Raw genomic sequence first — 144,179 nt, 5'->3', positions numbered from 1 at the left:
GAATTTTAACTTAGTAGATATTGGATTTATAAATTTGAAAGTAATGTTTTGATCTAAATTTTTTTAATTTATTCCTTTCTCACTTACTGAGAATGGATAAAATTGGGATAGAAATAGAGTTCCTAATATTATTTCTTCATCTAAGTCTTTAACTAATATGAATGTATTTTTTAAACAATATCCTTGATTGCAGATATGTGCATTTGAAAGTTTGTAACGAATTTTTAATCGTTGACCATTGGCACCATGTAATTTTTTTGAGGTTTTTTTCAAAGTATTTAGTAGGTATTATGTCTTCTCGTATACAGTTTTGATTTGCTCCTGAGTCAATTAAAATCTTAGAAGTTAAATGTTATTCCTTATTTATGACAGGATCAATAATAGAGCCATTTTTGTATTTGAACTTTATTAATAAGATTGATAAACGATTCATGTGAAATTTTATCGGCTTTGTTATCAGTTTCTATGTTTTCAGGCGTTTTAGAAGTGGAAGGTTGATCAATTATTTGTAGAATTTGAAGTGATAAGAGTTCGAATTTTATTTGAGAATTTTCTTTTTTAATGTTAGAAATTTCTTCCTTTATTGTATTTATTTCTCTTTGAAGGTCAGGAATAATTACTGGTTTTATTTTTGGTTCGAAGTGAGAAATTATATTTTTAAGATTGTAATGTTGGAAACTTTGTTGTTTAGGTTCTTCTATAATAAGATCTTCAAGTTTTTCAAAATATTCTTTTTTAATTTCGGGGTCTTCAATTTGACGAATGGCTTCAAAAAGAATCTCTTGGTCTCTTGAAATAACATTTATAGTTTTCTTGCATGTACATGTCTCGATTTGATTATCACTAGAGGATATTGATATTTCAGAATCAAAATTATCAGTATTTTCTTGGATTTCAAAAATTTGGTCATAGGAGGATTCTTCATTGTCATAGGAGGAGAAGGAGTCCGAAGATGTTAACAAATTTAATAATTGAATTTTTAAATCTTCATCTATTTCTAAACTATTAATTTTTCCTTTCATAGGATAATTGGGAGCTATGTATCCCTTTTGTCTACATTTATAACAAGTAATTTCTTTTCTTTTATTAGTAGCTTTAAATTTTTAAATCTTCTTTTTGGTTTTGATTTATAAGTTTGTTTGTTTTGGTTATTTTGAAAATATCCTTGGGTTCTATAAGGTTTTCTGTAAAATTTCCTTCTAAATTGCTTGGGTTGTTTTCGTGCTGAGGGAGCTTGTATGTTCTCATAACCATATTGAGCACAAAAAGATCCAAGTTACTTTTTTTGCTTATGAAATTCATTTTTTATTTTTGCTTTCAATTTAAGGTCTGTGCATAAAGCTAAACCTTCATTGTTTATAATGTTAATTAGTTCACTGTAGGTTAGATTATCAAAAGGAATTGTACCTTGCTAAGTTTGTCTTATTGTTTGACATACCTTTTCAGCAAATAATTTTGGCAATCCTGAGAGGAATCTTTCTTTCCAAAATTGGTTATTGCAATCTGTGTGGGTGTAGACTTTGCTCAAGAAAACATCTTTATACCATCTGAAATCTTGAAGTTTTGGACAGGTAAGGTTGGAAAGAATTTCAGAACTTCGTTCTTGGAATTGAACTGGTTCTCCTATAAAGTTTTTGGTAATAGTGTAAATCAAAGTTGCAACGGCAACTTGTGTTTGACTTATTCCTAAACCACTTGATTCAACTTTAATGGTAGTTAGTATTCTTGTTTTGTCACTTGAAGATACACAATTATCCCAACCATTCTTTTAAATTTCCGATGAAACCGGAAATTAGCATTTGAGCAATTTGGTAGTCTGTATTTTGGTGTATTTTGTAAGCAGTGGCTGCTAAGGTCATTTCATGCATTAAATTTAGAATTTGATATTCAGTCATGTCATCTGTATTCCGTTCATAGATGCCATTTCCTGTATATTCAGTCTGGGTTAATTGATATCTCTCTTCGTATTGCATGTCAGGAGAGATGGTCTGAAATAACAGTTTCTTAATTTTGGATATCTAGAATTTGTTGTCTTTTGAAGAGTAAGGTTATGAAATTGTTTTTCCGGGTTATTATCAAAACTGTCTTCTAATTTATGAAGTCATTAGGATTGTCTTTTATTTCATGTATGTCAGAATGATTTTTACCAAAAGATTCATTTATAGTATTAATTTTTTATGTTGAGGTTGATGTATTAAATTCTTTTGTGGAATTTAAATTCAGGTTTTGTCATTGAAGGTTAATTTTGTCTTACTTGAAAAATTAATTAATTTTGAATCTTTATTTGATATTTCAAAAGGTTTAAACAATGGTTTTGTCTTATCGATTAGTTGAAGTTGTGATTTTATAGGGTAATGTTGAGATTCAAGTTTGGATTCTATTCTTTCTACTTGTTTGGATATTGTATGTAAAATTTTATTAGAATAATTATTCTGTAATTGTATATTTTTAATATCTTTTAATGTTGGTACTTTTGTTTCAATTTTAGGTACATGTATCATCTTGAAAAGTGAAGCTATTACTTCTTGATCATTATTATTTTGAAATTTAATTTCTTCTAAGGGAGGATGTGTAGAAGTTATGCATCTTTTAGGATTTGTAGTTTCCCATGTGGGGAAGAGGTATTAGTATTAATAGTTTGATATGAAGAAGATGTAATGTTTTGATAATATGTTCTATATTTCATCCAATGGAAGAAATATATATTTATTTTAATTTTTTTCATTGTTTCGTAATATTCATCACGAATCTCACTTTGATCAATTTTGGTAAAGGAATCAAAAAATTTATCCCTTTAAGAGTTTATTTTTGTCAACCAAAACTTTTTATCTAATTCTATTTTGTTAATTATAAAGTGTTTGGAAATAACATTTAACTTGTTAATATTTTACATATCAGAATGAGTTGGAGATAAAGTTGATTCCTTATCTTTTGTATAAAAAAGTTGTGGTATTGTATTATCAAACCATACTCCTTGAAGATTTATAGAAGTATTTGGTTGAGGAGATTCATATGTAGTAGAAAATCTAGGAAGTTCCAATCTTGAAGATTAAAACTATATTTCTACATCTTCAATTGAAGGTTTAAAAGCGTCTTCTAAATTCCATCTGGGATTATGAGTAATTTGATTCCAAGATAACATTTTTGGAGTAAAAGTATTTGAGTATTCTGTATTGGCTTCCATTAGGAGGGTTTGATTTTTGGGAGAAGTAGCTCTGGGGGATAAATTTGTATGTATTAATTTATAATATAATCGAAATATTCCTACGATAGATTCAGTTTGTGGTTCCCAATCCATGTTTTGAATTTTAGTATTAAACATTAAAGATCTAAGTATATTTGGATCACTTAATGAAACTGAAAAGTTTAGATAACAATGAAATAGACTAGTCCTCGTTCTAAATTTGATTCGATATAGAAAGTATTGAGTTTGAAAAGTTTCTATGTCTTTTATCACGTAACAGTAATAGAATTGGAGTATCTAATCCAATTATATAAAATGGTTTTATGGCAATTTGAAATAATCCTGTATGAAGAAATTTATATTTTTCTTGGTGTTGAAGAATTTATTGTTTTGAAAATTATAAACGAAGAGTTTATGAGAGTTTACTCATTGCGACTAATTGTTTTGTGGTTTTGATTCTATAATCTTGAAGAAAATCAAATTTTCCTATTTGATAGATTGTTTTAATATCTACTTTTGGTATATTCCAATTATGGAGGTTTTTTTCTATTTTTGCTATTTAAAGCTCTTGACTATTCACTATGGAGGGTTGAGAATCATTTGAATAATCTTCAATTAAATTTGAATTTTTGGTAATAGAAAACATTTTTCCAATTAACTTAGATATTAAAAATTTTAAGGCTTAAAGTCCTATTAGAATTCTAATTATCTATTATGACAAATAATCAGAATGCTGAAATTCTACAATACTGGAACACCGAGCTTACCAATAGTCTTACGATTCTACTGTCGGGAACAGAAGGCTTGCCAAAGAGTTATCCAATAGAATTAACCGACAAACTTGATTATTACCACAAAGGATAATTTTTTAATATAAAGATTTAATGACAATTTAATGCTAATGTAATTGAATTAACACACTCTACCAGTAAATAACCAGGCTCTGATACCATTAACGACACGTTTTGTATGTGTAGCATGAAGAAGATGGAGTAGATGGAGTTGGTGGAAGCATGCATGCTTGACATGTGACAAAGAGAGAAGTGAAATGATGATTCTTATGGAATGGAAAATTATAAAGAATATGTTGAGAGATATGATGATAGAATGGAATGTAAAATTATGGTGAATGATGAGTATGAAGAAGAGCTCAATATTATTCTTTAGTAAATTTCGTCTCCATACACTACCAGCCAAGAAGAAAATACATCTAACATTCAAGAAGAAAATGATGACAACGAATTTGCAAATTTTATGCGTCACATCCACACGCCAACTCAATCCACTGATACAAATAAGTGGACAATAAAATCCAATTGAAGACAAAATACTGTACGCATGTCAAACTTAAGTTTCAATGTATTGTACAAATATTTGGTTTTTAGACTTTAAGTGTCATCTTATGAACAAATGTGTCGTATAATGTGTCCATCCAATGTGTGTGTATATATATATATATATATATAAAAAAAAAGTAGGAAGATTGGAATCTATAACGTGGGTAGTATATATTTTTATTGATGATTAATCTCAAGGTGGTTATTTCTTTGTCTAATGAATTCAACTATTGGTAGAGTTGTATGAAGATGAAATCATGACTTTTAAAATGATATTTATCTACAAAATAGGCTTGAATTGGGTAGGTTGAATTTATTTCATATAATTGGTATGTGGTAAATTATTATTATTATTATTGAATAGTTGGAATGCAGGAAAGAGGGCTTTTCTTTCCTTTTCTTTAATCATGCATTCAATTAATAGTTATGAGCATGGACCACCATTCTTCCAATAATTTCTGCTCTTAACCACTGTCATATTTAATGATCATTCATAAATAATTTATATAACATAGAGTAATTATTTTAAATGATAAATTATTATAATTATTGATAAACAGTATCATTTTGTTAGATTTGTAAATATAACTTCTCTCATTTTTCTATATTTGAAAATAATTGTATAATATAATTACATACAAGTTAAATTTTCATTTATCAACTATTTACCTGCTTAAATTTCTTGAATAACCTTCTAATACACCCTTTTTCTTGCTAAAATATATTTTTTTTCTTTCCAACTTTCTTTTCATTTATCTAATTTTCATTTTACTCGCTTTTTCTTCCACTAATTTTCTCAATATACACATTTCAATTGACTATATTATCCTCTTTATGTTTTTCTTTTCTCTTTCCTATTTACAAAGATTTTTTTTAGTACAATATTTATAAAAAAGACGCCTACACAAAAGTGATATTATCGAAATCTTAATAGACACTTTGTCCATGTTATAATAATTATTCATGTGACTCGATTTACTTTAAGGGCTTAATTGACGCTCTATCCAGGTTAGATATAGAGACTTTAATAGATAAATTAAGTTTAATTGTAGTGGGGTCTCGCATTTACACATTCTCATCTTGATATGTATAATCAACCTAAAGTATTATTGATTTCTTGTTTCTAAAAGTAAATTATTATTAAATTGGTGTGTGTATATATCCTCATTAAATTTCATCCGGAGCTCAAAAGAGGAAGCTTCTTGATGATATATGGTGGAAGATTTTTCATTAGGTTTATGAAATCTATCTCTTGACCAATCAAAATACCTCTAAACTTAATTAGGAAACAAATTAGAAAGAATGGAAAGTAAGTTTTTTCCAACCATATTTGTATATTCAATCTGTGATGAAACCAGAAATTTTGTTGACAGAGGGTTGAATCTGAGTCTAGAGGGACTGGAAGGTAGATTTACCATTGAACTAGCTAGTGATTTTTATACTATGTCAGTTATATATAGAGAGCATAAAGTTGAGGGGGCTCAAACCCTCTCCCCCTCTCGACCCATAATAAATCGCTCCTGTATCCAATGGAAGAATTTCAAACAAAGATCCAATATCACATTTTTATATGTCGACCTATTTTAAACCTCATCATTTTCATCCATTTATTTTAAATGATTTAAACATGTTACTTATAAAGTTTCCATGCATGATTCAAACTAGTTTTTTATTCTTTTCTAAGAATTGAATTCATATTGTTTTTTTAAAGACCAACAGTCTTCCACGTCTTCTTACACATTTATATGTTCAACAAAACATGCATTATCTGATTTAGTTTGTTTCAAACATGATATATCAATAATGATCAAGACATATTACTATAGACATTTGGATTTGTAAGTTAATATGATTATGGGTAATTTTGTCAATAATGTTGTGAGGAAGAGTCTAATTAAAGAAACATGTCATTAGTGACGTCTACGTTGATAAGGAAGTTTCTCTTATTTTCTCTATTTGGACACAAAAGAAAAAAGATATAACATGTGTCAGATATGCATTTAGAGCATATATTTGAATGTAGAGTTGTGTTATGTTTTAAATCAGTTTGAAAGATACTTTTCATCAATCAAAATAAATTTTAATGATACGAAAATTAGGTTAAAAAGTCTAAAATCAAACGTTATATTAATTTAGGATAATAAAAAACTATTTGTTAAAAGATAACTTTAATTATTTCAAATTCACATACATTCATCAAAGCACAAAATATAATGTTCTCTCCAATTCATATATGGCCTTTTACTCTGTTCCGCGTTTGGACATGTGATTATATTGAGAATTCTTTAAAACACTGTTTTCCTCTTATCAATAATTTTATTTTAAAAAATAATAACCCAAATAAGATATATATTATTATCCTACAACAACTTGTTAAAAAAATCTTTAGTATATAATAATTTATTATCTCTTTTCTTTATATGGTTCAATTTCTAACGATTCAGGCTTTATCATTTAAGATTTAATAGAATATCTTATATAGTAAATTGATACATTAATTATAGACTAAATGTGCTTATAAGTTTGAAAGTACAAGATTATCTTGTCGCATACTAAATTTTAGGATTGAATGGTACAAAATTCATAGTATAGGGAGTCTATTGTAACTATTTTTACAAAAATTCACATACCAAAAATGTTTTTTTAATCATAATTAAATATAGTTAAATGGAGAAATACTAAAATTAAACCTCTAGGGAGCAATCCAAGCAAACAATAATAATATAGATAAATTTTTTTCTTCTTTCACCAGCGAAGCAATAACACAAAGCAAAAAGAATAGAAAAAATAGAAAAAAAAAAAGGATACAACACTAGAAAGATCGATAGGTTCGACGTTGGATTTCAGTAATATTTTGTCTCCAAAATTCCAACAGTTCGTATTCATCTTCACTCAAACTAAAAGAAACAATGTAATTAATACTATTAGGATGAAATTTGGACCACAAAATAGATCAAAAGCTAGAGATCCGAGATAAGAATTGACTTACGCTCAAATAAGTTCATGATCAACTAATCATTAAGTCAATCAGATCATTGAGTCGATCAGATCTAATCCTAACTTATGTAGGATAAAGAAAAATTCATCTCGCCCTAATTTTTGGAGAAAAGGTAAACTCGATGTCATTATCCCAATAAATATATCCTTATAACTTCATATAAGCTATATGTATCTAGTATTAGAATTGAATTATCTCTATTCTCTATAATTTTTCATCTCTAACACTTAAATCAGAAAGTGTAATTGTGTAACAAGTAGAGAGTTTGAGTATTATAATAGAATTGTTTCCTCTGAGGTCATAATAATGATATATTTATAGTGAAATTCAAACCTACAGAATCCACATTAGGGTTTCTGAATCATATTAAGTCAATTCTCGAGCCAAATGGGTAAGGACATGCAACTTGTTTGTAAAATTTGGAGGGTTTGCTTTGTTAGACATATTTAAATAATAACCTGTTTAATTAATAATTGAGTATGGACTTAATGGGTAGAAGCCCATTCCTAGTTAATTAGAGTTTAATGGGAACCCTAATTAAACTAGTATATAAAGAGAGACCTTAGGGCTATGGTCCCATATATACCAAAACAATAAGCACTCAGTCTTTCTTGAATCCCATCTAGATCTCACTAAGGACATTCAGAGTTTTGGTTGAGGAATACCATATTCATCCATCATCATCTTGAAGCTATCATCAATTTTGCAATGGAATCCAATATGTTATTCTTGACAATTTGATATGAATGATCCTAGGGTTTATCTATTCAATATAGATATAAAGAATTTATGCTAACAAGTGGTATTAGAGCATGAATTTCATGTTAGATTGTTAGTTTATACATTTTCTATTGGCATTGTTGATTAAATTTTGGTTTCGGTAAAGAATTTAAAGAATTTTAAAAAAAATGATCGGCTTACTATAGCAGCGTTGTAAACTCATCGACGGTAGGATGGAAATCTCGACAGTCATTTTTTTCTTTAGCAATATGTGTTCTTGTAACCCATATTCTTGTCTATGGTATTTGGCATACCCATCACCGATTATGAATGATGTGCTAGTGGTGGATTAAAGTGAATTTTTTTTTTTTTGGTTGATTATTTTGATTGAACGTGGTTTCCTAAAGTTTTTTTTAAGGAAAAAAAAAATCTTAGTTCTATTATTGTCAAAATTAAGGATGTTCAGTTCAACATTCTTAACAAAAATCCACCAATGTGATGAAATCCACTGGAAAAAAGTTAAAGACCGATCGAAGAAGTTAGGTCATTAGTTGCTGCAAGTTTTACCTATCAAGACTTTCGGTTAATAACTGATTGGAGTTGCTGTTGGGCGAAGGTATCGGTCAATTACCAATTAAAGTCTTGTCGGTGATTCTTGGTTTTAATTATCAGTTTTTTTTTCTTTAATTCTTAATGGATGACTTTATGAGTTCGGTTTTAAATTTGATTAATAATGGAAAAGTTAATGTTGTCGCTATTTTTTTTCTTTTTTCTTTTTAACTGAAAAGTTATGTTAATACTTAATTGTGAAATTATGAGTTTCAAAAAAAAAAAAAAAACTGAATTGTGATTGATAATTTTGGACACTAAGTGTTTTTTTTTTTTAAGATTAAAAAAAAATTGATTGAATTTAAATGAATTTATTTTTTAATAGTTTGCTAATATGAATTTGTCAATTATTTGGATTAATTGTTGATTGAACTTCTTGTCTGCGTTTCTAAATTTTATTGATTAATAACTTGGTGAAATTCTTGAAAAGGGTTCTTAGTTCTTGATTGATAGTTTGTGAATTAAAATCTAAAAAAATTTGATTGTTTTGTGATTATTCACATGTTTATGTTACTTTAATTGTATTATGTGTATGCAATTATTAAGTGAATTTTGTAAAAGACTATTTGGTGTTCTTCCTCCTTTATTTTTTGTACAATAATATTATTATTATTATTGTATCTTATATTTTAGATTGAATTAGTCAAAAATAATATGTTACCAAAGTAGCCTCTACTATCTAGATCGTTTTAATTATGAAATATAAGATGTGCATATTCATGAATTTATGCGGATAATTATCGGCCCAAGGAAGATAATTATTTGTCAAATTGTGGGTATGCTTGTGGTAATGAGTATGTGGCAATTATAAGGATTGCTCATGTGAAAAGTAGTCGGTCCAAAAAAAGGCTTTTTTTTTTTTTTTTTACAGAGCTAATTGTCAGTACTTTGATTACTACATTGAGAGTACCATTTATAGTTGGCGTTTTTTGTCCAAAGTTGGACATCAATGTTGTGCTAGGTATCTGTTAAAGGGCCTACCACATATGTAAATTATTTTGTTATGTTTTAATTATGAGAATATGTTTTGTTGTTTATTGTTTCAGTTGGTCTTACTCAAATATTTGGAAATCTAAGTTCAATCCCTAAGTTGAATGGATCGAACTTCAAGATGGAAAGAAAGCCTAGAGATACTTCTTGGGTGTATGGATTTGGATCTTGCATTAAGAACCGATAAGTCTACTTCTACTGAGGAACAACCAAATACGGCTAATATAGAGAAGTGGGAACAGTCAAATCGCATGTGTCTAATGATCATTAGGCACTCCATTCTAGAGTCTTTTCGGGGCTCTATCACAGAATGTGAAAATGCCAATAAATTCCTTGCTCAAATTGAGAAATATTTTACTAAAAATGAAAAAGGGAAAGCGAGTAGTCTTTTGACTTCTTTTAACTTCTATGAGGTATAAGGGCAATGGAAACATAAGGGAGTACATTATGGAAATGTGTGTCAGATGGAATTCTTGATTCCCTTAATTTAAGTAACTTCAACGTTTGCGTGGAATGTATTAAGGGAAAACAGATAAATATAAGAAAATTAGGTGCAAACAGATGCTCAGATGTCTTAGAACTAATACATACAGATATTTGTGGTCCATTCCCTTCAGCCTCTTGGAATGGACAACAATATTTTATTACGTTCATAGACGACTACGCAAGATATGGTACCTATATTTAATTCATGAGAAGTCTCAATCCTTAGATGTTTTCAAGTCTTTCAAAGCTGAAGTTGAACTTCAACTTGGAAAGAAAATTTTAGGCTGTCAAATCTGATCGTGGTGGTGAATATTACGGTAGATATGATGGATCAGGTGAACAATGTTCAGGGTCCTTTGCCAAATACCTAGAGGAATGTGGAATCGTCCCGCAATACACTATGTCGGGCAAACCCAGCATGAATGGTGTAGTGGAAAGGCGAAATAGACACTTAATGATATGGTAAGAAGTATGATTAGTCATTCTTCTCTACCAGAATCCCTTTGGGGTGAGGCACTGAAGACTGCAACATATATCCTTAATAGGGTACCTAGTAAAGCAATAGCCAAAATCCCATATGAGTTGTGGATAGGAAAGAAGCCTAATATTAGGCATCTTCACATATGGGGTTGTCCAACTGAGGCTAGGACTTATAGGCCTAATGAAAGAAAAGTGGACTCAAGAACTATTAGCTGCTATTTTGTTGGGTATTCTGAACACTCTCGGGATTTCAAGTTTTATGAACCCACTTCTAAATCATTGTTTGAGTCAGGAAATGCTAGATTCCTTGAGGATGTTGAGTTTGGGGGAAGATAACATAAAGAAAGTTGTCTTTGAAAAGGAATGTGTTTCTTTTTCTCATGTGATTATAAATGATGTTCAGGCTCCAATTCTGACTTCATTATTGAACCAATTATAGAAAAAGACAACATTGAAGTCTCCGTTGTTGAACCTGAAGTTCAAACTCAACAACCTCAAGAAGTGCCACTAAGAAGATCTACTAGAGAGAGAAGAAGTGTAATTTCAGATGATTATATTGTGTTTCTTCAAGAATATCAGGATGATGTGGGCGTAATGGAAGATGATCCAATCAACTTCCAACAAGCTTTACAAAGTTCTAACTCTCAAAAGTGGATAAGTGCTATAGAAGAGGAAATAAAATCCATGAAAAACAATGACGTTTGGGAACTTGTCGAACTTCCATCAGGAGTGAAACCCATAGGTTGTAAATGGATATTTAAAACCAAAAGGGATTCACATGGCAATATCGAAAGATATAAGGCTCGTCTTGTTGCAAAGGGTTTTACTCAAAAGGAAGGCATTGTTTACAAAGAGAGTTTCTCTCCGGTTTCATCGAAAGACTCTTTTAGGGTAATCATGGCACTGGTAGCTCACTTTGATTTAGAGCTACACCAGATGGATGTAAAAATTGCATTTCTCAATGAGAACATTGATGAGACGATTTATATGGTGCAACCAGAAAACTTTGTATCTGATAATTCAAAGTTTATGGTGTGCAAATTAAAGAAATCCATCTACGGTCTCAAGCAAGCCTCTCGTCAATGGTATCACAAATTCTATGAAGTGATAACCTCATTTGGTTTTAAGGTGAACATTGTGGAAGATTGTGTATATCATAAGTTCAGTGGGAGTAAATCAATCTTTCTGGTGTTATATGTTGATGACATACTCATAGCTAGTAATGATGTTGGTTTATTGCATGATACTAAGAGATTTCTCAAAAGAAATTTTGAGATGAAGGATCTTGGCGATGCTTCTTTTGTATTAGGAATTGAAATACTGCGAGATCGTTCTCAAGGTATTTTGAGATTGTCACAAAAGAACTGCATTGAAAAGATCTTGAGTAGATTTGGCATGAAAAACTGTGTGTCGGGAGATACCCCGATCGCTAAAGGTGATAAATTTCATTTAGGTTAATGCCCCAAGACCACACTCGAGACTAAGGAGATGCAGAAGGTTCCCTATGCATCGACCATTGGAAGTCTAATGTATTCTCAAGTATGTACGCGTCCAGATATTGTGTTCATAGTTGGAGTGATAGGTAGATATTTGAGTAACCCAATGATGGATCATTGGAAAGCAGCCAAACGGGTTATGAGGTATTTATAGAGAACAAAAGATTATATGCTCACTTATCGGAGATCAGAAGTTTTGGAGATCATTGGGTATTCTGATTCTGATTATGCTGGATGTCAAGACACTTTGCGAACCACTTCAGGCTATATCTTTATGTTGGCTGGAGGAGCTGTATCTTGGAAAAGTGTTAAACAAACACTTATGGCTTCTTTTACCATGGCTGCGGAGTTATGTTATGAGGCATCCAATCATGGAATATGGTTGCGAAATTTTGTCACTGGGTTACGGATAGTGGTTGGCATAGAAAGACCACTAAAATTATTTTATGACAATAAGTCGGTTGTGATGTATTCCAACAACAACAGAAGCAATACGAAGTCAAAGCATGTAGACGTGAAGTTTCTGGTTGTTAAAGAAAGAGTTCAGAATAGTCAAATTTCGATAGAACACATAGGAACAAACTCTATAGTGGCAGATCCATTGACTAAAGGCTTACCACCTAAAGTTTTTCATGAGCATATTGCTCACATGGGTGTTAGTCACTTTTTTGATTCCATGGTTTAGTGAGAGTTTGTTATTGAGGATGTTCTTTGACCTTATTTTGTTTATTTTCTATATAGAATAAAGTTGATGATTTATGTTCCATGGTTTAGTGGGAGTTTGTTATTGAGGATGTTCTTTGACCTTATTTTGTTTATTTTCTATATAGAATAAAGTTGATGGTTTATGTTTTATTATCTGAACTTGTTTATCATGCATGCAGTTTAGTATAAAGTTTTTTTTTTTTTTAATGATCTCATTAAGGAATTTGGACTAGTTGGAAACAGGCATGATCTAGATCACTTTGTATGTAGTTTCCATGTTATCCATCCATACTTGATCTATGTCATTGAATGTATTGGAATTGGTGATCAAGGAAGGTTTAGTTACAAGGATAGTGACGAAAGCCGCCTTGATTCCATGCTAATACAGGAGATGGACCAGATTGAACTAAAGGGGAATTCTATTATTGAAATAACCTGTTTATGCGCACTCAAGGTTTATGTGATTTAATTATATTAGGTACATAGACATAGCCCAAGTGGGAAATGTTAGACATATTTAAATAATAATATGTTTAATTAAAGTATGAGCTATGTATGTGGATTAATATTTATCACATTGGGTTATTTTATTAGATTGTGCCCTATTATATGATCTAATTAATTAAGATCCTAGAGTATGGACTTAATGGGTAGAAGCCCATTCCTAGTTAATTAGGGTTTAATGGGAACCCTAATTGAACTAGTATATAAAGAGAGACTTTGGGGCTATGGTCTCATATATACCAAAACAATAAGCACTCAGTATTTCTTGAATCCTATCTAGAGAGATCCCACTAAGGGCATTCGAAGTTTTGGTTGAGAAATACCATAGTCATCCATCATCATCTTGAAGCTATCATCAATTTTGCAATGGAATCCGGTATGTTATTCTTGATAATTTGACATGAATGATCCTAGGGTTTATCTATTCAATATAGATATAAAGAATTTATGCTAACATGTTTTGCCTCATCCTTGGCCAAGGAGATTGGTTTTTGGGTTTTTGACCCAAACTATCTGCTTCTTGAGGCCTAAATAGGTCGTAGGTATGCTCCATTCATCAAACAGAGAAGGTCCACCTCTGCCTCATCTTTGGCCGAGGATGAGAAGGTCAATTTGGACCTTGGCCTATACTTCCTTCTGCCCATGTTTAATTAGGCCCTAGGGTGTAGTTTTTTGGCTCGAGTTTTTCTATTTTCTTGATCGGATAGTTTGGGAACCCCACAAAGTCGATTATATCCTTTAGTCCAAAATCACCCATAAAAATATTAATTGATGTCAAAATACCTACCTGAGGCTATGTGGCAAATACAAAACTAGTATGCTTATCTTTTTATCTTGCACGTCACATTCTTTTTCAAACTATAAATTTATCATTGTTATCACGTGAAAATCAAATCTATTTTTCTTTATCCAAAATTTGACATAAACAAATATCATCTTCAAAAGAGAGAGTTTAGAGAATCTCGTGACTTACTGAACAAATAGAAAGATGGATCCTAGTAGACTATTTAGGCAAAAGTGTTAAACCCTACAATTGTGCGTTGAAATTTTCCACAACATGCATGTACTAGATTTATTTGCTTAAAAAGGCTTCAACTTTAAGGGAAAGATCAAATTTGCAAGTGCTTTTGAGTGGTTTGATAAAGTTACTTGTGATCGTGTCAAAATAGTTATATACCAAAAAGTAGAGGAAGGGAATAACGCATTAGTAGACAAAGAAGAAGAAGAGGGTGGAAGAGGGTGGAATATGATGTAGATATAAAAAAAGTGAATCTATGATAAAATATAGGATTTAGTGGAGTTTTTTTTTTTTTTTTTTTTTTGAATAAGTCCAATTGAGTTTTTAAATTGAATGAGACTGAAAATGATATAACATTTAGAAAATGACAATTCATATAAAATAATAATTTTAATAGTATATTATGTATACTTTATTGTTTACATGCAATTATTAAAACATGCATTGGGATTACAGTGGATGATTATTTCTTTTCAAAAATAATTGACTCATAGGAAAAGAAATCGAAATTTTCTTCAAAATTTCAATATATTTTATAATTATTAAAAACATGTGACAATATGTCAAAATGAATATAACTCAATTGGTTAGAGCATTTTATATGGCGTTAATGAAAAGGTTGAATATTCAAATATTCATCTCTAAATTTAAAAATTTTAATAAAATATATGAGAATATGACCTTTTTAAGTTCTTGAATTTTTAGCAATAGATATATTTGGTTCCTAAAGTTTCAAAAGAGGTCTTTTTAAATATTAAAAAAATATATTTTAAAATATTTACATTTTATAGTAAAATAAAATAAAATAAAATACAAGTACTTTTATAATTTTTTATTATAAAGTGTAAATATTTTTTGGATTTTTATATTTATAAGAATTTCCTATTTCAAAATGTACTATTTTAGTCCACTTTTAATCCACGAATTATTAGGAATAGGTTTAAAAGGTGTATGAGTATTTTTTATTATTATTTTAATAATTAACACGACTGTTTAAATTTAAAATAATATTTAAAAAAAGAAAAGGGAAGGAGGATGGAGGGAGAGATGAGAAAGAAAATATATAACTTTTTTAATTATTATTTTAACTTAAAATGTAATATCAACATTTAAAATAATTAAAGAATTATTCATAAATCTTTTAAATCTATTAAAAACTCGAAGACTACTAGAGAGACTAAGCAGAATTGTTTGGGAGACTAGAATATAACTAAGATTACTGGAAATTAGAGGAATATTGGAATGCATGAAGAATCGATGGTGAGATGGAAATGAGATCGTGAATCGTGAAAACAGTAGGAAAGAAGGTTGAGTTGAAAATTGTGGGAACAGAATGAATTTGATATTACAAATCAAGTCTAAAACGCTCAATCCAAACATAGATTTTGGATTACATTCTATTACAAACTCATTCTATTACAGATCTCTAAACAATCCTTGAGTGAGTATTTATCCTATCTCAAGGAGTTAACTTCACTCTTTATTTGGCTCAAGGATTTCATGATCCCTACGACTAAAATCTTCAATTCCATGTCTTATGTATCGTTTATGTCATTGATCCAACAACTAAATAACTTCACTCATTGCTTCAAATGTATCTTTAAGAGGTTGGTATTTCTTAAAAAGTATGTATATATATATATATATATATATATTGGGTAAAGTTAGTTGTATGAATCATATGATGTGGGATGATGTAAGAATAAGGAAGAAATGGGAATAGGTTAAAGAAAATGGAAAAAGAGGAATAAAGAAGAGAGTGGAAAAAGAGGGGAGCACACGTGCAGTGCAGGGTGTGACAGAAGTGAAGAAAGAGAGAGCATTGGAAAGTGTTAAATACAAAAGGAAATTTAGAAGGCAAAGACATAAAACATACGCATGTTCATAATATTATATATAATAAATAATAATGAATGATGTTGATGTACACATTACTGAGGTTTTGCAGATACACACGTGTGCTTCAGACCTCGTGTCTCGTACCTGACCCACTTTTGACTCTCACTGCTTCCTCTTTTTCTCTCTCTGATTATTATAATATCTGGTATTCTAATGTATTTTGTTTGTGCATATAATTTTAACTATCGTTTTTTAAATATGGAAGAATTAATCCAAATATTTATAAAATATAGTAAAATTTTAAAATTATCAATCATAGAAGTTATTATCAGTGATATTGTTAGATACTGATAATAATCTATCAACGTCTATCATTCATTGTTCCAAAATTTACTATATTTTTTAAATTTTTTAGTAGTTTTATCATTTGAAATAATTTTCTTAATTTTAATTTGTAATTAAAAAATTTATATTTGGAGTTCATATTGTTTTAGTTCAAGTTTGGGATTTTGGTTTGGGTTATTGATTTAGAGTGTGTTTGAAATATATTTTCAAGTGTTTAAATTAAAATATGTCATTTTAGAAAAAATTTAAGTGTTTGACAAACATTCAAAATAGTTTTTGAAGTATATTTTAAACAGTTTTGATCAAAAGTGTTTAGATAAAAATGAGTTTTTTGAAAAAAAAAAAACTTTTTTTTCTTTAAGTTGAACCAAACAGACTCTTAAAACTTAGAGTGTGTTTGGAATACATTTTTAAGTGTTTAATTTTTTTAAAAAAAATAAAGTTATTTGAAAGAAAATGGAGTGTTTGGCAAATACTCAAAATAGTTTTTAATTGTATTTTGAATAATTTTTATCAAAAGTATTTAAATAAAATAAAAATGAGTTTTTTTTTTAATAATATTTTTTCTCAAGTCAATCGAAACGGACTCTAATTGAACATGGACAAGTTTTTAAGTATGAGTTTAGGGATTAGGATTGTTTTCTATTTATTTATTATCATAAATGTATTTAGTATCTTTAATATAATATTTTGTAAGTAGAAATAAAGTGATTTTTTCTACGAAATTAAAAAATGTTTTAGAGTTTAAGTTACGTTATTCCCAGTCCATTTGATCGTTTTGGGATATTTCAACACTGTTAAACATGCACAAAATATGTGAGATTAGACTAAAAATTTATATTATTGATTAATAAAATTTCATATTTGAAGAAGTGTAGAAAAAATTAAGGGTCAATTTGGATTGACTTTAAATAAAAACGAGTTTTTGGAAGAACATTTTTTTCTTAATACTTTTGATAAAAAAAAAATGACTAAAATACACTTAAAAAGTTATTTTAAGTGGTTGCCAAGCACTCCAATTTCATCCAAAATGACTTATTCTTTAAATTAAACACTTGAAAATGTAATATAAACACACTCTAATTCTCTAACTCCATATATTACACAAAAACATCGATCTAGGAGTGATAGTTGTCAAGGATAGGCCATCAACATGACAACACACAATAAATAGTGTTAACTTAGATACATAATTCCAAACAAAAAAATTGATGGTAGTTTATCATTCAAAATAGTTCTAGAAGAAGGAGTTGATCAAACATGTTTTCCAAGAAGAGACTCGCAATACTAAAATAAGTTATTATATTATATAAATTGAATTAAAATGTAGAAATCTTTGTAAAAGATTTTTTGAGAGATTTCTTATCTTATTCTCTAGTTCAATTTTATGAATGATACTTCTTTGCTATATAGACACAATTTTCTTGTTTTAAACTTTGACGAGAGCCATGAAACAAGTTATATATATTAATGCATATTTTGATTTACCAAGTTTTTTTTTTTTTTTCAAAAACTCATTTTCATTCAAATACATTTTATAAAATATGTTTGAAATAAAAATACTTACATGTTTGGTTACATTTTTTTAAAAGTATTTTTATGCACAAATTTATTTAGTTTGCTATACTATATTTAAAAGATACTATATAGAAGAATCTTTCCCTCCCCATTTTTCATTTTTTTAGAAAATGTCCATTATACCCTTATTTGTACATTTTCCTTATCTTCAGAATTTTTTTTGACAAGTATCCCTTACGAGGAGGCATGCATGAATGGAGATGAGAAAGAACCATAGAGAGAGGAGAGAGAAGACAGAAAAAGTAAACACAAATTATATTTACACTCATTTATAATTAAAAAGAATTTTATCTGTAACCTTTGTTTTTAAAGTTGTTTTTAAATAAAGAAAAATGAGTAACTTATTTACAAATATAGCAAAATATCATTAATGACACATTTTACTATATTTAAAAATATTTCAGTAGTTTTACCATTTAAACAAGGGGAAAATACCTTTTTAGTTCTTGAGTTTTGAAGAATATGTGCATTTATTCCCTAATGTTTTAAATTAGTCATTTTAGTCCCTTAGTTTTTAAGAATATGTTTAAAAAACGAGAGATTTGGAATTATATCGTAGTTTTTTAAAATATTTAAGAAAATGTGATATTTTTTAAAAAAAATTAGAAAAATATTGTAGTTTTGCAATAATTATATTCTCTCTCTTCTATTCTCTCCCAATTTCTAATAATCTCCACTCATGACTCACATTTTTTTTTCTATTTCTTAAAGCAACAAGTTAAATCAAAAAATTCAAATTGAACCATTTCATTTATATATCTTTTCTTAGATAAAGATAACTTATATATCTTTAAATATACCGTGAACACAATTAAAAATTATAGTAAAATCTAAAATTAATCAAATGTTGTAAATAAAACAAATTTTATGGTTTGACACAATTCGAAATAAAAACTAATATATAATTCAATAATTATTGACTACTAAATTACAAAGCTCGTAATATTATTATTTTACACTTAATATTTAAGTTTTGTTTCAATTGGGTCTCTAAACTAAATGGTTTACATTTTTAATCACAATCGATCTAAAATAACTATGACGTGAAATTTTAAATTGAATTTTAAAAGTGATGAAAAATAGTGAAACTTAATTAATTATTATTCGTTTAATTAATTTAAATTCATTAACATACATTAACACTAAAGACGAAAAATTGTAATATTGTGAAACCTATGGACTTATTTATTTATTTTGATTTCAATAAATTTTCAAACTTTAATTTTAACCAAAATATCATTATTTACTTGCAATGATAAAACAAAGTATTTAATATGGTATTTTTGTAAAAAAATTATTTAATAGTTTAAATGTGAAATTACCTACGATCTCTCTATATCTACTGTCAACTAAAAGGGGTAAGAGGAGAAATCAAATGAATGATAACCCTATAATCAATCACTAAAATAGGATAAAATCCATTAAAATTAGATGTCAAATTTTATTAATTTATATGTAGATATTTTAGTATATAAAAACATTGAGTCTCTAATTTGTTCATCGATTTATTTATAAAAAAAAATTGCATTATATATTAACACTTATTTCTACGATAGAGACTAAATTATTAAAAAATTTAATATACAAGAAACTAAATTGTTACATAGTAAAGTTTGAGACCTAAATCGTTACATTTTTCTCTCTTTCTTCTTTCCCTTTCTCTTTCTATCATTTCTTAATCTTTTTCTTCTTCATTCCACCATTTCTCTTCTTCATTTCTCTTTCATTTTTCATCAAATCAATTTAATTAATTATAAAACCCAAATATTATAGGTAAATCGGCTTTTGATTTATTTTGTTACATTCTTTTTTTTTTATGGAAGTTCTAATTTCAATTTGATTTTATGATGGGGAATGATAGTCCATTTTAAATTTCAATCGTTTTATGAAGAAAAAAAAAGAGAAAAAATATTTTGGTATCAAAATTTAAATGTTCTTAAACCAATAGATTAATTTAGGAAATTCAAATTAAACTATTTCATTTATATGTCTTTTTTTTAGAAAGATCACTTATATACATTTAAACGTAATGTAAAGTGTAAACACAATTAAAAATTATGGCAAAATCTAAAATTAATCAAATACTATAGATAAAACAAGCTTTATGGTTTGGGACGATTAAAAATAAATGCTAATATACAATTCAATAATTACTAAAATATAAATTTTGAAATCTAGAGACCAAATATAATTCTTCCATGTAACTCTCATTATTATGGCATACGGTAATGACCTACTGTGGGTCGTATATGATATTAGAAGGTTACTGTTGCTCGATTGAGGGATTCAATACTTTAGTGTATAAGAAGACTAAGGAATTCAATACAAATGGTCCTTTACGCATATAGTTTATGTTAATATTGAACTAAGATCTAAATCTTGATCCTTCACAGGCACTTCAAACATCTGTTTTTTTTTCCTCTAAACTAATCTATCTCTTAGATCTATGTGAGTTAAATGCGAAAAGTGATAGATTTTGAGAATTTTTTATTTTTCATTGTTAGATAATTTGATTTGTTTTTCTTTTAATAACCAATTTATCTCTTGAAATAAAATTTGATTAAATATCATGAAAATGAATGTTTAATGAATTTTGATAGAGTTTTAATGAAAAAAGTCAAATAAAAGCCTAATTTGAAACCAAATCCACCTAAATGATAAAGTAAATTATTTAATATGAGATTTTTCAAAAAAATTTACTTCATAATTTAAATGTGAAATTACCTTATTAAACACAAAAGAGAAATTATATAAATTTTTAGATACTTTATAAAAATGCTAGAAAAACACTTTTGGTCCCTAAACTTTCATGAAAGTAATAATACAACTATGCCAAACACGCTAAATTTTTTATCTTATATTTTTTAATTCTTAAAGTATAATAAAGATGGGGATTCAAATCACATACCATAGGTCCTTAATGCATAGGTCTCTATTTTATTTCATATATATTTTTATTCTTTAAAATCAAATCTCCATAAACAAAATTGAAAAAAAATACTTTCTCAAAAAAATAAAACAAAACAAAAATAAACAAAAATAAAGTTGCATCCCCATGAGTCAAACCAAGGATCAAGAGGGAGACACTACAACTTTAAATTCAAGGCCAAATCAACCAATCATTGGCCAATTTTAATTTTCAAAGGCAAACATGATATAGAAAAGATACTAGCGTGGAAGGGGTAAAAAAAAAACCCAGTTGAGAGTTGAACTTTTGACCTACTTTGGTCGAGAGTCCAACTCTCGAGCTATGCATCTCGATTTTCTAACTGTCTGTCATGCTACCATATTTTTCTAAATACTTTTAAAACTACTATATTTTTCTAATAATTTTTTCAAAGAACAATATTAAAATAAAAGATCCTTTAAAAGACCCTCGATAAATAAAACCTTCAAATTTAATATTAAAGAAATTGATAGAAGTTGACATGACGAGATGACATAGAAAAAAAATCTTTCCCTTTCTTTCTCCCTTATCTCTCCTCCATTTTAATCTTATCTCTCTCGTTGTCTCCCTCCCTCTCATCCTCTCTCTCATCGTTGAGGAAGAAACTGAGTGAGAATCGAGTGAATTGTAATGGAGGCTCTGAATTTATTGAAAAAATTATGTGTGTGATACTTTACCCGTGGGTCTTGTTAGAATTGTGGAAACAATATTTGAATGAATAATTTATGTATATTAACCTTGAATAATTTCTATATTAATTTGAGATTTACATAGGGAATTTATAGAAAGGACGATAACCTAATTATAGCCTAACTATATGCATAATACATAAATTAATGCCTAAATATCTCAATACCCTCTCTTAAACTCAAGATGATAAAAACAACTTGAGTTTGTGAGCGGATAAACTGAAGCAACTGGATGACAAAAACTGAAGAAGCAATTCTAAATCAAAACATGATAGATTTAAGCAGGAAGCAGAAAACCATGAAGAACAAGAATATAGAGAACTTCTAGGCTAGAAATAGGAACTCACGAACTTCTAGGTTGGAAACAGAGACTTTTATAAAGATCTAAAACAAAACTCATGAACTTCAGAGCCGAAAATAGAGATCTACACAAAGATCATAAAATAAAAGATAAAAGAAAATAGAGACTCTAGAAAATCTGAAAACTGACTGAAACTGAAAAAGAATTACTAAGAACCAAACTTGGTGACTAAACTAAACTAACTTGGCTAACTAAACTAAAATAAACTTGCTAACTAAACTAAACTAACTTGGCTAACTGAACTGAACCAAATTGAGAGAACTGAACTGGTTTAGACTGATCGAACCGGACCAGAATGACTAAACCAGACCGGTTGAACCGAACCGATGAAGTGAAATGAATCTAGAGTATTTGGGAAACCATAGCTTCGATGAAGTAGATGAATATGGTTGAGCGAAAGACGAGATTGGGCAACCCTAGGGAATGAAGTTCTGGAAAGGATCGGGGATCGAGAATCAGGGATTCGAAGGTCGAGTCCTGGACCAGGGATCAAAGGTCGAGTTCTGGATCAGGAATTGAGGATCGAGGGTCGAGTTCTGGATTGGGGATCAGGGATCAAGGGTCGAGTTCTGGACCGGGGATCAAAGATCGAGTTCTAGGTCGGGGATCAAGTTCTGGAACGAATCAAGACTTGGATCGAGTTCTAAACCAGATGAAGACTTAGATCGAGTTCGATCGAGGACGAGTTTTAGATCGGATCGAGTTCGATCAAGGATCAAGTTCTAGACCGAATCGAGTTCTTCAAAGTGGGGATCGGGAGTCGAGTCTATGTTCGAGGGTTGTGTAGGGGTTGGTCTAATGGTGCGAAGATAGAGATCTGAGGAGCAATTGCACTAGGGGATGTCGACGGTCAGAAATGTGAGGGTCGCTCATGACCTAAATTATAGATTGGTGATGATCTATGCTAGATTTGCCTCCGTCGATCAACCATCAATGGAGGTAGAGATCGGAGAAAAGCCTGAAAATTAGAAACCCTAGGAATTGGGCTCTGATACCATGTGGAAACAATATTTGAATGAATAATTTCTGTATATTGACACTGAATAATTTCTATATTAACTTGAGATTTACATAGGGGATTTATAAAAGGACGATAATCTAATTATAGCCTAAATATATGCAAAATACATAAATTAAGGCCTAAATATCTCAACAGGAATGAATGGAGATTTGATGAGCCTATACAAAGAATTTGGGTATGAGAAAATCTATAATGTTCATAATCTGTTTGATTGGATGGAGTTGATTTCGAATCTGAATGGTAATGGGATGGGGATGAAGATTTATGAAGATTTAAGATGAAAATGAATTTGTAGTAGAATAAAACTTGTGGGTTCTTCTTCTTTCTTTTTATTCTTTTCTATAACTTAGTATTAAGGATTAGATCTTATCATGTTTGCTCAATTTCTTCATGGTTGAGAATGAAAGATAAAAAGGTTTCATCTTTTGGATTTATGTTTATGTTGAGTTTGGTGCTTCGATGGTTACCATCTATGGCCCACTTATTAAGCTTAAGATATGGGATCACAAACTATTTTGTGCAACTTGTTATACTGTTGTGTGTATCCTTCTATAAGCATTATGTATGATGTCTCACCTATAAATTTTCTGCAACTTGTTATATTGTTGTGGTAATGGAGATGGAGGAGAGTACAACAAGAGAGAAGATGAAGAGGAAGAAGAGAGGATAAGGGAGAGGAGGGAGAAAGGAAGAAAAATTTAAAAATATTTTTTTCCATGTCATTTGGCCACGTCGGCGTCTATCAATTTTTTATATTAAATTTAAACGTTTATTTAGAGAGGGACCTTTTAAACCAAAAATCGGGACTAAAATGACCAATTTAAAACATTAGGGACTAAATGCACCTATTCTTCAAAAGTCAGGGACTGAAAAGGTATTTTGCTCTTAAAACAATTTCCCTTGTTTTTTTTCTTTTTTCTTTTTCTCACTATTACAGAAATTGGATTACTTGACGTTTTTCCAATGTCAAGTAAAGGGTATATCTGACGCTTATAAAAGCGTCGAGTATTCGTCTGTCAAATATAGTGTGATAACTTAACTCCGAAAAAACGTCAAGACAAATGTTTCTTGATACAATATTTGTGCCAAGAAAGATAATACACTTGACATTAGTGGTAAGTCAAGTTTATTGATTCTTGACATTGATTACGTGTCATATATGATAACCCTCGACATTTTTTATTTGTCAAGTATATGTCTTTTTTTTCTTTCAAATTAAATGCCCCAATTGATATTCTCATTTTTTGCCTTGTATTCCAACAATACAATTACATCAACTAAATAAACATTATACATTTAAGATTAATCAACTCAATATATTCACTAAAAATTCCATTTGTTCAACTATGACCTTTCATATGAATACTCCTCACAAATTACAACAATATTTCTCTTTCACATATACATGCACAAAATAAAATCTCAACTATTGCTTTTGTATACAAAACTCAACTTTCAACAAACATAAAAGTGACAAATTGTTTAATAAGTAGCATCTCAACAAAGTATATTATTTAATCTATACATTGAGCTTTGAAGTCTAAAGATCGAGAACTAAGGATCACGCAAGCCATGTTTAGCAAGTCAACCTACAAAATAGAATAAAGAGTGATAACATCAAATTTCAAAATACAGAAATAAGTGTTAAGATAAACCAATGACAAAAAGTCATGTACAAGGAAAAATCTACATGATTGGCTTACTTTATGCAATGAAAAAATATCATACTCGAAACTTAGAAAATATCTACAACTTAAAGTTAGGAACTTACTGGGATTTCATTCATTCTCTTTTGACCATATCCAACCTCAGGAGGAACAATTACCTTTCACTGTAAAACAAATGAAGATGGGAGAGTTTTGAGAAAATATAATAAATAGGAAGAAGATTATCAAAAAATCAAGCATATGCTAAAATTTAAAATAGAAAAATGCAGATACATTTCCCCCAACTTTCACAACTTATCTATAAGCAATAAAAAATAGAGAAGGTTGGAAGTCCAATTTTATGTACAAATAAAAAAAAAATTCTTCAAAATTTCATTCAATAAAATAACCAATTAACTCCAAATAGATTATCCAAGGTGTAGCTTGATTTGAATGTCACTTCAAAACTACAACAAAGTAATCCAACCTACAAAAAGTTTAATAATAATGGTTACAAAACGCAAATTCCAGCAACTATGTAACAATTCCCAAAGAGTTTCAAGGTCTTAATACCTATAAAAACATCCAAATATCGTTAACTTTGTTGGACAATGGCTCCAATCCCTCTAAATCATTGAATTGAACATCAAAAATTGAAAATAACTCAATTATTAGACCAATACTTCAATGGCTAACAAAGAACTATTAATACTAACCTCCAAACTTACCAAAATCTTGCCAAGATTGGTCTCAGACCTATTGGACAGCAACTCAACTCCTTCTAGTACTTCAAAATCATTCTCATCATCAAACATTCAAACAACCAAATCATTACAGAAGATGCTACATTATAGCCCAAATCACAAAGTCATGTCAATACATCCAAAACACTTACCCAAACTGTTTGTTCAAATCGACACTTCAATAATCAATATAATCCTCCTTGGAAAATACTTATAATATTAAATATTTACCAAAAACGCTGAAAATTGACCATTAATGATGTTGGACAACAGCTCCAAAGACTCCAAACCTTCAATCAAAAATCAAAATCATAATGGATACAACCAAATGAGGCCAAAAGCTTATGGGTAACAAAGATTTTCAAGGAACCAACAAAACTTATTAAAAAAAAAAAAAAAAAAAACAATCTTTACCCAAATCCAAGGTATCGGCAAACAAGCGACGACTGTTGGACGAGCTAAACACCATGGCTCAGTCAATTGGAGGCGCGAAACGGCGGGACTGGCAGAGCTAGAAAAAAAACTGGCGACCAGCCGACTGGGCGACGATTGAGAGCAACCGGTGAGAATGACAGTGGATCAGCAGGGCTAACGAACTCTGCTGGCTGACGCGTAGGGTGAACAACGCAAAACGAGTGATTGAGTCTCGACGGTTTGTCAAATGGCGTCTGGTGGCTTGAACGACTGCAGATGGCGCGGACTAAAGCGGCAGTGAACCTCCTCGTGCATGCAATTGGATCCAACGTGAACAGAGGTTGGCTATACGGCTGCCGGCGGCAGGGAGAGGGAGAGTCGGCTGGGATTGGTGGGGTGTTGCGAAGAGAGGGTTTTAGGGGGAGGGGTTACAAGAGAGAAAATAAGGAATGAGGAAAAGTTTTTTTACTAGGGCACATTTAACCCTTTTACTTGTTTAAAATAATAAATTAATTATTTTTTATATTTTGTTTGATATATATTTTGCTTAACACAGAAAAATATGTCAAGAAAGAATTTCTTATACTTGACATGAAAAACGTTTCAAACAAGACCTTATATTATTGGTTCGCGTGAAAATATCTAAAACATTCCGTCATTCTCCGCTTTTTTAATCCTTTTACTTGACATTTTCTTTTCTAAAAGGTCATTACATGACTTTTTTTCCCAAAGAAACGTGTCAAGTAATGTAAATTTTGTAGTAATGTCTCATTCATTTTTTAATTTTTCTTTTTCAATTCAATACTTCTTCGACAAACAAAATTTGGGATCATCTCTTTTTTCTTTTGATTTTTTTTAATTTTGACCTTTCCGTCAAACATAATAACGAAAACAAAATTTTTTATCCCTCATTTTTGTTTTCAGTATTAGAAATGCACTTTTGAACTTATGCATTCCCTTTCATAGAAATTATACACACCATTTCTTAGAATAAATAAAATACAAAGCATACATTTTTATTTGACCCAAATTTCCTTTTCAAAATGACAAAGAGATGGTCTCTCCGACAAGGAGAGATTAATTTTTTTTATAAAACAAATGAAATTTATGGGTTTTAATTATTTATAAAAAAAATATCGATGATGTCAAAATAGAGTTTTGAAAATCCATAAACTCATTTTTATGGATAAAGAGGTAACTTTATTATCTTCGAATTTAAAATTTTATTTATATTACATCGTATCTATGTTAATTTTATTTATTAATATATTTTTATAGTTTTTTTATTCTTTAATACTTTTAAATTTCATATCAAATATTTAAAATTTAAACTTGGTTATAAGTATATTTATTCAAAAATCTTAGTTTCCTATTAAAAATCATGTCTCAATTTTTTCTATCACATCCAACAAATCTTAGTTACCTTATAAATTAACTTAAAACAAGAATCATATACTCATTACTCAGTTCATAATAAACATTTACTAATTAAATTCAATCAAAATTTAAATTGTCATATTAACTAAGTCATAGATGTTTTAAGCCACATGCTTCACACATGTCTTCTAATTGATTACTATAAAAGAAACTATTAAACATATGAATTAGTTGCCAAAGTGGTCGCTATTGTTGATCGCATAGATCGTCGTCCAAGGTGACCATCAGAATTGGCTGTAGGAGGTAAATCATCGAAAATGTAAACAAAAAAAATCTAACACCCACATTGATGTTAGACTTTCATGTTGAAACTTTACGTAAGCAAGATGAATCCTCATTAAAAATAATTTAAATCGATTGTTTTAATATTACTTCAATGATAACTTTTGATTGTTTGAGATTTGAATTTTATTTCCATTTAGGTTTCAAAATAAACTTATTTGGTTTTTTAGATTATTTAAATATAATTTATAATTGATTCATCGGTATAAAAAGGATGTTATAAAGAAAATTTCAAACTTGTTTTCATTTATTTATGTCAACTATACCTGAAGACCATTTGAAAACTAAATTCAATCTTTCGGACAATGAAACTAAATTCAATTCATCATCATTCCTTTATATCAACTAGTTGTTGTTAGTTTGGTAGTTGATTTTGTATTTTAGGGTTTTGTCCATTTTAGTTGGGTGGTCTATTTAGTTTTAGAAATCGAGTTTTTCGTTTTTCTTAAATTGAATCATCAACTCAACAAAGATTTCAAGCAAAAATCAATCCAAACTCAAAGTCACATCTTTGATATGGTTATATCCTAGTTGGTATTTATATTGTGTACAATTTTCTCATGGTTGGTATTCATGTATATGGTTTGTCTCAAATTAATTATACGAAATTACATAATTTGGGTTTATTTATTCAAGACTCTTAGGTGAGATTTAGTTCGTACAAATTTTATATATATTTGAAAGTGATTTTTAAAGTTTAAAAATCACACTAAAACATACTTTTAACTACTCAAAATCAAATGAATGTTTAATTTGGTTGTTTTCAAATATAAGAAAATTAACCAAAATATTTACAAATATAGTAAAATTTCACTGTCTATCTGTTTAGACCAGAATAGACCGCAATAGACTACTAGCATGATAGACACATATAGTAGTCTATATCGATCTATCTTGATTTATCACAGATAGATTGTGATATTTCATTATTATTTGTAAATATTTTCAACAATTTTGCCATTTAAAATAATTCCCATAATCTGACACATGCATTTTTTCATATAATTAAAATTGATTTTTAGTGATTAAAAGCATTTTATGAGTGATTTTAAAAATAACAAAAATGATTTTAACTATTTTAGAATCATCCCTAAATATTTCATTCTATAATTTTGGGCAGTTTGTTCATTTTGAGATATATAAGAATTTAGTTTATCATCACTTTCATAAATTTAGGCACTTAAATAAATTGTTAATATTCAAAAGAGTGATTATAACAACAAATTTTAGGGTATAGTTTTGCTTAGAAGAATTTTTAAGGTCGTTTGAAATATAATGTTCCATAAAATAAATTAATGATAAAATACATGCCACGTTGACCTTTTGAACGGAATGAATTAATATTTGAACTAAAAAAACAAACTGAACAGATACCAATTAAAATTTAGTAAAATGTTTTAAATTAAACTAGAGATACAAAATCAAATCAAATTTTAATTATTATCATAATGATATAATTTAAAATTTATTATAATATTTTTATTTAAAATTTTGTATGATTGGAATTTAAATTAATTTTGTTTATTCTAGATTATTCGATAAATGTTTAATAATTGTTATAAAATTTTGAATTAATTAGATTTAAAAAATAAATGTGACCAAATATATTAATATAAAATGATATTATTAATATATTAAAATTTAAATTGTTAAGAAGGTAACACATCCTTAGAAAACCAAAATCTAAGAGCGGATATTTATAAGTTTTTATAAGTTAATTAAAATTTAAATGTGATTCTCCCAAAATAAATAGTTTTAGCAAACAAGGCGGTTAAGATTTCCCCTTCATAATTTTTTACAATTGCATTAGTTAGGGTGATTATTGAAACCGCTAAAATCGAATCGAATGTTGAATCGAATTCGAATAGAACCGAAATCGAATCGAAACTGAATTAATGTGGTTCGGTTCGGTTTGATATATTTTTAAACCGAATTATTGCGGTTTGATTCGGTTTCAAATTTGAAAATCGATTTGAAACCGAACTGAATTTTTTTAATAAATATATTTAAAATATGAAAAAGTATAAAAAATTAAAAAAAAAATAAAAAACCGTGAAACCAAACCAAACCGCTTATAATTTAGAAAATATGAAAAACATAAAAATTTAAAATTTAAAAATTTAAAAACCGTGAAACCGAATCGAATATGCGATTCGGTTCGATTTCAGAAAATACACTTTTTAAAATTTGCGGTTCAATTCGATTTAAGCTCCAATCAGAACCAAACTGAATTGTGAACACCCCTAATATTAGTCTCATTTATCTTAGGTCTTAAAAATAGTATCTTGCGCAAAGTAATGAATTTATGGAGTTTGAAATTGTTTTTTTTTTAATCAAGTAAACTTATATTTTTCCTATGCAATAGAAGTAAATTTAATTAAAATGAACATAACTTAGTACTGGTATAATCGACTTCAAATTAGAAGATTGATTTCCTACCATGTATTCCATACCCTATGAAAAAAAAAACTAAAATTATATTTTCATTGAGAAACTAAACTTGAATAAATGTTTTGCAAAATTTACCTCTCCAATTCAATTTTTGACAATTCACGCACTAATTTCAACCAAACAAAAATAATATAAACATCTTCCTAAACACATTAATTTTATAAACATAAAGTTTCGTGCAAATAAATAAGTTTAATTTATTCAACAATTGAATAGCTTGCCGAAATTCATAAATTTCAATCAATTTTCTTTTTTTTTTTTTTAAATCTTCATACTATTTTTCTCTAAAATATTGTCAATTTCATATCCTACATATATTTTATAATTCAATGAACACCGAAGTAGAAGAAAAATTAATTTACGATATTTAATGTATAAATTTATTAGGGATTAGAATTACAACACTTTTTGAAATTAAGATTGCAACAGTGACCCATTGATCTAAATTCACTGTGCAATTTAATGAAATTGAAAGTTTAGAGTGAAAGTTGATATGACTTGTTATAGATGATTTTGGATCGAATGATATAATTGACAAAAAATAACAATAGAAGTAACAAAGTCGAGACAATAACAAAGTTTGGACCAAAAATAGAATCTTAAACTCAAAATGGACCTAGGAGAGAATGTTAGTCCGTGCCAAAGCCCAAATTTATATGTTCGGCCTCGACCTCGGCCAAGGGCAAGACCGAGGCTAACCCTAACAAAATAGCTATTGAAGTATATCCTACATAGACCCAAGATAATATTTTAGGTCCAAAATATGACCTAAGGAAGATACTCGGCCTCAGCCAAAGTCTAGGTCAATCCTAACCAAACAAAAAATCGGGCACGCCCTTGGCTCGGTAGATTATCAAATTATCTACTTCGAAACTTTAGGAAACAACCTAAGTCAACTTTCTCTATAAACACATAATTATAACTTCATATAAGGTAACTTGAGTCATACTTTTAAACTCTCTAGTTTCTACATTATTTCACTCTCTGACTTAAGCATTGGAGTGTGCCACACCAATTGCAGGTTTTCTCTTTTACAGGCTACGTTCTTCTCCTCTTCAAATAAATCCATTATTAGTGTCACGTAAAGATAAAGTGCATTTCTTCTAACCAAAATTTGACATCAAACACAACCTGAAACAAATTTAAAATTTGACATCAAACACAACCTGAAACAAATTTAAGGGTCAAAATTGATTCCATCTTTTGACTTTGTAAACAAGGTCATTAAATCAGTGAAAATTAAATTCTATATATAAACCCAATCAAGACCCTCTGTGATAATAAATTAGATGAGAAAGAATAAATAGAATAAATAATTTTGGTCCCATTTACAGTGGGAATAAATGTTTTTGCCCTAAGATTTTATGCAAGATTTTGTGGTCCTTTTTTTTCTTTTTCTTTTTCTTTATTATTATTATTATTTTTATATATATGAATTCCACCTTTACAGCGCACACTACAAATTGTATCAATCTCAAACTCCATAAATTCCTTTCTTTCCTTTTTGCCACAATTTTTTTCTATAAAAGATAAATATATGAGGAAAAAGAAATTAATCTTCTCCACACACCACATCCCAGGAATTTTTTTCTTTAAAAAAAGAAACATATAATTTGGTCCTCAATTATAAAAATTTCATTCAATTTTTTTTCCTATTTGAGTTCCCCTTGAATGTTAAAAATAGTTATAATTGGATGCTTTAAGTTTAAAAGAAATTCTAGTATTTAATTTACAATTTTCCCAAAATTTACTATCGAGCGGATTTTTCTTCTACCAATATATAGGGTAAGAAATCAAACCTCTAACATTAAAATTAATAGTAGATGTTTGATAACAATTAAGCTCCGCTCATTTTCACACTGAAGAGAGGTGTTATGATACTTCTTACCTATAAAATTAAAGATATTTTTATCATTAAGCTTGGGAGTTTATATCAATTAAGATTATAAACTAATAATCGTATAAATTAAAACTCTAACTTTCGATGAGTCAATTTAGTTAAATCATCAATGAGGATTCTGTTTTAAAACTCTTAATGCATAATTTTCACATGTATATAAGATTTTTTAAAATGCATGGATTAACGTAACTAAAGAGAAAAATAATGTTGGAATCAAATGGATAGTAACAATTGTTCATTAATATGAATCTCTTTTATCTTCTTATTTTTCTCTTTTTTCTCGAATTATTTTGAAATAATTATATCCTAATTTTTTATGTTAGTTTGATATTACTAGATAATTTTAAGCTATTTTGAATGAAGTTTCAACGAAAAAAAATAGTCGTAAATCAACGATAAAAGGTCTAATTTGATTCATTTTTCAAAGTTTAAATTAATACAATTATTAATTTGAGGTCTTAATTCGACCTCTCAAACATACGGATATAAGTTATTTTTTCCCCTTAAAAAAAGCTTCATAGGACAAGAGTCTCTAACTCATATAGTAACTTACTTACGTTGCTATGATTTTTCCAAATAGAGAATATAGCACACAATGTGTAATGAGTTATTGCTAAAATTTTACAAGTACATAATATTTTTTATTCAAGCCAGTAGAAACCAAATTCTTTTTCCTAAAAAAATTTCAAATTATTTCTACATTCTTTAAGTGTATGTTAATAATAAAAACTTGAAAAAAAAAAAAAAAAAAACAGACATAACACATCAAAAAAATAAAATGGAGACTTCTACGTACGGATTAAACTATAAATTTAGGTTAGAAAAAAGAACAATGAAATTGCAATAATTATTAGGCCTATAAAAATGAGGACATTTTTGTGTCGGCAAGATGAAACATATATATATGAATGTGACATTTAATTATCAATGTCCCACATTAACCAAAGGAAAGAACGTCTTGAGCTACCTATCTAACTGCCCTACCTTATTTTATAATTAATTTCAATAATAAGTTCCTATATAAGGAATACAATTTTCATTATTTTAATAATATTCAATCATCTATATCTTATTTTTGGCTTTGATTCGATTGATGATGACGACTTTTAACTTATTTCATTTTATAATAACAATACAAACAAGGTGGAGATTTTTGGGTTTTCTAGTCTCTTTTATAATCATACACAAAATGTTTGAAATTTTCATCAATTCTTTGAGAAATTGACTATTAGCTTATGAAGAGGATATATAATAATTTTGTGTGTGAACTATTATTTCTAAAATGATTGTATTGCAAAAACCGACGATACATTGTTATTCTCAATATCGTATTAAATTTTCATCAAAAGATCGATATTTTCATTCATCTTTTTATATTCTTATGGGTTCGATATTGACATGGAGGGTTACTCGATATTTCCATTACATAGTAGAAAAATCTATGAAACATAATAATTAAGCAACAAAACATCACTAATGTAAATATAATATAGATAATAGTTATATTAACTTGTTTAAAAATCATAAAATGTTTATTTACTAATTGAATTTAATTTTTTTTTTGTTTTTATCATTAAAATTTTAAAAGTATATAAGCAGTGATTTCAAATCCCGAAGTTAAGCGTACTCTGGCAACTTTACGTAAGACAGAGTTTGGTTTTTTGGGGGTGATAGTGGAAAAGTTGACAGATAAGTCCCCCTTACTGCCACTCGACAGAACCGTACGTGAGATTTTCACCTCATATGGCTCCTCATTCAATTCTTTCGAAGTCATTGGATCCTTTTCCTCGTTCAAGAATCTCCTCCCTTCTTCCATTCCGTCTCGAAGAGTGACCGGGACCAATTCAGTCACGTTTTCATTCATTTGGAATATGATTTATTTCGTACCTTTCGTTCAATGAAAAATGGGTCAGATTCTATCGGATCAAACCTATGAGACTTAAGGAATGATCGAAGGAAATAAAAAAAGAAAAAACTCAACCACCTAATTAAGCTAATCTCTTGAAATTGACCCTACATCATTATTTTTTATAATTTTTTTTAGTTGGAAGGATTTGAATGATGAATCTCTAGGAATATGCAAACAAATAGTTAAAAATGAAAATATATAATTTCCTCCTAGTTATAAACAGTCTTCTAAATTAGATTTGCCAATTTTGAACTATATTTTACACTATTTTATACTATGATATTGTTATTATTTTCCCAACGGATAAATCTATATAACTCAATAAAAATTGACGTATACTCATTTGGTTAGAAGTTCAAATGTTTATACCCTATTATTACAAAAAGAATTTAACATTCTCACCGTCAAATTACAAATAGGTGCTCTATATATATATAATTATTTCATTTAAAAAGAGATGAAAAGCTTTTTAAAAATAATTTTCAATAATTTTCAAAACTAAGGAAAACTAGGGGTAATTATATATTATCTTAGTTCGTGGCTCTACTTTATTTACTAATTATAATGTATTAATTATAGGAAAGAAATTAAAATGATTCAAACATTTGTCAACACATTTGTGGGGTGAAAAGTAAAATTTATCTATATGGATTCTTTATTATCAATTTTCAATAAAGTATGGAATGTCTTATTAAATATTAGAAATGATTGCACATGATCTAATTTTGTTGAAGTAACGGATTATAGTTAATTGAAAGCTTCTTGTGATTAATTCAAAGATGATTTCGACTTATTAGTAATGAATATTCAGGATATCACACATTAATCAATTAAAAAAAAATCAACAGCTAAACAAAATCAATTATTTGGAATTCTTCCTTTCTTAAACAAAAATCGAGAGGGTAGAATAATACTTGCCTTCATATAATTCAACTCATTTTACTATTGAGAGAATATTAATTATTAACTTTTGAAGGGAGAATGGTAGTATCTTAAATGGGTGAAAAATAATTAAGATATATAATTAAAGACCTATTATCCCAGAAATAAAACTTTAAAAAAAATAATTAAGATATATAATTAAAGACCTATCTCCTAAATTTCTCTATTTTTTAAAGTTGAAAATACTCGAAATCAGAGAAAAAATCACGGAAAAGAAAAAAATCCATTATATGAAAAATTATTACAGTGCCATCGCATAATTCTCTCTCCCAACACAATTATAAGAACACTTTTTCAAAGCTTTTGTACCACTCAAACCCATTAATTACACTTTCAAATTAGAGAATATAAAAGAGAATTAACTAGGGTTAGCATACGTAAACTTAAGGTGTTTCTGACGGATAATTTGAAACCAAAGGATCTTTTTATAATATTTTGAATCCATCACTTGAACTTTTTCAATGTGAGACAATTGCACTTTTAATATTGAGTTTTCTACACATATAACCTAATTATATAGGTCTAATTACAAAATTGTCTTATATCCCTTTTTTTTTTCTTTCATGAATAGCCTAATGACACGACAAGAATTTGGATATTTTTCGACGATGTAAACCGTTGGCTAAAGTTTAAAACACCATCGGCAACAACTTTTTGGATGATAAACCAATCGTCGGCAGCATCATCGGAAAAGCATCGTCGAGAAAACCTATCCTGACCCAAAAAAGCCTTATCGTAGGAAAAAAAGATATCTCAACGGATCAACAATGGGGCTTTCTACCAACCCTAAATGAAGACGTTGAGTCAAGTCATTTCTCTCGACAATAAGAATAAATTAGTACCGTCGAGTGAAGTTAGCATATGCCGACAATTATCTTGGGCGTCAGGATATGGTTAATTAGCTTGACGCTTCCGCTACGATACTACTGTCGGCACAAGTTATCGTGAGAATAATTTTATCTTGCATCTGAACTTTTCTCGACCCATTTACTGTCGAGAGTTCATTACTTATGTCGATGGTAACCAATTTTAGCATAAAAAAAAAGATTAAAAAAATTCACACGAGATTACACTTTTTTTGACCCCATATAATGTCGGGATTACATATTTAAGCGTCGGAATATCTTTTTTCTTTATTTACTAAATTATATATATATATATATATACAAATATCATACCTATTTGAATCTTGCAAATATCAAATAAACTAAAATAAAAAAAGTCAAAATTAATTAAATGCCTACAATAGTAAATAATATCTAGAAAACACTACATAAAAATTGCCAAACTTAATTCAATAGCTAGTAAATATAAGATAATATCACAAATACTTAACTCCAAAACAACATTACATAATAACAAACTACCTATAAAACACAATTCCAAAAATCTTGAAATACCTACAAAATACAAATTTAAATAAAGTTTAATGTTCAATATACCATATATCAATCTCAAAATCAATATTGAACTTAAAACTCAACTAAGAATATTAATGAATGAAACAAACCAACTCAAATTTACATATTTCAATCTCAAACTAAATATTAAACTTAAAACCCAACTAAAACATAAACATAATTATACACTTACCCCTATACTAACTTTAAACCCAATATAAGAATATTAACAAATAAAGCCCACTTTAGCTTCAAACCAACCCGTATTTACACATTTTAAACTCAAACTCAATATACAAATAACAATCTCAATATCAGCATATAACTTAAAATTCAACTTAAGCATAAACACAACTAGATAATCATACACAATCTTCTAATTAGTTTACTACAAAAGTTGAAGAGCTCATATATAGTTCGATTTATCTTCCATGAGTTGTAAGATCATAACTTTCATATCATCCATCATAGTTTGTATATCCATCTCAAAATTATTCTCAATCTCAATATAGAACTAAGAAGAATTGAAACAAACTTACTCATATCTACATATTTCAATCTCAAACCCAATATAGAACTTGAAACCCAACTTAAACTTAAACATAATTATACACTTACCCCTATAGCAATTTTAAACCCAACATAAGAACATGAACAAGATCAAATTAACTTTATTCAATCTCTCCCTCACACCCCAATTATTTTAACCACAAATTAAACTTCAGAACATTAACTATGCTTTACATAACTATACGTTTTTGTTGTTACCATAACTGCAGGATAACAACATATACAATCTTCTAATTAGTTTACTACGAAATTTGAAGAGCTCATACCTAGTTCGATTTATCTCTCATGAGTTGTAAGATCATAACTATTCATATCATCCATCTCAATTTATCTTCTTTCTTCCAGTTCGTCCAATCTAGCCAATCTAGCCTTTAAGGATTCTGTCTCTTTTTGCTGCTCCTCTATAACTTTTGAGGAAGATGCATTGGATGATGATTTATTTTTTCTTAATTTCTTACACTTCGGTGTCCTACCAAGGCCCATTCCTGTACCCAACACCTGCTCGCATATTTCTTCTTCCGATATCAGTTCAGACCCTTCTTGGGTGAAGGCTTCTTTCAGCTCGACCATTTGACTCTACATCAATAATTAGGACTAATAATTATATGACAATTGTATACAAATAAAGTTACATTGCAAAATGAAAACTTACATATGTATCATTAGCAGCCTGATTAACAAACGTGTTGTCACTCTTAGAGTGCGTATGCTTAAATAAGTCTACTAGGTCCATTGTTTAACCGTCGGGTCCTTTCTGTAAAACAATTCACATATAAGATATTAATAATTATTTCTTAGAAATCAAATATATTGAAGGAACTCTTATACAAGAGAACCATTAAGCAGAAACAAGATCTTTCCAAACTCTTTGTGAAAGAATAAACACAATTATAAACATACAAGAACGGTTATGCATTATATAGTAAATTACAGCATGTTTTCTTCTTAAATACAAAGGGAATCAAATGACATACCTTTGAAGAACTCTTCTTCACGTATTCCCTCGATCTACACTAGTCAGACGTCTCAGCGAACTTGATCACGAGCACGAACGCAACAAACAACCAGTGAAATCACGAATAGTCAGATCCTCAAACGCAATCAAATAATACTCAATCCTTGATCCTCAAATAGCAACACTCGACACTACCACTCGGTTACCTTGGTATTCTCGGTGTGACAATCCTGAAGGTGTAGGCTTTGTGTGAATTTGGTAGAGGGAAGGAGGAAGTATACGATCAAGTAAGTGAGAGAAAGGCTTATGTCTATCGTATAGACACTAGGTACTCGATCGTCTAGTAACAAGAAGCAATCATCTAGTAAACTCGCTCGGTCGTTTACTCTCTTGAAAGGGCTATCGTATAGCTTTCTTTCACTCGATCGATTGTAATGCGCTTAATGAAAATGAAAACAATTTTCACTTTTTATTCTTCAATTATTAAAATTGAAAATAACCTCCCACTTCACGGTTAATTGAGAGAGTAACCAACCAACAATTATCATATAATTGTTTTTATTATAAATAAATATAATAACTAATTTATCATATTATATTTATAACTTATAGTTTTAATACTGTCTCTTATACACATCTAGATGTGTATAAGAGACAGCTACTGAATCCTCTAATGAACAATACATCATAATCCTACTATGAATGAACTCCTCTCAGGTCATGAGAAAGTATGTGGCGCCACATTGTTCAAGCCCCGGAATCAGCCCTTAAGGGAGAAATCTATCTACTTACCCCTGCTTCAGGGAAGGAGTGAATCTTGTCTTGTGTAGCTGACTTCTAAGTTCCCTAATCAGATGAATCCCTAAAGTGGTAGGTTTGAGTCGACGATTTGGCCACTCGCACCCATGCAAATCAAAGGACCGCCCTCATAGGCAGGAGTTCCCAACTCACTCGGAATTAAGGTCATGTTACCTATGGTCATCCTAGTTAAATGAAAGTCTCTGTCATGAACAGCGTTATGTAACGAGACTAAACATTTCGTGGTCCGGTCTTATACAAACTCCTTTGTATATGATACCCCACTCGCATGTCTCCATATGAATGACTAGGATCAGATCATTTGTAGTACTTTACAACACTGTCGGGCAAAGTAACTACTCCTGAAACAACCGTCGGACGAACTCGAATAAAAATTTCTCATTTTTTTACAAGTGAACCGTGCGACAACATTTTTGACAATCTTCGAAAAAACTTTAATAAACTTTTTTTGATATTTTTACAATTGAACCTAGCCCGACGGTGAAAGAAACCGTCGGGCAAAGTAGGAACACCCGACGGTCATTTGGACAACCATCGAGATAATTTTAATAAAAAACCCTCGAATTTTTTTTACAATTTAACCTGGCCTGATAGTCTAGAAGATCGTCAAGATTAGTAGGCACACCCGACAGTGGTCCAAAACACCATCGGGAGAGCTGACTTATTCCGACCCTTGTCAAATGCCTGTCGGGAGATGATTTTATCTCGACACTGTAGTAATTCTGTCGGGAAAAGTAGGAAAGCCCAACGCTTTTTTCTTCGTTGAAAAATGATTTGTCAGGAAAATCCAAAATTTTTGTAGTGTGACATGAAATATTACACAAAAATCTAGGCCAAATGTCTAAATCACCCTCAAGAATTTCAAACATCTTGTAACAAGAACAAATAGAAAAAGAAAAGATAGATATGGAAAAAAAAATACCATATTCACACCCTTTAAATGATTTTTTCCATATTCATATGGAAAAAATAGAATTTCAAACATTTTGACACGGATCACAATCATCAATAACTCGCACATGAAAGTCATGTAAGTTATAGTAATAGTATTTATGAGATTTATTTGTACATTTTATTTTCAATTTCAAATATATGTGGGTATATTTGAAATAAGCGGAGGACACCATCGAAATAAGCGGAGGACACTATCTATCTTAGTATAATATACATACATGTGTATATATGACAAAGTAGGTAAAATATATATCTCAATAGAAACGAGACTAACATTAAAATATGAAGTATATATTATATAAAACCTTAAATTTGTACTTGTTCTAAATATATTTAGAATAAACCCCGTACATATTTGAAATAACATTGTATATAGTTAAAATAAACCTTGTATATATACATAAATACTACCAAGAACCCGCTGCCGAACGCAAAAGGAAGAATTATAATTTTGTACACCAATGAAAGGAAGCCTTAAACGTAACTACCATGTCATATTCCTAGAATGTAGGGATATATACCACATTAGTTAATGAATAGAATAAGAAATCATTAAATGAAAATTATAAATTTTAGGGATATGTAACATATTAGTTAATCAATAAAATATGAAATCAATTTGAAATTTAATGATGTTATATAGAGCAAATAATTATTATTAAAAGAAGGAAAATTATTTCAAATGATAAAACTGTTGAAAATATTTACAAGATATAGCAAAATTTTAGAACAATCATGATAGACGTTGATAGACATTGATAGACTTCTATCAGTGTCTATCAATGTCACTGATAGACATTGATAGAAGTCTATCAATATCTATCGGAATCTATCATTGATAATTCTAAAATTTTGCTATATTTTGTAAATATTTTAATTCATTTTCTGTATTTAAAAACAACCCTTAAAAGAATCTCTAAATAATTAAGCTAATTTCATTTTTATTTTTTTATATTTTAATTATAAAATAATACAAAAGTTTAATAGGAGAGAGAATGTCCTACAAGATTAGGTTTAAAACATTTGTAAATTATTAGTTGTAAAGTAAGCCTTGTTTAATAACTCTCTTAGAATAACTCATACACAATAACTCTCTCATTCAACTTGGTAGAAGTTTTATTATTGTTGTTTCTCTTTTTTTTTCCCCAACTTATGAAGGAAAAAAGGTAGAATATTAATTGTCCAAAAAAAGGTAGAATATTCAAAAGAAGATGTATATTGGCAGCAAATTTGTTAAAATGTAAGATTTAGCAACATAATCAAACTTTCACCTACTTATCTCCTTCATATAATATTGAAGCTGAATATAATATCAAAGATGTTCTAATACATAATGATATAAAAATCCTAACAAATTGAATTTAGAAATTCTCTTTTGATATGAAAATCCATGGCAATCAATTAGTTAAACCCTAAAAAATCAATCAACTAACAAAGGGAGGGCTAGAGAAGGTTAACGTGTGATCGAAGACCAGGCAAGCAGAATTGATTGGTTCCCTATTCAAGGTTTAACACTCCACAAGTCAAGTTGATCAAACTTACCTAACGTTCAAGTATGCACTCTAGTTAAAGAATTGTAAAAGTATGGTGATGACTAAGCTCAGTCATCAATACATAATTTCATTCAAAAACCAAAAAACTAATTACATTGAGCCAAATTTAGGAACGAAACCCTAATTTAATGTCAAGTCATAACTCTAAACAAAAATGACTAAAATACCCTTACTTAAACATATTAAAGTGATAAACAATGAAGAATTGAATTTGCATTGACTTAGGAATGTAGGGGGGAAAAAGACTTCAATGCATTAGCATAATGAAAGTGGGAAAGAGTATCTTATAAAGAAAGAGAGAGAAATTGGTAGGGCTATGTACCATAAGCTAGAAGATAATGGGAGTCCCATAAGAGCACGGACCCGTACCAACTAATATATTGGATTTGAAAGGATTGGTGGGTCAATTTTGGTAGGGTTTTTATTTTAATTTTCCTTTTTTTGATGGTTCAATTTCATGTCAATTTGATGAATTATTGAATATGGTTGTAGTTCACTATCAATAATGTATATTTGTCTTTAAACCAAACTCTTTACTAATTTACCTCTTTTTTTAGCTCTATTTTCATCAAGGGTGAGTTTGGTGTGTTGGGACCAATTTTTTTCAAAGAAAGGGAAAAACGCATCTTACTTTCATTTTTGGCTAAATGATAAGAAGGGATCATTTATTTCACGGACATCTTAGATTCCTACGAAGTGAACATTTGGGTTGCAATATTTGTTTTATGGTATTATAAGATGCTCCAGCATCTGAAGATTCTCGACTATCCTAGGATGTCAGAACGGAGGGCATCTGAAGAATTTCGAATGCCCTCTTGAAACATGGGTTTTCCATATTTCCAAGTTGAGGGCATCCCTATTTTACATTTTTGTCCTTCCTTTTTATTTTATTTTACATATATATAAATATATTAGTCTTCATTTGCATTATGTAATTAAAATAAATACTGTCGATATAATATATCATATATTTTTAGTTATATCGTAATTCTTATTATTTTTAACAATATATTAAAATTTATATTTGTTTTATAAAAAATTTTAAATTATGATACATTATTTTGTTGAGAAAAATAACATAAATTGTATTAGTTTTAAAAAAGAAATTCAAATAGATAAAAATAAATATGTTATATAAGTTCAAATTTTATCAAATTAATTATAAATTAATAAATAATCATTAGGGTATTTTTGAAACTTTATGTAAATTTAAGATATTTTCGAGTAGAAATCCTATGAAAGAAGCATAGTTATCAAAATATTCCTAGATATCTACGAAAAAAATACTCCTATAAAACAAACATGATAATTTAAAGATCGGACATCTATAATTCTTAATATCTCTAATTTCGGGCATCTGAGATTTCGATTATCTACCAGAAAACAAACGGCCCGAAATGTCATATTTTTTGTAAAAAAAACGTGCCTAAAATTTCAAAAGTTTCAAAAACACTTTTACTTTTTTAAACAAAATAAAAAAAAATAAACCCATATACCATTAATTTAGAGAGTAACTATTAGTGTTTTATGTTTCAAAAATATCTTTAAATTTTCAAAAATTTCAAAAATACTCTTAAACTTTAAAAAAAACGTTTAGAAATGTCCTTATTGTTAACATATGAATAGAAGTCGTTAATATATTGTTGCAAATAAATCATTAAACTTTCAAAAGTTGTATTAGTAGTCTTACTTAAAAAAGAAAAAGTTAAAATTTGTTTTTACTGAGCGTTTTAATTTTTCTCAAAGGTTTATAAAACTATTAATTCAACTTTGTGAAAGTTCAAAAAATATTTTTAAACTAAGTATTAATAGTTTTTGTCTATATTATATTAATGATAAGGGTTTTTTTAAAAAAAACTTTTTAAAGTTTAGGTGTTGTGTGTTGAAACTTTTGAAAGTTCAAGAATATTTTTTAAACTAAGTATTAACAATTTTTATCCAAAATTAATAGTGAAGGTATTTTTTAACTATCTTGAAAGTTTAAAGGTATGTTTGAAACTTTTGAAAGTTCGGAGTATTTTCTATACAAAGTACAAAGTTTAAGGACATTCTTTTATGATCTAGCCTAATCTTTTTTTCTTTAATTTAGAATATTATGGGTCTAGAATTTAAAAAATACAGATGTTAAAACGAAAAATTAACAAGTAAATAAATATTTTTTTAAAAAAAATTATATTTGGTTGATTTGTATCACTAAAACTCCAATCTAATAATTGTATTGATTAAGATTCTAAACTTTCATAAGTGATTAAATGTAGTCCATTTATAAGATTGTTTTTTCAAAAATCATTAATACATGATTTTCACAGGAGTATATATGATTTATTTATATGCATATTGTTAGTATTAGCGTCCTAATTCTTCTGGAGTCTCATTGTTTGTAATGATACACATTGTTTGATGAATAAAATAAATGTTATTTCATACTGGCATTTACTCATATCCAATAAACAAACCTCCTTGGTTATCTTATGTGAACTTAAGCATGTATATGTGATATACAAGTAGATCATATCTTAAGTGATAACCTAAATAGGTCTGTAGTATAAGGATTAAGGTGGGATACCTGATCCTAGTGAAACTACGGATACGACCCGCTTTGTAGAGACTTGCAAGTGTTGTAAACTACTACAGATGGTAGATCATGACCATTCATATGGAGACGTGCGAGCGAGGGTGTCCTATACAAAGAGTTTGTATAAGACCGAACCACGAGATGACTAGACTCTGTGTATAACGTCGTTGATACTAGAGACTTACATCTCACCTACACGACCATAGGTAACACGACCTCAATCTTAAATGTTTTAGGAACTCCTGCATTTGAGGACGGTCCTTTGATTAGTATGAGTGAGGGTGGTCAGATTGCCAACTCAACATGCCTACCTTTTTGGGGACTTGTTTGATCTTGGAGCTGGGAACTCAATCCACAAGATGGAATTCACTTCTTTCCCGAAGCAGGGATAAGTACAGAGATTGCTCCCTTAAGGGCTGATTCCAGGGCTTGAACATAGTGGCCACAACTTCTCTTTGGAAGAGAGAACTCAGCCATAGTAGGACTATGATTTATGTTCATTAGAGAGATCAGTGATACTTAAAGAGACAGATGTAACTATAGGGGCATAATGGTTATTGGCCGAGCTGTACTTACGAGCGATCTATGAAGGGTTGTCGCATTGCTGATTGGTTAAGATGGACACATAATATATCCATGGTAAGAAGAGTTCAGCTGTCAGTCTTTAGTGGAGCGTTTGGCAGTTAACGGATGGTGGATCCCGTGATGAAAGAGTTTAGTCAGTTATTCACGTACCGTTGGAGCTTCGAGCTACAGGTCCATAAGGTCCCCTTGGTAGCTCAATGGATTCAGTTGAGGATCAGTTCTTAGGTTGATTTGAAATGTTCAAATTGACAAGAAGTAATTCGATTATATATAATATGATCGGTATGATGTATGAGATACATCTAATGGAGGATTAATGTAAATGAGGTACCATGAAATAGAAAAAGAGCTATGGTTTATATGTTTCATGAGATGAAATATTAAAACTATAGGTTATAAATATAGTATGATAAGTTGGTTATCATTTATATTTATAATAATATTAATTATTGGATAATTAAATCTTTTTCTCTAATAACCAATTGAGTGAGAGGTTATTGGTAGTTTCATGGTAACCGTGAGATAAAAGGAAAATTGTTTTCCTAATTTTAGTAATGTTGAATTTGTGAATTCTCTCTCGGAAAAAGAATCTCACGGAAGTTGTCAAGTAAACACGGATTTACTAAGCGACAGCTTGACTAAGGTAAACGATCGTGTAGTGTTTTGTAAGCGACAAACACGAAACTAAGCGATGAGCTAAACGATCGCTTAGCTTTTGCTAGACGATCGTTCTTTTGCTAAACAATTGGGCATCGACCTATACTATAGGTTCAGCCTTCTCCCACTTTCTCAATCGTTTACATGATTGTGGAATCCTCTGCCTTCTGCCTCAAACTAAGTTTATACAGAGCCAACCCTTTGAATTCTCACACCGAGAATACCAAGGTAGCCTTCTTGGTGGTGTCATACTCAACTCGATGTCGTCGAGGTTCTGTGGAGGTCGTTCGTGTTGTTGGGGTGTGTGTGACCGAGGCGATCGCTGAGTTTGAGTGTGCAGTATTCGTGCAAAGTAATGGTCATGTTGGACGAGCGTTCGAGGTTGTTGTATTCCAGCGTTCGAGGTTGCTGTATTCGAGCGTTCGTGATGAATGAGTGTGAAGATGAGTCTACAAATGTGTGTATACTCATCATACTATAGGTTATAAATATAGTGTGATAAGTTGGTTATCATTTATATTTATAATAATATTAATTATTAGAAAATTAAATCTTTTTCTCTAATAACCAATTGAGTGAGAGGTTATTGGTAGTTTCATGGTAACCGTGAGATAAAAGGAAAATTATTTTTCTAATTTTAGTAATGTTGAATTTGTGAATTCTCTCTCGGAAAAAGAATCTCACGGAAGTTGTCAAGTAAATACGGATTTACTAAACGACAGCTTGACTAAGGTAAACGATCGTGTAGTGTTTTGTAAGCGACAGACACGAAACTAAGCGATGAGCTAAACGATCGCTTAGCTTTTGCTAGACGATCGTTCTTTTGCTAAACAATTGGGCATCGACCTATACAATATGTTCAGCCTTCTCCCACTTGCTCAATCGTTTACATGATTGTGGAATCCTCTGCCTTCTGCCTCAAACTAAGTCTATACAGAGCCAACCCTCTGGATTCTCACACCAAGCATACCAAGGTAGCCTTCTTGGTGGTGTCATACTCAATTCGATGCCGTCGAGGTTCTGTGGAGGTCATTCGTGCTGTTGGGGTGTTTGTGACCGAGGCGATCGCTGAGTTTGAGTGTGCGGTGTTCGTGCAAAGTAATGGTCATGTTGGACGAGCTTTCGAGGTTGCTGTATTCGAGCGTTCATGATCAAGGAGCGTGAAGATGAGTCTACAAATGTGTGTAGATTTCTCCTTGGTTATTTGTTATATCATGCTATAATTTCTGTAATGAATGCATAACCATTTGTTTCTGTTTACGACTGTAATTTGTAATGTTCATACATGATTGTAATTTAGAATGATCTTTCCACTACTCGTGAAAATTCTCGTGATCGATTTCTTTCAATATATCAATGTAATATTAGAGAGAAATCTTGGAATCAAATGAATAGTGAATTTTTATCTCCTCCCTTATTTATTTTTCTCTACTTAATTTAGAAAGAATTACATCTTAATTTTTTTTCTACATTATTAGGATTTTGGAAGAATCACTAGTTCTATTTAAGTGATATTGAGTTTATTTTAAAATGGAATCAAGTAAAAAAAAATTACAAATCACTAATTGAGGGTTCAAATTGATTAACGGCTTAAAATTTAATGTTTATATATATATATATATATATATATATATAACTCCACTTTCTCTGCTTGATTTTACACTTAAAAAAAAGGAGTTTGGAGACTAGCCTACTTTCCGTTACTCGACGAGGGGAATTCCTCTCACGGTCTCAAACAGGAAAACATGGGATGGAAGGTGAGCGAGAATCCTATTCATAGGTCTTGATCAAATTCCATTGGAAACGAAATACTTAGGAGTTTATTCTATAGTCACCCAGTAAAGAGATAGGAATTGAGGCAAACGAAGATCCTTACCTTTATAGTTCTTCATTATCTGCATATGGCCTTCCACGAAATGAAAAGGGGCGGCATCCCCAGCAAGCACCAGTGAAGAACGCAAGCAAAGCTGGAGCTCATGAATTTAACACACCTTCATGTAGGTCAGACTCTTTTGGTTTTACAGAAGAGCCACTTCTTCCTTGCTTGATAGGGGGGCTCTACCACTCTATAAATAACAAATGGGTTTTCTAGTTGGCTTTGTTGACATAGCTTAGATACACCTATATGTGGAAGAAGTGTTATTGTTGTTGAGTAAGGTGGAGGGAATGGGATTAGATACCCCAATAGTTCTAACTATAAACGATGGATACTAGGCATTGTGCATATCGACCCGTGTCGTGCCAAACTGTGTAGTCGACGAGGATATCGATACTAGGAATAGGGTAATCATCCTTGGGACTAGCCTCATATCTTTGTAGTTATTAGAAAGTTAAATTACCAACTTTTACACGACTTGCCTTTTTTTAAAGAAAATAAAATTTGGAACAATCGCGTGATTCCGAATTGTTGTTGCATCTTCTTTTCCATTTACTAATTTGAGCTCCTCCAGTGGGCCACTTAAAGCGTGTATATCACACACCCTTCTCAAGAGTCCCTATAACAAACTTCGTAATTAATTCCAATGGAACACCAAATCTGAACTAAACTAGTAGATTCTCATATATATCTTAGAGAAAGGTTATATTATCAGAAAAAAAAAAAAAAAAAATCAGATATTATTATGAGTATGTAAAATTTCTTTTCTTAAAATGGTATGGAGTAAAAATAAATGGTTGTAATTAACTTAATTAACGTTGTAGGGACTAGGAACATTATCAAAACTAATTTTTTGTTTTAAAATTAAATTATACATGTTTGAAAGTTATGAAATTTAGAATAGAATTTTAAGGTTTAATGGTTATATGTTTAAGATAGATTCAAATATAATTTTACTTTTTTTTCTGAATTTTATGTTCATTCTATTCCAAATTTCATAACTTTCAAACATTTTGATTTTGTGCATAAATTTTATTATTATTTAAATTTGAATCAAGGCTTGAGTTTACTCCAAACTTAAAGATGATAATTATTTTATTACCATTTTTATTACGAGAAAATAGTTCGACAATATTCAGAGTAGGAGATTGAAGTTATTAATTATCACATGAATTGAAATTATTATCACGTAATTTGTTCATGTCGTTCTATTCAAGCATGATATTTACATTTAAGATGACAGAATTCAATGTTTCTTTTAGCAAAATAACGTGATTTTGAAAATTTTATTTAACAAAGTAAAATCTACTAGTTTCAATAATGTTTCATTTCAAACTTTTTAAATGTACGATGAACCTATCAACACATATCTTATAGTCCATGATTAGTTTGAAAATCGTGACCAACAGATCCCTAATCTTTCAATTTTTTTACTCTATTAAGTCTTTTAATAATGTTTAATAGATCTAAAACTCTCAGTCTTATATAATAGATTGAAAAAATGTTAAAAATGCTTAAAAATTAGGGTGAATTTTCAAAAATAGAAAAATAAAGGAAACTATTTGAATCTTCTTGATACTGGTTGATAAAGGTTGATAGAAGTCTATCAGTGTCTATTAGTGATAGAAACTAATAGAAGTCTATCGCTGATAGATGCTAATAAAAGTCTATTACTGTCTATCAATGTTTTTTTTTTACTATTTCTGTAAATTAGTTTGACATTTTTTCTATCTGTAAAAATTTTCTTAAAAATTAACTATTTTATTAAACAAAAAATAATTTTTTTTTTCAAATTGAACATTAAGTTTTCAAATTTGTAGTTAATAAATACATTGATTTAAAGAAGATATCAATAGTATTTATTAGAGGCAAAATTAAATTTAATGTATAATGTAACAAATAATTTTTAGCATTTTTTTTAGTAGGTAAGAGAGCCCCGAAATTTTAGGAATCTATTAGACATAAAAAATTGAAAAAAAAATCATGGATCTATTAGACAATTTTTAAATTCTAGTAATTTTATATTCTACAAACCTAGATGTTTATAGGCTAAACTTCTAATTTATGCTCTTGTGAAGAAGTTATGGATCCACCACGGTATGAAAAGAGAAAATTTGAATCCCTGATCATTTAATTGAGAATATATATATCTTAATTAGTTAAATTAGGTTTAAGTTAACAATTAACTAAGTGTGGAAAAAAGATACCTGCAAAATCAAATCTAATTTTTGTATAAATCCAAATGGATGATTTGACATTGGGATGACTTATTTCTACAATGATGTAAAATTTTGATTGATATTTGATGCTCTACCAAATTATTAAGCGATGTTTTTAGTAATTTCCATATACTAATGGTGACATGTGAATTGACCTTTAATAATATTGAAAGACACAATGTAAAATCAAAAACAAATATATTTATATTTGTATAGGTTCCCTTTTATAACTATTTAATTTTCTATTTTTAATTTTAGAAAATTAAACCTATAAGTAAGGAGGTTCATTTACCACGTGGGGTCTCGGTCCCATAAGGACCCGCCCCGAATGGGGCGAAAAATCTCCGATTAGACAGAAAATGGAGGAGGGAGCGGGGATAATTTTTTCCCCGTTGGCTAAACGAGGACGGGGACGGGATTATATTCTCCGTCCCCCATCCCCACCTTCTTCTTCTTCCTCGCGTAATATGAGTTTATAATAATTATTATTATTATTATAATCATTATAATAGTTATAATTATTATTATTATTATTATTTTAGCTATATACTGTTTATAAAAATTGTGCTATAAAAAGTTGATTATTTTCTAATTTTCATTTCAACCTTTTCCTACTTTAATACATTTCTAAATTGTTTTAACATTTAAGACTTTCTACCTTAAGCCATAAATATTGTAGTATTTAAATGGAAAGTTTGACTATGATATTGAAATATTTAAATTTTAACTTTTAGGAATTATAGGATTAAATTATATTTTTTACACATATAATAATATTATTTTTATAATGAATTTTTATACTATTTTCTTTGAATGAAAAAGTTATTGAAAATAACTCATTTAAATATATATAATTTTATTTGGTTGAGAATAAACAAATGCTAAAAATGAATATATTAAAAAAAAACAAACGAAAAAAATTTTCCCCGAGGGGACCCGATCTCACGAATTTCCTGCAGGGAATCCCCGCCCGATCCCATGGGAAATTTCGCGGGGATGGGGACGGGGAAGCCGCCCCACCCCTATGGGCATCTTTACCTAATAAGTATTCCTACACTTTTAAATTTCTTATTTTGTTATCTAATTTTTACTCGTGTTTTCAAAAATCAAGTCAAACTTTTAAAAACTAAAAAAACAAAAAAAAAAAAAAAAAAAAAAAAAGAGAAAAGAAAAGAAAGAAAATAGTTTTTAAGAACTTATTTTTGTGTTTGAAATTTGGTTAAGAATTCAAGTCTTATACTTAAGACAAATGCAAACCATTAGAAGAAAACATGAGAAAATAGGTTTAATTTTCAGAAACAAAAAATAGAAAATGACCCGTGTGGTAACTATTTCATCTTTTGCATTTTGTTTTTGAAAATTAAGCCTATTTTCTCCCATTTTTATAATGATTTGTATCTTTCTTAAGTACAATAGTTGAATTATTAGCCAAATTCCAAAACACAAAAATAAGTTTTTAAAAGTTACTTTTTTTTAGTTTTCAAAATTTGGTTTGTTTTTTAAACCATTAGTAAAAAGTAAATAACAAAGGAAGAATTTTGAAAGTGGAAGTAGTGTATATAAACCTAATTTTTTAAAACAAAATCCAAAAACTAAATAGGTTATCAAACAAGGCCTTAGGTATCCAAATTAACGATTTAAGAATTTAAATTTGACTTTTCCTCATCTGATCCCTTTCTCCAACTTTTATAGATACTAGTCAAGAAACACCTATAATGCACGTGAACTCTTGTATTTCTAATTATTTTTTAAGGTTTAAATCCTACTTTGGTCTCTAAACTTTGAATATTGTTCTATTTAATCCTTAAACTTTTTAAAATGTCTATTTTAGTCCCTAAACTTTAAAAAAATGCTTACTTTGGTCTCTGCTATTAAAATTTGTTAAATTCAAAACAAAATGGTCAGATGACTTGTACTTTTGATGACTAAGCTACCAAATAGGTTAACCACGCTAAAAAATCTACGATTTCGATCTTGAATAAGATGGTAAAGTGGTTTTGTATGAGATAACTTGAAAGTCATTTTTCATTCAAGATTTTTGGTTGTTCACTATTTTGGTATGTTGGTAGTTGACATTTTACTTTATCTTCATCTTACTCAACACAACATGTCGCCTCACATTTACATTTAAGTTTTGATAAAATTTTAAGTAGATGGACTAAAATAAACACTTTTTAAAAATACATGGACTAAATAAATACTTTTTAAAAGTACATGAACTAAAACAAAGATTTTTAAAAGTTCAGAGACAAAAGAGAACAAGATTCAAAGTTTATGGATCAAAATAAGATTTAAATATTTTTTAAAATAGTGATTTTTAGCATAATAAATAAATATTATATAATTTTGTTTTAGTTACCATCAATTTTTAAAAGTTAGATAATGTAACAATTTTTATTTTAATGTTCTTATAGTATCGTATTTTTTTTAGAAAAATATTATATCTAGTAATAAGAGAGAAAAATTGTTCTAACAATTAAACTATCGAATTAATATCTTAATATTTTGGAGTAATTGTATTAAATGAAAAGACTGCTAAAAATATTTTCAAATATAGAAAAATATCGCTATCAATAATAGACATTAATATATGACTTATTTTTATAATTTAAAAATAACCCCAATATTCTAGTATTTTAATATATATATATATATATATATATATAATATATAATGAATAATTTTTATTCAAATATTATTATATATCTACTATGAAGTCATATGAAAGGTGCATTGTTTCACCATATTAATTACTACTTTCATTCAATTAAATCCTCTTTTTTTTATATATTTTATCTAAACTTTGGATCTCATGGAGTTACTTTTTTAAGAATATAAATTGAAATATTTATTTTATTTATCTTTTACACGTGCATCTCACATATACATTGGAAGAATCAATGCACTAATTCGATGTGTGTAACCATCTTTACCCTAAACGTTGAATCCAATTGACATCTACTTCATCCTATCTCGAAGAGTTGCGTCCCATCAACATCAATTAAACTTATTCAATTTAAGACTTTATTTTCTAAATATATAAATTTATTTTGTAAACTAAGAATTGGAAAAGTCACCTCCATTGTCTTCCAAACGGACACCTATACTCGAAAAGTCACAACCTGTCACACCCCCTCCCAAGCTTATCTCTTTTGCTCAAAAGGCAGCGTGAATATAATAGATATCACCCTTTTGTGATGCCTACTGCCCATTCAACCTTTCAAATTGAACAATTTTATACAAACATAACAATTACTAGAAAATAATTATTTGTTACAACCAAGACTATTTTACAGAATTCTGTTTATGCTCCCCTGGGTTTATTACAATTACAGCTTTAAACTATCTACAAGAACAGACTCAAAGTTAATGTTGTTGATGTGGCAGACCTTGATCATGGGTGGTGTTCCTAGAACAACTCTCCCTGCTACCTGGGAGAGGGAAAAAAACATTTTGAAAGCATGAGTTGAAAAGCCCAATGAGTGGAGTTTTTTATAAAACACACTTTTGGGTTTTTGAAATTCATTTTGAAAACTAGTAGCAACTAATCATTCGAACAGAATATAATATAACTTTCAAGATAACAGGAATTTTACATATGTATCTCAAATCTTCTCAATCCGATATATGTCCAAGAAAACAGTCCCCGTACCCAATATAACTCGTCTAATGTGCACATATTGACAATTTCCACTAGATATACTCGGGTACACTGACAATCCCAGCCAGATCATACTGACTGTTGGGTTTTATGTCCTAAAACTCGTGGTTTGTAAACAATCGAACTTATTCTGAAAATTCAATAAGGTGTTATTGAATAGATGTTTTGCTTATTAGAAATCCAATAAATCTAAAAGTTCCTTGACTATTAGATGAGTACTTGAACTTTATGTGGAGACATAAAAGTGGATCAGGTTCGAGTAAATAGTCAAAATGATCTATAGTATATGAATAAGGTTGGGTGCCTTATTCTGGTAACACTATTTGATGTGACCTGCTCTATAGTTGTTACAAAGAGTTGTAAAGTGCTACAAACGAAGTGATCCTAATCCGTTCATGTTGGGACATGAAGAGTGGGGGTGTCCTTGTGCAAAAGGGTTTGTACAAGATTGGACCACGAAATTAGTCACTCTTACTTTATAACGTTGTTTACTGTTTAAGACTAACTATTTCAAAGCGATGACCTAGGTAACTTGACCTTAATCCTAAGCTAACTATGAACTCCTGTTTATTCGGGATTATCCTTAGATTTGGATAGGAGAGGGTTGACTCAACAGCGTCGGCTTAATAACCTCCCATTTTAGGGGTAAGTCCGGATAGATAGTTTGGGACATAGGGTGCAAGACAGAATTTACTCCTACCTACCGTTAGGGATAATAGAGAGGTTGTTCCCTTAAGTGCTGATTCTGGGTCTTGAACAAGGGGCCCCACCCTCTCACTGGCTTGAGAATGACTCGATTTGTTGATTGGACCACAAAACAATTGTTCATTAGGGGATCAGTGGGACTTAAGGAACAAGAGGTAATTTCGAGGGTAAAATAGAGATTCGACCCAGCCATTATTACGAACAACCTGTGAAGGATTAACTTACTAATCATGGTTATATCGAGTGGACATAATATATCTACAGTGAAGGGAGTTCAACTATGGGCTTTAGTGAAGTGACCCATTAGTTAACGAATGGGGCTAATTCGGTCTAATGAGTTTAGCCGATTAATCTCGAATCGTTGGAGCTCATGATCTATAGGTCTACGAGGTCCACCTACTAGCTCGAAAATGAATTAGCTCTAGAGTAGTGTGATAAGTTAATTTGAAACGTTCAAATTAAAATTAAACGAAATTGGAGAATTAATATTTAAATATGATTTAAATAGATGAAGATGGATATGTGTAAAATTAATTTAATATTGGATATTAAATTAATTAGAATTATTTATTAATATTATTAAAAATTAATTTTGTAAAACTAATAATATTTTTAATTTTAGAAAATAAATTGATTTATGAAACCAATTTTTGAAAAATGGAAAAAGAAGAAAAACAAAAAATGGAAAATTGGAATTTTTCATCTTCATCTTCAAGTAGCTCACACTAAACCTACCATCTTTAGCTTCAATTACTCTAAGTATTAGCTGCATCTCATGCAGTCATTCTCATTGCATGATGGTCTGCAATATATTGAAGAGATTGGAGTGAATTTGAGGTAATGCAATCGATAGAATTTTGTTGAAAATTCGGGTTGAAGAAGGAGTTCTTCGAGTGGGTTGTTGTTGTGAGTACCTCTCCAAGTACCCTTGATTCCAGCTTATTTTGAGTCCCACAACTCAATCTAGATATCAAGAGAATAATGAGGAAGATCTTGTGGTGGTCTATACAAATATTCGGAGAGATTTGAAGCTGAATATCGAGATTTCAAGAGTTCTTCAAAGGTATGACTTGAAACCCATTTATTTCTGCTAGAGCATGCTTTAGTTTCTGCCAAAATTAATGAATTAGAGTGCTTATTGATCCTCGTCGCTTCCGTTGCGTGCTGATACAATCTAACACTGACAATCCCAGTTAGACGTTCTCGAGATCTGCTAATACTTCTAGGGTACAATTCCAGTTTACAGACAAATCAAATAAATCATGCTTCCAAGCAAATTCAAAGTCAAAACGGACATTCAATTAAAACAACAGAAAACCAATGATTAATTTCCAAGAAATCACATTTTCTGTTCATGCCAAATTTTCCAAACTATACATACATACATACATACATACATACATACATACATACATACATATATATGTATATATATATATATATATATATATAAATATTTAACCAAAACATTTGAAAGTAAACAACTCACAGTTTCTCGATAAGGGTTTTCCAAGTTCCTTAATTTCCTATTTCCTCCTAAATCCCGAGTCTGTATTAATCTAGTAATCAACTTAGAATTTCATGTTTAGGTTTTAAAATAATATTAGAATATCTCCTTAACCCTAACCTAGCTTACCAACCTTAAAAGACCTAAACTAAACCTTTGGATTGGCAAAAATAGTTGTGGACGCAGGGCAACTTCTTCTCAACACATAGATAGCCTCAGCTTCATGTATGGTACACCAGCTCAATGCATGGTACACTAACTTAACGCATAGGCCACTTTTCAAACCCTAATTCTTCCTCAAACACTCCTTTTTTAAGTCTTTTTCGAGAGAATTTGAGTTGTGAAGTGAAATGAGATTCCCTCGGGGTATTTATAGGTCTTAGCAAACCATCCTCGTCATCCTCTCCTACCTTCAATGCATGACACCTCCACCTTGCTTAAAATCTAAGTGTCTTCTTCATGTGTAGCCAATCACATTCCTTGCCACCACCTACTTGCAAGCAAGCATTATGTGTCTTCTCTTAACAATGTCCAATGCATACCTCCTTTTGAAGTGGTCGTTCCACGTTTTGCATGCTCAACTTTGCCTCCTAAGCGTCCACCTCCTACTTAAGTTATCAAAAACTTCATTTGGTTGAGTAAGGTGCCTTAATCTCCAAGTAAACCAAGTCAACGCATGGTTCTTCCTTTCTAAGACACTTTTGGGTGCATGGTTTCTTCTCCCATGTGTTCAACTCTCTCTAACTCTTCATTCTTGGTTCTAGCTTCCTTCTCGTAGCATGGTTTCTTCCCTTAATTATATTCTAAGTTTTTACATGGGCTAACTATGCGTTCACCTCTCTTCCTATGCGTCAAACTTCTAATTTCCTAGGGTTTCATCACTTGTTGTCATTTATTGCCCAACACCTAGCTAAATTCTTATCCTAGACTGTCTCATGTGTCCACCTTCCAAGGACTATGCGTCCAACCCTAGTTTCTTTACTTGGTTGTGCATTGTTCAACGCATGATTTTTCAATACTTAACCAATCTTTTCCCTATGTGTTCACTTAACCTTAGACATCCCAAGATAATTCTTCTATGCGTCCAAATTTTCCTAGTATGTGCTTAAGTAAGTCTATTTCCACCTTAGTATGCGTCCAAGGCCTCCTTCACCTCCTACAATGTGTTCAACTTAAGATGACTTATCCAAATTTAGGTCATACTTCTTATGCTCATAGTGGTTCCTTATGTTCATAGCATGGTTCCTTATTCTAATAGCATAGCTTCTCATGCTCATAGCATGGTTCCTTATTCTCATAGTATAGCTCCTCATGCTCATAACATGGTTCCTTATTCTCATAGCATAGATCCTCATTCTCAACTATGTTATGAGTTGAACTTCCTTAACTATGCTACGAGTTCATGCTATGAGTTGAACTTTCTCAACTATGCTATGAATTTCTTACCCAACTATGCTATGACTTCTCCTACTCACCTATGCTATAACTTTAACTATGCTATGACTTATCCTACTTAACTATGCTATGATGTTGACTATGCTATGAGTTAAATCTCTCTACTAACACTTAGCCAATTCTTTACTTACCTAGGCTAACTCATGCCTTGAAATTTCTCAAAGTTCATAGCATGGTTTGAACACTTAGTCAAATTCCTTCATTCTTTACTATGTTGTGAGTTCATAGCATAGTTTACATAATTAGTCAAAATTTTATCCTCAACCTACTATGCTTCCAACTTTTCCTTCACTATTTGTACACAACACTTTGTCGTAATCTCAACCACATGATCTCGACAAAAATTTTCTTTTCTTTTGTTTTTTTTTTTTCCTTCTAAAGTTTCAATGCTTCTTTAATAGAAGAGTTCGAAGACTTACACAACCACTCACCAAAAGGGCAATATGGAAATTTATATAAAAAAAAAATGTAAGGGTAAAAAGGGCATGTAAAGATTCTCCCTACATAGACCTTTTAATATAGTAGAGATTTTCTCCCATTTCTATTTCAATGGTGGCTTTTAAAATTAACATTTAGTAATATGGATATATAATCAACCCATTTCACTCTTCACCAACTTTGACTTGTTATATACAATAAGGAGTCATTTGTTTCGTTAAAATCCAAGATTTCCATGGATTAGGCATCTAAACTACCACGTATGTTTAGTAATAATGTAAGATACCAGACATTTGGAGATTCTCATGTATCATAAGGTGCTCTTACGGAGGACATCTCGATAGTTTTGGATGCCCTCCTAAAACATGGATTTTCTAGATTCTAGTGTCGAGAATATTCCCTTTTACTTTTCTAACATTTTTTCCATATATATATATCACTATTCATTATTTTTATTTGACAATTAAAATAAATACGATCAAGTGTGTATTTCATTCTTCTTTGTTCTATTGTAGTTTTTTCATCTTTTAGAAAGATATTTAAATTTAAATTAATATTTATTTTATAAAATAATTTTAAATTGATATATTTTTTTTAGAAAAATAATAAATAAAATAGTAAAATGCTATTAATCTAAAAATAAAGTTAAATTAATAAAAATAATTATGTTATATAAGTTAAAGTTATATAAATTAATTATAAATTAATGAATAGTTGTAAAGGCATTCTTGGAATATTATATAAATTGTAAACATTTCCAAGTAGAAATCCAACAAAGCAACAACATCATTGAAGTATTTCAGATATCTTCAAAAATATTTTTACAAAACAAACATGATTATTTACAGATGTTAGACATCTATAATTATGGACATTAAAGATTTTGATTATCTACGTTCCAAAAAAACAAAGGGCTCCTAAAAATTATTCATTTATCTTACATTAATACTTAAGGTGCATTTGTATTATATTTTCAAGCGTTTAATTTTTTTTTAAAAAAAAGTTATTTTGGAAGAAAATGAAGTGTTTGGCAACCATTCAAAATAGTATTTCAAGTGTATTTTAATCATTTTTTATCAAAAGTATTTAAATAAAAATGAGTGTTTTGTAAAATACTTTTTTCTTAAGTGTAACGACCCGACCTTTCGAGTATTCTGACGAGGGTCATTACTACTAAATTGCACATTTTCATTCAAAACATTTTGACCATTATAGCAAAAATTTATCGAAACAAGGAAGACTATTTCAAATCAATTTATTAACTCAATAAATAAATAAATAAGTAAAACATTTATTCGGGGTCCCCTAAAAACATTTACAAAGAAAACATTCAAAATATTAAAATTTTCTGTTTGACATTAAATTCTAGTTTCAAAACATTCAAATGACTAAAACAAGAACATAGACTGAGCACGAAAGTGATTTTTCTTATCCCCATATGGCTCTTCACAAATCCCATCTATGTTGTTGTTGTTGTCTGTTTGTATTGCGTTGGGCATCCTGTGGTTGATTTTGACCACCTCCAACAAGAATATCAAGGCATCTGCCTTTCATATGCCCCTCTTTCTTGCACTTAAAACATACTCTTGTGCCGAGTAGATAACATGCCATATGGGACTTCTCGCACGATCTACATACAGGCTTATCCTTCCAAGCTCCTCCCGTCTCAGGATTCCGCTACTGATACTGTCGTAATAGTCCCCAACGTTCCTGAGCCTTTTTGTGGGGGCTCAAGAGCCTTCTGCTTTGCTTTTCACTTATGTCTTGATGAGCGTCCAAACCCTTAAGGTCTTGGGCGTCCCCCTCCTCCAGGGAGTCCATCTCTACCGCCAACAAACTACCTCTACATAAATAGTCAGCTTAAAGGCCCGCACAAAACCACGTATCTCACTTTTTAGGCCCTGGACAAACCTTTCAGCCCTCTTAACTTCCATGATAACCAAATCCAGAGCAAAACGAGACAGTCAAACTTCTGATCATACTCTTCGATCGACATCCGGCCCTACTTCAGATCTAAGAATTTGTACTCTTTAGCATTCCTCAAACTGGCAGAGAAGTACTTTAGATAAAACCATTCTTTGAACTAGTTCCAACTTATTGCTCCAACTTCAGCACCAATCATCCTTTCAGTGGATTGCCACCAGATGGTAGCATAATCTGTAAGCAAGAAAATCGCACACTGTACCTTCTAGTCGTCCAGGCACTTCATGTACCAAATGATCGCCTCTATGAAAGACAACCACAACTCTAGTAGGGTTCTTCAATTACTCATTACACGTGTGGGGATTATACATCCGAAAATCCCTCATATGCTTAGCTTCAATAGACAGATCCTACAAAATCGATCATGGAGTAGGGTCTTGAGGAGCAAAAATCTCCTGAGGCGATTCTCGTCGAGAATTCCTTCTCCACTATCTTCTTAAATATTTCCTCTAGCTGAACCGACATCGCAGCAAGGTTCTTCTGGGTGACAGGTGAAGTAAATCGGACATGAGGATTTCCATGAGCAGTTGAATGGTCGTTCTAAATTTCAATCGTATTTGAACATACACAATTACAATCAAGAAACGGAAACTAACTGGTCATGCAACATATGAAATTACAACATGTTTAACAAAAGATCAAGGGATAAAATACACGTACCTTTGAAGACTCATCTTCAAACTCCCTCCATCACGAGCACTCGAACAACCTCCAAGACTGCAACACATGAACGCTCGTACACCACGATCGCAACACAGCACGATCACAGTGACAATGAACACAATGATCTTCAAGATCACGAACACAGCAAACAGCCTCCAAAAACCTCGACTTCGGTCGAGTTGAGTACAACACCACCACAATGGCTACATTGGTAGTCTCGGTGTGAGAATCCAAAAGTGTGGGCTCTGTGTGGACTTGGTTAAAGGAAGAGATCGGAGGAATAACAATCGTGTAAACGATTGAGCAAGTGGGAGATGAAAAAGGTCTATCGTATAGATGATGCCCAATTGTTTAACAAATGCTATGTGATTGTTTTGAAAAGGCTCTGCGATCATTTAGCTAATAGCCAGCTGAATGAACTATCGTGTAGTGTCACTCTACAATCCTTTAATCCTATTCACTTGACAACGATTCCGTGAGTTTTCTTTTCGATAATGGAAAATCTCAATTCAACAACTACTAAATTTAGGAAGAAATTTTTCTTTTTATCTCACGGTTACCATGAAACCGCCAATAACCTCCCACCCAATTCGTTATTAGAGAAAAAGAGATAATCATCCAATAATCAATATTACTATAAATATATATGATAACCAACTTACCATACTATATTTATAACCTATAGTTTTAATATTTCATCTCATGAAACATGTAAACCATAGTTCTTTTTCTATTTCATGGTACTTAATGTAAATCTCATTTACATTAATCCTCCACTTGATGTATCTCATACATCGCACCAATCATATCATATATAATCGAATTTCCTCTTGTCAATTTGAACATTTCAAATCAATACCAAGAACTGATTCTCAACTTGAATCTATTGAGCTGCAAATGGGATTTTATGAACCTGTAACTTGAAGCTCCAACGATACGTAGATAAATGACTAAACTCTTTAGTCACGGGATCCACCATCTGTTAACTGCCAGACACTCCACTAAAGACTGACAGCTGAACTCTCCTTACTACAGATATATTTTGTGTCCATAGCAACCAATCAACAGTGTGAGAACCCTTCACAGATCACTCGTAAGTATAGCTAGGCCAATAACCATTACGCCCCTGTAGTTACATCTAACTCCTTAAGTACCACTAATCCCTCTAATGAACATAAGTCATAGGCCTACTATGACTGACTTCTCTCTTCCAAAGAGAAGTTGTGGCCACTATGTTCAAGACTCGAAATCAGCCCTTAAGGGAGCAATCTATCTACTTACCTCTACTTCAGGGAAGGAGTAAATTCCATCTATTGTAACTGAGTTCCCATCTCCCAAATCAAACATATCCCCAAAAAGGTTGGCATGTTGAGTTGGCGATTTGGCCACTCTCACCCATACTAATCAAAGGACCGCCCTCAAAGGCAAGAGTTCCCAAAACACTCAGGATTGAGGTCATGTCACCTATGGTCGTTTAGGTGAGATGTAAGTCTTCAGTATCAATGGCGTTATATATAGAGACTAGATCTTGTGGTCTGGTCTTATACAAACTCTTTGTATAGGACACCCCCGCTAGCATGTCTCCACATGAATTGTCAGAATCTACCATCTATAGTAGTTCACAACACTTGTAACCTCTACAAAGCGGGCCGTATCCGTAGTATCACCAGGATCAAGTATCCCTCATTAATCCTTATACTACATACCTATTTAGGTTATCACTTAAGGCATGATCCACTTGTATATCTCATATACATGCTTAAGTTTACATACTATAACCATGGAGCTTTATTTATTGGATATGACTAAATACCAAATAAAATAACTCTCATTTCATTCATAGCAATGTGTATATAATATAAACTACGAGACTCTGGGAGAATTAAGACATTAATCCCAACAATCTCTCACTTTTTCTAATGCCTCCAGAGACTAATGTACAATACATGATAAAGACAAGTACAATATACAATAAACTAGTGCATACACTATACCTCAATATCATCTCGCACTTGCCCTAGACAAGATGCCGCATGTCCCAGAGATCTAGACTCCCTTGGTGACCCTCGAACACTTTAGTCGTGAGAGCCTTTGTAAATAGATCAGCAACATTGTGCTCCATCGCGATCTTCGTGACTATCACATCACCGCGATGCTCAATCTTCCTGATCAAGTGATATTTTCATTCTATATGCTTGCCTCGACAATGGCTCTGAGGTTCCTTTGCATTTTCCACAGCCCCACTATTATCACAATAAAGAGTGATCGGCAAATCCATATTTGGAATAACTTCCAAATCTGTAAGGAATTTCCTCAGCCAAACAACCTCCTTAGCTGCTTTACAAGCAGCTATGTATTCGGCTTCCATAGTGGAGTCTGCGATGTATCCTTGCTTGATGCTTCACCACACTACAGCTTCTCCATTTAGAGTGAACACTGACTCCGATGTCGATTTACAAGAATCTCTATCGGTCTGAAAGTCAGAGTCTGTGTATCCTGTAAGGATCAAATCCTTATCTTCATACACAAGCATGTAGTCCCTCATTCTTCGAAGATACTTGAGGATCGTCTTGACCGTCGTCCAGTGATCAAATCCTAGATTGGACTGATAACGACTGACAACCCCTACTGCATAGCAAATGTCGGGTCTAGTACACAACATTGCATACATTAAACTTTCAACAGCTAAAGCATAGGGAATTCGTCTCATCTTCTCAACCTCTTGAGGTATCTTTGGACATTGATCCTTAGACAAAACAATTCCATGCCTGAAGGGTAACAAACCCCTCTTGGAATCCTGCATCCTGTACTTGATCAACATTTGATCTATGTACAATGTCTGAGACAAGACTAATCTCTTGTTCTTATGATCCCGAATAATCTGGATCCCTAGAACATACTACGCCTCACCCAAATCTTTCATTTGAAACTGAGCAGCTAGTCACTTCTTAATATCAGTCAGAAACCCTACATCATTCCCAATTAGTAGGATATCATCCACATACAGTACCAGGAAAGCTACTAAGTTGTTGATGATCTTCTTGTAAACACAAGGCTCATTAGCGTTCTAATCAAAGCCAAACAATGTAACCATACTATCAAATCTAATGTTCCATGATCGAGACACTTGTTTCATCCCATAAATGGACCTATTAAGCTTGCAAACTCTTTACTCTTGATCTGGAACTACGAATCCTTTTGATTGAGCCATGTAGATGGTCTCCTCAAGATTACCATTAAGAAAAGTAGTCTTGACGTCCATTTCCATATCTCATAATCATAAAAATGTGACTATGGACAGGAGTATCTTGATAGACTTGAGCATGACAACAAGTGAGAAAGTTTCCTCATAGTCCACTCCTCAGTCTGGGTATAACCCTTTGCCACGAGTCTAGCCTTAAAGGTTTGCACCTTTCCATCTACACCTCGTTTTTGCTTATAGATCCACTTACACCCTATAGGTTTTACCCCATCAAGTAGATCCATAAGCTCCCAGATTTTATTGAAGTACATAGACTCCATCTTCTGGTTCATGGCCTTAATCCACTCATCCTTGTCAACATCCTCTATTGCTTTCTTAAAAGACAATGGATCTTTGACCCCATCATTAGAAATGAAGTTCTGGGCTTCAGTCAAACCCATGTAACGATTTGGTGGGTTCATAACCCTCTCATACGTTGAGGCAGTCTCAAATCTGGAGCTGGTTGACTAGATGTACTAACCTCAACAACTCATGTTGATATGTCACCCTGTTCAACAACTCTTGTTGAACCCTCAGTAGTCTCAGTCCCACTAGAAATCTCACATAAAACAAGCTTACTTCGTGGTTTATGATCCCTTATATGGTCTTCTTCCGAGAAGATAACATTTGTAGAAATAAACACTTTGTTCTCTATCAGATCATAGAAGTATCCACCCCTCGTTTCCCTAGGGTAGCCTACAAAGAGGCAAACTTTCGAACGTGGTTCCAACTTCTTCGGGTTAGTTACAAGAACGTGGGTTGGACACCCCCTAAATCCTGAAGTGACGTAAACTACTTTTACGACCTCTCCACAACTCAAAAGATGTTTCAGAAACACATTTCGAGGGAACGTTGTTCAGGATGTATCATGTGATGACTAAAATTAGGGTGGACGCAATATACAATGCATGTATTAGGTTATGTGTGGTTCGGTCGTCATGCGTTGGACTATGCTGCGATTACGAATGTATGCGATGACCATACATTCCTGTCACAAGTTTTCTTACACTCGCGCCAAGTATAACGCGAATACAAGTTTCTCGGGTGATCTGAGGTTGAACTCAGGGACTTGTAGCTAAGTGTATGCGGTGATGTATTTGCGGCAGATAAATAAAAGAATGATGGGGGTTGTAAGCTATAAACTACTCCTACTCCCAAATAACAGATTAAGCGATGAGAATATGAATGAGAGGTAGAGATATAAAATCTGTTGGCACATAATAAATGTATGGAAAAATAGAAAAAATGTGAGGATGTATTCATCACAACCCTAAGCGTGACCACAAGGGCAACCACAGTCAACGCAAACTAAATAGATCATTAATCTAGCTCTCCTAAGCCTCGATTCTAACCTAGCTCTCCCAAGTCTTAGGTTCTTTCTTTAGACACTCTCTCGAGTAGCTCTAAAGGTGTGATGGACGCATGCATAAGACAAGGTAACCGCAAAAGCCTGGTTGTCGTAAAATTATTCCTATCCTATCTCTAGTGAACACTTGCTTTTATTGCTTAATGCGACCAACCACTTACCCTACCAAGTAGTTAGTTGTTGCTAACTTTACTCATAGACAAGCATTGCGCCCGCCTATAGACAGGCATTACTACAGCTTCACACTAAGCAAATAAGGTTTTCTCACAACACTCACGCAACGTACACCTCCCGGTGGTTTTCTACATGTTTCATATTTCTATGTCATATGATTAAGTATGTGATACTCTAACAGTCTCACTAAGTGATGCAATGAAAGTTAAGGATGCTAAGTAAAGGAAGGTGGAGATGGAATCGAAGGAAATATAAAAATGCATTGATCACAAAATGTATTAATTCCTTAAGTCAAAATGTAATACAATACAATATAAGGAAAGAAGAAAAAATGAAAAGACCAGCAGGATGCAATGTCTTGCTTCCAGCAGATGTGTGTCAAGGCTGTCGGTGGTGCCATGGAAGGGTAGTAGAGCTGACTCTCTAGAGATCCAACTCCGGCGAAGGCTCCGATCGTCAATCAGAATGGATAAAGGAGATGAAGAACTCTCAAGCTTTCTTCTAACGCTTTGGTCTGGATTACAACAATCCGCCCTCAGGCAAAAAACCTTGGATAAAATGAAATTCTGCGCAACGGCTTCTATTTATAGAGTTGGATCGCCGACAGAATTAATGGAACTGCCCTATTTTGACAATCGCGGCGCGATGGTCCTTTTCTGAATCTCTGTTGCTAACGGCGTGGTAGGTGAAATGTCAACATCATCTTTTGATTCTCTTGAGGTATACGTTCATGTTGCATTCCACCAACCTTGCGTTCATCCCTCTATTATGATTATCATCATGTAGCCACAATATTGCTATGACCGCATCACTTGATGACCGCAACTTCTATGTGATGACCGCATTCGCTTGACGATCACAACTTCTATGCCATGGACGCATGCGGTCGATGGCCGCATCATCCATGCGTCAAACATATGCGTTCACCTTTGCGATGGAGAAGTTCTCTGCATGCGGTCGTCTTTGCGATAGCTCAGCTTCCGCATATGCATTCGCTTCCTAAATTAGCTACAAAGATAAACAATTGAACGCATAATAACGCATAATAGTGGGTTAGCCGAGATTCTTAATGTCGAATGACGCAAACTCATTTTCTCATGAATTCCTAGCATATTCGCCGCATATTTCACTTAACAATCCTCATAATTCTAAATAAAAGGCCTAAGATGACATACATTTTTACCCATCATCAGCATGCAGTCTCCACTGCAAAACCCCAAAACGAGTCTGGAAGATGAGCATAACTCATCACAAATCGAACCATGTCCAACAAGGTTCTGTTTCTCCTTTCTGATACACCATTCTGCTGAGGTATACCTGGAGTCGAAAGTTGAGACGTTATTCCATGTTCTATCATATAGTTCTGGAATTAGAGGTCCATATACTCTCCACCATGATCAGATCGTAGTGTTTTTATCTTCTTACCTAACAAGTTTTCAACTTCAACCTTATACTCCTTGAACTTGTCAAGAGCTTCAAACTTATGTTGCATTAGGTAGAGATACTCGTACCTTGAATAATCATCTATGAAAGAGATGAAATATTCATACCCACCTCGAGCCCTAACACTCATCGGACCACAGAGGTCAGAATGTACAAGCTTCAAGACTTCCTTGGCTGTTTAACCTTTTCTAGTAAAAGGTCGTTTGGTCATCTTGCCTTCGAGGCATGATTCACACACCGGCAAGGAGTTTTCTTCTAAATTTTTTAGAAGTCCACTTTTCACCAACTGCTCAATCCTATTGAGGTTGATATAACCTAACCTTAAATGCCAAAGATGGGCGTTTTCCTTAGGATAAACCTTTGGTCTTTTAGTTGTTGTCGTCGTACTGAACATTTCAATATTAAACAAGGCTTTTATGACTAACAGCCTTAGTACATATAAGTTACTTTCCATTAAACAAAACCAATCTCCATTCTATTCTTGAAAATAAACACTTTTACTTTCAGAAAAGGAGACGGTATAACCTTGTTCAATGAGACAAGAAACCGAGATTAAGTTCCTCTTGATATGAAGAACTACAAAAACATTATCCAGTAACAGATAACGTTTCTTGTCCAAAAATAACTTCAGCTAGCCTACAGTAACAGCTGAAACAATCTCACTAGTACCGACTCGAAGAGTCAACTCTTCTTGTGGTAACGTTTGCCAGGAGCTGAATCCTTAGTAAGAGGAAGTGACATGATTAATAGAACATGAATCAAGGATTCAGGCAGAATCATCATTCTCTACCAAACACGTCTCTAAGACCAATAAATCATATGTACTGTATTTAGACATCCTTCTCTTTTGAAGAGTAATGGGATCAGTATCAGAACCTAAATAAGCTCCAAGTTCCATGTCAGAGAACACTTCTCTTCTATGAACTTCAACAGAGTCAGCAACAATTGCTTTCTCTTCCTAGAGTTTAACTTGGGATCTGACACTACTGGTTTTTTCATCCATCCCTTTCTGCTCAAAAAGTAAAAACTGACGTTCAAACAAATCTTTCAACAAGTCCATGATCTTGCGTGCAATGGCCATGTTTTCAACCTTTTTGGCCAAAACATTAGGTATGTTAGTCAATATGTGAAGTCGGGCCAATGAATTAGCCTTCATCCCCACCTCATATGCATTACGAACACTTCGCGGTGCATTAAAGGTCGGGACTTGAGGATATTCCTCAACCATGACAAACTCGAGGTCGTTTACCATGAAATATGTTTTAAAAGACTCTTTCCACTGTATGTAACCGGTCAAATTAGAGACAATAAATGAAAAATCAAACATGTTACTGAAAACAAAAAAAAAAAAAAAACATTGACCTACATTAGGTTTTAAGTAAATACCCGTTGAAAAAACATACAACATCCAATACGGTTTAGCAAAACAAACATGAAGCCCGTGTGACATTTAGTTTCGCAATGACGCTTCAAAGGTTTAGGAAAAAGCTGTCGAAGGGTGGTCAGTTTATCCCTCCTCTGATTTGAGACATTCTAAATCAGTCATTAATACCAGAACAACTCTTACTCCTATAACGACTAGCCATCATTGATTTGGTCAAGAAATCATTAACTTACTTAAAAATTTCCCGTAAGTGTGACCCGCCATTTTAGGCCCTAGAGTTCCGCCCCAGGCAGCCAATCCAAAGGGAAAAAATCTGATTGGGGCAAAAATTAAAGTGACTCTATCCATTTCTGAAGTTCACCTTGATATTGACCAACTGCACAAAACCCATCCGAAGGGGGACGCTCTCAGGGCGCCACGAGGGAGTACAGAATGATCTCATAGTGCGAACCAATGACAGAGACCGTAGGACGTGTTGAACACACCCTTCACCCACTTATTATAAACACTCTCTCTGTCCACCTTGATATTGACTCATGCAAACACCATCAGAAAGGGGATGCTCCTAGGGCACTACGAGGCCAAGCATGATCTCACGGTGTGAACATTCAGGGAGAAACATGAGTGGAATCATTGATATATTAGATATATCTCTTCCTCTCACTGAGTATTTTATAACCTAGGGTTTAGTTTACTTAGAAAAAACACGGCTAAGGATTTTATCTAAGTGACTTTTTAGGTTTGCCCAAGAGTAACTTTTACCATGGATAGTTAAATAACTTATGATCATCATCCATTAAACTCTTTAATAGAGTCTGTGACCAATTATCGCATGCTTGCAGAAAATCTATCTAATTCACCTTTCTAGGTAGGGGTGTTCCGTTTTCTCAGCTTAAGTACCCTAGCCTAGACAGAACCCGCCTTAGACAAAAGGTCCCTTATAGATAAATTTAATATAATTTTAATCTTTTATGTCAATCAATTTAATCCTATTAAACCGATTTAAAAAGATTAATCTAGGTTGTTAATCCCATTAGGACCTTGAACTTAGGTCTATCTCAATCCAGTTTTAAAACCCTTTTAAAACATGACTTCACCTAAGTCCACATGTAACTCTATCTTATCGATTTTAGTTCTAATTTCTATTATAACGCTTATAACAGAAACAACCAAAACCATTCACAACGCAAAGCAAACACATACAAGGTATTCATAATGCTTACAAACGGCCTAAGTGTCATACTCCATGCATTGTTCACTCATTGCTACCTTTTATATAACTCTTACACAAACAAGCAACGAACCAAGCAAAACATGCTTCGATTCACCCTTATACTATAACGCTTATAATATAAAAATGATGCATGAATATGCTCCATTCACCCTTATACTATAACACTTATAATATAAAGATGATGCATGAATATGCTTCATTCACCCTTATACTATAACGCTTATAATATAAAGATGATGCATGAATATGCTTACTGCATGCATAAATATAACTCTTATATTTCATGATGCATGTGCATGCTTTCTTGTAATTTCATCATGCCATAATATAACACTTATAATACATGATGCATAAATAATTGCACAACTTAAAGTGGGTTTAAAATCTATATGTCATATAGTATGCCATATAAACCACATACATCTCATGTATATTAAACAAAAATTGATGAACGGGGAAAAATTGCCTCAAAATCCACAAAAACTAAAGTTAACTATTACAAAATCAAAGAGTCACTGGTTCAAACAGGCAAACCGGGTCTTGAACCGTCCAGTCAAAATTCGCGTCTCCACTAATCATGTACCAAAACCCAAGCGATCATCTACACGAAAGGGTAAACGCTTTACTCAATCGTTTACCTACTCTTTCAGAGCTAAACAATCGTTTAGCAATGATCGTGTACCTTTTACTATGCGATGAAGCATGAGGTACGTGATCGTGTAGTGTGCAACGCTCAACGCAAATATTAAATGATCGTTTAAACGACAACAATGCGGTGAAGCACAGTCATCTAAACGATCGTTGAGCGAACATCTAAGTATTGTATACCGCGTGATCGTGTAGGCAGTGACTATAAGATGAGCATGCTTAATTACACGATCGTTTAGCGGGCGCCTTTTATTAAACGATGAGCATCAAATGCTCCCACTCGATCGTTTACCTCCATCATCTATGCGATCAGGTAACCAACGCTATGCAATAGAGTAAACACTTTACCCCATCGTTTAGCATTAGCTAAATGATCGTTTAGTAAATACTACACGATCGCATAGAAAAATCTACACGATTGTTTAGCTAAATCCCAACGATCGTTTACCTGAGGCTACATGACACGACCAACTCTTGGTCTTCTTCTTCGCTGAGATACCGCATCTCCATGTTTTGATACTTCATCACGAACGACTCGACTAACTCAAAGACTTTGAATTATAGACTCGATTGCATATTAATTATGCCCGAAAACACAGGGGCCCTTACAAGTTAACACTTTGTAATTTAAAGAAAGCTTTAAATAGAGGCAATTAAACCCGTAAACATTCATCAACGCCATCTATAAACGCATTTAACAATTACACGCAATGCAGAAACCCACCATGACTATAAAAGAAGTTCAAAACAGAAGTGAAATTTGGAATATCAAAACAACCTGGAAGGAAATCGAACATGAGGATTTCCATGAGCAGCAGAATGATTGTTCCAAATTTCAATCGTATTTGAACATACACAATTACAATCAAGAAACGAAAACTAACTGGTCATGCAACATACGAAACTACAATATGCATAACAAAATATCAAAGGATAAAATACACATACCTTTGAAAACTCATCATCAAACACCCTCGATCACGAACGCTCGAACAATCTCCAAGACTGCAACACATGAACGCTCGTACACCATGACCGCAAAATAGCACGATCACAGTGACCACGAACACAATGATCTCCAAGATCACGAACATAGCGAACGGCCTCCAAAAACCTCAACTTTGGTCGAGTTGAGTACGACACCACCACAATGGCTACCTTGGTATTCTCGGTGTGAGAATCCAAAAGTGTGGGCTCTGTGTAGACTTGGTTAGAGGAAGAGACCGAAAGAATAACAATTGTGTAAACAATTGAGCAAAATGGGAGATGACAAAGGTCTATCGTATAGACGATGCCCAATCGTTTAACAAATGTTATGCAATCGTTTAGCAAAAGCTCCACGGTCGTTTAGCTAATGGTCAACTGATTGAACTATCGTGTAGTGTCATTCCACGATCCTTTAGTCTCTCTTCAGCTATTGTTTAGTGAATCCTATTCACTTGACAGCGATTCCGTGAGTTTTCTTTCCGAGAATGGAAAATCTCAATTCAACAACTACTAAATTTAGGAAAACATTTTTCTTTTTATATCATGGTTACCATGAAAACACCAATAACCTCCCACTCAATTTGTTATTAGAGAAAAAGAGGTAATTATCTAATAATTAATATTATTATAAATATATATGATAACCAACTTACCATACTATATTTATAATCTATAGTTTTAATATTTCATCTCATGAAACATGTAAACCATAGTTCTTTTTCTATTTAATGGTACTTAAAATAAATCTCATTTACATTAATCCTTCATTTGATTTATCTTATACATCACATCGATCATATCATATATAATCGCATTTCCTCTTGTCAATTTGAACATTTCAAATCAACACCAAGAATTGATTCTCAACTTGAATTCATTGAGCTACGAAGGGGACCTTATAAACCTGTAGCTTGAACTCCAACGATACGTGAATAGCTGACTAAATTATTTAGTCTCGGGATCCACCATCCATTAACTACCAGGCACTCCACTAAAGACCGACAGCTGAACTCTTCTTACTATAAATATATTATGTGTCCATATCAACCAATCAACAGTGCGATAACCCTTCACAGATCGCTCGTAAGTACAGCTGGACTAATAACTGTTATGCCCCTGTAGTTACATCTAACTTCTTAAGTACCACTGATCCCTCTAATGAACATAAGTCATAAGCCTACTATGACTGAGTCCTTTCTTCCAAAGAGAAGCTATGGGCACAATGTTCAAGAGCCGAAATCAGCCCTTAAGGAAGCAATCTATCTACTTACCCCTGCTTCGGGGAAGGAGTGAATTCCATCTTGTGTAACTGAGTTTCCAGCTCCTAAATCAGAAAAATCCTCAAAAAGGTAGGCATATTGAGTTGGCAATCTGATCACTCTCACCCATACTAATCAAAGGACCGCTCTCAAAAGCACGAGCTCCCAAAACACTCAGGATTGAGGTCATGACATCTATGGTCGTTTAAGTGAGATGTAAGTCTCTAGTATCGACGGCGTTATATACAGAGACTAGTCATCTTGTGGTCCGATCTTATACAAACTCTTTGTCTAGAACACCCTCGCTCGCATGTCTCCACATGAATGGTCAGGATCTACCATCTGTAGTAGTTAATAACACTTGCAAACCTCTACAAAGTGGGTCGTATCCGTAGTGTCACCAGGATCAAGTATCCCTCCTTAATCCTTATACTACATACCTATTTAGGTTATCACTTAAGGCGTGATCCACTTGTATATCTCATATACATGCTTAAGTTTACATACTATAACCATGGAGCTTTATTTATTGGATATAAGTAAATGCCAAATAAAATAACGCTTATTTTATTCATAACAATGTGTATATATTACAAACTACAAGACTCCGGGAGAATTAGGACACCAATCCCAACAACGGGTGCATCAGGAGGTGAGTGTACTGATAATAGATTTCTTAATTAAAGAAAATATCTTATTAAAAAAAGAAATCTATTCTATCTACTACTTCAAGTTATGGAATCCTAAATAATCCAAGATTAGGATTATTTTTACTCTATAAATACAACCATCCACTTCATTCCAAACCATTCACTTCATTCTAAAGGGAGGTCAATTAGAGAGAAAAATCTTTGTTACTTTCACATTTTTAGTCGTTCGTCGTTGTACTCGGCCAATCACTGTCGCTCGTCAGATTTTTATTTGGTGAGTATTAAGACTATAGAACATTATTTGATTAGTTAAAATGTCGGAAATTGGATTTTAAATCTTAGATTCTGGTTTATGTGTAGATTTGAGTCTTTGAGTGAAGTTTGGAATAAATTTAAAGCAAACAAAGCATTTGGAACGCTAATTCAAGTTTTTGTTGGAGATTAATTTCTTAGATTAATTTTGGACTTTAAAACCGAGGTAAGTATCCTTTTACTGGTTCACCTTCGAACCAGTCGTCTGATAGAGTTAGCATGTAAGAAACAGAATAAATTAAGGATCTAAGTACTCTAACTACATCAATTTTAGTTAATTAGCATGCATGTTCACAGTTTTAGTATATTAGAACTTCAAGTGAATATCTTTGATGATTCTCTTGAATTGATTGAGTTCAACACGAAATTCTTCTTCAATCTCTGTACTATACCAAAAATTTCTTCTCTACTAATCTCAGGCCTTAGATTGGAGTGTAGTCTCTAAATTGAGAGGAATTTGATATAGGTATTGAGAGATGAAGAAGATGGAAAAACCAGTTTTTCCTTTTCTTAGATTTCAGCTTGCATGCCATTCAATCTGATCTCCAATACCCAATATATAGCTCTCAACAATGCAGGTTTGATTGAAAGAGATGTAGCCATTTAATTTTTCATTAAAATTGAGTGGCATGAGGTGGAGTTTTAATGGAAAAAGTGGGATTTTCCCACTTCCAATAATTTTCAATTTTTAATTCAATAAATTGAATTATTTGATATATATAAAACTTATTTAAAAAATTTAATTTCAAATTTTCAATTTAAATTAAATAAATTCTATAATTATGAATTTCATAGATCCAAAAATCAATTGACCAATTTTATAATTTTGAATTACATAAGTTCAAAATTTAATAATTACTAAATTGGAAAATTAATTAAACTAATTTAATTAATATACACCTCATTAACTATTTAAATCATATTTAAATATTATCAATTCTCGAAAATTGTAACATTTAATTCAACAATTTAACATCAATTATATCAAATATAGTAATCCAAACCCTAAACCAAGTTTCAACATTTCAAAATCTCTCAACAAGATATTCTAAGGTTTAATCCTTTTACGAGCTAGTAGAGGGACCTAATGGACCTACAGATCATGAGCTCTAACGATTGGAGATTATTGGCTAAACGCTTTTGACTGAATTAATCAATATTCGTTAACTACCGAGACATACCATTATAGCTCGATAGTTGCATTCTCCTCATTGTAGATATATTTTTGTCTACTTGATTTAACCATAATCAGTAAGTCAATCCTTCACAAGTCGTTCGTATTTATAGCTAGGTCAAATTTACTATTTTATCCATGTAATACATCTTGTTCCTTAAGTCTCCACTGATCCGCTAATGAGCAATTTGTTTATAGTCCTACCAATAAACTGAATCCCTCTCAATCACGAGAGGGCGAGTCCCTTTGTTCAAGACCAAGAGTCAGTACTCAAGGAAACATTCTATCTGTTAACCCTAAAATGGGTAGAAGTGAATTTCGTCTTGCAGAATTATGTCTCAAACTATCTATTCGATCTTACCCCTAAAATGGAAGGCTTATTAAGCAGAGATGTTGAGCCACTCTCACCTATGCAGATTAAAGAATAATTCCAAATAAACAAAAGTTCATAGTTAGCTCAGGATTGACCGAGTTACCTTAGGTCATCAAATTGAAATAGTCAGTTTTAACAGCAAACGGTTGTTATAAAGAAAAAAGTAACTATTTTGTGATCTGGTTTTATGCAAACATCTTTTGCATAGGATGCCCCTATTCACATGTCTCCACATGAACAACTTTGAGATTGCATTGTCTGTATCAATATACAAAGTAGGCCATATCCATAGTGTCCCCAGGATAAGGTATCCAACCTTATCCATATATTTATATACCTTTTTATCTATATACTAAAACTTGGTCATCTTTTATGTCTCTACATATATCCATATACTTATAGACCTTTTTAGCTATATACTAAAACTTGATCCTCTTTTATGTCTCTACATAAACTTTAAGTATTCATGTTATAGCCATAAGTTAGTTTATTGGATTTAGTAATGAATGCAATTCAATAACATCTTTATTGAAAGAAATCTCAATAACATCTTTAGTTTGAATATAATATGTTTAATGTATACAAACTGCGAGTTTTAGGACATTCCCAACATCGTCCCTACTACATGATAATGATTGGATTACTTAACTTTATGATATGGACTGATTGGAATGTTTAACTTTATAATATGGATTGATTGGACTGTTTTGACTATGATGTTATGCAAAGTTAACTAAGGGCGTACTGGAACTTTCCCTAAGATGAACAACTGTAATTATAACAAAGGATTTATATATGAACTGAAGCATGCTAAGTTTATATGGTTCTTGTTAACTTCTTTATCTGGCAAGTGTATACATACGACTGATTGTGTGTTCCTTCAAGTCCACACCATGACTGTATATGTACACACTTATGACTGTTCATGTACCTTCCAGATACATATTATAACTTATGCATGTTCCTTTTGGGATCACGTTTACGACTGCTGACTGATGCGTGTTCCTTCGGGATCATGTTTACAACTGATTTGTGTACCATCGGGTTACACACTATGACTGATGTGTGTTCCTTCGGGATCACCACGACCGATATGATGGGTGTAGATCGATGCCTAGATAGACTAGTTAACAGGTTATCTAGAGGGCCCAGTGATGGGTCATTTACTGGGTATTGGTATTCTCATCCTTTCTTTTTCTGTGTTTTCTTTCAAGTAATGACAGGAATGAACTGGTGAGAGATAGACAGGACCTGTGATAGAGCCATACGGGGACATTAGAAAACGCATCCACACTTGTTCTATTTTTTTTATGGTTTTGTTCCTTTCATTTGAACACGTTGTTAGATGACATGTTTTTCACTGATTTGCTTTGGATTATTTTCTTTGTAAGTGTTTTATTCGAGATCCCAACTAAATATTTTAGTTATTGGATTTATTATTAAATTAATATTTCAGTTTAGAATGGTTACCTATGTTTTCACTGTATTTACGTTATGTTTAAATGAGAATGTATATTATGTCGTAACGGTCCATGTCTGAGTACTCAAAAGGTTGGGTCATTAGATTGAGTCAATCCAAACAAACCCTTAATTAGCAAGTAGATTGTTGTATTTTTTTCCACCAATCCAACCATAGTAAAAGGGGGGAAATCTATAAAAGGGAGGAAATCTACTTATGATCACATGACATCATATGATTTAAGTCATGTGGATGCAAAAAATAGTTGCAAATATCACTCTTTTATATACGGTCAGATTTTTCTATTATTGAAATTTCTTACCTTTTTGTATGATTAAATATGTTTTATAGACTTCGTGAATTCATTTTGTTTCGATTTCATGGCTTTGAATTAGAACATTGATTTTGTGATAATTATCAACCATTGATTCTGTGAATTATTTGTGGACAATTATCGAGAAAATTCCTTATTATTCGAGAAGTTTTTTTGGAGACAATTTTGATCCTTGGATCTTATATTTTGTCTGAGATCAATTATTGATTATTAGATCTTTCACATCTCTCTAGGATAATTGGAGCTATTGGATCTTTACATCTATCAAGGACAATTTGGAGTCATTGGATTTACTTAATGGTTAAGTTTCTTTGGGATATGAATAGGTGAGGACTCATGGTTGTTAAACCATCCCAAAATCTCCAACAAGTGAGTAAGATAAAATGGAGAGAATTTTTTCTTGTAAGAGAGCTCAATATTCCTGTACAAAAAAGAAAGTTTGTAACTCCTGTTTTATATAGTGGAATTCTCCGATCTATGTTCGTGGTTTTACTTTCTTTTCTTCCTCTTATCAATCTTTTTTCTCAAAATTTTGAAGTTCAATATATGAAAGAAATGTCCTAATTCATCTAGTTAGGGTTGCAAAGTACTAATGTTTTGTTATAATTATAGAATATTTTTTACATCCTCAAAATCAATCACCTATTGAATTTTAATATTGGTCCATAATTGTGTAGCATATAATATGCTTTTGGACCCTCTTTTCAATTACCATACCGACCATAAAAATAAAAATTAAGAACACTTAAGGACCAAAAATATTAGAACAAAAAGCAGAATTCATCCATGGAGGAAGGTCTTTCAAGTTAGAATGTCAGAACTCCAAATCTTTGAGTATGGACAACTAAGTCATGAGCAATAGAGCTACTTTTACAGTTAACTACAAGGAAACCATGAATGGAACAACAGCGATAAAGATCCCGAATAGAATCAACAAACCTCATTTACTTATCTATTTTTTCTCAATCAAAAGGTTCCAAACAATTTATGAATTAGTAAAAAACTTCAGAAGGAGCAATGTCAGCTTTAACAACTCTAAAAATTATTAACCATCATAAAAAATTTCCCTCCATAACAAGTATAACATCACTCTTTGAATCATAAACAATCACTCTAGAATCCACCTCACCATTAAGGATTGTCGCATTGGAATTTACCTCAAAAGAGTTCTACCGAAGAATGTTACCAACAATTTATTTTCATGTTTATTTGTAGCGAGCTTTTCTTTTTGGAAAAAATTTGTAGCAAGCAATTATCGTATACTAATATTATAACGATTTTTGTATAACATGGATATTTAAATTTAAAAGTCAGGCCATGTTTACCAATTCGTAATAAAAATTGGTATAATTGAAATGAAATTCTATTGATAGATGAATCATAATAAACCTGAATCGCAAACATAATCGCATTGCTTTTTATCACGTTTACTTATAATTATGATAACATTTTACTATTACAATTATCATTATTGTTACTACTGAACCCTAATGATAACAGTAATAATAACGATAACAGTAAAAGTAAAGGCAACAATTAATATGATAGACTCATAATTTTTATATTACTGTAACAGTAACGATAAAGGTAGTGAATCTCACTTAATTTTCAACTACAATCAGATTAAACACCCTTCATTTCTCAAATTAGATTACAGGTTACAGATTTGGAGACGGATCCCACAATGTATTATAATTACGAAATACAGGCAAACAACAACGAACGTAATCAATTGTAACCTACTTTTTATTTTACCATTAATAGATACGTTTGAATGGAGCTAAACGTGTCAGATTTATTTTTATACGTGCGAGGGGGAGACGTTATGAGCTTTAATGATCTATTTGGTCATTTTTAGATGCATATCTCCTCTAGATTTTATTCTGGAAAATAAATTGAAAGGAAAGAGAAAAAAGCTTTTATTTACCTTCCTACTTTTATAACATGCATAAGCTAGATCCTCTTTTTCAATACCGTCCTTATCCTCTATATTAAATCATTAATGGAACAATATTCACAAATCAATTTCTTTTTTAAAGAACAATTTATATAAATTAATAATTGTGTAATTTAAGCTTTAAAGTTTTCTAAATGTATCAAATTAGACTATATGTTAGTGATTTATAATTAATTATTTTTACTAATTTCAAATAAATCAAAATCAATTAAATAAAATTATTCTTCTACCAAAATTCTATTAAAGTATAAAAAGATTACATATTTTTTTCTAAAATAAGCAGAAATAGATGAAGATGAGAAGATAAAAAATACTTCTGCATATATTAATGAAAAACCGCATCTATTTATTTTCTTGAATCTAAACAACTTTTATACATGTATGAAAATTATGCATTAATAGCTTTTAAAACGAAATCTTAATAGTGGGTAAATTACAAAAATTATTTAGAATTTTAATTTATAAAATTATTTAGAATTTTTAATGACACCACTCTTAAATTTAGGAATATAATCAATTTTTTAGTTTTTTTTGAAAAAAAAATTTCAAGTTTTGAGATAATATTGTTTTAGTGGTCCACCCATGAAAAAGTCCCACGTGCTTTACACATACATTTTCAAAGCACATATTACAAATACGATAATTTGAGCATAACTTAAATGGTTTAACTTATAATATTCTTCATTGGATTTTTTGTGTGTTCAATTTAAAATTTTACCTCTTATTTAGTATGTAATATTTCTTTAAAAGAAATGACCAGACAAATACATTATTATACATAGTGAAATTGATTCTACTTTTTAAGTATAGTTTCTTTTAACTTTGAAGATATATAATTTATCTTAAACTAAATTTGTAAAAAATAGTTTTGCAAAATCAATCTCTCCCCAATTCTTTTTTCTTTTTTTTTTAATTTAAAATAAAAATTTGAATCTCTAACTTTTTGATTAAGGACATATATATATGTTTGACTATTTCTATTATGTTCAAGTTGACATATAATTTGACTCTATAGAAGGGGTGAGCATCGGTCGGTCAGAGTCAATTTTCTCTCTCCTCTCCGACCGATCGACTTCGATTCAATTGATCGACTTGATTTTTCGATCTATCATGTTCATCCTTACTCTACGGTATTTACATATTAATGATAAAATCCTATATAGTTGGTATCATATATGAATAGGACGAAAAAATTTGTAACAATATAGGATCATATCACCATTTCAAATACATTGAATGTATACAGAGTTTTTTTTTTTTTTTTTTCCTGAAAACCCATAAGGTAGAAGAAGATACCAAAAATGCCAATATTATCATCCAATGGTGTAAAAACAGAAGGCAGAGAGAAGGATATAATGTCAGTCAAAATAGAGCAGAAGCTATAGAGCTGCCATTGATGAAGATTTTAGCTTCACAATAGACTTCCCCCCCTTAGGCCTGCAAATTCTAATAAACCATACAAAAAAATTTACAATTTATTGTTTTTATTTTATTTTAAGAAAAAGGTAAAATTTTAATAAATTGGTAATTCTCAAAAGAAGTGTTCCAAAACAACTGACCTGCCTGATGGGTGGTATACAGCATCACCTACTACTAAATAACATGCATTAACATGTGATTTTATTTATTAATCATTCTTTGTTTGTTCCTCTCCATTAAAATATAGAATCTTCCACACACTATACTGACATATATTCCTTTTGATTTTGAGAGAGAATAAAAGTGGAGAGAGGGGTTGGGTTAATAAACATATATATTGTATTCAATTATATATTGGGTTCTTAAAAGAATGTTGGAAAGATAATTGATAAAATATTTGAAAAAGGTAATATATGTCTTATTTACTAACTTAGGTTAAAAAAAAATTAAGGTTTATATTATATAAATTTAATTTATAAATATTTTGCATGAGTGTCGATCTAAACATGGTTTAACTTGTCAAATGATCAATACTTTCAACCTAACAGTTGACAATCAAATTTTATTCTTTTCTTGTTGAATTAGAAAAAAAAAATTGCATTAGTCCCTAAGTTTTATATTACAAAAAAAAATTAAAAGAATATTTGTTGGTCCCTAGACTATGATGAAAGTAGTAATTTGGTAGTTGAACTTTAGTTGTAATGATTTAGTCACTGTACTTTTCAAATGATTTGTAACACAATTTAGTCCCTAATTTTATTAAATAACAACTTAGTTCATGTGCTATACATTTGTAACGATTAGAGAATTTGGTAAACTGATTAGAGATCAGATTTTTGGGAATTTAATGAAATTTCTTAACATTTAAATTTAAAAACTGATTAGTGATTAGATTTTTTATAATCTATAAAGAATAGGTCATTATGTAGTAAAAATTGATGCTTAGTTATGATGAGTTTTTCATAATAGAGAATAATTTGTTATAAATTTTAAATTATGAAGTATAAGGTCCCGTTTGATAACCATTTTGTTCTTGGTTCTTTGTTTTTGAAAAGTAAGTTTATAAGCACTACTTCCACCTTCATATTTCTTCATTTGTTAGCTATGTTTTACCAATGGTTGAAAAAACCAAGCCAAACTTTGAAAATTTAAAAAAAAAAAAAAAAATAGCTTTTAAAAATTTGTTTTTGTTTTTAAAATTTGGCTAAGAATTCAATCATTGCATTTAGAAAAGATGTAAATTATTATAAGAAATGAGAAGAAATAAGTTTACTATTTTAAAAACAAAAAACGAAAAAACGAAATGGATACAAAACAGGACATGAATTACTATAGAGTTCATAATTTGAAAGTACGAAAACTAAATTGTTATAAATCATTCACTGAGTTGTCACTTGCCCCTAGGGCATAAAAGTATTTTTCAACTAAAAAAACATTTTGACAAGTGATTTACATTAAGTGGATGATTTAAAAAATAATAATAATAAAAAATAAAAAAAATAAAACCCTTGAAATGACTTGTTGCATTCAAAATTTATAGAAGAAGCATTAAAAGAATAGAAATGGGGGGGAAGGACCAAGAAGGATTTAAACCAAAATAAAATAGCATGAGTTTTCTCATTTGTTTATTTAATTTTTTGGGTTGGTTTGAATGTGGGTAAGAACTAAGAAAGTTTGATGTTTTTCCTATTGTGGGAAACCATGTGATTGAACATGGCATAAATCAAAACACACTATGGTTCAAATCAACCCCTATCATTGCATCACACCCCTCTTTCATTTTCTTTTAATTTATTGTTTGGTTTGATTTTACAATTTTGCAACACTAAAAAGGAATTTAGGGGAGAGTCTTTGAATTATATCTTTCTTTTTTACAATATGTGAAATTGGATTACCGATATCAAAGTTGATAGTATAAGTTCATGTCAATTGAGTCACGTTCATGTTATTATATGTTTCTTATAAATTATTTAAAATATTATTTTGTAATATGATCTAAGTATAGAAAGTTGTTTGAGAAGATATTAATTTTTAATTTTTTTATTATTCTATTATAATTTACTTCAAAGATGGTACATTTAAGTCGATGCATTTTTCTTATTTGCTGAAAAATATAATTTTAAATCATTTTAAAATTAGGATGAAATATTGTTTCTATTCTTTTGCCTTAAAATTATTTTAAAAAACTATACAACCAAACATGTTTTCTTGTCTTCAAAAATAGAATTATATAAATATATAATAAACCCCAAGAGTGTATTATCCCTTTTATAGCACCTTAAATTTTGTTCTTAATGTAATTTCAATATTTTCTAGTATTAGAGGGCATTTTTTGAATTTTGAAAATTCAAAATGTAATTATTGTGATTTTAGAAATTCACCCGAGATTGTGTTTCATTCGGATTCACCAGAGGTTGTGTTTCCTTCGGAATCCACCAGAGGTAGTGCTTTCCCTCGGGATCCACCAGAGGTAGTGCTTTTTTCGGAATCCACCAAAGGTGGTGTTTCCCTTGAGATCCACCAGAGGTAGTGCTTTGCTTCGGGATCCGCCAGAGGTGGTGGGTCCTACGGGACTTACTAGAGGTAGTGGGTATACTTAACTACAGTAGGATAAAAATCAATTTTTCATGTATGTATATGTCCTATGAGGACTAGAGAAGTTTATATGTTTTCACCAAAGGTAGGCATTTAGAGGACATAGATTCCTAGCCTGATCCCAGTAGTGGGTTTACTTACTGAGTATTTTATACTCATCCTTTCTCATGTTTATGTTCCAGGTAAGGGTAGGGACGTGCCGGTGAACGACAAGAGGAATCCATGAACGAGCTACTGGGGACCATTTTTAATGCTTCCGCTCATGTTTTCAGAGTTCTTTTATGTTTTTAACTTTCGGTCTTGACATTTGAAACTTATCGTTTGAGATTTGTTTTTAGACTTATTTATTTTCATTTATGACTTATGGGTACTTTATCATTTGATTTTACTATCTGAATTCAATGAAAATCTTTTAAGTTACCTTATTTATTTAACATTTATTTCACTATAAAAGGATGTCGTTTTAACTTCCATGCATGCATGTATTTAGTAATGACCTAGCTTGAGTCCTAGGAAGTCGGGTCGTTACACCTTTTATTTTTAAAGACATCAAATTAACTTTCTACCAAAAAATGAAAAGTATGCTTAATTAGATGATATTGACCATCCTAAAACCAATATGATAAACTTGGTTGATTTTGAATGAGTTATACATATCTAGTCTCTAAACTTTATTTCTAAATTTTTTATTAGATTTCATTAATACAATTTAAAATATTATAAATGTGTGTGACCGTCCAGTAACCCAAATTTTAATTTAACCGGTTTATGCATATGCACTCAATCAATAGGTCAAATATTCAAATTCTTCCACCTTTAAATGATATTGAACTAAAAAAACATGTGATCTTATAACACCTCGAGTTTAAGAGGGGTGCATGAATGAATTGATATCACATCCAAATGAGAGGGATCTTGAGGATATGAAAATATAGTTAAGAAAGACTTAAAAAGAATTGGAAGTTCCTACTTATACCAATAAGGTGCATCTTCCTTTTTGGTTGCCAATCATAGGAACTTCATAGTTAAACATGTTTAGCTTGGAGCAATTCTATGTTAGATGACTTTTTAGAAATTTTCCTAAGAAACATGTGAGTGAGGACAAAATATGTTGAAATAACTTGTGTTGGTTTATGGATATAGTTTACGATCTTGAAAGCAATTAAAGGCAAGCAAGAATGATGTAGTCAAATTGTAGGCAATGAAGGGAATGCTGGGACAAATTAGGTATTGAATCTTGGACCTAGGGCATAACAAATCTCATATATGATTTCATATATTGGTAAATCTTTATAACTATATGGCATTCGATAGGGTAAACTTTAGGTTAACAAATGAGACACCTTGTTTTAAGTGTTAGTGTTAGACAACGTTCTACTTTCACAACGTGGAACAAAAAAAAAAGATATCGTCATTTGCTGGAAATTCATTAACTTAAACATAACTCAATTGATTAATGAATAAAATTCCTTTAGAAAGGTCAAAAGTTTAAACCTCTTCATACTACACTAAGATAAAAAATATGTATAGACATATATATGAAAATCAATTCAACATGAACCTAAAATCGAAACAAATATAAAAGCTCTAAACCGATTAGATGAAAAAAAAAAAAAAAAAAAAGGTTGAATCATGACCCATCGAAGAAAAGAGGGGTTAAATCGTGTACAACGTACATAATTTTATTGTACATCTTACCTAACCATATATTAATGTACTATAATTTAGATGTGATAAATATTAGGGGTGAGCATAAAGGCACCAAAAATCGATTAAACAGATCAAAATCCGATTGAACTAAGGTTGGTCGCTCGATTTTCCTATAAAAAAATTTTGGAAAACCAATGGACCGATCAATATATAGAAATATTTTTAAAATAAATTTCTAGAAAATAAGTATAAAAGTAAGCCCACTACCATCAATCAAGCCCCAAGCATGTTGCCTTAGTATTGATTTATTATTTTTCTTTTTTATGTTGCTTATATTTCAAATTCACTACATGATTGATTTAATTTTTTTTTTTATAAAAATGATTAATTTAAATTTTAAAAAGTTGCAAATTATGTTAACCTAACAAGAACACTTTATTCATTCATATTTCATTTTCATTCATTTTGATTTTACTTGCAAAAAAAAAAATTAAAAAAACAAATGACCGTCGGTTGGATTTCACACACTTTTTTGATTGGTTTTGGTGACAAAATTGACACCAATGTATCAATGCACATCATAATAAATACGACCCTAATTTTGTTAATAGTTTGTTAATCCAACCTACTTTTTGTAATTTGTTTTAAAAAGAAATTACTTAAAGAGTTTTTATCTTCTTAAAGAAAAGTTGCATAAAAAAAGCTGTCAGATACAAAAATATCCGACATTCATTTTCTCTCTCACAATTTTCCAAACCAAAAAAAAAAAAAAAAAAAAAAAATTCCTCCTCTTTTCTTCTTTCCTTCTTTCTTAGGTTTATGAGTAATACCACCCGTGTGCCTCTGTCTCATCCCCATTTTTTCCCCTTGAAAACAACAATTCCCCTCTCTCTCTCTCTCTCTAAAATTCCCATTTTTTATTTATATCCCCCCCATCTCTCCCTATTTCCTCTAAAACCCATTTCCCCAAATTCAATTTCAATTCAGTCCCCCATGGCTTTCTTCTCCTTCATCTTCTTCCTCTTTTCCTCTGTTTTAGCTTCTTCTCTGTTTCTCTTCCTCCGCCCCACCAGATTCCGCCGTGTACGGCTGCCGCCGGGGACACTCGGCCTTCCCTTGATCGGAGAGACCCTTCAACTCATCTCCGCCTACAAGACCGAGAACCCCGAACCCTTCATCGACGAGCGGGTCCGGAGATTTGGACCGGTTTTTACGACCCATTTGTTTGGTGAACCGACAGTTTTCTCGGCCGACTGGGAAACAAACCGGTTCATTCTTCAGAATGAAGAGAAGCTTTTTGAGTGTAGTTACCCCGGTTCGATTTCTAATCTTCTTGGGAAGCATTCTTTGTTGCTTATGAAAGGGAGTTTACATAAAAGAATGCATTCTTTGACTATGAGCTTTGGGAATTCTTCTATTATTAAAGACCATCTTTTGGTCGATGTGGACCGGTTAATTCGGCTCAATTTGGACTCTTGGACCGGCCGGATCTTCCTCATGGAAGAAGCTAAAAAGGTATACACAATAATACTATTTCTTTTATTTCTTTCTTTCTTTTTTTCTTTTTTTCTTTTTTAAATTTTTATTTTTCTTCTTTACTGTTGAATTGGCCACCCCACTTCACTCTCAAAATTCTCATTTTAAAAAAAAAATTAACCATTCTTTTCAAAACTTGAGAACATAATTCAACGGTTAAAATATCTATTCATTCAAAAAATTACTCAAAATAATGATTCAAGTATTATTTTTTATTTCTAAGATTTGAATTTCCACTCTCACATTCACCGAGTTGATGTTAGCGCGTCAACTCGGATAATGAGTAGGGAGTGCATGTTAGCAAATTTATTTTAATTCCTTAAAATTCCCTAGCGCATGTTAGCAACAAAAACAAAAACTAAAAAAGGAAGGAAAAAAAAAAGCCTATAATTCTGTTTGCAGTACAGATCATGCAAGCTTTTTTTAAAAAAAAAATTATTCTTTCGGCCGTTCCTTTTATTATTATGTTTTTTGTTGTTGTATTGTATATTAAAATAGATTGTTTATTATTAATATTAATTTAATGAAAAAATTGATGATTTTTCTTTTAAAAAAAATTCAGATAACATTTGAGTTAGCAGTGAAGCAATTGATGAGCTTTGATCGTTGCGAATGGACTCAAAATCTCATGAAAGAATATCTTCTTGTCATTGAAGGATTTTTTACCGTCCCTCTCCCTCTATTCTCCTCCACTTACCGCCGTGCCATCCAGGTAAAAAAAACTTTTTTTTAACCTCATTTCAATTTTAATTGACATGTATTATTCTACCATGATTAGAGATCAAATTCTAGTAAAATAATACTGACCTATTTGATTGGGGTACTAGAAATTTTTGGTGGATTTCATATTATTATTACAGTACTAGAAATTTTTTTATTTAACCTTTTTTTAGAGGGGAGAAAAAATTTAGTACTTTGATAGTACATTATCTCGTTCTATAATTCTTTAAAAAAATGTCACTATCATATAAATTATGATACCGTGATCTTAATTAATACGGAAGAAATTGGTAGTACTTTAGTAGTATTACTCCTTTCATAATTGCATCATATTTTATAGGAATATTACTATTGTAGTACTTTATAATAAATTAATGACGAGTGATTAACTTAAGTTTTTGGGTTAAGGCACGGAGGAAGGTGGCGGAGCAATTGGGGACGGTGGTAAGGGAGAGGCGGAAAGAGAGCGAGAACGGGATAAGGAAGAAAGACATGCTCGGAGCGCTGCTCGCCGGAGAAGACGCCCTCTCCGACGAGCAAATAGTAGATTTCTTACTGGCTTTATTGGTGGCGGGATATGAAACGACGTCAACTACCATGACGCTGGCCGTTAAGTTTCTGACGGAGACGCCGCTGGCTTTGGCCCAATTACAGGTCACTTTCCGGCCACCTTATTTATTATTATTATTATTTTTTTGGTGTGTGTGTGTGTTTTTTTTTAAATAATGGGAAAGTAATGATCCAATAGTGGGGCTGAAAATTGCAAAATCCATGGCTTTTTTTTTTCTTTTTCTTTTCTTTCTTTCAATCTCAACCTCATATCCATTATCACAAATTCCATGCTTTTTTCTTTTTTTTAAAAAAAATTGTGTGTTTTTAATGATTATTATTTTTTAGAACACATTTTTAGATGGATTTTTATATACATCTACTCTTAATTTCTTTTTAAAAAAAAAAATTTGAATTTTTCTCATATTTGTGATTTTATTGACTTTAATCGGTTTTTAATTTTTTTTTTTAATAAAAAGTTGTAATTTTTTTGTCGATAGCGGCATGATTTAGCTTATCGGACAAGCTCTACTACTTCTAATTAATGTTTTTGGGTTCATCTAAAAAGATTAGTATCTTGCCTAATATATTAGGTTAACTTGTAAAAGATTATTTATACCTTAATTAGTTAAGAGACTATTTAAGAGGTTGTATTGTAATTAGGATTACTGTAAATCAGAATAGTATTGAAATGAGTGAGAAATTGAGAGTAGAACGGAAATGGGATCATGAAGTATGTTAACGGTGGGAAAGAGAGTTGAGAGTTGAGTTAAAAATTGTGGGAACAAATAAGTTTGGTATTACAAACCGAGTCCAAAATGTTCAATCCAAACATGGGTTTTGAATTACATTACAAACTCATTCCATTATGGTCTCCAAACAACCTCTAAGGCCCTGGAATAGGATGGGTTTAGAATGGAATGTAATCCAAAATCCATATTTGGGTTGAGCGTTTTAGACCCGATTTATAATACTCAACTCATTGTTTCCACCGTTTTCAATCCAACTCTTTTTCTCACAATTTTCAACTTCACGATTTCATCTCTATTCCACCTTCGATATCTCATGCATTTCATCACTCCTCTTATTCTCAATAATCTTGATTACATTTCAATCTCTGTTCCAATCGTCCAATTGGTGAGTTTATAAATGAGTAAAAATGAATTAGAAAGAATAAAAATATAAGGTTGAAAAACATTTATTGTGTTTAAAAAAAAACATTTATTATTTGAAAATAAATTGAAGTCTAGATTCCACCCTAATTGCCTAAAATTCTCAAACCCTAGATCCTACTTGGATATTGTCATTTTTTTTTTATCATTGTCATTGTTTTTTGTATTTCTTTAATGCTATACACGTGCCACTCTCCTAAGATTTATTTTTCCAATGAGCTTTTATTATATTTTATTTTAATATTTTAAAAATGTCTTTCGCTTTACTATTCTTACTCTTGATTAAACATAAAATCAAATTTAAAAAAACATTTTTTTTAGAAAAAGAATAGTTAAGAATTAAGTGTTTAATTAAGAAATATCTAATTTAGAAAAAAAAATTTAAAAATATTTTCAAATATAGAAAAATATCACAGTCTATCATTAAAAAAAACTAAAACTAAAGTATTTAACAACAAATTATTTTAATATGTAGTTTTATACTCTAAAAGTGATTTTTAAATATTTTGTAGAGTAAAAGAACTTTTTTTTTAGTGGTTTTGATTTTTTTCCCCCTAAAAATAGTATTTCTATTCCAATACTCTTGAAAGATACTTTCAAGTTTCAATTATGTCAAGAGTGCATTAAAGTGAAAGATATTCATTATCAAACAAGGAGTTAAAAGAAAGTAAAAGAAATAAAAAAAAAATTTCAGTTCGCCTCAAACAAGCAAAGATTTAACATGAATGTATTTAAAAAAAAAATTGTTTGGAAGTTAAGAAGTTACCTAGCATAGGTTTTTAATTATGATTTTTATTTATCTCTAAATTCGATAAAATTCTTCGAAATTCTGTCAATTTAGTCATGAAAGCTTTCTTCTTCTTTTGTTTTTACCTAAAAGAGAGATTTTAAATTATTCTCTTTTTTGGAGTCTTAAATTACCGATTAACTCAAAAATTTAAGTTGATGGATGAATTATATTAGATAGAGTAACGAATAACGAAAAACCATACTATGTTTAAATGAACGTAAAATACGTTTGACCTGCTAAACCTAGAATTGAGATTAAAAGCTAGGTTAAATTTGTAGTGTTGTCTAAAGTGACAACAACCCTATAGGTCTTTTATCTTCTTCTTCTTTTTTTTTTTCTTTTTTTTTTTGGTTTTCTTCATCATTATATTGACTTAGTGCATGAAAAAACAAACCCAAAAAAAAAAAAAGGAAAAAAAGGGTCAAAAAGTGAAAGTGAAGAGGGAGAAGAAAGTACATAAAATAGCAGAAAGGTAGAAAGCAGTAAGAAACCTTACACTTACACTTACACCCCTCTTGTCCCTTTGTCCAATGGACAATATCATTTTCTTTCTTTTTTTATATATATATTTTAATAATATAATAATAATTATTAAGAAAACTACCTAATTTATCTTTAAATTTGAAGTTTAATTTCTATTTGGTTTCTGATTTAACGACGTACATTTTTAACCTCAATTTTTCATCAAATATTTATTTTCAATATTTTATGTTCACGTTTATATTAATTAATTTAAAAGAATTAAAAATATTATAACTAATTAAGTTTGACATTTTTCATCATTATTAAAACAATTTTTTTCTCATTATTTTAAATTATAAGATTGTTGATAGCAGAATGTAGCTAATGGATGTTTATAATGATATTTTGTCATATTTGTAAATAAATTGATTTATTTTTTTGTTTGAAAATAAATTTAATAATAAAAATAATCTTGAAAATAAAAATAAAAGCCAGCTCTGTGCTGTTTTTTCTTCTTTTTTCTCTGAGCACGCTTTGAACTTTGACCACTCTGTCTTGTCCGTTTTTGAAATGACCAAATTTATTTTTATTTTTATTTTTATTTTATCCTCTTTTTTGTGTGGGGAGATGTATGAGTTGTAAAGTGGGGTCCACACACCACGTGGGACCCCCTTTAGGGATTTGATCATACGGTGCAAATTCCTTCTCCACCAACCCTACCCTACACCCTCCCCTACCCTATAACTTCTTCAAATATTTGATACCTAGTATTTCCATCTCATTCCTCTTTCTGCCCCTCACGTGCCCTTTTGCTTACTTTCTCTACGTTTTAGTTTTTAGTATAGTTTCTATTCATTTCTAACTATCTTAAAACATTTTAAGAAACGTCTGGTGTAATGAATAAAGTTATTTAATTATTGAACCTACAGTATAAAGAATTAATATAAGTCATAGAATTGTTGTTTTTTAATTGTGAGGCCTACAAATTTTTTGGATCAAACAAGGAGTAAAACTAACAACTTTACTCTCTCAAACTCATACTTCTTGGGCTAAACATAATCTTAGGGTTTAGGGTCGTCTCAAACAACTTACTTTTTTGCTAATGCACATTTTAACTAATTTGTGTTTTGTTTTACTCGTTTAGGTTCTTCTTGTTTGACGTAGTTTTTCATAGTTGTGTGACTAATTGGATAAAAATAACATAAGACCTTTTTTTTATAAAATAAACAAATAAGGTTATACTATATTTGTTTTTAGAATTTGGTTTAAAATTTAAATGTTTCTTTACAAAAGAAGAAAATTATTGAAAAGAATTACAATTTTCATATACTAAAAAAGTAAACCAAATTGTTATCAAGTGAGATATTACTTCCACTCGAACCTAAACTATAAAGACCAATACAAAACTTTCAAGGACCGAATCAAAAATTAAGTTCGAATCATTGGGTACCTTGGTAATTTTGATATTGTTATTATTGTGTTTTGAGCATAATGTTGATTAAAAAGTAGTGGGTGGTTTGGTGGACAGGAAGAGCATGAGCAAATCAAAGCAAGAATGAAGGAATCACACCAACACCTCCAATGGAATGATTACAAGTCCATGCCTTTCACCCAATGTGTGAGTATATTCCCAAAATTTAAAATTTAAAAATAAAATTCATTACTTTTTCTCCTTTTATTTTGTTTAAAGGTTTTTTTTTTTTTTTTTGGGTTAGGTTGTGAATGAAACATTAAGAGTTGCCAACATAATCAGTGGTGTATTTAGGAGGACAATGACAGACGTAAATATCAAAGGTAACTAATGCTTTACTATTACACTTTTTTTTATTCAACGAGATTGAAATCTCTAATCTTTTAGTTAAGGACATGTCTTATATGTACATGATAAGGAAGAATTTTGATGTAGGTTATACGATTCCGAAGGGATGGAAGATTTTTGCATCATTTCGCGCAGTACATTTGGACCATGAGCATTTTAAAGATGCTCGCTCTTTTAACCCATGGAGATGGCAAAAGGTACAATCTAATCAACATGTTTCCTACTGTCAATACACCAATGTCAAATCTCAATCCTCCCAAACATCATCTCTTTTTCACTTTCTATGTCTATCCCATTTGCTAACTTAATCTCTTTAACCCAGCAGAATAGCTCAGGGTCAACAACGTTAAATGCATTTACACCGTTCGGTGGAGGTCCGAGATTATGCCCAGGATACGAGCTTGCCAGAGTAGAACTCTCTGTTTTTCTTCATCATCTTGTCACCCAGTTCAGGTATTCATCTATCTCTGCCTTAAAACACAGTTTAAAATATACCACTTTAATAAGATCAATAATGTAATCCATCAACATTTCAGTTGGGTTCCAGCAGAAGATGATAAGTTAGTATTTTTTCCAACGACAAGAACACAGAAGCGCTATCCTATCATTGTGACGCGTAAGAACGAAACTACACAATGTCAAGACGGTCATGCAGACACATGAAGGAAAGCGAGTTGAGTCAGGTTTCAATATGTAGAGAAGTGTAATCTTTCGCTTAATCTTGTATGAATAAGATCATATGCTAAAGTAATGAGTTTTATAATACACAGAATATGGAGCTACTCAATAGTACAGCCAATGAATTACCAATACAAAAACTATAAATATCACTTCTTCTCTCAGCCCCTCTCCAAGAGCGCCAATTTTCAGACCAATCAAACATTATCTTCAACCTACATATCTTCTGGTCAGATGTTCTCCAGGCTTCAAAATTCAGATGATTTGACTTGAGTCTGCAGAATTTGGGGGGTTTGAGGCAGGCTTCTTTACAGAAATAGTCAGAGATATCATTCCATTGCACACATTCAAGTACAGAGAAGAGAAGATATCAGCATATTTTCCTCTCTTTGCTTTGTATTGTAGATTCAACTAGCTTAACCTTTTTAGTGTTCTCAGCATTGAGGAGGGAGAGTTTCTCAAGCGATGATTTGAGTTGGGAGATCTGAGAGCTTTGGATATAAGTGTTTCTCCTGTACATTTTTTGTTGTTGGTTCACTAGATTGTTGTTCTTAGAATTTGTGAACCTCCTTAGTCTTGCAGTTAGTGTATCAATCGAAGTATGCAATGCGTCCAACTCAATATCTGTAAAGTGGTCTGGAGGCAACAAAGTATCACTTTGTTAAGAATTAAAAAGCCGTTATAATATAAAATGTGAACTCCACCCCAATCATAAATCAACTGGTTAAGGCATATATCTCTTATTAGTCAAAGTACACCAAGACTAAGGGATAATATCTGACAGTGTCAAAAGGAGAGCAATAAGTCAATTTACAACTTAACAGAACTTGATCCAACTAAAACTATGAAAATCAACTGGTTAAGGCATATATTTCTGATTAGTCAAAATACACCAAGACTGAGAAGGATAATATGTCACAGCATTGCACTATCAAAAGAAGAGCAATAAGTCAATTTCAACTAGCAGAACTTGATCCAACTAAAACCATGAGTGTCTTCAGCTCCCTCATACACAACTCAGCTAATCTAACAAGACAACCGTCTAAACTCTAGATATCGATAAATATCTAAATAGTTACTCTTCAAAGGCCTGATTTCTAACAAATATTATTCATTAATCGATGATACAAGTTAACTGAAGAATTCAATTGTTCTGGTTTTATATTTAGCCGAGCCTAAATCTACTTTATGCACTAAGCGAATATAAGAGTGACTTTGTTAAAAGTCCATTTTGTTTTCTGAATATTCAAGATTATCATACTTTAGTCTATTTCAATGCATTAACTTAGAATAATAATAATAATAAACTCTTAAAAATTGATTATTTTGGTCCTTCCCTTCCTTTTACTTTTAAGAAATTCATAATGGGTGTTACTATTAAAATGTGTTAACATGATCATGTATTCAATTAAAAAAAATAATTTAAAAAGATAACATGAACATACATCCAAGCCACATAGGTTGAAGACAAATACCGGATAAGTGCATAATAAGTGGCAAAATAATTACGCAAAAATAAATGGTTACTTTTAATTCCAAGGGCTAAAAAAGACGAGCAAATCTAAAATTTCGGAAGTCCAAAATGCGGTTAAAACTCATTTTTTTCTATAAATACTTTCGTAAGAAGCACTAATTGCATTTACATGTTTCATTTAAAAAAAAAAATGTTTAATCACGTAACCAAACAGTTAGAAAACTTTGAAAAAGTAATTATAGTTGGCTAAAAAAATACTTTTCACCTTTCCAAAAGCCATATCAAATATTTTAATTAGTCTAAAAAAAGTCAACCAAGTAAACAAATTTAAGTAACTTGAGTGAGAATTTATTACCAAGTGTCGATTTGAACTCTCTTTCCGCTTTGGACAACGGCTTTTTGTGAGCCCCTGGCAAGTTCTTCAACTGATGTATCCGCTCTTCCAGGACATTGTGCAGTTTGATTGCACGTTCTATCCTGTCGTCCAATAATTGCTGTTTCCCCTCTACTTTTATGAGCTTCTGTTGTGCCTCTTTTAAACGAGTTTGCTGATCGTCAATTAACCTCTTCAACTTGGGCTCATGCTGCTTGAGCTCGTAGTACACCTACACGGAGTTAGAAGAGAGGAAAGAGGGGGGAACTTTAGATGTTACACCCATGGAGTGCTAGACTAACAAAATTATCTTAAGTAGTTGATTAACATTACATAGCTCTGAAGTAAATTGCAATTACCGCATGCGCATACTCCACGTAATTTTCATGGAAGAGCTTGAAATACTGATGAAGCATGGACCGTCCTTCAATGGAATCAGCAGTCACAGAACGCATAGTTGATGATGACTGAGGAAGGAGAACCACCTTAGGTCCGCCAAGAAGATCTTTGCTTATAATTTCAGATCTTTCACTTTCATTTTTCTCTCCTGTTCCTGCTGCAGCTGATTTTCCCTCATCTAGGAAATTGCTAACCTGAACTGGGACTAGAAGGTTCCAAGTCTTCATCTCTAGAACAATGCACTCTTGAGAAAGGGTAACTCCCAGAATCCAAGAATATCCTAATGAATCAGATAATGAGGCAAAACCACAAAGTGGAGAAGGGTTGGAAGTGTCTCCCTGGCAGGCATTCAGAACAGGATGCACAGAGGGAGTTCTCATGGTCTGGTTCTGTCCTTTGCTTTGACTAGTGAATGGGAGAAAATGCAATATAATCGAGTCTATACCTCCATTATGAAGAGCATAAATTCTTTGATCCATAAGTTTATCAACAAACATTGTTATAAGAGAATCTTTCTCCATTTTCTTTGGAAGGGCTAGATCTACGATAGCCAGTCTCAGCAAAGGGGGCGGGAGCCCCAACCAAACAGTATGATCAAGTGGTTGATCAAGCTTCACCTTGGAGAGCTTCCCTGTAACCACTTCACATATCATGGCAAGACCGAGAATATTGTCATTCGGATCAACACGTACACGTGGGGGACAACCAAGATTCCAGACAGGTTGAATTTCGTCTGCAAGGGCATCAATCTGCAGTTGCCCACCACTCCACGCTGTCACAAGAACAGAGTCTTTGCTGATTAGATTATATAATAAACTTACTGCACGGCCTTCACATTCTGCACCTTTAATTGATACATCTTCTTCATCTCCATCATCATTACACGCTCTCCTCAAAGGCCCCTGGAAGACCATATCATGTGAAAATTAAGGATTCCAAAACCCGGTCCTGAGAGTATATTGCAACCCATGCACATGCCATACCACTAAAATTTTGCACATTCTTAATATACATACATACACACACAAACACACACATATATATAAATGGTTGTCAACTACCAACTGCATTCATCGAAAATGTCTCATGTGTCATACCTGCATTGCAAGTGACGCATCAAATAAAGCACAAGGATGGGCTACTATCACATATGCGTCCCCTCCATCTGTTGCTTGGACTAAATTTGGAAAAGTTTCTTCCAACCAAGAAATTGCAAGACCGGAATTACTGACAGCTGTTGGATTGGCTGATTTGAGCCCATAGGACTGAGCATCGTTATAAATCTCCAATATAGATTCACACTTGTAAACACTGTTGAGGATAAAGCAATCACTTAAGGGGTGTTTGGGGTAAGGAATTGGCTATTATAGTTAGGTTATAATAGTGTGTGTTTGGGGTGTAGATTATTTTAGTTTGGGTTATAATAGTATGTGTTTGAGGTGTAAACTATTTGAATTTGATAAGGAAATAGTAAACACTGTAGCAAAGAATAAAAAAATGATGAAGGTAAAATAGTAAAAACTGTAGTAAATAGTAAATACTGTAGCAAATGGGGGGTTTTGAAATAGTGTTGAACCGTAACTAATTGGGACTACAAAATAGTATTTATTGTAGTAAGAGGTGGTTATTATAGTCTTAGGACAATCCTTGCCCCAAATGCCCCCCCTTAGAGATGGTAATATACATAGTTCTACTTCTATCCATTAATTGTAGGCCTTATGCTAAGAAACTAGAAGGCTCTAATCAGAACATTTTAGTAGGCTGTAGGGTAAGGAGATTTTCTTGGAATGCAAAAGTGTACGCTCAACCCATTAGTTATGACCAGATGATGGGGGAAAATATCCTTTCTGAATCTCACCTCGACATATTTTTCGAGTAATAAATATTTGAAGTATGAAAACCCAAGAAATAAGTCTGTCTCTGGTAAATGGTAATTGTAATTGAGTGTTCATGATATCCAAAAGTCAATTAAAGAAAGGAGAGATGTGATCAATTGAGTACCTTCTAAATGGAACAACTGGGCAAAGGATGTAAATTGAACCATCACTGAATAAAACAAACACCTGCAGATATAGTACGTAAGCTTTTATAATCATATAGTGGTCCTTAAACTGTTTAACAGATAAATCTTAGCCACCCACAAAGGTATAAAAGAAGAAAGCAACAGTTTTTCATGCATTGAGAAGTAGTAGTACTAACATCACAATCTTACTCGAACAGGATATGTTCATAGGATGTACAATTATGTCCGTGAGTTCTAACTTCTAAGAAGTAGTACTGACGTTAGATTTCAGATCCTACACATTAAGGTTACTGAAATACTCCTAATGCCTACAAGTCGATACATAGCACGATATTTAAATTTAATTTGGCTTGAGAGCATAGTAGAGCGCCAAATGAACAGAGCACAAAAAATTAGGAGAGGATATTGCTAAAAGGTCACAAAGAAAAGGTTTGAACTTCTAATTCATGTTTTTTTAATTCTTGGTTGAAGAACTTCTAATTTATATATCTGGGCAAGAAAAAAAGGGAAAGGTACCAAGATAAATTTTCATCATTATAAACAGAAAATATTATATCATCCAAATTTGAGATTTCAAATTTCTAATTAATAAACTTACACTGAACTTGTCCCACAAATGGTCTTCCCCAAATGAAAAATCAACAGGGCAGATTGACGTGGCATTTTTAGATTGACCAGGTTCCACTGGCTGTAGATAATATTCTTGCTCTGGTTGCACAATATCTGAAGACAAATTGAAAAGCCTGAAACGAAAATGAGTTATACAATAAAGCACGATGGTTAATCAACCAGACACCTTGGAGCAAACCTACACAAATTTCATGATCTGAGATATCAGTATTTTTTTTTTTTCTTCTGCAGTGTGTTTGAGGGGGAAGATAAGCAGTATCCACCTCTCCATAGACAAATTTTATATTTAATGATTTGCAAAATGCTATAAATAGTTTTTCGAATGCAATTGAACGAGAAAAAGAGAGTCCACTTAAGACAGGTGATAAATCGTTCATAAGCCTCAAAACAAATTATTAACAAAAATTGTACTTCCATTCCTAGTTGACTAGCAGTAACAAGATTTTGTCAATGTTCTGTGAGACCCCTATCATGAAGGTCTATGGGAGGAAGGGGGCAAGAAAGGAATTTTGCAAATAAGAGAGGGGGAGGGGGGACCAGCAGTGGGACCACTTGATCACCAGACCGTTGGAGAGGCGCGTCTGAAGGAATTGGTGGATCGTGGGAGCGGGGACCAGCTGAAGGGTATTTATTAGTAGGGTTTTAGGAATGAAGGGTAGGATGGTTTTTTAGAGCAATATGTCACGCGGTCACTGCTTTCAAGCAGCTTGGCGTGCAGCACTTGGGTGATTCTTATGCTTAAGATACTCCAAGTAAGCCTTTATAGAGGTTTGAGAATGAGTATGGCACTTAGGAAGTCGAGAGGGACAAGAGAAGGTAGACACACATGAGTTTGGGAATGAGTGTATTGTTTTGAGAGCTTGTTGCTTGGTGGTTGTACAAATGAGCCCTTGGGGCTATTTATAGGATGGTTCTCACGACCTAAGCCCCCTTAAAGTCGGCCATGGCCCTTTCTAGACACTTCCAAGGTGTCTTGACATGTCCCTAGGCCATTCTAGGCCCTTCCATACACTTCCAAGTACATACATGGCCCTTCTAGACAATTCTAGACCATTACGGAGAAATCTAAAGTATGTACATTTGAAGAGGTGTTGGGACGTGCAAGGACGTGCGTGTGCAGCATTGTGCACATGCCTGAGCGACCGCATCTGTGGGGCGCGTGCAAGGACGTGCGCACGCTTGTGCCTGAGGGGCGTGCACGCCTGTCGCACGAGCCCTGCATTGAAATGGTTTACGTCACTAGATCATTCTAAGTTGCCTGTGGGCCATGCAGGTATTGCCACTCGTGTGCGTCTGGACTCACACACTCTAGACAAGGGCACGCGCTTGGCCGCGCGTCCGTGGGCTTCCTTGGCCTTGCACGAGGCCTTGCCTCTCCTGGGCGTGTGCGCGCACATGGGCGCTGTCCTTGGCACCTGTCTTGCCCAGTTGCCTTGCCACACCCTCGTATGTCGGCACTTGGGCATATGGGCGCCCTGACCAAGGCCACCGTGTTAGCCTTGCCTCTTTTTGGGATGCCTTCCGATGGGCCTTGACTCCCTCTTGGCCATGCTATTGGAGTCTCATGCCCCTTCGTGGCGCAATTTGAAAAACGATTTTTGTGGGGCGTGACAAATAGCTCATTTAGGAGAGACGGCTCTCTCGAATAGCCAAAGTATCTTTCTTTGTTATTTTGTTTCCTCTGTTATTCATCTTTTATTTCTCTGAACTTGTGACCTTTGTTACCTTTGTAATATCCTTGAGACTTTGGGATATTTGTTTATATATAATAGTCACCTCAAGGGAGAAGGATATACTCTGTTTTGGTGTGATTACTGGCTTTGGTTATGTATTCTTGTGTATTTTCTGTGTGCAGAAATTTAGATACCTAACATTTGGTATCAGAGCACGTTAAAATCTGGGACGAACACGTGCAATGGCTCAGAAATAGCTGAAAGAACAAATGGAAGAGGCAGAGAAGGAGATGATCGGAATCAAGGAAAGGCTGCTAATGATGAACAAGACCTTGGAAAAGTTGTCAGGCAATATGAAAGAAATGTCGAGCGGAAAAGGGAAGGAGGCAAGTATTGTGGCCGTGGAAAGTTCAAGGGTGAAAAAGGCCGGAGAAAGTGAAGAAGAGTCTTACAAACAAAAGACTTGGTTGCCAGCTCCGAGAAAGGAAGGTACAAGAAGATTGAGATGCCAATGTTTAATAGGGAGAACTCGAACGCGTGGATTTTTCGAGCTAAGCGGTATTTCGAAATACATGAACTAACTAATGAGGAAAAGATAAGAGTGTCTGTGATTAGCTTCGGGCAAGATGAAGGGGACTGGTATCAATGGGATAACAACCGGCAGAAGTTCGTAAGTTGGGAGGAGTTCAAAGACCGACTGCTAGATAGGTTTCGCATATTGACAGAGGAGACGTTATCCTGGTTATGGAACTTGAAGATGGAAACCACGATGGCGAACTATCGGAAAAGATTTGAAATCGCAACCGCGCCAATCTCTAAAGCGGCTGAGAACATACTCAAAATGACCTTTTCTGAAGGACTTCATCCGATGATCAAGGGTGAGGTGATCAGTCAAAGACCGGTGAGCTTAGATGAAATAATTGGAGAGGCCCAGTTAATGGAGTACAAGGACATCATGATCCAATTGTCGCTGGAGGAATTAAAGAGGAGCGGCCCAACTGAGGGCCAGGCCCAAGGGAGCAGTAGCAAGTCCTTTAGCAATGGAATTTTGAAACCTGGAGGTCGTTACCCAGACCAAACAATGATGAAGAATGTGATGATTCCGAAGAAAGGGGGGATGGGGAAGCGAAACCCTCCAGTGAAAAGACTATCCGATGCGGAGTTTCAAGCTCGATGCGAAGAGGGATCATGTTATCGTTGCGATGAGAAATACTCGGCAGGCCACAAATGTAAAGTGAAAGAGCAGTGGGAATGAATGTTGTTGATTGCTGGAGAAGAGGTCGACGAGGAAAATCTTGCATGCGAAACGAAAGAGAACGCAAAGGAAGGAATGAGAGGAGAGGAGACAATGAAGTTAGCACTGCACACAGTGCTAGGGTTCTCGACACCAAAAACCATGAAGGTAAAGGGAACCGTCGAAGAAAGGAGGTGGTAGTGATGATCAATTGCGACGCCACCCATAATTTCATTCACCAAAGGGTTGTAGATCAACTAGGACTCCCATTAACGAAAACCACAAACTACGGCGTGGTGATAGGGAACGGCAAGGTCATGAAAGGAAAGGGGGTGTGCAAAGTCGTTAGTTTGATACTCCCGACAATGAATGTGACAGCAGATTTCTTACCTCTGGACATGGGTAATGTGGATGTGATTGTTGTGGTCACATTCAAAGGATTCCACTGGGGTTGACTGGCCTTGTATGACGATTACATTCACAAAAGGAGAAAGGAAGGTTACCATAAAAGGTGAAGACATGGGAAGAAGAAGATCAAGGGTTCCTCGTTGAGTTGCAAAGTCTACAAATAGACAGCAAAGTCGAAGGGGAAAATAGTGAATCAGAGGGAAGACCGAGACTATTAGATCGCGATATCAAAGACCGGGTTGAGGAATTCGAAGATGTATTTTAGGTCCCAAATGGGTTACCACCTAGATGGAGGGTTGATCACTGAAGCACTCTAAAGGAGGGGCAAGACCCCATTAATATCCAACCGTATAAACATGCCCACATTCAGAAGGAAGAGATTGAGCGTTTGGTGAATGATATGTTGACATCAGGGATAATGCGACCAAGTAACAACTCGTTCTCTAGTCTAGTCCTATTTGTTAGAAATAAGGATGGAAGGCGGAGGTTCTGTGTAGATTGTAGACGTCTGAATAATGCCACCATCCTAGACAAATTCTCGATGCCGGTTATTGAAGAGTTGTTAGATGAGTTACATGGCTCGACGGTGTACTCTAAGCTGGATTTGGTGTGATTACTGGCCTTGGTTAGGTATTCTTGTGTATTTTATGTGTGTAGGAATTTAGATACCTAACATGTTCACAGCAACCATGGAAAACAAGAGAAGCCACAAGAAGCCAGCAATAGCTCTAAAATAAGAATAATTGAAAAATTAAGGCCCCATTTGGTAACCATTTCGTTTTTTAGAGGTGGAAGTAGATAACAAATGAAGAAATTTAGAGGTGGAAAGTAGATAACAAATGAAGAAATTTAGAGGTGGAAGTAGTGTCTATATGCTTAATTTTCAAAAACTAAAACTAAAAACCAAATGATTACCAAACGGGGTCTAAATGTTTTTCCTATAAGGTTGTGTAAGTTGAATCCTAGCCTAGTTAAATTTTAACTTAGTCGCACAAAGACTAATACACCCAAAATTACCAAGTTCTATACATGTAAGTGCTTGAAAGGGGAAAGCCACGTAATGACTAAAGGACGAGCATGAGTCTTTGGAATTTTGTGGGGTCCAAAGAATATCGTTAGTTAGAGAGAGAGTTGTGAGGTGAGTTTTGCTCGGGCTTTAAGCAAATGGTATCAGTTTCAAGAGTCATATTTTGAAATTTTTTATTGTGTTGGGAGAATTGGGGAGTACTAGAATCTCCTTTGATTTAACCAATCCATTCATCAATAAATTGAGCCTCACTAAAGTCCTGAGCCAATTTTAGTCCATGACGTTCTATATTTATTTTATTTTGTTTTTCATACTTTCAAGTACATAGATTTCATCCATTCTAAACTTCACAGAAAGTTCTGTTTTGGTCTTTGGCATTGAATTTCCATATTGCAAACGAAAAATATGAAAGATATTGATGCAGCGGAAAAGTATTCAAGTCAAGCCCATGGCTAAACAAGGGAAATTCGTCCTTAATTCAGAGAACATTCTCCAAGAACACAAGTTCTATATTAAAATGAATGATCAAAAACTTCCTATTATAACTCTAAATTGGCTATTTATAGCCTTACAATAAAATAACATAATTAAGTAATTAAATCTAATTAAATACTAGTTGATCTAAATTAACAACTAAACAAATATTATACTAAAACATACTAATTATCCTATGATTATCCTCATCAGATATATGACATTACATGGACATTGTTATGAATCTACATATTGAAATATTTGACAGGAATCGATACAATAATTCAAGCAGCAAAACAAGATTTCAAACCTCTAAAAAGACATTAATATGGTGAAGACCTATATCTGGACCTCAATGATTATTCTCATATCGCCTTGTAAGAACCAAAAAATCCCTAAATAAGGATTCAAAATGAAATTGCACTAGTTATAGTTGCATAAAATGTCTTTACTCAGGAAACATAATACCTGAAAACAGAATCAGATGAAAGGACACCAAGATGGAAGTTACTATATGGGTGCCAAGAAACTTGAAGCGTGCGTATGACATCATGGCCACCACAGTAGATTTGCGGACCAACTTTAACAGTCCTGTAACACAAATTGACAGCTTCATTCAGGAAGAACTAAGTGGAAAACATGTTATGAGTATGACACTCTTTCACACGTTTTACATAAAATGGGAAACAAATGAACAAAACGTATGAATCTTTTGCAACTTAACATAAACAAAATCTACAACAGATGGAAGCAAAACTAAAAGCATTAACTCAGCTGTTGCCTCTTCCTCACCTACAAATGACTGTGTTGTCATCTCTAGTAGAACTATGACCATAAAGGTACATTATGCCCAACCCGCCTGAACCCACAAGGGCCAATGCCGATCCATTCTGATTGATAGAAATCTTATGCACCAAAAAATCAAGTTGCACATCCGGTCGCAACACCTGTTTAAAGCAATTGAAATTATGAAAAAATGCCAGAGAAATGGGAGAAAACATAACACAGAACACTTATGAGCAAAAGGGTTTGCTCCTTTTCAAACACTTGTTACATAAAAAAGAGAAAAAAGAGGAAAGTAGAACTGACTTTAGAAGGAGAAGCGGCGAGGACGGAGGTGGGTTCGGGTTCTCCGAGGCGGATGGAAATCCGGTGCAAGCAGAGTTTGGTGGAGTCCCAGAAATAGAGACGAGAGGCGCCGTCGGACACCAGAAGGTTTCTAAGAGGCGGAGGAACAGAACCGCCATAATTGGCGGCGGAGGCGGAGGCGGAGGCAGCGGCGGGAGTGAAAACGGGGTGGGTCTTGAGAGGAACCCAATCAACATCCCGTTTTGGAGTTAGAGATCGAGGTGGATCAGAATCAGCTTCGTTCAGGTCGAAATTGTACCTCATTGTTGTTTGGGACTGTTGCTAATTGCTATCGCCGATTTTGATTTTGATTCCGGCGAATGCTTCGTCCCAAACTGAAGCCGCAGTGACCTCTATTTTTGGGTGGGAGGTGTCTGCTTCAAACGTCGTCGTTTCAGAATAATATTCTATTTCATGTTCCGAGATTTCATTTTTAACCGATATCCACTTACATTTCTACCGATCACGAATTTTACAAAATTTATTTATATTATTAAGTTGCTTTTACTCTCCAACTAAGTTTTGATATTGTTATTACTATTCAAATTCATATTTTTTACTAAATAGATTACATTTTTTATATTTAAAAAGTATTTATAAAAGATATTAGGGATATTTATAAATATTAATATCCACCTCAAACCCTTTCATTTACAGATATAGACATATCAATAGATATTTTCATCCTTGATTTAATTATAAAAATATCCAGATTGCCTATTAAACACATATTTAATGAAAATTTGAATACATAAAACAAAATTCAAATTATCTAACTCTAAACATATTCTTGTAATTTCAAATTTTATAATATTACCTTTGAATTTTCATAAACGTTTCAAAGTTGTTCTAAAATTGAAATCCTTTAAATTTTTAAAGGAAAATTAGGACCTAAATTTGTGTGACGAGTTGGTGACATAAAATTGTGTCAATCCAAGTTTCTATTATAAGTTATTGACATGTCATTTGATGTTATAATTTTCATATAAGGAGTTCAATTTTTCTGTTTGGTTTTCTATTTGTAAACAAGATATTTGTAATTTCCTCCTTCTGCTAGAGGTTGGTAAGCTTTAATTTCGTTATAGNATGAAAGGCCAAGAGTAATATTGTGATTTTTGAATGAATACGAGTTCTTTTGAAATTATTAAAAAAAAAAATTCAAAGGTTTTTTCTTTATAAGATTTAGAACTTTAGACCTTGTATCAAAAGTATCATGAACTTTCAAAAATACCCAAAATTTTCAAATAATATTTAAAAGTACCCTCACAATTAACAACACACATCACTTTGACATGGACGATTAAAAATTCAAAATGACATTATCCAGTATGTCGACATGGATGCTTTGGTCTTCTTTTTTAACTTTTTTTTTTTCATGAGGCATTTATTTAACGTTGAGGTTTTGGATAAAACAAATAAAATGTCAATAGTAAATTGATAAAGTTCAAGAATATAGTAGTTTTTCAAACAAATGACAAAAATGGGTAGATGGAAAAGAATTTTCAAAAATAGGTAGGAATGAAAAGTATTGACAAAAATATGGTAGTTTTTTTGGGAAGGATAATTGTGTATCCGGTACACGATTAGCTTTTAATTCAGTTAGCACCATGTTAGCGTCGGTGGACTGATCAAAGGCATACTCGTGGATCGGGTCTACGATTTGCCTTTTTTTTTCGATTTTGACTTTTTTTATTTTTAATTTACTAATTTCTTCATTACTAAACTTAATTATATATTTAATCTGCAATAAAAACTTAATTAGTCTACACCCATATTAAAAATAAAATTTTGATTTGACTAAGTAGTACATCCCTCTACAAATAAAAAAAATAAATAAATAGATCTCATGTATATGGTAAAGTCTTATTTAGAAAAAGAGAAATTAATTCTTTAATTTCAAGATAGAAGTTTACATGAAGTTTAAAGACGACCCTCTAGCGTTTACCCCACATGGGGGTTGTCTTCGTGTGCCTCTAAATTAACTCTGCCTTGTTGTCGTTGTCGTCTACGATGAATACGTCTTCAATCAGTGTCAACAACATTGAGTTATCTCATCTATTGAATAATACTTTTTACGTTAGCCAATATTTGGTCACACATTGAACCCAACTCTGGTAAGTTGTGTTGTACTGAATATTATCGTACATCTTCGATAAAATTATTTTGTACAATAAAAAATTTAATATTAAATAATATTCATATCATATATTTGGAAAATATAAGATTATAAATCTCTTACCATGCAGTAATAGTAAGCACTGTCAAGTATGATAAATCGCCTCATGATTGAATCGTACCAGGAAAAATAATCATCTGATCCATTTGTTATTTCTCCCTATGCACAACGATTGTGACATGTACGTTAGTAGGATATATATTCTGTGTGAATTCGACGCCAGTCTTGGTCGTGCTTACTCTCAAATCAATCTGGTGTAGTGTTGTGAGTGTATAGCATAACAAAGGTACCGTTTGTCGTAGACTGAACTGCTTCAATGCACAATCTAGATGGTGCCACTCTACTATATGGAAAGCATATAAGAGGGCTAACGGTCAACCATATGTCTTGACCATCACAATAGTAATCAGGTAATGATGACCAAATATCTTGCATGTATGACGTCCAATTAATCTGACAAAAAATTTTAAATATTTATTTATATATACAGTTGTTATCTGATTGTGTATCAGTCTGTCTAATATTTGTTGGTATACTAGAAATATATTTGCTGACGGTTCAGAGGCAACTAATACACCACTCCATTTAAAATTATAAAAAAAAATACAATTAATTTATATTTTTACATAAAATGATAACAGAATAAATATATAAATGAAATAATACTTGGTACTGAGTAAATGATGATAATCTATCATAAGCTCATACCTGTAGTAGTATCAGTGGTCCCGATATTTCCAACGCTTGTGCATTAGTAACCCGACAAAATCCTCTATAAAGCCATGCAAGATAGGCACCACCCCACGAGTAAGAACCAGCATGCTCAAAATCAGACAATAGAGGGAGAAACATAAGATATACCGGAGTGTCTACAGTACCAACTCAAGATCATGTTCTCTACTTCTATCATTTCCAAATAATTCATCAAGTTCAACATCAATATCACTGTCTCCATCATTTCCAGATTCAAGAATGACTAAATCTCCGGGACGCATCGACGTATTTACTCAAATTTTTATGACTATTATAGTTGACAAAAAATACGTTAATACGACAAAAAATTTGTTTTTTCTTTTTAAGAAATCCAATTTTTTTTTTATTTTTTTAAAATAATGTTATTTTAATAATTATTAACAAACATATGGTTGAGTTGAAACTATTGTCAAAAATAGATTTTTAAATCGTGTACCAGGTACACGATTATAAGTCCAAACATTCCAAATATTTTCTTAAATCGGCCCAAATTCAAATGGAAACATCCAAGTTAAGATACAACCTAAAAATAAAATAGTAGATATTCAACTACAAAAATCAGCCCCAAAAATAGCCCCAAAAAATCAGCCAAAAGATCTAAAAAAATCGACAGTCCAAGTTATAATATTCAACTAAGAAAAAAGTAATCAGCCCAAATCTGAAATTTATGGAGTTAAATCTGCCCAAATAAAAACAAAATAATAAATCTATGAACCATACACCAAATAAAACAAAATGGTACTTCTATGGAAGAAATCTCTATTTTTTTAACAAACTCATATATTGGAAAAAAATAAATAAAAAAAACTTTACCTAAGGCAGACGGTAGATTGACGGGAAGAAGGATGGCGGGTGGTAAATCGGCTCATGGCGACAATAGCAAAAAGATCAAAGACAACGACAATTGATTGGCAGACGATGGTTGAGTAGGCGATCAGCGACTATAAAAGAGGAAGAAAGTTCAAAAGCTTCGAATGGGAGGAAAGGGAAGGGGTCGTGGGGGACCACGGTACACAACTTATCAACGATTACCTGGTCAACACTGCATGACTATCTATGTGGCAGTTGTTGGGATTGGTGTCCTATTCTCCCAGAGTCTCATTGTTTTGTAAAGATACATGTTGTTCAATGAATAAAATAAGTGTTATTTAATTCTGGCATTTACTCATATCCAATAAACAAAGAACCTTGGTTATCTTATGTGAACTTAAGCATGTATACGTGATATACAAGTGGATCATGTCTTAAGTGATAACCTAAATCGGTCTGTAGTATAAGGATTAAGGTGGGATACCTGATCTTGGTGACACTACGGATACGGTCCGCTTTGTAGAGGTTTGCAAGTGTGTAAACTACTACAAATGGTAGATCCTGACCATTCGTGTGGAGACGTGGAGCGGGGGTGTCCTATACAAAGAGTTTGTATAAGACCTGGACCACGAAATGACTAGACTCTGTATATAACGTCGTTGATATTAGAGACTTGTATCTCACCTAAACGACCATAGGTGATACGACCTCAATCCTAAGTGTTTTGTGAACTCCTGCCTTTAAGGGTGGTTCTTTGATTAGTATGGGTGAGTGGCCAGATTGCCAACTCAACATGTCTACCTTTTTAGGGACTTGTCTGATCTAGAAGCTAGGAACTCAATTCACAATATGGAATTCACTCCTTTCCCGAAGCAGGGATAAGTAGAGAGATTGCTCTCTTAAGGACTGATTCTGGGGCTTGAACATAGTGGCCACAGCTTCTCCTTGAAAGAGAAGACTCAGACATAGTAGGACTATGATTTATGTTCATTAGAGGGATCAGTGGTACTTAAGGAGACAAATGGAACTATAGAGGCATAACGGTTTTTGGCCCAACTGTACTTACGAGCGATCTGTGAATGATTTTTGCACTACTCATTGGTTAAGATGGACACATAATATATCTATTGTGAAGAGAGTTCAACTGTCGGTCTTTAGTGAAGTGTCTGGCAGTTAACGGATGGTTTTGGAAAGGTGAATTAGTAGATTCAACAAGCATGCAAGTTTTGGTCAAAGAGATCCAGTTAAAAGAGTTTAAATGGATGATGATTAAAAAGTTGTTCAACTATCCAAAGTAAAGTTTACTCTTGGGAAAAAACTAAAAGTCACTTAGTTTAAAATCCTTAGTCGTGTTTTTTTAAGTAAACTAAAATCCTAGGTTATAAATACTCAGTGTGAGGAGGAGGCGTTATCAAATATGTCTATGATTCCACTCACGTTTCTCCCTGTATGTTCCACACCGTGAGATTCATGTTTGGCTCAAGATGCCTCAGGATGCATCCCCCTTCAGATAGTGTTTGGCATGAAGTCAATATCAAGGTGAACGGAGAGGAGTATTATATAGTAAGTGGTTGAAGGGTGTGTGCCAAACACATCTATGGTATCTGTCATTGTTTCAACACCGTGAGATCATTTGTACGCCCACCGTGTCGCATTCGGATGTGGCTTGGTCCTTCGAATGGGTTTTTGTGCAGTTGTCATAAATCAAGCGTGAACTATAAATGGATTAGGTCGCTTTAGGTTTTGCCCCAACGGATTTTTTCCCTTCGGATTGCCTCTTATAGGACGACTCTAGGCTTAAAATGCGGAGTCACACTTACGGGAGATTGTTTTTTAGTAAGTTAAATGATCCTATTGGCCAAATTCAATGATGGCTAGATCGTTTTAGGAACAAAATTGTTCTAGGTATTAATGACTGGTTGAGATTTTTCTCAATTCAGATGAGAGATAACTGACCTCCATTCGGCGGCTTTTGTCCTAAACCTTTGAAGATGTCATTGCGAAACTAGATGTCACACGAGGTTCATGTTTAGTTTTGCTAAAATTTTATTGATATGTGTTTTATTTTACAACAGGTATTTGCTTAAAACCTAACGTAGGTTCAATGTGTTTTTTTTCAGCAACTCTGTTAGTATTTCTATATTTAAAGTTTTTAAAAAATGACCGATTTATATACAGTGGAAAGAATCGTGTGAAACGAATTTCGTGGCAAAACGACCTCCATTCCCCACTATCTTCCAAAAGAGGAACAAGACAGTAAATATGATTATTGGTCTTGGAGAATGTCTGGTAGAGAATGATGATACTGCTTGGATCCTAGATTCAGGTGCTACCAATCATGTCAGTTCCTCTTACAAGGATTTAGTTTCTGGCAAACGTACCACAGGGAGAGATGACTCTTCGAGTCGGTAATGTGAGGTTTTTTTAGCAGTTGCTGTAGGCAGGCTGAAGTTATTTGTTGACAAGAAACGTTATCTGTTACTGGATAATGTTTTGTAGTTTCCTCATATTAAAGGAAACTTAATCTACGGTTTCTTGTCTCATTGAACAAGGTATATCGTCTCACTTTTTCTGAGAATAAAAAGTTTTATTTTCAATAATGGAATTGGAGATTAGTCTGGTTCAATGGAAAATAATAATATATTACATAAGACCGTTAGTCATAAAAAGACTTGTTTAAACACTGAAATGTTCAGTACGAAACACAACAAACTAAAGACCAAAGGTATTTCTCCAAAGGAAAACGCCCATCTTTGGCATCTCAAGGTTAGGTCACATCAACCTTAATAGGATTGAGAAGTTAGGTGAAAAGTGGGACTTCTAAAGGGTTTAGAAGAAACAATCCTTGTTCGGAATGGTGAATTTCATTGTCTCGATAAGGCAGATGACAAATGACCCTTTTACTGCGAAAAGGTTATAGAGACAAGTTAAGCCTTGGAGCTTACATTTAAGACCTTCTATGGTTCGATGAATGTTAAGCTCGAGGTGGGTTATGAGATATTTCATCTCTTTTATAAGATGATATCAAGGTGTTGGGTATCTCTGCCTAAAGCAACAGTAAGGTCTGAAGCTCTTTGACAAGTTCAAAGGAGTATAAGAGTTTTGAACAGCTTGAAAACTTGATTAGTAAGAAAATAAAAATACTACGATCTGATTGTGGTGGAGGAGTATAAATGACCATCTATATGCCAAGAACGTATATGATAGAACATGGGATATGCGTTCAACTCACGGCCTGGTTACACCTCAGTAGAATGGTATATAATAGAGGAGAACAGAACCTTGTTGGACATTGGTTCGATCTATGAATGAGTTATGCTCAGTCTTCCAGACTTCGGTTTTTGGGGTTATGCAGTGCAGACTGACATTTATATCCTAACAACATTCCTTCGAAAAGTGATTTTCTGAAACACCTTTTGACTTATACGGGAGGCCGAAAAGGTGTTTACGCCACTTCAGGATTTGGATTGTCCTGGCCACATGACTAGTGACTAACACTTAAAGAAGTGGAACCGCGTTTCGAAGGTTGGTCTCTATTGTGGGCTACCCCAAGAAACGAGGGGAGGAATACTTCTTATGATCCAAGTAGAATTAAGTGTTTGTTTCCACTAATGCTATCATATTTTGGAAGAGATCACATGAGGATCATAAGCCAACGAGGAAAGTCGGTTTATACGTGAAATCTCAAGTGAGACTGAGGACTGACTCGAGGGTACAACAAGAGATTGTTAAACCAGGCAACGGGATCAACAAAGAAGTTGGTGAGTCGGGCGTCTAATCAACCAACTCAAAAGTTGAGACGGCGCTTGACGTAGTTGGAGGGTATGAACCCACCGGATCGCTACTGGGTCTTGACTTGAAGCCCAAAACCATCATATGAATGATGTGGGTCGAGAATCCATATGCTTTTTAAAAAAGCCAATGCGAGGATTGTTGACAAAGATGAATGGGTTAAGCCATGAACCAGGAAATGGTTAGTACTTCAATCAACACGAGTCTAGGAGGCTTTATTGATCCATCTTGATGGGTAAGACCTATTGGGTGTAAATGGATCTATAGAAAAGAGAGGTTGTAAGATTGAAAGGGCCAAACCTTTAAGGCTAGGCTCGTGGCAAAAGGTTATACTAGGTTGAGGAGTTGGATATTGAGAAAACTTCTCACCTTTGTCATGCTTAAGTCTATCAGGATTCTCCTATCCATGACACACATTAATTATGATTATTGAAATATGCGAAAATGACGTCAAAGACTGCCTTTCTGAATGATAATCATTGAGAAGACCATCTATATGACTCAACCAAAGGGGTTCGTTAGTTCTAAGATCAAGAGCAAAGAGTTCCAAGCTTAATTAGGTCCAATCTTATTGGTTTGAAACAAGCATTCTCGATCTAATGAACACTCAATAATTTGACACTGCTGTCAAGTTGTTTGCTTTGACTCAGAACGTTGATGAGCCTATGTGTTATACTAGAAGATCATTAGCAAAACAGTTAGAATTTGTCTGTCTGTAATGTGGATGATGTCTACTATTGGGAATGATGTAGATATCTGATGACATTAAGAGTTGGCTAGCACCAGTTCATCAAAGATAATTTGGGAGACACTAGATTAGTCTCGGGATCCAAGAATCCATTCGGATCGCAGAAGAATAAATGGTTTGCCACTGTCTACAGCATCGAGATTGATCAAAATTATTGTATTAGTAACAGGAATAGGTACCAAGAGGGGTTTGTTATCTTTCAGGCATGGAAGTCTTTTGTCTATAGGATCAATGTCCTAAGACACTCTTAAGAGGTTAAGGAAGATGAGACGGATTCCCATTTGCTTCTACTGTAGGAAGTTTGATGTATGCAATTGTTGTGTACTAGACCCGAACATTTGTTAGACAGTAGGGATTTTTCAGTCTGGTATCAGCCCATCTAGGGTTTGATCACTAGGACAGGTAAGACGAAATACCTCAAGTATTCTTTGGAGAACGAAGAAATTGCTTGTGTATGGAGATATGATCTGATCTGTGTGCAGGAATACACGAATTTTGAACCTTTTTCCAAAAAAAATCGATCGAAGATTGTCACACAAATCGACACGGGTCAGTGTTTACTCTGATATAAAGGGGCTGTAGTTTGCAAGCACTCTAGCAAGGATGTATTCATGGACTCCAGCTATGGAAGCCGATACTATAGCGCTTGTGAAGCAACACTAAAGAGGCTGTTGGCTTGGGAAGTCCATTACAGATTTGAAAGTTGTTCCAAAATATGGATTTTGCTTTATCACTCTTTATTATGATAACAGTGGGGCTATGAAAAATTCGAAGAAGCCTCAGAGTCATCGTCGGATGGTAAAGTATATAGAATGAAATTATCACTGATCCAGGAGAGTTGTGACGCGCCGTGGTGAGTTGTATAGTCGAGCAGATCGCATCGGAGCACACGTTGCTGATCCTTTTACAAAGGCCCTCACGGCTAAGTGTTCGAGGTCACCTGAGAGTCTAGGGTCTGCGAATGCAAACATCTTGTCTAGGGCAAGTGGGAGATTGAACTTTGGGGTTTTACGCCTAGTTTATGTATATTATATTACAGGTTTTATTGTATTGACATTAGTCTTCCGACATTAGAACAAGTAGAGATTATTGAATACAAATTTACTAAACGACGACTGAGCGAGCTAAACGATCGTGCAGGTGCTAGCTAAACAATCGTGTAGTGTTTACTAAACGATCGCATAGCTTTGCTAGACGATCGTTGGCCCAAGGTAAATGATCGTGTAGAATCGACCGAGCTAAACGATCGCATAGTTTGTGCTAGACGATCGCATAGTTTTATCTAAACGATTGGGCATCGACCTATACGATAGATCTTCGACTTCTCCCACTTATCCAATCATGTACGCAATTGTTCTTTCCTCCATTCGTCTGCCTCACACCAAGTCCAAACAAAGTCCACCATCTGGATTCTCACACCGAGAATACCGAGGTCGCCTTGTTGGTGGTGTCAGACTCAACTCGACACTGTCGAGGTTTTTCAGAGGCTGTTCGTGGTGCTGCGGAGGAGATCGTTGAGGTCAAGCGCGAAGTGTTCGTGCTGTATTCATGCGGTGTTGCGGTTGTGTAGATCGGGCATTCGTGGTTGCTGTGATCGATCAGAGTGCGCATCGAAGCGTGAAGAGGCTTCTGCCTTTGTTAGTACAGTTTTCCCTCTGTACATTTATTGTTACATGCTGTAATTTCTCTATAAATTGTATCACCGCTTGTATTGAAGACGACTGTAAATGATTTGTTGATTCATGATTGTAATTTGGAATTGTCTTGCTTCCGCTGCTCACGAAAATCGGGTTTCCGATTTCCTTCAATTGGTATCAGAGCCAATTGTCTGATATTCCAAATTACAGATCTGAATCGAATGGTTTTTACAGTCGCGGTGGGTTTCTACATTTGTAGTTAACCGTTTTCTGCATTTGTGGATGAATTGATGAATGTTTCGGGTTTAAATTGCCTTTTTGTTAAAGCTTTCGTTATTACAAAGTGTTAATTGTAAGGGCCCCTGCGATTTGGGCAAAATGAACTTTGTAATCGAGTCTGTAATTCGAAAAGTTTGAGTCGTTCGTGATGAAGCTTCGGCACATGGTGATGTAGTTCTCAACGAAGAAGAAGATCAAACGTTGTTCGGATCGTGTAGCCTGAGGTAAACGATCGTAGGGATTTTACTAAGAAATCGTTTAGTTTTTTTATAGATGATCGTGTAGTATTATCTAAACGATCGTTTAGCTAATGTTAAGTGATGGGGTAAATCGTTTACTATATCACGTAGCGTTGTTTGTGTGATCGCGCAGGCACTGGAGGTAGACGATCATAGTGGGAGCATGTGATGCTCGTCGTTTAGTAGAAGGCGCACACTAGACGATCGTGTAGTTCGCAAGCTTCATCACTTAGTTACTACCTATGCATCGCACGTATACGATACGGAGATGATAGCTAAGCGATCGCTTAGGCAATGGTACTTCGCCATATCGTAGTCGCTTAGACAATCGCAGAAGGCAGGCGTTATGTAGAGTGCGCTAAGCGATCATGTACTTCAGGCTTCATCGCTTAGTAAAGGTACACGATCGTGTTGTAATAGCTAAACAATCGTTTGGATTTTTCTAGACGATCGTATAGTAATGCTAAACGATCGTTTAACTCTGGGAGCACTAATAGAATGAAGGGTTTGTTTTATCGTGTAGACGATCGCGAGGTACTTTGTACACGATGGATGGTTGGAGAAGCAATGCTTTGCCGAGCGATTCAAGACCAGGTTCGCTTGTTTGAACCGAAAACTCCTTGTCTTTGTAATAGTTAGTTTTCCCTTTTGTGTTTTAAGGCAATTTTACCCGATTCATCAATTTTTATTACTTATACATGTGATGTATGGTACTTATATGTCAAAGTGTTTGTCATATAGTTAAAAACCCACCTTAGGTTGTGCAATTACTCATGCATCATGTATTATAAGTATTATAATCAAGCATGAAGAAATTACTTGAAAGCATGCGCATGCATCATGAAATATAAGAGTTATATTTTGCATGCATTGAGCATTATCATGCATCATCCCTTTATTATAAATGTTATAGTCTAAGGGTGAATGGAAGCATGTTTTGCATGTTTCATTGCGGTTTTGTATAAGTGTTATATAAAAGAAGTAGCGATGAATGGACAATGTATTGAGCATGACACTTAGGCCGTTTATAAGCGTTATGAATGTCTTGCATGTGTTAGCTTAGCATTGTGGTTGTTTTCATTTTATAAGTTTTATAAAGGAAATTAGACCTAAAATCAATAATTCAGAGTTGCATGTGAACTTAGGGTGAACTCAAGTTTTTTAAAATGGTTTTAAAATTGGATTGAGATAGACTTAAGTTCATTTGATTCTAAAGAGTTTAGTAACTTAGCTTAATCTTTTCAAATCGATTTAATAGGATTAAATTGGTTGGAATAAAAGATTAAATTTATTGTAAACCTATCTATAAAGGACCTTTTGTCTAAGGCGGGTTCTGGCTAGGCTGGGGTTCTTAAGTTGACGAAAACATAACACCCCTACCTGGGAACCTATCTGGAAAGGTGAATTAGATAGATTTTCAACAAGCATGCAACGTTTTGGTCAAAGACTCCGTTAAAGAGTTTAATGGATGATGATTAAAAGTTGTTCAACTATCCAAAGTAAAAGTTACTCTTGGGAAAACCTAAAAGTCACTTAGTTTAAAATCCTTAGTCGTGTTTTTTCTAAGTAAACTAAATCCTAGGTTATAAAATACTCAGTGTGAGGAGGAGGCGTATCAAATATGTCTATGATTCCACTCACGTTTCTCCCTGTATGTTCACACCGTGAGATTCATGTTTGGCCTCAAGATGCCTCAGGATGCATCCCCCTTCAGATAGTGTTTGCATGAGTCAATATCAAGGTGAACGGAGAGAGTATTTATAGTAAGTGGTTGAAGGGTGTGTGCCAACACATCCTATGGTCTCTGTCATTGTTTCACACCGTGAGATCATTCTGTACGCCCTCGTGTCGCCTTCGATGTGGTCCCATTCGAATGGGTTTTGTGCAGTTGGTCAATATCAAGGTGAACTCCATAAATGGATAGGGTCGCTTTAGGTTTTGCCCCAATCGGATTTTTTCCCTTCGGATTGGCCTCTTAGGACGGACCTCTAGGGCTTAAAATGGCGGGTCACACTTACGGGAGATTGTTTTAGTAAGTTAATGATCTATTGGCCAAATCAATGATGGCTAGTCGTTTTAGGAACAAAAATTGTTCTGGTATTAATGACTGGTTGAGATTTTCTCAATTCAGATGAGAGATAACTGACCTCCATTCGGCGGCTTTTGTCCTAAACCTTTGAAGTGTCATTGCGAAACTAGATGTCACACGAGGTTCATGTTAGTTTTGCTAAAATTTTATTGGATATTGTTTTATTTTACAACAGGTATTTGCTTAAAACCTAACGTAGGTCAATGTGTTTTTCTTTTCAGCAACTCTTTAGTATTTCTATTTAAAGTTTTTAAAAATGACCGATTTATTACAGTGGAAAGAATCGTGTGAAACGAATTTCGTGGCAAACGACCTCCATCCCACTACTCTCCAAAAGAGGAGACAAGACAGTAAATATGATTTATTGGTCTTGGAGACATGTCTGGTAGAGAATGATGATACTGCTTGGATCCTAGATTCAGGTGCTACCAATCATGTCAGTTCCTCTTACCAAGGATTTAGTTTCTGGCAAACGTTACCACAGGGAGAGATGACTCTTCGAGTCGGTAATGGTGAGGTTTTTTTAGCAGTTGCTGTAGGCAGGCTGAAGTTATTTGTTGACAAGAAACGTTATCTGTTACTGGATAATGTTTTTGTAGTTCCTCATATTAAGAGGAACTTAATCTCGGTTTCTTGTCTCATTGAACAAGGCTATATCGTCTCCTTTTCTGAGAATAAAATGTTTATTTTCAATAATGGAATGGAGATTAGTTCTGGTTCAATGGAAAATAATAACTTATATGTACTAAGACCGTTAGTCATAAAAGCCTTGTTTAACACTGAAATGTTCAGTACGACAACAACAACTAAAAGACCAAAGGTTTCTCCAAAGGAAAACGCCCATCTTTGGCATCTAAGGTTAGGTCACATCAACCTTAATAGGATTGAGAAGTTGGTGAAAAGTGGACTTCTAAAGGGTTTAGAAGAAAACTCCTTGTCGGTATGTGAATCATGTCTCGAAGGCAAGATGACCAAATGACCTTTTACTGGAAAAGGTTATAGAGACAAGTAAGCCTTGGAGCTTGTACATTTAGACCTCTATGGTTCGATGAATGTTAGAGCTCGAGGTGGGTATGAATATTTCATCTCTTTTATAGATGATTATTCAAGGTTTGGGTATCTCTTCCTAAAGCAACGTAAGTCTGAAGCTCTTGACAAGTTCAAGGAGTATAAGGTTGAAGTTGAAAACTTGTTAGGTAAGAAAATAAAAATACTACGATCTGATTGTGGTGGAGAGTATATGGACCTCTAATTCCAGAACTATATGATAGAACATGGGATTGCGTTCTAACTCTCGGCCCCTGGTACACCTCAGTAGAATGGTATATCATAGAGGAGAAACAGAACCTTGTTGGACATGGTTCGATCTATGATGAGTTATGCTCATCTTCCAGACTCGTTTTTGGGGTTATGCAGTGCAGACTGCATGTTATATCCTAAACAACATTCCTTCGAAAAGTGTTTCTGAAACACCTTTTGAGTTATAGGGAGGCCGAAAAGGTAGTTTACGCCACTTCAGGATTTGGGATTGTCCGGCACATGGCTAGTGACTAACCTAAAGAAGTTGGAACCGCGTTCGAAGGTTTGTCTCTTTGTGGGCTACCCCAAGGAAACGAGGGGAGGATACTTCTATGATCCAAGTGAGAATAAAGTGTTTGTTTCCACTAATGCTATCTTTTTGGAAGAAGATCACATGAGGGATCATAAGCCACGAAGTAAGCTCGTTTTACGTGAGATCTCAAGTGAGACTGAGACTGCTGAGGGTTCAACAAGAGTTGTTAAACAGGCCAACGGATCAACAAGAGTTGTTGAGGTCGGGACGTCTAGTCAACCAACTCAAAAGTTGAGACGGCCTTGACGTAGTGGGAGGGTTATGAACCCACCGGATCGCTACATGGGTTTGACTGAAGCCCAAAACATCATTATGAATGATGGGGTCGAGGATCCATTGTCTTTTAAGAAAGCAATGGAGGATTTTGACAAAGATGAATGGGTTAAGGCCATGAACCAGGAAATGGAGTTTATGTACTTCAATAACGTCTAGGAGCTTATTGATCCACCTGATGGGGTAAGACCTATTGGGTGTAAGTGGATCTATAAGCGAAAGAGAGGTGTAGATGGAAAGGTGCAAACCTTTAAGGCTAGGCTCGTGGCAAAAGGTTATACCTAGGTTGAGGGAGTTGACTATGAGAAAACTTTCTCACCTGTTGTCATGCTTAAGTCTATCAGGATTCTCCTATCCATAGCCACATTTTATGATTATGAGATATGGAAAACGGATGTCAAGACTGCCTTTCTGAATGATAATCTTGAGAAGACCATCTATATGACTCAACCAAAGGGGTTCGTAGTTCTAGATCAAGAGCAAAGAGTTCGCAAGCTTAATAGGTCCATTTATGGGTTGAAACAAGCATCTCGATCTTGGAACATCATATTTGACACTGCTGTCAAGTCGTTTGGCTTTGACCAGAACGTTGATGAGCCTTGTGTTTACAAGAAGATCATCAACAGCTCAGTAGCTTTCTTGGTACTTTATGTGGATGATATCCTACTCATTGGGAATGATGTAGGATATCTGACTGACATTAAGAGTTGGCTAGCTACCCAGTTCCAAATGAAATATTTGGGTGAGACACAGTATGTTCTCGGGATCCAGATCATTCGGGATCGCAAGAATAAATGGTTTGCCCTGTCTCAGGCATCGAGATTGATCAAATATTGATTAGGTACAGGATGTAGGATTCCAAGAGGGGTTTGTTATCTTTCAGGCATGGAATCGTTTTGTCTAAGGATCAATGTCCTAAGACACCTTAAGAGGTTAAGGAGATGAGACGGATTCCCTATGCTTCTACTGTAGGAAGCTTGATGTATGCAATGTTGTGTACTAGACCCGACATTTGCTATGCAGTAGGGATTTTCAGTCGGTATCAGCCCAATCTAGGGTTTGATCACTAGACGACGGTCAAGACGATCCTCAAGTATCTTTGGAGAACGAAGAACTAATGCTTGTGTATGGAGATAATGATCTGATCTTTGCAGGATACACGAATTTTGACTTTCAAATCGATCGAGATTGTCACAAATCGACATCGGGGTCAGTGTTTACTCTGAATAAAGGGGCTGTAGTTTGGCCAAGCATCTAGCAAGGATGTATCATGGACTCCACTATGGAAGCCGAATACATAGCGGCTTGTGAAGCAACTAAAGAGGCTGTTTGGCTGAGGAAGTTCCTTACAGATTTGAAAGTTGTTCCAAATATGGATTTGCTTATCACTCTTTATTATGATAACAGTGGGGCTATGAAAAATTCGAAGAAGCCTCAGAGTCATCGTCGGGGTAAGTATATAGAATGGAAATATCACCTGATCGGGGAGATTGTGCGTCGCGGTGATGTGATAGTCGAGCAGATCGCATCGGAGCACAACGTTGCTGATCCTTTTACAAAGGCCCTCACGGCTAAAGTGTTCGAGGGTCACCTGGAGAGTCTAGGTCTGCGGGACATGCAACATCTTGTCTAGGGCAAGTGGGAGATGATACTGGGGTACGCCCTAGTTTATTGTATATTGTACATTTTTATTGTATTGTACATTAGTCTTCCGAGTCATTAGAACAAGTAGGAGATTATTGGAATTGGTATCCTAATTCTCCCAGAGTCTCGTTATTTTGTAAAGATACACGTTGTTCAATGAATAAAATAAGTATTATTTAATTATGGCATTTACTCATATCCAATAAACAAAGTTTCTTGGTTATCTTATGTGAACTTAAGCATGTATATGTGATATACAAGTGGATCATGCCTTAAGTGATAACCTAAATCGGTCTGTAGTATAAGGATTAAGGTGGGATACCTGATCCTCGTGACACTACGGATACAGTTCACTTTGTAAATGTTTGCAAGTGTTATAAACTACTACAAATGGTAGATCCTGACCATTCGTGTGGAGACGTGGAGCGGGGGTGTCCTATACAAAGAATTTGTATAAGACCTGAACCACGAGATGACTAGATTCTGTTTATAACGCCGTTGATACTAGAGACTTGCATTTCACCTAAACAACCATAGGTGGCACAACTTCAATCCCAAGTATTTTGTGAACTCCCGCCTTTTAGGGCGATCCTTTGATTAGTATGGGTGAGAGTGGCCAGATTGTCAACTCAACATGCCTACCTTTTTGGGGACTAGTCTGATCTGGGAGCTGGGAACTCAATTCACAATATGGAATTCACTTCTTTCCCGAAGCAAGGATAAGTAGAGAGATTGCTCCCTTAAGGGCTGATTCCGGGGCTTGAACATAGTGGCCACAGCTTCTCTTTGGAATAGAAGACTCAGTCATAGTAGGACTATGATTTATGTTTATTAGAGGGATCAATGGTACTTAAGGAGACAAATGGAACTATAGGGGCATAACGGTTTTTGGCCCAACTGTACTTACGAGCGATCTGTGAATGATTTTCGCACTACTCATTGGTTAAGATGGACACATAATATATCTATTGTGAAGAGAGTTCAACTGTCGGTCTTTAGTGAAGTGCCTGGCAGTTAACGGATGGTAGATTTCGTGACTAAAGAGTTTAGTCAGTTATTCACGTACCGTTGGAGCTTCAGATCTACAGGTCCATGAGGTCCCCTTGGTAGCTTGGATTCATGTTGAAGGATCAATTCTTGATGTTGATTTGAAATGTTCAAATTGACAAGAGGTATTTTGATTATATGTGATATAATCGGTATGATGTATAAGATACATCTAGTGGAGGATTGATGTAAATGAGATTTACATTAAGTACCATGGAATAGGAAAAGAACTATGGTTTATATGTTTCATGAGATGAAATATTAAAACTATAGGTTATGGCCTGTCTCTTATACACATCTAGATGTGTATAAGAGACAGGTATAGAATCGACTGAGCTAAACGATAGAGCTAAACGATCACATAGCTTTTGCTAGACGGTCATTTAGCTTTTCCTAAACGATTTGGCTTCGACCTATACCTGTCTCTTATACACATCTAGATGTGTATAAGAGACAGGTCGTGTATGCGATCGTTCTTTCCTCCGTTTGTCTGCCTCATACCAAGTCCGAACAGAGCCCACCCTCTGGATTCTCACACCGAGAATACCAAGGGCGTCTTGTTGGTGGTGTCAGACTCAACTCGATACCGTCGAGGTTTTCCAAAGGCCATTCGTGGTGTTGCGAAGGTCGTTCGCTGTTGCGGAGGAGATCGTTGAGGACGAGCGCGAAGTGTTCGTGTGATGTTGCGGTCGTGTAGATTGGGCGTTCGTGGTTGCTGTGATCGATCAGAGTACGCATCAGAGCGTGAAGACGCTTCTGCCTTTGTTAGTACAATTTTTCCTTTGTACATTTATTATTACATGCTGTAATTTCTCTGTAAATTGTATAACCGCTTATATTGAAGACGACTGTAAATGATTTGTTGATTCATGATTGTAATTTGGAATGGTCTTGCTTCCGCTGCTCACGAAAATCGGGTTTCCGATTTCCTTCAGCAGTCTGCATGTGCCAGGTCACTGCCAATTCACGTGCTTCGAAGGAAGTTATGTACCCAGTACACGATTTAAAAACCTATTTTTGATAATAGTTTCAACCCAATCCTCTTTTTGTTAATAATTATTAAAATGACATTATTTAAAAACAAAAATTCATAGTAAATGTAGAAGCACACCAATTTTAATTTCATAGTGGGTTTCTATCCCTATTGTTAATGTTTGTTTGATTTATCCCATAACCCTAACGCCAAACCAACTACCAATCTATAATATCATATTAGCTATGTCTACACATCGAATAGTATCATTTTGAATCGTTAGATATCCACATTAAAATTATGCTATTAATATCAAGGGTGATTTTGGACCGTTTTTTAAAGTTGTTCAAAATTTAGAAGTATATGAATATTTTTTTTTCACAAAATCCAAATATTTTCTATAATTTAGCCTTAAAAGTCGAAAGGTAAAGCATTTAAATAATTTAGTATAGATAAATCTTTGACGAGTGCATGATGTAATTAATACTTTCAATTTAGTTAAATTTCATTCTCTTTCTAATTTATGAGTAGTTATGGCCGTTTTTATGGTTGGAGATCAAACTCTTTTTTTGTTGGCATTGGTTTTTTCTCGTTCCATTGTGTTAAATGCATTATGAGTTGGGACATTGTGTTGCTATGTTTAAACCATTTTTATCTAATTTGTTTTGTGGTAAGGTTCCAATATTCTAAATTTTTATAATTGGGGTTGAACTTTCCTATGAGTTATGACATGATTTTGGATGTTTTTTCAAAGTTAAATTTTGTTACATTTGTTTGTTTTAATTGCAACGTTACTTAATAAAATGCATGTTTTAAATCAATGAAATTGATTGTTTAAGTTAAAATTGAATAATGAATCTAAATATTAGAGTAAAAAAATTATCATTCTCCTAATTTAAAAGAGAATTTTAGTGTACATGTATGTTGATGGCAAAATCTAGACAAGTAAACTCACTTGACATTCACGTGCCTTCAATAATGAATTTATTATTTGAGGAAGAAAGATGACTTATAAGACAAAGAAGAAGAAAACACCGGTGTAGTGTCTTCCACAAAACCTTTGATGCTTAAGTTAGTATTTTAGCAACAAGCTAGAAGTAGGAAGAATGACTTACTTTAGGTGTTGCCTATGAGCCCTTATTTATAGTGGGGTGGACTTAGAGATCTGAATCTGAAAGGGATCAGGGAATGCAAATGCAGACATTCCAAGGAGTCTTGAATCATAGCTTGTGAGAAGCAAGCCTTCAAGGATGGAAAGAGGTTGAGGTCGAGGTGGGCAAGTCAGGTCATTTGGCTCGACAAAATCACTTACCTCAGCCTCAGCCTCAACCTCCAAAGGCGAGGTGGGCAAGTTGAGCCTTTTGGCCCAATGCCTCTTCTTTCCTTAGTTTCTTCCTCCCTTGGCCCATTGACAAGTTTCTTACACTCTTCTTGCCCTCAGGTGACTGTCAATATCTCGATCTTACCCTTAACGATTTGCCTTTCTGTGCTCGTGATTCTTGATTCAAAAGTAACCCATAACAATTTAAGATTGAGAAGATTTGAACATCTAATCTCTTGGTCAATGGTGTATGTAGAGGTGTTCAAAAAATCCGATAACCCGAAAAAAACGATCAACCCATCCCAACACATGTGGTTTGGGTTGAGTTATCAACTCATTTGGGTTGGGTTGGGTTCAAATAAATGAAAATTTTATGGATTGAGTTGGTTTATGAGTTTACTTAATATAACCGAACCAACCCTAATATAACCCGAACTTTAAAATATTTTTTTTTGTTACTTATAACACAATTATTTATATATNTATTCTTTAATAACTCTTAAAAATACTTTCTTTCCACTTAAGAATGAAAATTTTCATTTTATAAATTGAAATTGAATTATTAATCTTAGTTCAATATATAAAAATAATTAAATTAGATTTTTACATATTTACGTTTTGCTTCTTTTTAAAACAAAATTTTAAATAAATGACCCGACTAGCCCGAACCAACCCAAGCTAAATATTTCATTGATGGGTTGGGTTCAGTTCGGTTCGGTTCGTTTTTTAATAAGGGTTATTTGGATTGAAGAAATTTACAATCCGAACAATTGGATTGAGTCTAAAGAGTCCTTCAACCCAACTCAACCCAACTTACGAACACCCCTAAATATATGTCTTATGTTTAATAGATCTTTGGCATAATCAATATTAATAAAATTCATTAATTTACTTGACAGTACAAAATAGAAAGTTCATAGTTACAATGAAAATAATTTCATATTTATATCTAATAGACTCATTACTATTTATTTTTTTTAATATGACAAATCACACAAAATTAAAAGTTAAGATATATACAATATTTTCAAAGTTTATGAAGTTATAAAACATAAAATTGAAAATTTACTGACCTTTTATATACTTAAGTATGAGAACTAAATACATACTGATTTAAAAGTTTTATATACTTAAGTATGAGAACTAAATACATACTGATTTAAAAGTTTAATGACTAAATTTGTATTTTAATCTAAGGTTAATAAATGTCTCGATTAAAAAGCCACTGAAATAATATAAACAATACACGAATCATGCCCTTGGATTGAAAATGGAAGGAACTTTAGTAAAGTTATATTACATGAGAGCGAAAATAGAGGATGTCATTTTGAATGTTTAGACATATTTGAAATTGTTTTTGAAATTTTAAAATTCACATTTGTAATATATATCTTTAATTATTTAAAATAATGTAGGTCTAGCTTGTCCAAGTCTCAGAAGTAATTAGGTTTATAAAGCTTAATTTTCAAAATTCAAAAAACAAAAATCTATTAAATGCATCAAATTCTTTCTTGCAAGAAACCAATCATCTAATATCTTTAGTTGGTTGTTGAACTTCATCAATATTTAATTTCAAACTTACACCTTTTTCCCCTTTCCTTTCTGACCATTCTTCTGCCAGAAATTCAAACTAAATTTTGAGCTTGAAAAATGCAGAGATCAAACAGACATATTCAACAAAGTACAACAGATCATAATAGTATTTAAGAAACAAATGCCTAGAACTTGAGACGACAGCAAACGAACCTAGAAAGGGTCGGAATCAAGCGTCGAACATCGTGAGATCACAAGGTTTTTACCATTTTTATTTGTACTGATCCATACTATACAATATACATTTTACATCAGATAAACTTGGATGGCTAAATATGAGGCAAAATTGTATGTTTCTATATAATATCCATATTGACACAACTAGAAAATTTATAGGAAGCATCATGATGTTAGTTAGCTTTGCACCTCCTAAATCTCCAGATCAACTGATTTCAAGTTATTACCTAGAAATCTGTTTCAGAAAGAAATAGGCTGAAATCAGATCTCAAACGAGCGACTTCAAGAGCGAAACGATGGAATGTTTCGAGTTGACGTGTTGTAACTAAAACTCACCTGAAATCTGAAGACCGGGGCGAAACAAGTTAATTATTATTCTGATCTCCTGGGTTGGTGATTTACTTCACCCTTTCCTCTTGAAGAATCTTTTGGTACCTGGGAAAACCACTCTTGCAAGCAGAAACCTGCATTGAAAAAAGAAGTTAGAATTGTGTTGCACAATATGCTGATTAAATGAGTAACATCATGTTAATTAATGAACCATGAGTTATGGCGACTTTATTGAATAATTTCTCTGTTTGAAAGTTCATCCACTGTTTTATTACACAAGAAAGAGACCTTCACTTCTATCTAAAGATTAATAAAAGAAGACTGTGTTTGAGTTTGAGTTATGCCTAAAAGAAAATTTAGAAACCATATGAAAAAATGAACTCTCAAATTTGTCAAAGTCAAAGGATCACAATGTTTGCTTAAAACGATTTGTCCGTTTCTTTCTGGCGAAATTTCTCATATCGCTTTAACATATGATCAAACATCAGAAGTGTACTCCCACAAGGATTTTAGAGATGTAATTAACTAAATATACAACCAGTTTCCATTGAATATTGACAGCAAAGTCTATACCCTCAGAGTAACTTATTGAGTTCTTAAGTTCAATAAGCAAAGTTCTTAATGCTTCAACTGTACTCTTGTCATAAAAAGTGGTAATGAACAAGGTATCAGAATCTAGAACTCGATTCTCATTAAAATATATATCTATAAATATGATTATTGTAACGTTTCTTCCGTTAGAAGTAGGAAATATCTTAGGTATATACGCAAGGGCAATATTTTCACTAATACAAGGCCTTTTTCTTGGTGAAATCAAACGCAAATCCACATGTTGCCAGACCCGTTGCCCTAACAATAATCAATCTTTTGAGACTTTTTAATGTAATCTACAAGAATGTTCGACTAGTGCCAGCCTAATGGGAAGGACACCGAATGTTGGAGTAATATTCTCCCTTGGAAGCTCAGCTATGATATGCCAAAATGTGGGCACAGAAGCACGACAAAACATCGAGAGCTTAGTGCTATTACAGCTAAATGACAACTACTATTGAATATAATTGCCAACCACACAGACTTCTTGAATATGTGAATCGATATTTTCCAGATCAATTCTATATATATATATATATATAAATTAACATAGAAAATGGAAAAGGAGTCAGGAATAAAGATTTTGGTAGAAAATTTGAGAGAGATACCAAAGAAAGGAAAGACAGAATATGGTAGTGGAATAAATAAAAAGTATTTTAAATGTGTATTTCCTTGACCTAGTCAGAAAGTTGAAATTTTTGAAGTTGCTATTGTTTTTCATTTCTTGTTAATTAAGTCTAAGATACATATGAAGTAAAGTCATTGACTTTCCAGAAGATGTATACCCAACTTGATTTCTCTTGTGAAATGAAGAAGCTTCCTTGTTCATTCGTTGAAGTTCTATTAAATGTGGGACCTGAAAATATGATGGCCCAAAAAATCACCTCTGAACTATATGGGTTGTTTTATTTTACATTCCTACTATCAATTTGTACCATTACTCATCTTGTCCCAATTCTATGAGTAGTTGAGGTTTGACTCTTGGTGAGGTTTCATGTTTGTTTTTTGGCTTCGGTTTTGAAGACTTTTTGTAATTATTCCCTAGGTAATATCTTAATTGAAAATCCTTTCTCTAGGGGTATTCCTTCTTCTTCTTCTTCTTCTTTTTTTTTTTTGGGTAGATTTCGTTTTTTGTGTGTGTATTTTTTTTCTCCTCCATGAAAGCAGTTATTATTAAAATAATAATAATAATAAACCCTCGCAATTCAGGGGTAGTTTAGACAATTCTTAAGCTTTTGATGAAGCCACCCTAACGTGATCATTCGATGTACAAGAGAAAACTGTAAGAGTAACATGTAGATTAAGATAAATATAGCATATTATGGCGGTCTCATTGAATAATTGTTTTCAAGTTCGAGGTTGTGATAGTGACAAATCTACCATTTAATACTAGTTTTTGCGTTTTGTTTAAAGAAAGAAGAAAGAAAACAATAAAAAAGACTAAGCAAGCATGATAAAGGAATGATATTAAGCAAAAAAAATTTCTCAGAGGCAAATCATCAAACACTTACCGCTTCAATATCAATCTTGTAAACAAGGAGCTTCCTCCTCTCTCTGCAACTCGTCCTATACGCCACAGCAACATGGCCAACAGCCAAAGCCAAAGAACACATAAACAAAGCTACCTCCATGCTTCTCACATATCCTCCTCGACCAACATCCCTCAAGCCTCCACCAAACACAAACGAAGCCTTCAACGAAACAAACACCAAAGAAATCACAGAACAAAAGGTAGTGATCCCCAAATACGGCCCTCGCGAGAGCCTCGGCCCATCGCAAAAGCTATAAACACCTATACCCAAACACAACACAACGCACCACAATCAAATAAAACCCTCAAAAGAAAAAAACAATCAGCCAGATGGGTGTTGGTGAATTAGAACTTACAGATAATGATAGTGGATCTTATGAAAGAAATGAGAGGAATATCGACAAGGGAGGATCGAAAATCGTAGTTTCTGAGATAAGAAGGAATGGATTTAAGGGAAAAAGAGTAAGGGTAAAGAGAAGCAGAGAGAAGAGCAGAGGGGAGAAGGGCATCAGCGAGAACAAGAAGAACAGGAGCTGAGAAAAGGAGAAGGGAAATCAACATAGTGATTAAGAAGAAAAGGGTTTTGATTCCTCTCCATAAACGCTTCGATTTCTCTTCTTTTGAGAAACCCATTTGGGATTTGATTGTTAATGGTCTGGAATGCTCTGTTCTTGTTGTTTTTGAGGTGGGTATGTACAAGGAAAGTGGGTGAAGAAGAGAAATGGGAAGTTGGGCATTTTTAAGCTCATCAATGGAGAAGACTAAAGAGAGAGAAGGCTGCAAATGATTTTGTTGACTCAAATTCAGCCCACTGTGAGGGATGATGACAAATACTCTGTTTCAACATTACACGGTCAAAAGAAAAATCTATTCACCTCTCTCTTTTTTTTTTCTTTTTTTTTGTGTGTGTGTGTGTGTGTTTGCAATTCCCTAAGTTAACGGCAATACCTAAAATGCGTTAAAGGCTCTTTTTAGTATTTTTCAAGTCTCTCTACTTTTTTTTATTCATTAATTTATTTTTTATTTTTTATAGAAAAAAGTCCACACTTTCAAAGATCAACGAGATGACTGTTGTTTAAAATGTAAAAAATAAATCAACAATACTGGATTTTTAATATATTAAATATTAAGTGTCGCGTTTGTAACAAAAGAGTTGATTTACAATTTTTTTATTTCTTTTGAGTTCGTAGAGCAAGGAATCAAATCATCAACTTTTAAATAATAATTTATGTTTTACCTATTGAGTTGTGCTCAAATTGACTATTTATTCAAATATAAATGGTTTGATATGATAAAAAGCAAGATGAAGATTCAAGAGACTTTCACTATACATCTTCAAAAATTAGCTAATGCATAATAGAGATAAAGAATTTTGATTTTAAATTTAGTCATAATGTTGTCATTACAAGTCAAGAAGAGAATGAGTGAATTTCATCTACTTACCCTAACAATTAAAAATTTTGGGGGGCAAGGATCCCCTCCCCATCCTCATCCCCAACTAGGGACCCGATTTGACCCTGTACTCGATCAATCGGGAATTCTTCGTCCCGATAGGGTCGGGGACTTATGGGGAATGAATTCCCTAGTTATCTGAAATTACAACTGTTTTCCAACAACATACTTCTTACGTCTTGCATCATCTCCTCCATATTGGGACTCAATAGTGTCTTATATTACCTTTGCTGATTTTTGGATCACGAACAGATCGAACAATGAGCCAGTCATATGATTGAGTAAATGGCTATGGATTGTCTTATTATCTTTCTCAAATTTTGTTTTCATTTGCAGCAAGTTTCGTACTAGATTGACTAGATTGTAACGGAACTGTGACTTTGGAGTTGTTTGGATCAATCTCCATAGTGGACTTACCTTCGTCAGTAATCTTGCCTTCATCAGATCTGTTAGTGGTCAAGTTGTAATCAACTTCCAGTTGCTCGAAAAATATAAGAAGTTCTTTAAACGAGCGATGGTAATTGGATCCGTCTAGAGGCTTCAATATTGACAGATCTGGAATAACCTCGTCGTTCCTAATCGACATCTAGAACGTAGGATGAGTAAAAGAAGGTTCTTGCTTTCAATTTGTTATTTCATATAAAAATTATTGTATCATGGATAAATCCACTACCTTAAAAGCAAGAACAATGCGACCTTGGTGTTATATCGCAAGAAGTTGGTTACTCCCCAAAGTTCACACAAACACTCAGACTCAGACATGCATTCTTCGGAGAACAGATTGGAATCAAATGGAAAATCAGCTCAGAAACGGCAGAAAATAGAGAAGATCTGTAAAGATGAGAAGCTAAGTTTTTCTGTACATACACAAGAAGAAAAAGCGTTTTTAGATATGAAATTATTAACACGTTTATTTTAAATAAAACGACAATTTTTTTTTATAAATATTTTAAAAGGATAGGTAGTAAAAAGTTTTTCCTTTTTCACGCAAGCGTGGTTACCCGAACCCGTTCGTTCGTCCATCTGACAAAACGAACATCAGCGGCGGCGTATGTGGTGAAAGGGTTATATTTCCACCACCGCCACACTTTGGAAGCCCCTTTGCAAGCATTTATATATATTCCCACTTGCTAAACCTAAATCTTCCAATTGTCAAGGATATTTAGATGTCCTAGTTTATTGTATTTTCTCTCTTTCTCAACATTGTATATTTGTATATATTTGTAACTCACTGGAGTTTTAGTCCAAGAGGGAGTTTGTTGGGAATGTCCGAAAACTCGCAGTTCATAATTTTTAAACATATTATATTTTGCAATAAAAGTATTATTGAGACTTTTTTCAATAAAGGCATTATTGGAATTGCGTTATGTTATAAAACCCTATAAACAAACCAACAACTATAGTATGAATACTTAAACTTTATGTAGAGACACAAAAGATGATCAAGTTTTAGTATATAGTAAAAAAGGTCTATAAGTATATAGATGAGGTTGGGCACCTCATCTTGGGGACACTATGGATGCGACTCACTTTGTATATCGATATAAACAATGTCTCAAAATCGTTTATGTGGAGACATGCGAGTGGAGGAATCCTATGCAAAAGACGTTTGCATAAGACCAAAGCACAAAATAGTCACTTTTCTTTATAACAATCGTTTACTGTTAAAACTGAGTATTTCAAATCGATGACATAAGGTAATTCAATCTTGATCCTGGGCTAACTATGCACTTCTGTTTATTCGGGATTATCCTTTAATCTGCATATGTGAAAGTGGTTCAACATCACCGCTCAATAAGCCTCCCATTTCAGGGATAAAATCGGATATGTTGGGAACATAGTCTTGCAAGAAAAAAATTTACTCCTACCCATCTTAGGGTTAGCAGATATGTTGTTCCCTTAAATACTGATTCATGTACTTGAACAAAGAGGTTCGCCCTTTCGTGACAGAGATGGATACGGTTTATTAGTTGAACTATAAATCAATTGTTCAATAGATGATCAGTGAATATTTAAGGAGCAAGATGTATTTACAAAAGTAAAACAGTAATTTTGACCTAGCTGTAAATACGAACGACCTGTGAAGGATCGACTTGCTGATTATGGTTAAATCAAGTGGGCAGAAATATATCTAAAGTGAGGAGAGTGCAACTACTGAGCTATAGTGGTATGTCTCGATAGTTAACGAATATTGATTAATTTGGTTTAAAGAGTTTAGCCAATTAATCTCAAATCGTTGGAGCTCATGATCTGTAGGTCCATAAGGTCCCTCTAGTAGCTCGTAAAAGATTAAACCTTGAATTAGAATATTGAGTGAATTTGAAATGTTCAAATTCAATTTAGGGTTTGGATAATTATATTGATATAATTAACGTTTAAATTTTTTAAAATTAAACGTATTTGGAGAGTTCAATATATTTAAATAATGATTACATGAATAGGGATTCATGTTTGAACTTGTTGTTTTATTAATTTAATATTTGATATTAAATTATTATTTATTTATTTATTTAAATTAAACCAATTTCGTAAATTCAATTTCAGAAATTGAATTTATGTTTAATTTAATTAAATAAAAAATTAAATGAAATGAAATTTGAAAAGTTGATTAAATAGTGGATTTGTCCCAAAATTTTTAGTTTGAGTGGATTCTTCCATAAATTAACACTTAGCCCACTTTGTTAGTGCCTTTTGAAGTGTCAATGGGCTGATTAAGTGCTGACATGTTTTAGTTGAATAAATAGTCTTGATTAATCAGAATTAATGGGCATGCAACTGATTTTGAAAAAAAAAATCTGCTGAAATTTTTCTTCTCTAAAACCCTCTCCAAACCTCTTAAAATTGCCTTTCAATTAAGAGTTTTACTACTCAATTCAAGGTTGTGATTAGTAGAGAAGACATTTTTGGTGGTCTACTGAAGAGATTGAATGTAAATTTTGTAGAGCTTGCAACGATTAAGTGGTAATCTACAAAGGTAGTAAATTGAAACTCTATTGTATGTTACTTTGAATTTACATGCCTATTACTCAAATTAATATAATTAGAATACTTAATGATTCTGTTAGCTTCCATGTTTTGCATGTTTACTCTAACACCAATGTGGGACAACTTCTACCTTTTTTCTCTCAAAACTACTTCTTCCATTTGTTATGGGTCAAAAGCCCAAAGTTATTCTCAACAGGGTTGAGCTGGTAAAAATTATCAACTCAATGTTTGGCCCACCTACTTTAAATGTTGGTGGAGTTGTGTTGATTATTTTTACCAACTCACTCCAACACACTCAAACTCAACCAATCTCTCCCTCCTTGTGATATTTTCAATGTCTCCCACGCATTGTTCGGCGACTACCATTACCACACTCCAGCATCATACTTTGACGACCGACTCTGTCAACCACTTTTGTGCAACCAACTCTGAAAACCAACTTTAGGCTCCAACAACCACCTCCCTACAATAATTCTGGTGAAAACCACATCTGATGATCAACTTCAGTGACAACCACATCTAACAACTAACATCGACATTCACCTCAGGCGACCAACTCTTATGAAAGTCACCTCTAATTATCAACTTCGATGATGACAATCTCTTGCGGCCAACTCGGATGATCACCTCGGGCAACCAAATTCAACCAACAACGGCTAACTTGATTGATCATATACTAAAAGAAAAAAAAAACTTGGCTGGCGAAAGTGTTTTTTAATACAAAATTGAAATTATTAGTTTATAGTGTTTGATAGTCATCTTTTATAGTAATTTGACATTTAGAGTTTGTCTAAGGATGTTTGAGTCATCCTTATAGACCTACTTGTCACAAACATCCAAAAGACTAATTGCTTCCTAACAATCTCACCATAGTCTAGAATGAGGTATAATTTGTGTCTACTCGTCAACTTTAATTTTTGTGCATGTTCAACTTATACATTCCACGACTGCTAAAGTATGTGCGTAGGGTTGGTGATTATATAAGTAATAGTATTTTGTCTATATTAAGTGGTTACATATTGAAAATTGTAAAATATATTTTTATTTATTTAGTTCACATCTCAAATGATGTTAAGAATTTAGGAAATTATGTGTGTAGAATGGTAGAATAAAAAGTTGACGAAAAAAACTAAAACAAAAAAAAACCCCCCAAAAAATACATTTTTTTAGGCTACGAATAACATTACAAATAACTGCACTAAATATACATAATTCAACTCAGGATTGCAAACACAAAAAATTTAAAGTAATTCAACTCAACTATGAACCTCAAATACAATAATTATTACCAATTCAACTATGCATGCCAAACATACCTTAAGAGTTTATTTAATATTTCATGATCATTTGGTTTTTTATTTTTAGTTTTGTAAAACCGTGCTTGCTTTCTCATAATTTCTTAATCAAATTTTCATCACTTTCAAATAAACATTTGAATTATTAGTCAAAATTTAAAAACAAAGGTATATATATTTTTTAACTTTCTTGACTTGGATTTAGAACATTCCTAAATGTAGGTAACAAAACAAAGAAATCAATACGTAAAAATAGTGTTTGTATTCTTTTTTTTTTTTTTTAATAAAAAAGCTAAATAATTATCTAACCAGTTTTAAAAATTAGAACTTTTTACTACAAGAGACCATAAAGTTGAGATTATAATTCTTTTTACTTATAAAGAAAATAATTAATGCTTTAATTAGTTAGAATTAAATTCATGTGGACATAGGACTTGAGTTTTAGTTACTTAATTAGTCATAATGTCATTTATAAGAAAATTAAAAGACTACGAAGGAAAGAAAAAGATTCCTTAACCACAAAGCCAGGTTCACATGGGTAAATAATTTTTCTATTTATAATTACTTCAAAACATTATATATATATATACACATGCGCACACATTAGCTTCATATTTTCATATATTCGACTTTGACATAACAACAAAATGTTGTTAATGTAAATATAAAATAAATAATAGCATCTTCACTTATTTAAAAAACATAAAATGATTCTTTACATATTCCAATATATTTTTTATTTTTTATTTTTTTTATAATTTTTTCAGAAATATTTTGACATTAACATTTTATCGTTATTTTTATAGACATTTCTATAAAATTGAAACATCGATATTTTTGTTGATATCAATCTTTTAAATCTCGATTAAAACTTAGAAAGATAATATAATTTTTAAAAAAGGAATAAAATTATAGATTTAGGGTTGCATTTTTCCTATGAACTAAAATTCAAGGGAAAATTCATGATTATGTTGGTTTTTTAAGCATGCCTTTGTTAGACCATATTAATAATTTAAATGGAATGAAAATGTTAAATTGTCTGTGGTTAAAATAATAAAATAATAAAATTAATTAAAGAAAAAATCATTTAATAAAATATATTTTCTCGAAAATTTTAAGGATGATTTTCAAATAAAGGAAAATGAGTCAACTTATTACAAATATAGTAAAATTTTACTATCTATCATTGACAGATCGTGTGCGATAGACTGCAATAGACAAATATCGATGTTAGTAATAAATAATTGTCACGGTCTATCACTTATGGGTAACCTTTAATATCCTTGAAAATATTTTTAACAATTTTACCATTTAAAACAACTACCTAAAATTGAAATTTTTTTTTAATTTTTTTTGTTTTAAAAAAAAAGAAAACAAAAATCAAGCATTAGATGGCGGGACCGACTTGATTTTGAGCCATGTGATCACATGGAGCAATTTTTGTCATTGGGTATTTAATAATTTGGAGTCTAATTTTTAATTTTAATTTTAATTTTTTTATCATATCTTATACAATATTTTAAATTCTGCCATTGGTTGGATTCCTTTTCTAGTTGGATTGATGGATAATTTTAAACCATTTTAATTAAACACCTACTACAATTCTATTTATTTATGCTAAGTATAATTTTCTTTGTTGTTGAAAGATTCCCCTTAACAATTTCCCTATTTAGTTACCTTTTATTATTTGGAAAAATTGGTCTATGATTGTGTTTAATATTTTAATTAGATTTACTAGTTAGTTTAAATAAGCATATTAATTAGGTATTGACGTTCAAATTGTTGGTATCAGATATATGTCTTATAGTGTAGCTGTATTTTTCATTTTTAATATTTATCTTAATGTTTGAATTCTATTCCATAATTTCAAATTATACATACATGTAAATGTTGCTTGGGTGAAAATTGAATCAGACAAAATAGGTAAAAAAAAAAAAAAAAAGATAACATTCAACATGAACCAACAATTTCTAATCCTAACTTGTGTCTTCCTTCTCAGAAGACGTTAGTAGCAAAGATGAGAAATTGTTAGAAATAGCATGTTTAGGTTTTTAGTTTACAAAACTAGCATTTTTTTAAAACTCGTAAAAATAGTTTTCTCGAACTATCTCGGATGAGATCGACCATGAGATTTTAGTTAAAAAATCAACTTTTTTCAACTTATCGATTGTTTGGGACTTTCTCAGTCATCTCGCCAGATTATACACCAAGATTATATGCATCCAGTGTTAATCTCGCGCAAAATAACACCGAGATTCTATACATTTGAGTTTTTCTCGATGAAATCTCGAGCATAATTAACACCAAAATTCATATATTTGAGCTTTCTCGGTGGATTAACACCGAGATTCTATATATATCCCAAATCTTACCTAATTTTTCGAAAAAAATTGATCTTCCCAAAATTTAAAAATGATTAATCAATTTGAAAAATCTAATTTAACAATTGGAAAACCTATTTGGAATTTGGAAATTCAATATAATTGTGAAAACATAAATTATGCTAAAGATTCAAAAAATTATATATTTAATATAATTATTAATTAACATAACCAATAGAGAAAATTTGAAAATAATATAAGATTTGGAAGATTACATAAAAAAAAAATAGCAAATATCAATGTATAATCAGACGAGATGTACCGAAAAGATCCAAAATAATCGATAAGTTAGAAAAGTGGTGTTCTCTCATCGAGATGGATCGAGAAAAACTATTTTTACAAATTTTTAAAAAGTGTGCTAGCTTTATAAGCTAAAAACCAAAACGTATTATTTCTGACAATTTCTCGGAATTCTTTTGTTTTACCTCTTTGATTCTCCTCGACAATCTGTGAGGAGGTGTCTGTATTAGACCTAATTGCTTCATAATAATCACTTTCTAAAAAACACACACACACACACACAAAACTTGTGCAAAATAAGAAAAAATTCATCACGATGAGGTAAATTTCTAATCTTGAACTTGAGGATCAAGTTCTTACTTTACCATAAATTTTTCAATCTTTTCTTTAAACTACAAATTTAGTGTTGAACCATGTGAAGCTTAAGTGAGGTTTTTTCTTACCGGATTTTAGTTAAAAATATATATTTATTAGTTTTCAAACTTTGCATTAAAAATTAACCATTATTGCTTTCCTCCAAAAAAAAAAAAAAAAATCATTATTGTTTAACTTTCGTCAATAATTTAACAAAATTTTGGATATATTTTGAACTTTAAACAATTTGACCTGTCACATGTGAATGACTTCGTCATAAACATTTACTGATTAAAAGGAAATAAATAAATGATTTCTCTCTAGTTTTAAGATTCTAGTTATTCAATTAATTATACAAAAAATGAACAATAATTATTAAAATAAATTAATGAATACAAAAATTCAAATATTAAATAACAAACATTATAGTACTATACTAGAACATATAAAAAAAGACTTATGAACGAATAGTTTGTAGACACAAAATTCAAATCCTATCGAATTTTAAAGCCCTAGTCTAGGAGATAACTCCAATCGCAGTTTTTTTTTCTCCTACATATTTGGTAAAAGTCATAATCTAATAGCTCTTTCATTTTTTTTATATATCCATTTATTTTTAAAATATATAAATTTTCTTGACGTTAAAAAAGACAATGTGAGATCATAAACATAAAGAATATACTGGTATTCTTGATATCTCGATTAATTAAATCATATAAAAAAAATGGTTAACAACGTCATTCACTAAACTTTCGTATTATTCATGTAATATTATACAATTTAAAAGGCAATGAACTAGTTGGATCTTTTTAAAAGCTTAATGAAAAAATAGTAAAAAGATAAGGAGATAAAAATTGCAAAAACAGTAGATATTTGTTAGGACTAGGGAGAGTGGTTGGGTTAGGTACTAAGATCCATTTGAAAGGATTTCAAGTTGGTTATATATTCTTATCTAAACCAATCCATTTACATATAACATTAAAAAAAAAATGGAAATCTTAGTCCCAAAATATTCCACACAATTTACCTACTTTTACTCTTATTAATATTTTTTAAAAAAAGGGGGAAAAAAAAAGACAAAAACTTGTTTAGAAAAAGAAGGAAAAAGGAACCTTTAATTTATTCCCTCTCTATGTTACTTATTCTTCTCATAGTTGGTGTATGGATTTTGGAATGACTTTCAATAGTGATGTGTTTATGCAAGACACTTTTTAAGTATTTTATGAAATTAGTAAAGACACGTGAAATGCACGTGAAATCTCGTCATTTTAATAAAAAATTTTAGAATATATTATTTTTTTAACCTATAATAAATAATTATTTTTTTATTACTATAATATATATATATATATATATATATATTTAAATTATTACTATAATATTTAAAATGAGAATATATTACTATAATATTTAAAATTTAGATAATGTAACAGTTTTAATTATTTTTGAATAGATCATCACGTTGTGGTAATGAAATTTAGTATTTATATATTCTTTGCATCATTTTAGAGGAACAACCCAAGGTTTTTTTCTTTATTAATCACAATTGCAATTTCATTACTCACAAACTTACTACACATACCTGCAGACAACGAATGATATCAATTTATCTTGAAGATTAGCCACCATGGGTGGCTTTTAAAAATTTATCATTGTTTTTCCTATTTTGTTGTTTCTTGTCTGTTTTTGTAAAAAAAAAAAATGAGAATAATAATGTAAGAATTTTGATTTCAATATTTTCATATTATCATTACTTCCATAAAAAATTTTCTATTCTCATATAATTAAGTTAAAATAAATATGTTAACAATTTGATATTTTAATTTACATTATAGTTTTTGTTTTAAGATTACTATATCATAGATACATATAATTTAAACCTTGTTTTCATAACCGATATTTTGAGTTATATTTAAATGGTTAAAAAAAATTCATTCAATTAACTCTTTAATTTTTTTTATAGAATATGTAATCTAATTTTATAATTTATATTCTTATTTAAAATAAAAAAGATTGTCCTTATTATTTTCATAAAATAATTTTTTTTTCTTTAAACATTTTCAATTTGTTCGGTTAATTTTGTTTTTTTAAATAGTCTTATTTATCTGTCGTATTAAATGTAAAAATTAAAAATTGAGGTAGTTACTTTTTCTTGGTTTCATAGATTTTGTTGGTTTTATAAATTATGAAAAAAAAGTCATTTTTAAAAAGGAACACAATCTTGTTATTATTAAAAAATTTACAACAATTTTGTATATTTAAAATATTAAAATAGATACATCATTTATAATTTTTAAAGTAAAATATTAAACTTTTTTTTTTTTGCCACAAATCTCAAAATTCTAATTTTAATATTTATGTCAATATTTTATAATTTGGAAAAAATATAGTTTTTTAAATAATTGGAGTAGTTAATGTTTTTATTTCAAATATTTTGTTTGTGGTATAAAATTAGACAAAACAACTTTTTTAAAGGAACAAATTATTATTATTATATATATATATATTACCAACCATTTCAATTTAGTATTATATTTAAAATAGCAAAATAAATACTTAATTTATAAGTAAAACATTTTTTTTGCCACAAGTCTAAAAATTTCAATTTCAATATTTAGGTCAATGTTTTATGTTTTATGGTCATGAAAAAGCCTATATTTTATCACTATTATTTTCAAATGAAACTTCTAGTTTATTCAGTTTCATTTATTAATTTAAGGGAGTTAAGAAAGGGTTTTAACTTATCTTATATTAGTTGTAGTTATAAATTTATGATGTCATAAAAAATACAAGAAAAAATAAAATTAAGAGAAAAATAAATATAGAATGTGAATACTATGTGCTTTGAAGATATAGTTTTAAAAATTGAGATGAAATTAAAATTATGAAGTCAAATTTTACCTAATATCTCACTAATATTCTTCCTATTTCTCATTTCCCTAATTTTCTGAAATTGATCCTCCTTTTCCCAATTTCCTCAACATTCATAAAATAAAACTCTCTCATGTGGATTTAGAAAAAATAAGGTAGGTTAAAGAAGTCCTTATATTTTTCTATAATATTCTCTAACCTCTCCTCCATATCTTCTTATTCCCAAATTTGATATTGTTTCGTCTCAATGAAAATAGAAAATACATTTTTTTATTTTAGAAAAAATATTCAAAATATTCTCAAGTACTTCTCTTTCATATTTTCCTCTTCCCTACATTTTTCAAGTTAATCTCATCTCTCAGATTTCCTCATCTTCTCCATCAAAATATAACTCTTAATTTAAATTAAATTCTAAAAATAAACCCTAATGTGAATTTAAAAAATGTAGAATTATATCAAGGATGACTTGCATTTTTTTACTTGATAATGCTTTTTTTGGGATGCTGAGAAAAAAATGTATGGAAGAAAATACATACAATAAGACATAACAAAAACTACGAAACAAAAAGCAAAACAAAAGGAAAAAGATGAAAAACAAAATATTCACAAATGACTATAAATCAAAATAAAAGAAAATTAAGATTTCTCAAAAAAGTAAATGTAGAATGTTTTGTCGAAATGGTGAATTGAAGTAAATATAGGAGGACTTACATTTTTACTTTTTTTTTTTTGATAATATTTTTTCTGGGGATTCTGAAAAAAAAAATGTAGAAAGAAAACACATATAGTAATACACACAAAAAACTACCAAAAAGAAAACAAAAGAAAAGAAAGATTAATAAAAAAGCAAAATAATAAAAAAAGCAAAATAATAAAAAAAAAAAAGCAAAATTTCCTAAAAAACAAATGTAGGATGATGGTTACTTCTTTTTTTCTTTTTTGAATGGTGAAATGAGTAGAAGAAAAAGATTAATGATCTCTTTACATAAAGATGTTTAATAAGTCGTCCCTTTGCAGAGAGGTGTTTTTCGCACAAAAGAAAAAGATTATAACTAACTATTAAAGGAGGGTATAATGGGAATATGATTAAGAATTAAGTGTAAAATAGGAATGTAAAAATTCTCCTATTTATAGTTTTTTTTAATCGATATAGATAAATAAATAAAATAATGGGTTAAAAGTTAATCTTATTCTATTTTTTTCTTCATTTTTAAACTTCCAAACTTAGTATTCTTAAAATTGAATAGACAAATCTGATGAGAAAAAAATGACAAAATTGATTTATACTAATGTAGATGAGAGAACAAATTTTGGAACTTGATAAAAGAACATACATAGTTGAAGTAAAAAATTTTAGAGGAGATAAGAATAACAAGGGAAAAAAATAACTTGGGCCTTAAAAAGTGTTTAATATGTAAATTTCAATTTTATACTCAAATATTAATATACAGTAATAAAATTCAAAACTTTTCCTAAATGAAGTATAACACATATACATATTAGTAAAAAGAGGTATGTGTGGTTTGAATCCTTTTACTTTTATTGTACTTATAAAAAAATTCTAAGGCCTCGTTTGGTAACTATTTTGTTTTTTAAAATTAAGCTGAGAATCACTACTTTCACCTCCAATTTTCTTCGTTTGTTATCTACTTTTTATCAATAGTTTAAAAAATCAAGCAAAAATTTTAAAACTAAAAAAACAGCTTTTAAAAAGTTGTTTTTGCTTTTGAAATTTGGGTAAAAATTCAACCATAGGCTTAATTTTTAAAAACCAAAAATAAAAAAAAAAACGAAATGATTACCCAACGGAGCTTAATTTTTATCTAATAGATTTATAGATTTTGAAAATTTTAAAAGTTTAGTTTCAAAAATTCAAAAATAAAAAACAGACATAAACTTTAAAGTTGAAAAACTAAATTTGTATGAGTAAAAAAAAAAAAAATACTAAATTTGTAATCTAACTTAAATCAACTGTTTATAGACATGTTTTTCATTTTAAAACACCAATTTCAAATTTCAGGCCTTTTTTATGTTCAACTTTTCGAGTACTTAATTTTGAAAAGAAAAAAAAGTCATCTTGCTAGAGGTTAGAGTGTTTGACAACCACTTAAAATAACTTTTGAAAAAATGATTTTTATGAAATAAGTTGGTTTAGGATAAACACTTGAAATCAACGGTTAGAAAAATAATTTTTTTGAGTGTTTAATGATTAATATATCTCGGGAAATTTTTATAAATAGAATAATCTAAAAAATATTTACACTTTATAGAAAAAAATTCCAAAAAGACTTTGTACTTTTGAAATTTTTTGCTATAAAGTATAAATATTTTTTATATTTAAAAAGACTCCTAATATCTCCATAATTTGTATAATTTTTAAAATTACCAGAACAAAAGTCATTTGCCTCAATTCCACTATGTTGTCATGGCTACCATCGCTCTAAGCTAGCCAACTCTAACCACCTACCATTGTCGTTCACCACTTCTAACCACCATCGGCATCCAATTCTCGCCACTATCAACAACGATCACTTCCAACAACCACTACGACCAACTTTGCAATCACCTCTGGCAACAACCAACATCGAACTTTGGTGACGACCACTTCAGACGACTAACTTCGACAATCATTATTTTAAATTATTAGTTTACAGTACTTTATAATTGTCCTTTACAGTAATTTGATACTAATAAAAACAATTTTAATATATAACAAACTAAATAAATTTGTATATAAAAATACTTTTGAAAAAATTAGAATTGTGAAATAGATAGTGTTTTATTTTAAATAGTTTTTATTAAAATGATTTAAATGAAAATGCCTTTTTAAAAAACATTTTTATAGTCAATCAAAACATGTCCTATCTCAAGTTAGTACTATAAATTAGACACTCTGAAAAAGGATTAATAGAAAATTTTTAATTTGTTAAAAAATCATTTGTGAATTTTTTTTTTATAATAATTTAGTTATTAAATTTTACTCTGGAAAAATTAATCTATATACCCACTTCAATTTGTAACTATTTAGTTTTTAGTATGAAAAATACCATTAAATTTTGGATGGAATTTCTAACCTAGTCAGGCAGATAGGATAAACTAATACTGAAATAACAATAATAATAATCCAGACCAAATCATTATGTAATAAAATATGGATTTAATTTTGAGATAATTTTTTTTTGCAAGAATTTAATTGTTACAAATTTAAAAGTACACATACTAATTTATTGTACTAATTTGAGCATAATTTAGCTAACATAAAATATATACACTCGACTAAGAGAACAGAGGTTCGATTCAAATCCTCCATCCCTACATATTACTGAACTTAAAAAAAATATTGGTTTATCAATGGTTTAAAAAATCAAGTCAAAATTTGAAAATTAAAAAAAAATTGTTTTGTTTTTTAAATTTGACTAAAAATTCAATCATTGTACTTAAGAAAAATGTAAATAATTATAAGAAAGGTAGATAATATAGGATTAATTTTTTAAAAATAAAAATAAAAAAATTCAAATGATTATTAAACGGACCTATTATAAATTTGAAAGTAGGAGGAAAAATTATTAAAAGAATATTAAAATGGTTACTTTACTAGATATTTTTTAACCAAAAATCATATTAATTCATAAAATCTTGTGAATATATATGTGTGTGAGATGTTGCGTCACCAAGCATATTGATCCATAAACGGTAAACCCACACATCATCTCCATTTATTTTTGTTTTTAATAAATTAAACGAGTTTCCATCGTCAGCATTAATATTTTAAGAAATAAAATGACAATGAGTAAGGATTTTTTTAAATTTTTTATTTAAAAAAATAGTTCTTAAATTATTATGAAATTAAAAAAAAAAATCTTATAATGAGTTAAATCATTGCGTTTGTCATAAAGTTTTAGGAATTAAGATTATGTACGTAACAAGATATTATCTTTCATAAACAAAACCCACAATCTTTCTAGCGTTTTAAATTGAAGAAAGAAAAAAAAAAAAACCATTTTTCCCTGTTTTGCTAGACAAAGTTATGTTATGCCAAAATGAAAATAATATTATTATCATAAAGTCAAAAACCAATATTCTACTCCTTCTAGATATATATAGAACATCGTCTCATGTGCATTTGGATATGAGTCAAGATTGATGATTAGTGTAAGAAACTCGAAACATACCTCTAATATTTTCGTCTCAAAAACTATATTCTATAAGTATAATTTTATTTTATACTTATAAATTATTGTCAGAATATTTAAGATTTAATTGTTTGCATAATTATTTTAAATCTATGTTGAATAGATTAACCCTAAAATCATTCATGCCAAATTGTCTAGAATAACCGAATTCCATTGAGAGATTGATGACAGCCTTAAGATGATGAAAACTTTGAGATTAACTATTGTCTTCCTCAACCAAAACTTCAAATGCCCTTAGTAGGATTGTTTTAGTATATTAGGGACCATAGCCCTAAGTCTCTTTATATAGTAGTCGAATTAGGGTTCCGATTAAACTCTAATTAATTAGGAATGAGCTTCTACCCATAAAGTTTATATTGTAGGATATTAATTAATTAGATCACATAATATGACTCAATTTAATAAAATAACCCAGAATATGAATCTACATGCATAGTTCATTCTTTAACTATACGTATTATTATTTAATTACAGCTAACAGTAATTACCTAAATGAAAAGTGACTCTTGACAAACTTTTACATCCACTTCACATTGAAATAAAAGAGATCTAAAATTTGGTTGGTATGGATCTATTAGTTATTGAAGGATTTTTTTTTAATAGATAATTTGTTTTGGCAAGCTTCAATCTCCGAAGAAATTAAGGATGTTATGTGACACACATGAAGTCGTAAGATACATAAATGAATTGTTGAATTCATTACGTGTCAAATTTGGATTTGGAATTCTAGATTTAAGTCATTTAATAAACATTATTGTTTCCTCTCCCAAACCTAACATGAGATAATCCTCAATAATAAATCTTCTCCTATCTAAAGTAACATTTAGTAGTTATTAATAAATACCAATAAATAATGGAAGGAAACCAAATGCCAATCAACAAATTTAGCCTAATATAGATTAGTTTTATTTTTAAATCGAGTAAATTGCAAAAAATCATCTCGAAAATAGGGTGGTAATTGCACTTACACCTTCAAACTTTCAATTGTAAAAGATGAACCCTAAATTTCTACAAATGTTAAAATTGGACCCCAAGCTTATAATAATTGTTGAAATTGGATCCACAAATGATATAAATTCAACCTTCAAATTTATACAAATGTTATAACTAAACAATTATATAAATTTCAAGGTCTGATACTTATATAAGTTTCAAGGTATAAGTTTCAAAATTGAAAGTTTAAGGATATATTTGCAACTGTCACCATATTTTAGGGGTAGTTTCTGTAATTTACCTTTTTTTAAATCCTATATTTCTAAAAATAACTATTTGCAAGGTTTGAATTCTACTTTTTTTTTTTTTATTCTATTTTGAATCTCGAATTTTCAAAATATTTATTTTAGTACATGCACTACAGGTATACATAAAGACATCGAAAATAGATTCAACCAATTGAATTGACTTCGATCGGTCGGGGTAAGTTATGGTTAGTTGGTGGTTGATTCTCCTATAAAAAACCGACACCCCCAACCGACTGACGACCATGATGTATATTAGTGTTTTATTTATTTATTAAATTTGCTCATCTTCTTATGAGAAATTGTCAGAAATAACACGTTTAAGTTTTCACTTTACAAATCTAGTACACTTTTTGAAAACTCGTTAGAATAGTTTTCCTCAGTTTATCTTGTGCAAGATCGGCCACCGATTTTGTTACAAAAATAACTTTTTCTAATTTATCGATAATTTTGGGCCTTCTCGGTACATCTTATCAGAATTACACACCAAGATTTGCTAATTTTTTCAAATGTTATGTAATCTACCTAAATCATTCCAAAATTAAAAAATCACACTACCAAATATTACTGGAGAAATTTGAAAAGATAATTGGTAAATTATTTAGATAATCGATAAATAAATTTAGAAATTTTTGTGATTATGAGGATCTTGGTGTTAATACCAGGTAAAATAACACCGAGAATTTATATATTTGAGCTCTTTCGGTGAAATCTGGGCATAATTAACACTAAAATTTGATATATTTGAACTTTCTTGGTGGAATCTCGAGGAGTATTGACATTCAATATATATCTCAAATCTTACTTAATTTTTTACAAAATTTGATCTTTCCAAAATTTAAAAATTACCGTGCAACCATCTTGAATTAATTTGGAAAATCTGTTTTGATAATTGGAAAACCCATTTGGAATTTTGGAAATTCATACAATTGTGAAAACGTAAATTAGGCTAAAGATTTAAAAAATTACGTAATAGCTTGATATAATATTTAGAAAAGATAACCGAATTTGGAGAAAATTTGAAAATATATAAGATTTGGTATAAGATTTGAGAAAATTACATACAAAGTTAGCAAATCTTGGTGTGTAATCTGACGAGATGTAGCAAGAAGGCCTAAAACAATTGATAAGTTGGAAAAAAAAATTAACAAAATCTCGGAGGCTGATCTGTATGAGATAGATCGAACAACTATTCTATTGAGTTTTTAAAAAGTGTGTTAGTTTTGTAAGGTGAAAACTTAAATGGATTATTTATGACAATTTCCCCATTCTTATCCTACCACACCTTCCTCTTAGCATTCCTAATTTGATCTCCATCTCCCTCTTTCGCTTCCATTTCCACTATCATCATAACCTCTTCTTTCGCCCTCCCTTTCACAATTGCCCTCAATAGTTTCTCATGGTTTTTTATGGAAAAAGTAGATTCAACTCTTTTTGTCTCTAATTTGATTGTGAGAAGAAGAAGAAAAAAAAGAGCGACTGCCATACTATTTTTTTGATCGATTTTTTATGTTTGTTTTTGTGAAACCCGGAATTCCATTTTCCCTTTCATAGCAGGAAACAAAAGATATTAACTAAGAATGAGTTAGATCCTAAGACAAATAGTGAGAAAATTTCTAAGTGATAAAAATGATTTGTTAAATAACTTTGGAAATAAGTCATAACTAGTGAGGATTTGGCTAAGTATAACCATGCGGTGGAAGCTAAGGAGAAAATGACTA

The 144,179-nt window shown here is 32.0% G+C and overlaps 3 protein-coding genes across 7 annotated transcripts; 1 reads left to right on the top strand and 2 right to left on the bottom strand.

The window, feature by feature from the left end:
* Nucleotides 1-84,035: 84,035 nt before the first annotated feature.
* LOC120081203 (cytochrome P450 90A1) lies at nt 84,036-91,346 on the top strand. Of its 3 annotated transcripts, none has more exons than XM_039035904.1 (9): nt 84,036-84,780; nt 85,364-85,513; nt 85,930-86,175; nt 90,023-90,112; nt 90,210-90,288; nt 90,401-90,510; nt 90,639-90,766; nt 90,850-90,986; nt 91,084-91,346. In XM_039035904.1, exons 1-8 carry the CDS (start codon nt 84,085-84,087, stop codon nt 90,974-90,976), a joined length of 1,626 nt encoding a protein of 541 aa, XP_038891832.1. In that variant the 5' UTR covers nt 84,036-84,084; the 3' UTR covers nt 90,977-90,986; nt 91,084-91,346. The 3 variants fall into 3 exon arrangements, with proteins under 3 accessions (XP_038891832.1, XP_038891833.1, XP_038891831.1); XM_039035905.1 differs by having other exon boundaries at nt 90,850-90,996; XM_039035903.1 differs by having other exon boundaries at nt 90,850-91,100.
* LOC120081202 (nuclear pore complex protein NUP88) lies at nt 91,023-102,222 on the bottom strand. The gene is made up of 9 exons (XM_039035901.1): nt 101,796-102,222; nt 101,499-101,653; nt 101,175-101,297; nt 95,859-96,003; nt 95,239-95,300; nt 94,335-94,548; nt 93,198-94,139; nt 92,821-93,070; nt 91,023-91,627 (listed from the first exon to the last, which is right to left on the bottom strand). The coding sequence occupies exons 1-9, from the start codon at nt 102,096-102,098 to the stop codon at nt 91,362-91,364; spliced, it is 2,460 nt and encodes an 819-aa protein (XP_038891829.1). The 5' UTR covers nt 102,099-102,222; the 3' UTR covers nt 91,023-91,361.
* Nucleotides 102,223-122,902: 20,680 nt separating this feature from the next.
* LOC120082099 lies at nt 122,903-126,304 on the bottom strand. 3 transcript variants are annotated; one of them, XR_005483041.1, is made up of 4 exons: nt 125,806-126,304; nt 125,430-125,710; nt 123,334-123,461; nt 122,903-123,252 (listed from the first exon to the last, which is right to left on the bottom strand). XR_005483041.1 is itself a non-coding variant. In XM_039037325.1 (3 exons), exons 1-3 carry the CDS (start codon nt 126,080-126,082, stop codon nt 123,396-123,398), a joined length of 624 nt encoding a protein of 207 aa, XP_038893253.1. In that variant the 5' UTR covers nt 126,083-126,302; the 3' UTR covers nt 122,903-123,395. The 3 variants fall into 3 exon arrangements, 1 of the variants encoding a protein (XP_038893253.1); XR_005483040.1 differs by having other exon boundaries at nt 122,903-123,232; nt 125,806-126,301; XM_039037325.1 differs by having other exon boundaries at nt 122,903-123,461; nt 125,806-126,302.
* Between the last annotated feature and the right edge of the window lie 17,875 nt (nt 126,305-144,179).

Source organism: Benincasa hispida, chromosome 7 (assembly GCF_009727055.1).
Source record: "Benincasa hispida cultivar B227 chromosome 7, ASM972705v1, whole genome shotgun sequence".
Taxonomy (NCBI): domain Eukaryota; kingdom Viridiplantae; phylum Streptophyta; class Magnoliopsida; order Cucurbitales; family Cucurbitaceae; genus Benincasa; species Benincasa hispida.
The sequence above is the reverse complement of the archived record's forward strand: the minus strand, read 5'-3'. Positions and strand labels throughout refer to the sequence as shown.

Excerpts from the sequence above, each read along its gene's own strand:
- LOC120081203 (XM_039035904.1), top strand. The coding sequence starts at position 84,085 with ATGAGTAATACCACCCGTGTGCCTCTGTCTCATCCCCATTTTTTCCCC. Across the intron at positions 84,781-85,363 it reads TCATGGAAGAAGCTAAAAAG|ATAACATTTGAGTTAGCAGT; the intron begins GTATACACAATA and ends AAAAAAATTCAG. Across the intron at positions 85,514-85,929 it reads CTTACCGCCGTGCCATCCAG|GCACGGAGGAAGGTGGCGGA; the intron begins GTAAAAAAAACT and ends TTTTGGGTTAAG.
- LOC120082099 (XM_039037325.1), bottom strand. The coding sequence starts at position 126,082 with ATGGGTTTCTCAAAAGAAGAGAAATCGAAGCGTTTATGGAGAGGAATC. Across the intron at positions 125,711-125,805 it reads AAGATCCACTATCATTATCT|GTGTTTATAGCTTTTGCGAT; the intron begins GTAAGTTCTAAT and ends GTTTGGGTATAG. Across the intron at positions 123,462-125,429 it reads ACAAGATTGATATTGAAGCG|GTTTCTGCTTGCAAGAGTGG; the intron begins GTAAGTGTTTGA and ends TTTTCAATGCAG.
- LOC120081202 (XM_039035901.1), bottom strand. The coding sequence starts at position 102,098 with ATGAGGTACAATTTCGACCTGAACGAAGCTGATTCTGATCCACCTCGA. Across the intron at positions 96,004-101,174 it reads TCATCTGATTCTGTTTTCAG|GCTTTTCAATTTGTCTTCAG; the intron begins GTATTATGTTTC and ends TTTTCGTTTCAG. Across the intron at positions 94,140-94,334 it reads ATGCGTCACTTGCAATGCAG|GGGCCTTTGAGGAGAGCGTG; the intron begins GTATGACACATG and ends ATGGTCTTCCAG.